At 44.2% G+C, this 121,896-nt stretch overlaps 4 protein-coding genes, 4 long non-coding RNA genes and 1 pseudogene across 15 annotated transcripts in view; 4 read left to right on the forward strand and 5 right to left on the reverse strand.

Moving 5' to 3' along the window:
• Window positions 1-3,058, forward strand: part of LOC137840471 (general transcription factor II-I repeat domain-containing protein 2-like) — a 3,316-nt gene extending 258 nt beyond the window's left edge. Inside the window, exons 1-2 of the mRNA XM_068651444.1 lie at window positions 1-1,752; window positions 1,933-3,058. The exon at window positions 1-1,752 is cut by the window's left edge and continues 258 nt beyond it. Of these exons, the coding sequence (XP_068507545.1) occupies window positions 306-1,739 (1,434 nt within the window). The 5' untranslated portion in view covers window positions 1-305 and the 3' untranslated portion in view covers window positions 1,740-1,752; window positions 1,933-3,058. The remainder of the gene's footprint in view (window positions 1,753-1,932) is intronic.
• A 6,185-nt stretch (window positions 3,059-9,243) lies between these two features.
• LOC125971955 (ubiquitin-associated and SH3 domain-containing protein B-like) lies at window positions 9,244-40,806 on the reverse strand (annotated as a pseudogene).
• A 1,722-nt stretch (window positions 40,807-42,528) lies between these two features.
• gkup (glucuronokinase with putative uridyl pyrophosphorylase) lies at window positions 42,529-64,555 on the reverse strand. Of its 3 annotated transcripts, none has more exons than XM_049725790.1 (23): window positions 64,459-64,555; window positions 62,545-62,651; window positions 62,395-62,439; window positions 62,162-62,315; window positions 62,024-62,095; window positions 61,865-61,953; window positions 61,603-61,756; window positions 59,894-59,971; window positions 58,931-59,019; window positions 58,679-58,784; window positions 58,518-58,597; window positions 58,357-58,425; window positions 57,776-57,836; window positions 57,667-57,683; window positions 57,470-57,527; window positions 57,000-57,092; window positions 56,685-56,745; window positions 56,481-56,594; window positions 55,600-55,657; window positions 55,391-55,459; window positions 55,056-55,119; window positions 54,867-54,938; window positions 42,529-48,958 (listed from the first exon to the last, which is right to left on the reverse strand). In XM_049725790.1, the coding sequence occupies exons 5-23, from the start codon at window positions 62,081-62,083 to the stop codon at window positions 48,863-48,865; spliced, it is 1,488 nt and encodes a 495-aa protein (XP_049581747.1). In that variant the 5' UTR covers window positions 62,084-62,095; window positions 62,162-62,315; window positions 62,395-62,439; window positions 62,545-62,651; window positions 64,459-64,555; the 3' UTR covers window positions 42,529-48,862. The 3 variants fall into 3 exon arrangements, with proteins under 3 accessions (XP_049581747.1, XP_049581745.1, XP_049581746.1); XM_049725788.2 differs by lacking the exon at window positions 64,459-64,555 and adding an exon at window positions 63,835-63,978; XM_049725789.2 differs by lacking the exons at window positions 42,529-48,958; window positions 64,459-64,555 and adding exons at window positions 53,303-53,623; window positions 63,835-63,978.
• LOC125972197 (NACHT, LRR and PYD domains-containing protein 3) lies at window positions 63,998-72,636 on the forward strand. Of its 2 annotated transcripts, XM_068651442.1 has the most exons (11): window positions 64,028-64,121; window positions 64,405-64,651; window positions 65,797-66,287; window positions 66,544-68,317; window positions 68,640-68,810; window positions 68,902-69,072; window positions 69,180-69,350; window positions 69,450-69,620; window positions 69,729-69,899; window positions 69,990-70,163; window positions 70,635-72,636. In XM_068651442.1, exons 3-11 carry the CDS (start codon window positions 66,035-66,037, stop codon window positions 70,741-70,743), a joined length of 3,165 nt encoding a protein of 1,054 aa, XP_068507543.1. In that variant the 5' UTR covers window positions 64,028-64,121; window positions 64,405-64,651; window positions 65,797-66,034; the 3' UTR covers window positions 70,744-72,636. The 2 variants fall into 2 exon arrangements, with proteins under 2 accessions (XP_049581638.1, XP_068507543.1); XM_049725681.1 differs by lacking the exon at window positions 64,405-64,651 and having other exon boundaries at window positions 63,998-64,121.
• A 914-nt stretch (window positions 72,637-73,550) lies between these two features.
• Window positions 73,551-81,359, reverse strand: usf1 (upstream transcription factor 1). 5 transcript variants are annotated; one of them, XM_049725921.1, is made up of 12 exons: window positions 81,069-81,296; window positions 80,005-80,066; window positions 79,863-79,912; window positions 79,334-79,440; window positions 77,125-77,238; window positions 76,626-76,779; window positions 76,386-76,473; window positions 76,256-76,314; window positions 76,086-76,180; window positions 75,858-75,986; window positions 75,739-75,793; window positions 73,551-75,116 (listed from the first exon to the last, which is right to left on the reverse strand). In XM_049725921.1, exons 2-11 carry the CDS (start codon window positions 80,010-80,012, stop codon window positions 75,767-75,769), a joined length of 831 nt encoding a protein of 276 aa, XP_049581878.1. In that variant the 5' UTR covers window positions 80,013-80,066; window positions 81,069-81,296; the 3' UTR covers window positions 73,551-75,116; window positions 75,739-75,766. The 5 variants fall into 5 exon arrangements, with proteins under 5 accessions (XP_049581878.1, XP_049581874.1, XP_049581876.1 ...); XM_049725917.1 differs by lacking the exons at window positions 75,739-75,793; window positions 81,069-81,296 and adding an exon at window positions 81,303-81,359; XM_049725919.1 differs by lacking the exons at window positions 75,739-75,793; window positions 81,069-81,296 and adding an exon at window positions 81,303-81,320 and having other exon boundaries at window positions 79,842-79,912.
• A 7,249-nt stretch (window positions 81,360-88,608) lies between these two features.
• Window positions 88,609-109,773, forward strand: LOC125972314 (uncharacterized). The gene is made up of 2 exons (XR_007482759.2): window positions 88,609-89,076; window positions 106,000-109,773. It is a non-coding gene; the product is annotated as an uncharacterized lncRNA (long non-coding RNA).
• LOC125972315 (uncharacterized) lies at window positions 89,935-93,190 on the forward strand. The gene is made up of 2 exons (XR_007482760.1): window positions 89,935-90,240; window positions 91,004-93,190. It is a non-coding gene; the product is annotated as an uncharacterized lncRNA (long non-coding RNA).
• On the reverse strand, window positions 102,180-105,345 carry LOC137840444 (uncharacterized). The gene is made up of 2 exons (XR_011087091.1): window positions 102,469-105,345; window positions 102,180-102,395 (listed from the first exon to the last, which is right to left on the reverse strand). It is a non-coding gene; the product is annotated as an uncharacterized lncRNA (long non-coding RNA).
• Window positions 109,774-119,597: 9,824 nt separating the features above from the next.
• On the reverse strand, window positions 119,598-121,678 carry LOC125972301 (uncharacterized). Its single transcript, XR_007482744.1, has 2 exons — window positions 121,518-121,678; window positions 119,598-119,946 (listed from the first exon to the last, which is right to left on the reverse strand). It is a non-coding gene; the product is annotated as an uncharacterized lncRNA (long non-coding RNA).
• Window positions 121,679-121,896: the final 218 nt, after the last annotated feature.

Below are 121,896 nucleotides of genomic sequence, written 5' to 3' on the forward strand. Positions count from 1 at the left end.
TTTTTTTTGTTCAATGCAAAGAAAAGGCTGTTTGTCTCATCTGTCAAGAGACGGTGGCGGTATTCAAAGAATACAATCTTCGCCGACACTATGAATCCCGTCACAAAGACAAGTACGATAGCTTGCAAGGCCAAATACGAGCAGACAAACTCTCAAAGCTAAAAAGTGGACTACTATCTCAGCAGAATACATTTGTACGCCAAGCTCAGCTGAACCAGGCATCCGTTCGGGCCAGCTTTCGGGTTGCTCAACTGATAGCAAGCAGCGGTAAGTCTTTCACTGACGGAGAGTTTGTTAAGAAATGTATGGATGCTGTCGCGGAGGAGGTGTGTCCCGAGAAGAGAGATGTATTTAATGCCGTAAGTCTGTCGGCGAGTACAATCACCAGACGCGTTGAAGAAATCGGGAGTAATGTATATGCCCAGCTGCAGCAGAAGACAAAAGAATTTGACTTTTTTTCATTAGCACTAGATGAGAGCACGGACGTGCAGGACACAGCACAACTGCTCATTTTTATTCGTGGAGTTAGCGCAAACTTTCAGATATGCGAGGAGCTGGCAGCCCTCCAAAGTCTCAAAGGGACTACAACGGGAGAGGATATTTTTGACAAAGTGTGCCAAACCATGGAGGAGTTGAACCTGGACTGGTCAAAGCTGGCTAGCATCACGACTGACGGGGCTCCTAGCATGGTGGGCGAAACTCGCGGTCTAATAGGACGCATGAACCGGGAGTTGGAAAAAAGGGGTCTCACCGCCCCGCTACGAGTCCACTGCCTGATTCACCAGCAAGCACTGTGCTGCAAAGTGTTGACGTGGGATTCTGTAATGAAGGTTGTGGTGTCGTGCATAAACTTCATCAGAGCAAAGGGACTTAAACACAGGCAGTTCCAAGAATTCCTGTCTGAACTGGAGTCTGCGCACGGAGATGTCCTGTACTACACAGAGGTCCGATGGCTGAGCCGGGGCAGAGTTTTGAGGCGTTTTTACGAGCTGCTACCCGAAATTAACGCATTTCTTCATTTAAAAGACAAAACGGTCCCAGAGCTGATCGACCCAGAATGGAAATGGCACCTCGCATTTTTAACAGACGTGACAGAAATACTTAACAGCCTTAACTTGCAGCTACAAGGCGAGGGGAAACTCATTTGCGACATGTATTCACACATAAAAGCATTTGAGGTGAAATTAGCGCTGCTTTTGGAACAAGTGAAAAAGCGCAACTTTGTCCATCTCCCTGCTACCCAAAAGCTGTCGACAGAGAACCCAGCGGTCCCGTTCCCAGCTGAAAAGTGCGTGGAAGCACTGGAAATGCTGAAGGCGGAGTTCGGTGTGCGATTTAGTGTACTACATGTTCATGCAAAAGAAATCCGTCTTTTTCAGAACCCCTTTGTTGCCGACATTGATGAAGCCCAGCCTTCATATCAGTTTGAGTTGGCTGAGTTACAGAACTGTGATGTTCTGAAAGACACATTCAAGCCCAACTGTCTCATTGACTTCTATGCCGCCCTCCCAAACGACACGTACCCTAACATCAAAAAACACGCAATGAAAATGTCCACAGTTTTTGGCAGCACGTATATCTGCGAGAAAACCTTTTCACGCATGAAACTGCTGAAAACTCCGATGAAATCAAGATTGACAGATGAAAATTTGCATCAGTGCTTGAGACTGGCTGTAACTAGGATGGAACCTGATATTCAACTTCTCACCAGCCAGATGCAGGCCCACAGTTCACACTGATGAACATACATAGGTAAGCTCACTTTTCTGACTTGAATGAGTCATTTTGAGCATAAACAAATATAATCATAATAAAATCTACTGGGATAAAATCCATCTTTACAACCATACTGGTACTGAAATGTATTGTGCTGTGTAGGTGCTGTATCACTTAGTTCAGTTTCTCAACCTGCTTCCTTTGTGGTTTTCACAGGGAAGTTGATGAGAGAGAGCTGCAAACAGCGGTGTCTACAAGCCTACTGGAACCTACAAAAGGATTATAAGGAAGGAACACAAGAACTTTAAGAGACTGCTCATATGTGTCAGAGAGATTCTGTTCTGACAACTGAGCTGAACTTTTATCTGTTAAGATTGTGCATGGCACAACAGAAAGTTAATGTTCCATGGCTTTTTTTTTCTATGAAGAACCCAGAGAGAGTTATTTAGTTATTATTATTTCATAAATAGTGTTATTTATTTCCAGTTTTTTTCTGTGAAGAACTCAGAGAGGGTTATTTAGTTATTATTTATTTCATTAATAGTGTTATTATTTATTTCCTGACTTTTTTTCTGTAAAGAACCTGGAAAGGGTTATTTGGTTATGTGTGGCTTTCTGGAAAACAATAATTTTTTTAAGCACCCCTACGATCGTCACACTTTTTCTGTTGCAAACTGACACCGGCCCCCCATCAGAGAAAGGAAAAGTTATGTGGCCCTCACAGGAAAAAGTTTGGGGACCCCTGCTTTAAAGTAATGTTTGCCAAATTACATGCGTCTCTCGCTTTCAGATAACTTTGGCTGAGCTATTGTTTCTCAAATTATATGCGACAACACCTTGATTTTTTCTCTTTCAGATAACTTTTGGCACCTGTAATGCCGCCTCTGTCAAACACCCCCCTCCCTCTCGTGACCCTCCACTCTGACACAAACACCCCCTCCCTTCGCCTTCTCAACAAAAAGGCTCCCTTCAATCTCACACGTACCGGCCGGAAGCAAAGCTAGCTCAGAGGGCTTTTAGCAAAGATAGCTCAGGTGCTGCACCTGTCTTGATTCATAAAAATACATGCCCATACATATCCACATCTTAAAAATGGCGCCAGCAAACCAAAATGGCGACAGTCAAAGATGGCGCCGTCACGACTGGCGCCATCCTGATGCCCCCAACCCCGCCACAATTCAAAAGAGGGTGATTTATGATACCATAACAAGTCATAAAAAGGTCATAAAATTTTATTACCCCTAACTCATTTGCATATGAATAGACATCAAAGCCTAGTGCATTGTAATATTGTGTTTCGTGTAAAAGTGTCTCCTTCCAATCAAAGCTGTGGTTCGGTCCATGCATGAGTGGGAGGACGGGGGGGGGGGGGGGGGGGGGGGGTCGACCTTCTGCCATTGTCCAGAGTGGCCCTGCTCCTCACAAGAGCAGAAGCCCAAGTAAGGGATCTAAAGAACAAACAAATTTCTAAAGCCTTTAAACAAAAATCTATTCATTAGAATGAGGGTGATGATAGTTTGGGATTTTTCATTTGTTAGTTTTTATTATGCAATGATTTTTTTATACCTACCCAACTCCCTACCTATTGTAGAAATTTATATTTAAGAGATTTAATTATTATTATTATTATTATAATGAATGCTTACCACGCAGTTGACATTTAGAACAGTGGTCCCCCAACCTTTTTTGCGCCACGGACCGGTTATGTGTCAGAAATATTTTCGCGGACCGGCCTTTTAAATTAATAATAAATGTACATAAATAAATATAACATTTAAAGTCCCAAAGTCCCAATGATCATCGTCACACACACATCTGGGTGTGGTGAAATTTGTCCTCTGCATTTAACCCATCCCCATGTGATTTTAATCCATCCCCTGGGGGAGAGGGGAGCAGTGAGCAGCAGCGGTGCCGCGCTCGGGAATCATTTGGTGATCTAACCCCCCAATTCCAACCCTTAATGCTGAGTGCCAAGCAGGGAGGCAATGGGTCCCATTTTTATAGTCTTTGGTATGACCCGGCCGGGGTTTGAACCCACAACCTTCCAGTCTCAGGGCGGACACTCTACTACTAGGCCACTGAGCCTTTATAATAAACATATAAATACGAAGAAATAAAATGATACGACTGGCATAAAAACAAGTATAAGTCAAAGTCAAAGTCAAAGTCAGCTTTATTGTCAATTTCTCCACATGCCAAAGACACACAAAGAAACCGAAATTTCGTTCCCCCCATCCCACGGTGACAAGACATGGCTCACAACAGACAAACAAGTAAACAAGTATAACAAAAGTGTGCTGAATAAATAATGAATAAATAACACAATAAATAAATAAAGAGGAGCAGAAAAAAAAAAAAAAAAGGAGCAAGTGCGCGTACAGCAGACATTCCCGAAAATAGCGCAACAGTGCCGCACGCTACGCAGAAGGGGGTAGCGAGTTCAGGGCCCTAACAGCCTGGAGAAAGAAGCTGTTGGCGAGTCTGGTGCGGGAGCGCAAATCAAAACTCACCATTACGTTGAATTAGTGGGAGCACTGAGCTCTTTTCTCAGAAACGAGCCGGTCCCATCTTGGCGTAATTGTTGACAATGACACCCAAAGTGGTTAAGGTTTGTCTTTTAATGTAGGATGCTTGGTCTCCATGTGCCGAAGCAGTTTTGAAGGCTTCATTGCCTCGTTAGCTAGCCTGTCGCCACATGTGCCGAGTGGGCTTGGTGCGTCAGAGTCACCTGTGGCGATAAATCCATATTTTAAGTAGGACTCCAGAAATTTTCTTTTAAATGCAGCTTTCCTTTTCTTAGAAATGGTTGCCTCTTCTTCTTCCGTCTCCTCATTGGGCTTTTTTCCCTTTCCGAAGAAGCTTTCCTTTCTGTTTCTTGCTCATTTTTGCTTGCTTCGCGGGCTCGACTGGGATGACGTCGCGTGACCGCGACGAGAGTCTTGACCCGAATTAACCTGTGTCAAGAGACACAGATGCACCGACGAATGTAATTGGGAGTGAATCGCCAATTTTTTAAATATTTTTCAAAATAAATTCTTACTCATTTTTGCTAGTGTCATGGAGCGGATGGAGCAGGGCTACCAAATGCAGCTTGGACCAGGGTTTATTGAGCAAACTCAAACAGCAAACTGACAACTTAACAAAACAATAACTGGACTGACTGACCGGGACGTGAGACAAGAAGACTACAGACGTGAAGACATCAAGACATGACAACCACAATGATCCGACGGGGAGTGAGGGGCAGACAGGACTTAAATACAAAACAGGTAACAAGAAGCAGGTGACTGTGGTTACATTGATTGAGGTGACACAGGAGGGGAGGGGCGACGCAAACAGAAACCATGGTAACAGACATAATAAAGCAGCCGGGGACGAATCGTGACAGCTAGCTTTGCGGGCTCGACTGCGGAAACATGTCACGTGCCCGGGCGCATCCATGTCATAATCCCTTTGTCCTCCCCACAGAGGCAAAGTTAGCGGCATATTCAGATTGGAACGGAAATATCAACCTGCACAAAAAGCATTCCAAAATGAGAATCTTCTTTGAAAAGTTGTCGTCAAATATACAGAGAGACAAACGGGATTGCATCGGATATACTCAGTTATTATGTTCATTAAACAAAATAGTGCACGGGCCGTGATTTAAATCAATTGTTAAACTCTCTGAATGTCAATAATGTATCTTGAAATCAGTTTCGGAATTATAATGAAGGAATGTGGTCGAAATACAAAAAGTCCTACCTAGCTACAAAAACAGATATGCTCAAACCTCATTGAATAAAGTACATAAGCAGAAAAGTATATATTCACATATTAAATCAATAAAAGAAACACTAAGCTTATAATTATACCTACACACCAAATCAATAAAGAAGACATAACTAGACATTTTTGATAAATGGTAATGAGAAAGGTTTTTATAACTTTATGATCTGATATATATTTCTGAGCACTTTGAAATAACAAATGCCTTTTGATATATTGCCTAAATTGCTTAATGACCCTTAAGGAACTGTGTAATGTATGCCTGATGTTTTTTCTCTAAATCATGAACACGGCCAGAGTCGTCTTGACCGTTCAGTACTTGATTGTATCTTATGTTTTGACTAATGCTAGACGCCAGTTTTTGATTACTACTGAACGCTCTGCACAGAGGGAAATATTTTGCCTAACAAAGAAAAGATACGGTTGGAAGCATGATTAAACTAAGAATATAATGACGTAAGCAAAGACATGAAGTATAAAAAGCACAAACTTTACATAGTCAGGGAACAGCAATAGATTAATGATGTCACAGCCAAAAGCTAACATAATTTCGTACAAAATGAGAAAATTGAAAGAATGAGGTAAGACAGTGTATGTCCAAGATTGGAGAAGAATGTTCACAGGAAGGTCACGTGGAGATAAAACCAGCAGGTGCCAGAAGGAGCCAGCCAAGGACTCGGCCAAAGATGATCGCCAAGGCCGAAAGACGGGATGGAAGACAACAGCCCCCTCCACACACCGAATCGCCCATAACCAGCACCCACTCCCATGGCGAACTTGCCCCACCCCAAAGACTCATCACCCATCAAACTCGGCCCACACTGGCATGTGCAGCTCATATAAGCTAACCAAAGAACCTTGAACGTTGCCTTTTCTGAATGGAGACTTTCTGCTCTTGAAGGGCCCAGCGCTGTATTGTACTTTCCTGAAAACAGAGCTTTTTGAACAAGAATTGTGATTGAACTCAACCAACCTGTGTAAGTCTAATTTCTGCTTCAGTGTCTTAGCATTTTCCTAAATCTGAAGAAATCAAACGAGCACGCAGTGAGTAAATTGGATAACAGGTGATTGGCAATGGCTTTTGCCGTAAGGCGCAGACAACGCGCTCCCTAAATTGTGGACAAAATCCAACAATAATGATGCTCCCGTGACTAAAATGATTAAAAAGTAGGACCCATTTTGCCAATCCAGAGGCACTGTCCGCGATGTTGTAGAGGCATGTCAGCCAGGACAGCCCCACATCAGCCAAAGCCTTTGAGGACTCCGGGAGGGGATCTCATCCACCCCTGGGGCCCTGCCCTCGAGGAGCTTTTTAACTATCTCGGTGACTTCGACCCCAGAGATGGGAGAGCCCAGGCTCTGCTTCCACAATGGAATTGATGAGGTCTCAATTATTATAAATATGTACAAGTATTCTCCCCACCGACTCACAGCGTCCCGAGTCAAGGTTAGCAGCACACTGTCTCCACTGTACACAGTGTTAATGATGCACTGCTTCCCCCCTCCTGAGATGTCGAATGGTTGACTTTGGTGGAATTTCCTTGAAGCTTGTATATATCATCATTCATAAATAGTTAGCAGACATAAAGTGGTGCTCATAAGGTTACATACCCTTATAACTATGTATTAGTGGACTAGGCTGGATAACTAATGTTGGCACTAAAGTTACTGAGCTAATTTGGTTATTTGATGCGTAAATGGAGTTACTTACTTGGACAGGGATTGAATTAAACTTGTAAATCCCGGTCCTTACGCTATACTAGCATACAAGGTAGTGCTAACCTTTACGGTCTGAGCAGAGTGAGAGCCAGTGCTTTCCAAACACCACGTCCATTCTCTCACTGTGCCGACAAACAAAAAATGACCGCTTGGGCTGCTGGGTGTGATTACTAATCCGCAGGATCTACTATAAAACAGACACCAATTATTAGCAATGTTGGAAAAGTTGCTGACTGCCATCAGCTTGGTGATTTTTTTTCCTGACACTTAAGTCTCTATATTTGTGGCAATCCACGTCTTGTGCGTGCTGTGCTGTACACTGGAGAGCTAGTCTAGTTTTGGTATTTCGGTAGCCTGGTATGTTTGGAAGCAGGCATTGAGCCGTTGTGGGTGTGAACTTGCTTCCCAGCCAATCAAAGCGCCATTCATCTCCTTTAACATCGGCGTGCGAGGGATACACGTTCCTTGATGTGATGGGGAACCAGAAACTCATTTGCTGGTGTCCATGCAGGAGATTGAAGTTTAGTTTTGCAATTTAACTCATTTACAGAAGTACACAAGTACACAGCCATTTCAATTACAAAGAGACTAGTGTAGGAAATATGTTCTTCGAGACCGGCCTTACCAAAACCATACTCAATGTTCGTGATATTGAGAAATGGCTTTTGTTACATTAAATATACTGTGAGAAAGTCCCTTGTGATGTGTTCGTGTTCACTTTTTTTGCTTTGATGCCACAGTTGTTGGCAGAAGACAGTCATGGAATAAAGACGTGTTCCTCACTTCTGCCACATTGGTGACCCCTACGTGATATCAGCCCACCACGAAGTGAGGCCGACAGATTAATTCCTGCCATTCGCCAAGGATGGCTGCAGCGCACTTTCGCAAGGACCGACTACGCATTTTCTCCACTTGACGCTCTCCAGCCGCGGCCACCTACTCCGCCACGATCGTCCGCTCACAGGATGCCGATTACTCAAGCTCAATATGCCGCATGCGTTCCTGTCAGTCTGCTCGGCGTCGCCCGGAACATTCTGCCCACGCCTCAGCGTACACCCCCTGAGTCAGACTTTCAGAGCTTTCAGGGCTGCACGCTATGGTAAGGACTGCCCAAGCCAGCCCTCCGACCCATCCACTCAGCGCCACCCGCACCGCAACATGTGCTTCTGAGCCTGGCCCTAGCCGTCCCCACGCTGCATGCCTCATTCAGGACCAGCTTGACTCAGCCGTCCCGCCTTCCAGCCGGCGCCGTGGATTCAACCTTCCACAACCCACCGGGCTTTTCCAGCCAGCTCTGCCACCTGTGTTGGACGCAGGTGACCACCTGGGCAATTTCTGCAGTGCCTCATTGGGTTTTCAGGCCAGCTTGGCTTCCTGCGTTGGACGCAGGTAACTGCCTGTGCGACGCTGCCGGTGTGCTGCACCCTCTACCATAAGACTGCGCCTTTAGTGAGAGATCCACCCTTTGCCCTCTTCCTCGTTGGACCCCGGGTGTGGCCGGTCTCCGCCACCCACCATCTACATCTAACCCAGTTGAGTGCTCAGGGCTCTGCACTCACGTACGCCTGTGTTTGTGAGGCTCAACACCCACAATCCACTGGAGCCCACCGTTGTCTACATCTCCTCCGCCGAACTGCATCTGCACCTCTGCGCCGGTTCATGGACTTTGTTGGGGGGGGGGGGGGGGGGCGTGAGTTTTGTGTACCTGGGACTTGTTTTTGTGAGGCACGACACCCACAGTACACCAAGACGCACCATTGTCTGCATCTCACCCACTGAATTGCATCTGCGCCTCTGCAGCGGTTAATGAACTCTGTGGGGATTTTTTTGTGTGTGTTTTGAATTTCCTTCTTGGTGTTCAGAGGGCGGGCTGAGTGGCGGACCTCAGTACCATGCCTCTCACCCAGCAGGCCAGCAGTTAATGTCATGTTCTGTTTGTTGCTTTGATGCTTGTCTCTAGCCACAGTTGTTGGTAGACAGTCATGGAATAAAGACGTGTTTCTCCCTTCTACCACAATACCAATGATATCCGGTTTCCATCTACAAGAGCTGCTCCTACAGAAACATCATATCAAAATGAAGAACAGATGTTCTACCGCTGATTTCAGTCACCACATATAGAACCGCAATGACAAGTGATCAGTTATGAATAAAATATTACCTCATGGTTTGCAAAACGAATGTCCCAGAAAAAAGAACTGCCAGCCAATCACAACCCAGCTTCACTTCGATGCCCTTTGCCATTTTTTCCAGTGAAGCCAGATGATCGGTGGGGAAGTTGTAGGCCAGTGTTACATGGAGCTGTTTCTTATGAGGCTCCACATGGATTTCTGGAGAAAAATGTTTGATCAGCTCAAAACTAATATAATATTTGCAATGTGTACAGCAGGGGTGCTCAATACGTCGATCGCGATCGACCAGTCGATCGCTAAGCTACTACTGGTCGATCGCATGACGTTTAAAAAAAAAAAAAATGCTGTATGCTAGAATCCAGCCCATCGCTTGATTGACATACAGGTGGGCCTGTCGGGAGGAAAGCACAGTGAACCGCACATGCGCAATAGACAGTGACTACAACCCCTTACCGCAGCATGTTTAACGACCGCGCACACACAAACCGCCAACGTTTATAAGCTTATCAACGCACTTCTAAACAAAAGAAAGTTTATGACCATCAAAAATGACTGGGGTTGCTGGACCAAGTAAGAAGCCAAAAACGTATCACTTTTATACGGAATGGGAGTTGGACTTTTTTCTCACATTGTCATTTTCTAAGTGCGTTACAAAAATACACGCACTATATTATTTATTTTTATTTTATTTATTTATTGTAGTGGGTAGATCTTTTCATTTTAAAAGTAGCTCGTAAGCTGAAAAAGTTTGAGCACCCGTGGTGTACAGTATTGTGCAATGGTCTTCCTTAGTTGTATTGCTTTGAGAATGCATATCAAATTATGCTTTTGTCATAAAATCTGAAAAAATGTACATTCCCATAACCTATATTCTTTTGTCACGTAATACTTGAACAGTACAGCATGAAGTAAACTTAAAGCCATATTGCCAAGACCATGCATGCATTCATCCATGTATCCATTACATAAACTCCTTGATCAGAGTTACAGAAGCCAAACCTACAGGAGCTAATTTTGAGGAAAAGGCAAACTACACTCTGCCAGTTGATCACAAACAACCAAGATGATGCATGACAAAGTTAACTATTCAGTTAAACATCTATTATTTCTACTTCTCACAATTAAGGCAAAAGGTAATTAAATACGGGCAAACAATTACACTCATTTCAAGTTGCCTGCAGTCTGTGTAAAACCTAAACAAATTGGAAGTCTAGAAAATGTCTTTTGAAATGACGTGAAATGAGGTATTTAAGATGAAAGAAACAGTTTGGTATTGTTCAGCACTTTCTGATAAATAAGATGTGTGGGAGAGGTATGACTGTGATAACATGCCCCTAATCTGTCTGTAAACTACAAAGCATATGATTGGAATACAATTAGCCCGTATCAAATCTAATTTGGCACTAAGATGCCTGAAACAATTCTTTCTCATTAACCTAATTTCCATTAGCGTTTGAGAAAATTACATTGACATACTGACTGACTGCTTTAATAACCTAAGCGGACCTACAATTAGTTATTGTCACAGCTGAAAAAAAAATTGGTCATGGTTCATCACATGGTTACCATGTAGCGAGCAAGCTGGTATAGCATCCACTTTATCCTTAAGGTTCATACCGGCTTTCCTGGCTGCCTCTGAGCTAAAGTCGGCCGCAAGCTGCTTGAGTGCATTAGCCACCTGCTCCTCCACGAAAAGACCAATGAAGTTGAAGGATGTGTACAGTTCGAGGGGCACTGGGGTGGGAAATAGACCCCGCCACTGCCGTACGCTAGCTCGGAGGGCCTCACATAGAGCCTCGACCTTGTGGTCTGCACACTGATGAAAAAGCAAACACAAAGAAATACTAAGATTGATGACATTTATCGTATTTTCCGGACTATAAGTCGTACCGGAGTACAAGTTGCACCAGCCATAATATACATACCGTATTTTTCGGACTAAAAGTCGCTCCGGAATATAGTCACATTAACCATAAAATGCACAATAACGTGGAAAAAAAATATATATATATAAGTCGTTCCTGATTATAAGTCGCACCTCTGGCCGAACTATGGAAAAAAAACTGCGACTTACAGTCCAGAAAATACAGTAGTTCAAACACTTTGACTTGTAGTTTGATGAGTTCCTGTACTCACCGTGAAGAACTGGCACAGCGTGATGTGAGGGAAAATGTTGTGGGCTTTGTTTTTGCCACACTTGACACGACTCTGTTGCCAGAAATGGGAGAGCTGGTTCTGGAGCGGTCCACTGGGTCACAGGTAGAGTACAAATTCCCTGGGTAGAGGGTCATCCAGGAATGGGTCATCCACATGGGAGCACAGCCTGAGGTATAAGTGATACAGAGTATGGAAATATGGAAGGAAGTTATGTTTTCAACACCATTTGTATGTCAGCAAGAAAATTACAATAACATTTTGACTAGGATATAAATCAACATATCCATACTTTATCAGTAATAGAATTAATGACAGACAGCATAAGTTGGGTATCGATTTCGGTGTACAAAATAGTGTTGATTCAATTAGGATTTCATCCTTTTTTTATCCTTGTTAGAGGTAGCCCCAAATGCATGCCTTTATAATTTTATGCTACTTTGCTTTCAGGAAATGGTGTACGAACGCACACACGCACGCGCGCACACACGCACGCACGCGCACACGCACACACGAACACACGCACACACACACAACCCTGCACAGATGATTGTCTACAAAAATATTTGCAGGCATTTATTATTACTGCTAGGTGGCACGATGGCGCACTGGGTAGCATGTCCGCGTCACAGTGTAGAGGTTGTGGGTTCTATTCTGGCTCCAGCCACTAGCATATTCTTCTGGTGCTTGTGGGGGTTTCCTCCGGGTACTCCAGTTTCGTCCCACATCCCCAAAATTAACCCTAACCCTCCCACATCCTCAAAACGTGTTTGGGAGACCGACTGAGCGCTCCAAATCGCTCGTAGGTTTAAATGTGAATGCGGATGGTTGTTCGTCAATGTGTGCCCTAAAATTGTCTGGCAACCAGTTTAGGGTGTCAGCGGGCTCTAACACACCCAAGAACCTCGTGAGAAGAAGCGGTTTGGAAAATAGATGGATGGGTAGATGTATAGATTATTTACTAAACTCCATGTACTCATTTCAGACATGAGCCCCGACAGGGTTTTGCCCAGAAGAGGACAGCGTAACACATTACTGTGTACTGTCTTACTGAGTCGTAATACAATACATCTTTATGTATACTATAGCGCTTTCACCGTAACATTGTTTTTGTCTATTTTTCACCACAGGTTCTGTATAGTCAAGCTTGGTTTTCACTCACCAGCCACAAGCTGCTTGAACAGTCAGGCCTCCAGTTGACACCAGAGCTTTTAAACTGTAACATACAAGAGAGTGCAATGTTAATGGTACTTTAACATCATCTGTCACTAAAAAAAAAAAAGACATATTTCTTTGTACAAAACAAAAATATCAGTTAAGGAATAGGTTCACCATTATACTTTCCATCATCATCATTATATTGCACAGTCCAGTAGTACCAAGGACCTGAGCTATATCATTAGGTAAAGTGTAACCATAGCAGAAGTGACTCTTTAATTATTATTCATTGATAGAAACTGGGATTGAAATTAAAGAATTTCTCTGTGTAAACTAAAATCTTTGTTTTCATTCGGCCTGCACAAGATTGTGGATTCGATGACCAGAGCTAAACATATCCTCGAACGAGATAGAGAGCAATCGCAATTCATCACTCCATCCATCTTTCCCACTGCTTAACATAGCAATCATCACATGCCAAGGAGCTGTAAGCAGTTTTGGATGAATGTAAGACACGCTCTGACATAACAGCATCCCATGAATGGAAAATTTTCATCAGCTAGTATGTTGTCTTTCCATTATTCTGCCATTGGAAAAAAGTCATTCATCATCACTGAATAATTGAGGTGTTTGGGTTGTGTTGAATAAAAGCTCTCCTGTCACAAATTAGCTGGATTTTATCTGCTGGGAAATGGCAATGCTATGTGAGCAGTCAAAATAAAAGTTTTAAATGCTTGATTCAGCAATAACATACTACTGCAGATACAACAAGACATGCTATGACAAGAACTCATCGCTCGGGTTGGAGATGGAGTGACTGTTGTTGGTCACTGTTTAAATAATTAGCATTTTTAGATCCCAAATTATTTAAAACTGCCATTTTAGGGTTATGAAATTACATCTTTTTGCAAAGGTGGCAACTTAGCAAAACAATTAATCCTATTTTCAAGCTCTGATTGTTGTTAAAATGTTATACAAACAAATACAGTTGAGCTAGTTTTAATGTTGTCGAATGTAGTATTTTATTTTGAGTTGTAACAATGTCATGTAAACCAGGACCAAACATTTTTCACTGAGAGTTTTTGGACCCATGTAGTAAATTGACATTCCTTGTGTTAGTTATTAGTTTAGTTATAGTGTGTCTCCCACGGGAGCAACAAAACTTCTCATTAGGGTCTTGGGCTGAAAAAGTTTAAGACTCCCTCCACTATACCCTTTTGAAAAATTACACATTTTTTGTTGAGCGTCAGGTGGACCAGCAATAACATGCTGTGGGCTAACAGACAAATAATAACTACAATAATTAAAACAGATTTGAAACTGCAGATTCTGAACAGAACAAAAACAGGCCCAACAAAAAACACACGGATGCACGCACATGGACACAGCACCCACTTAAGGAAATATTCTTGCAGCTGAACTGTTGAAATAACTGTGGGAAATCCCACAGAATGGTTTCCATCCTTACATTTCCTGTTTACAAATCAAACAAACACATACACATGAAAAACAGCTGGCAGTAAAAAAACTCACTAATTATGTATCAGATAATTCAAGTTTGCGTCAGAGGAATTCTACAAACTATGACGTTTTATTTTCAGTACAAAATGTATTAAATCAGCAATCACAGGTAATTTTTGCACATGAAGAAAATATATGCTCATGCTTGGTAAACGGAAAGCGACAAAGAGATTGATGTATTGTATAACAGCAAACATGGATTGGAATACTACCTCAGGTTATGATTGTTGAAAAAAATGCCCATCTTTTTCCCCCCAGCGAACACATGTACGCACTGCAATTGTGTGGGCACTCCTTGCCTTCTGCTGGTGCGTGGACAGGTTTTGTGCCATAATTCCTCAATTTAGTGTCAGGGATCGGATGGAGCAGGGCAACCAAATGCAGCTTGGACCAGGGTTTATAGGAGAAAACAAAAACAGACTCGGCAAACTGACATGACTTAACAAAATAACTAGAGGACTAACCGACAGGGAGGTGACACAAAGGACGTGAAGACATTAAACGACAAGAAGAACCAAAAAGACATCAAGACGACAACAATGATCCGCCCAGGCGTGAGGGGCAGACAGGACTTATACACACGACAGGTAACAAGAGGCAGGTGAGAATAATCAAACTAATCATGGGCACACGGGAGGGGAGGGGCGAGCACACAGACAGAAATCATGACAACAGACACATAGTGGAACGGCTGGGGACGAGACGTGATATTTAGAAGTTTTATTTTGACTTTGACTGTTCACGGCTGAACGACTGCATTGACTCGCTACTTACAGAAGAACTTAAAGCCAACACAAGTCACCACATCACTGAGTGGAAGAGCACTAAAATGTAATGCTCTCAAATTAGTTCAAATTAATGACAGAACATTTTTAAATCAAAAATATTGTTTACAAGCATACGTACATATATGTTTACCTCAATGAGGGTAAAAAAAAACTAAATAAATACACATCGCCAGTGTTTCGAGCCCGGGTAGGGGTTGAGAAGAGATGAATCTTGCAGTAGAATTGTAACTTACCGATATAACCACTGAGCTGCACCAGTGCAAATGCATGAAGTGGAAATGGGTTATTATTCAAGTTTAGTTCTTTGGTGCATGCCAAAAACTAAGTTTAAAACATACGGGATATTGCCCGCGGTTCGATTCCGAGTAGGGTTTGAGTTGAGTTTTGCAGTGGAATTGTAATTTGATGAAGTAACCACTGAGCTACCCCAGTGTATATACATGAAGTGGAAATAAGTTACCGTATTTGCCGGTGTATTGGTCGACCTTTTTCGATCCAAAATCGACCGAAAAAAATCGACCTCGACTTATACACCGAGTCATAAAATTTAACTTCGTATTCATCGCTTCAAATGTGATGGTAACCAAGGCCGTTTCTCATGCATCTCATTGTGCGTTGCACTTAGAAAATTTGAACCGGGCGGCGTGCGCGAGTGCGCTGCCCGCTGGAAGTCGAATGAGGCTCAGCGATCTCCTCCGCGGTGCTTATAAACAGCCGATCCGCTCGGCGGGGGTATTTTCGGCCACTCGGCGCGTGCGCACGGCCTCCCGGATGTGCCGGGCGGCGTGCGCGAGTGTGCGGCCCGCTGGAAGTCGAATGAGGCTCAGCGATCTCCTCCGCGGTGCTTATAAACAGCCGATCCGCTCGGCGGGGGCTATTTTCGGCCACTCGGCGCGTGCGCACGGCCTCCCGGATGTGCCGGGCGGCGTGCGCGAGTGCGCGGCCCGCTGGAAGTCGAATGAGGCTCAGCGATCTCCTCCGCGGTGCTTATAAACAGCCGATCCGCTCGGCGGGGGCTATTCTCGGTCACTCGGCGCGTGCGCACGGCCTCCCGGATGTGCCGGGCGGCGTGCGCGAGTGCGCGGCCCGCTGGAAGTCGAATGAGGCTCAGCAATCTCCTCCGCGGTGCTTATAAAGTGCCGATCCGCTCGGCTTGGAGCTATTTCCGGCCTCCCGTTGGTGCCGGGCGGCGTGCGCGAGCTCGCCGGCCGCTAGAAGTCGAATGAGGCGCCGCGATCTCCTCCGCGGTGCTTATAAACAGCCGATCCGCTCGGCGGGGGCTATTTTCGGCCACTTAACGCGTGCGCACGGCCTCCCGGATGTGCCGGGCGGGTGCGTGAGCTCGCCGGCCGCTGGAAGTCGAATGAGGCGCCGCGATCTCCTCCGCGGTGCTTATAAAGTGCCGATCCGCTCGGCTTGGAGCTATTTCCGGCCTCCCGTTGGTGCCGGGCGGCATGCGCGAGCTCGCCGGCCGCGATCTCCTCCGCGGTGCTTATAAACAGCCGCATGCGCACGGCCTCCCGGAATTTGAACACATTTCGTCAATAAATTTCGCATATGAAGTTTAATATAATGCAACAATTGAGCTCGACTTATACAAAGGATATATCATAAAATCGTAAATTTCCGTCGAATTTTAGGGGGTCGACTTATACACAGAGTCGACCTGTACACCGGCAAATACGGTATTATTTAAATTTAGTTCTTTGATGCATGCCAAAGTTAAATAACATACTCGACATCACCAGTGGTTCGAGCCCGGGTAGGGTTTGCGAAGAGAGTAATTCTGCAATAGAATTATAACTTGACAATGTAACCACTAAGCTACACTAGTGTAAATGCATGAAGTGGAAATGGGTTATTATTCAAATTTAGTTCTTTGGTGCATTCCAAAAAATAAAGATAAAAAACACACTCGACATCGCCTGTGGTTCGATCCCGGGTAGGGTTTGTGAAGAGACGAAATCTGCAGTAGAACAGGTACTGGACGATGTAATAACTGAGCTACACCATTGCAGATGCATTTAAAAGGAAATGTGTTATTATTTAAATTTAGTTATTTATTGCATAAGTTAAAAACACACTGATTATCACCCGCGGTTCGAGCCCGGGTAGGGTGTGAGAAGAGACGAATTCTGCAGTAGAATTACACGTTGACAAAGTAACCACTGAGCTACACCAGTGCAAATGGTACCTGAAGTGGAAATGGGTTATTCAAGTTTGTTCTTTGGTGCATGCTGTTAGAGATTTGCTCACTCCAACTTATTTTGCAAAAACCACACGGTAGACATGCAAGTTCTTTTAGACGCCTGCAGGTGGAGAGTTCACTCGTTGAAGGAATGAAGTCTAAAAACTCTCCCTCCTGCAAGGGCATATTTATTAAGAGAAACAGAGTGGGGGTAAGAGTAGGTTGAATAGGAAGCCCTTGTGCTCTAGTCAAAACATATCAGGGGATGTTTTACGACCTTGTGGAGGATGGGACAAGGTAGGTTATTTATTACCGGTTGCATTCCAACATAATCATACGATAAGGATAATCTGAAAAACCCTAACATCTCCCTCCTGTTTTATCATATGATTATGCCACCCCAAACAACAAAGACAAGTAAAAGAAAAAAAAATGTGTACATGTATAATGAAGAAAGAAGAATAGTAAAACAAAAACAAACAATGATAGCAACACTTTCCAGTGAAGATGAGGCATTACCTTAATACCCCCAGATCAAACTTATTGTGTAAGCGAAAAACCTGCCGGCCAGATGTTATTAGCAGGAAAATTCTTACACGGTCCCTTTGCCTAAGACGACCAGAATGCTATCAATAAAAAACAAAAACCCAGAAACAGTACATCATTGTATCCATCACTTGCGAAGCATTTTCGATGGTCAAATCATCAAGTTTCTGTAAAACATGCTCAACAGAACAACATCTACGCAATCCATGTTTCATTATCGTCATCACATCCGTCATCTCTAAGAAGTTGTATATGTGCTCGTGTTTTCGTCAGCTGATGATGTTCTAGTCTGTAGGTGTGGTCTGTCACACACACTGGCGCACACACTCGTGTCCAGTTGGCAGGCAGCATCGGACAACTCTTGTGACCATAAAACCATGATCCGTTCTGAACAGGATAGGATGCAGGTGAGGCAGTGCTTCCGAACTTCTGGACGAAGTAGGTCCCGTCCGATGGTGCAGCCATGTTGGTAGTAGAGCCCTTACACCTTGAAAACGGCTCTCTCATCCTGGCACACAGCGGCGATGTCCAAAGCTCTCATCCAGTCTCCTCTCTAGCTGGTCTCTCTGTGTAGGCCACTTGCGGTATTGTTCATCCTCTAACAGTCACATTGAGATTTTCCCAGAATAGCTGATCACAGGCAATGTCTGCAAGTCCAGGGCGGTAAGGGTCGGCATCTTTGACTGTGACAGCACGGTGTTGATATCCAACTCCTGGATGCCGTGTCCCTGTAAAACAATGCTCTAGACTTTCTTGCTACGTTTCACATAATAATAATGATGAGTAAATCATCAGATACCTCTCGTGCATACACCCCAACAAACGTTAAGTAGATGTGAGATAACTTGCATGAAGTCTACTTAACTAAACATTGAGTAAATATGGGATAACTTAAAAACTGTCCCGGTCAACAACAATTCATAAATCGAAACTACAAGGTATAATAGATAAAGAACTTCTCTTTAGCTAGACAAAGAACAAAAGTGTTCTGTTCATAAATAGTGAGGGCCTCTCACAGATAAGACAAGGAAGGGAGTATAAGAACTCCCTAAAACCTGGCAGATGTGTTGGCCTTGAGCGAAGGTATGAGACCTCCGGTTCAGGCTGGCCAGCGCTTCTACAAAACTAATTATCCTGACATTTCCCCACTGTTTATCACATATTTGCTCAAATTCAAACATCACCGTAAACAACCCCTTTTCTCGACTCTCAGTCGTCGGATCACATTCATGAGGACAAATATGTTTACACCAAAGGATAAATGTTGTGATGTCATCATTCAGAATCCCATGGATCTGGGAAAAGTCTGGTAACACAGATGCAGGAATTTTGCCATCAACATCATCATGTTGCCGCTCAGACATTAGGTATATCTGAGCAATCTCGTCCTCCATGGGTGATATTACTGTAGTGGCGAGACAATTAAACAGAGCACGAAGACACGGTATGCAACATCCATACAAGGTGAGCATAGCAGCAATACTGCAACTGATGGTAAAATTGAGGACACAATGGCGTTATACTTCCCAAAAGCATTCATCCACTTGTAGTGCTCTTTCATCCTCGTTTTGAGGGATCGCAGGCCTGCAATTCGTCAGGCTCCCATCAGGGGCGGTGTTGTTGGGGATGAAGGTGCAGCATTGTTCTCCAAACATTGCGCAGACGCCTCCTTTCTCAGACCACAACATATCATGAGCATTGTGGTTCTGGATCGACATTAGGGAAGGCGTGGCTAGCTGTTCATGCACTGCCTCGAGCCCCGCTTGTGTCCGTTTGCCCAATTTCTGCATGTTGTAATGGATGTAATTTATCCTGTCTACGCTCTTGTTCATCGCTCACCAGCAGCAAATGGATGACTCCCATCCCGCTGCAATTTGGTCATTTAATTCTTATTAATCAGGAACTCCTCTAGGGACTCCAATTGCATCAATTTCGGTCAGATCATCGTCGCCTCTCAAATTTAAAGACATTTTGGTTTTTACCAGCTTTTTCCCCAGATCTTGGCATGTTGATGTATATACAATTTCGCTTGACTACATTCTCTGAAAGCAATGGCTTCTTTTTTTTTTCTTTTTTCTCTCAATGGATATTATGCTCTGTCACACACTTCACAATCCAGTAGACGTGACAGATTTCACACAATCTTTGGTCAATGGCAACGGTACAACATAAATAATCGGTCGCAAAGCCATACATATGACATATTCAATTTTTTTCTGTCTTTGCAGCTTGTTTTGCCATAAGCAATCAATTGTTTCTTTTTTCAGTTACTCTTATAGTTAGTTACCTGAAAGTAATTATCCACATTCATTCTAGATATTCATCCCATTCTTTAACATCTACAGAGGTTGTTGACAAAGTACACATATCAACATCATACTTTCATGGCAGTCCAGATCCGACACAGCAGATCATCCTGCAAAGGTCAAATTGATCTTTTAAATTGGAGGCATTCAGTGTTTTTGTTTTTGTTGAAACAAGCTCTACAAAAAAAAATGTTTTGTTTTGAAAATGTTTTGAATATGAATCAAATCCATATGTTGTATAAAGCTGACTGACCTGCCCCACTATCCCTCCTCTTGAGCCATGTGACACGCACCATGGCTCAATATTGCTGCAATTTGCATAGGTTCTTTGGTAGGGTAGGTCATTTATAGATGCCATTCTCTAATCTTGCCCCTTTTTTCGTCCATAATTGAATTTCACTCTATGGAATTTGTCACTGCACATCTTTAAAAATGTTTCAGTGATCTAATCTGTTTCTTGTGTGTATAAAATTTGAAGTGTCTTTTGCGCTGCAGCTTTGTGGTTCTGTCTGCAAGCTTGTTACCTCTTGACACCTTATCAGTCTCGTGTGTGTGTGTGTACTGCACACGTGCACATAGCTACTTTTCGTGGCAATTGGACTGTTTTGACAACTAGCTTAGCAAGTAAATGGATGCCTTCCCCGAATGGGGAGTGACTCAGCTAGCAAATGATTAGACATTTTCACTTTCTTGTAGTTTCTTTAGTTACTTTTCAATCGTTTTCTCATTGTTTATCACAAGAATCTTAGAAATTTGAATACGAATCAAAACGTATGTTTTATTTTACTCAATTGCATGATTTACAGAATCCATATGTAGTAAAGTGTTGTATTACTACATATGATTTCATCATCTTTTAATTTGACTTTCTTTCCAAAACGCTTCTTAATTTCTCAGTTCACACATCTTCTACATGTGTTACTGGTTCTCCAGTTTTTTCTCTAGTTAACTATCAATCCAAAAGCTACGTTTTTCTTTTTAGCATTCAACCTGCTCAAAATCACTCTTTCATCAAAGTCGCTCTACTAATTTTCTATAGTAGTCGCCAACGACTTCAACCATTCAACCTTTCATTCGGGCAATCATTCATCAATGCTTATCATATGCATCTCACACAGTCTCCAAAAAGGAGATTGGTCCCATTTCATCCAAGCTCACCACACACCATTCATATATCATTTTCAACTCAAGTTTCCTGGTAGAACAATCCACCAATCAAAAAACTTAACTAAAACAAACAACTGGCAAATTAATCAGAATTTTTTTTTCTTTGTTTTTAAATTTGAAGAACTCAAACTCTCAGATTTAGCTTGCATTTAGAATTTTGCATAATCTTATAACACAACCAATCAATTATTCCTATTAAATGTAGCATTGCAAAATCTTAAATTCACAATTTAGCTTCTCCCAATTCCTGAAAGCATGTTCTGTTGTTTTGTTTACTCCGAATTTCTCATGAGAGCTTGACACTAACATGCACTAGTGTGGATTAGTTTCTGCTCGCAAACAGATTTCTCTCTTTTTTCTTTCATTTTATCTGTCAAAATTGTTTCTGTTCTGCGGTGTAAATTGAATAGACAACAGTCTAGCAAATTTCTTTATACTAAAAGTTTAGCCAATCTTCATCAACTTAACACATACGCACACACATGCACAGCTCTCGCGTGCGGAAGGTAGGTCTCAGCAACAATGATTCGTCACAGGCTGGCCATTTCCTGTGGTCGATCATGAGCTGGTCCCTCCCATGCACACGAGGATAGCACATTATAATTTTATTTATCTATCTTCTAGAAGAGAGCTGCATTTCTTTACCACTTGATTTGCATATTTTAACTTTAGTGTAACACAATTAGATCTCTAGTCATTTGTAATTTGCCACCTCAAAATTATTATTATTATTATTATTATTATTATTATTATTATTATTATTATTATTATTATTATTAAACTCCTCTCGCCCCTCGCTTGAGCCGCGGCTTGAGCTGCGTGCGGCCTTGCACCTGCTCACAGGGGCCTTATTGTGTCCTGGTCTGACAAACACTTATAACCTCATCAGTTTTCATCTTTCTAGCTTTTGTCTCTTGAATTCGTTCTTATCTCTTTGTGAAGATTTCAACCACACTCTAGCACTTCTACCACTTCTTCCACATTTCAAATTTCCTTGTACTCCATACATTTTCTTCCACTTCAGCATGTATTGCATACAATTAAGAAATCTACTTGCCACGAACTTCTCATTTCAAAGAGAGCAGAGCAAGAGATTTACCGTTCTTATTTCCCATCTTAATTTTAGTAGTTTAAGGTTTTACAATTTTTTTTTCAATTTTTTTTCTTTGAGGATCCTCAATGCAGGTTTAAATTGACCTTTCAACAGATTACTAGCCTGTTTTATTGCCGTGGATCAACGCTAGAACTGCTTTTTAGTCACTTTATCCTACCAGTCACACACTCAATCACACACACTCCAGCGCTTTTTTTTTTTTTTTTTTAGGCCTCATAGCTCGGACAAACCAAAGCCGTATCTCATAGCTCGGACAAACCAAAGCCGTATCTCATAGCTCGGACAAACCAAAGCCGTATCTCATATCTCGGACAAACCAAAGCCGTATCTCATAGCTCGGACAAACCAAAGCCGTATCTCATAGCTCGGACAAACCAAAGCCGTATCTCTCGTGCACCTGTGGTTTTTTTTACGCGTTTCACGAACAACAACACAATCACACAACTTCAGGCCTTTAACTTACTTGTCCCCTGGTTCGTTGCACTGGCGGGTCCCGTCAATCCACCTCTGTCAGACAAAGTCAGACCTAAGATGCTGTCCCAGCGAAGAATTCTCTTCCCAGGACTTTCTTTTCCAGGTCCTCCAAATGGACGCTGGCTTGTCGACAATGCAGCACATCCTTCTTCGTCAGACAGATAGCGGGTATGAGGGGTCCCGGGTTTCGGCACCAAAATGTTAGAGATTTGCTCACTCCAACTTATTTTGCAAGAACCACACGGTAGACAAGCAAGTTCTTTTAGACACCTGCAGGTGGAGAGTTCACTCGTTGAAGGAATGAAGTCTAAAAACTCTCCCTCCTGCAAGGGCATATTTATTAAGAGAAACAGAGTGGGGGTAAGAGTAGGTTGAATAGGAAGCCCTTGTGCTCTAGTCAAAACATATCAGGGGATGTTTTACGACCTTGTGGAGGATGGGACAAGGTAGGTTATTTATTACCGGTTGCATTCCAACATAATCATACGATAAGGATAATCTGAAAAACCCTAACACATGCCAAAAAAATAAAGTTAAAAACACACTAGACATCGCCCGTGGTTCGATCCCGAGTAGGGTTTGAGAAGAGACGAATTCTGCGGTAGAATTGTAACTTGATGAAGTAACCACTGAGCGACACCAGTGTGAATGAATGAAGTGGAAATGGGTTGTTATTCAAGTTCTGTGGTGCATTCCCCCCAAAAAAAGTTAAGAAACAAACTGGACATCGCCCGTGGTTCGATCTCGAGTAGGGTTTGAAAAGAGACAAATTTTGCAGTAGAATTGTAAGTTGATGAAGGAACCACTGAGCTACACCAGTGCAAATGCATTTAAAGGTGTCACGTGCTGGTGCCACCTGCGACGGGACCACGCCCCCCCTGTCAGTGGAATCACCGTCACCTGCCACGGGTTCATGGACAGCGCTATATCAGCGCCGCAAGCGCAGAACCGAGTGCCAGTCTGTCCCTTGATGCTGCTTCGCTCATCAGTCCCGGAGAAACTTGACTCGCTTGACTATTCGAAACCCCCGCAGAACCGTTTGTCCTCTCCAGCCCGATCGCCGCTCCAGCGCCGGCTGTTCCCATCATCCCCTTCCAATAAAGTCCGTCGTCACGCACTTGGCTGTACTGTCCGATCCTTAACAGTACAGACTGGCCAACGCTATGCAGTCAGCGAACGACGAGACGGCATTGAGCCGACTGGAGCGAGCCGAGACCGCCATCAGCAGCCTGTCCGCCGGCATCCGGAACCTGATCGAGGTTGGTCAGCAACAACAGCTGCAGCAGCAGGAGATGGCCCAAGCCCTCCAGAGACTGTCGGTGGCTGCGTCCCCGGCTGTCACGGCACCCCAGCACCGCCCGTCTGCCGAAGCCAGGAGGCTCGAGGACGTCCTGGAGCCCCGCCTCGGCAACATCGAAAAGTTCAACGGCGATCCCAAGCACGTGAGGGCGTTTGTGACCAACTGTCGCATAATGTTCAGCCTCCAGCCCGTCACGTTTGCGTCAGAATCAGCCAAGGTCGGGTTCGTTCTAACCCACCTCACGGGCGAGGCGCGGCTATGGGGTTTGGCAGAGTATGAAAGAATGGCCCCGGCATGCGATTCCTTCGACGCCTTCGCAGAGGAATTGCTCTGCCTGTTCGACCTGGGATCCGCCGCCGAAGACGCCGCCGAGGAACTGGCGACGCTGCGTCAAGGTAGCCGATCGGTCGCGGAGTACGCCCTTAAGTTCCAGACGTTGGCCGGCAGCAGCGGATGGAACGCGCCAGCGCTCGTTAGCACATTCCTAAACGGCCTCGCCGAGTATATGAAAGACGAACTGGTGTCTTACGATCGCCCGCGAACCCTGAAGGGCGCGATGGACTTGGCGGCCCGAGTAGACCGGCGGATCCGGACGCGGCGGCGCGATCGGGAGAGGAGGTCCCCGCGGAATCCGCGTGGCCACATTCCTCCGTCTGCTGGGGACCCATCAACCACACCACCCGCCGAGCCCATGGATCTGGGAGGGGCTCGGGTTCCCTCGGAGGAGCACCGTCGACGCCTCTCGCTGGGCTTGTGTTTTTACTGTGGGGAGGGGGGCCATCGGGTGGCGGGGTGCCCGTTAAAAGGCCGGAACTCACGCGGCGTCGGGGGATCCGCGTGAGCTCAACCAGCACCGGCTCTCCCAGTCCCAGCACGCTCACGCTACAGGCACGTGTCCAGCTTGCGGCGGCCGACCAGAACGTGGCGGCCTTGGTGGATTCCGGCGCGGAGGGGAACATCATGGACTTTAGCCTGGCGCGTCAGTGGGGTGTCGGCTTCCTCCCGCTGAGCCCGTCCATTCCCGCGCGTGCCATTGATGGCCGTCTGATTGGCGAGGTGGCTTTCGTGACGGAACCGGTTAAGGTAATGCTCTCCGGCAATCACCACGAGACCATCCAGTTTTTTCTTCTTTCCCTCCCAGGACAGCAGCTCATCCTGGGGCACCCTTGGTTGCGGCAGCACAACCCGGTGCTGGACTGGGAGGTGGGGGTTGTACGGCAGTGGAGCGACCGCTGCCATCGAGTGTGCCTGAAGGCGGCCACCAGCCCACTCGGCAGAGCCCCGCCCAGGTACAGTTCCGACATCTCCAATGTCCCAGCAGTTTATCACGAACTCAAGGAGGTTTTTAGTAAAGCCAGGGCCGCTTCTCTTCCTCCACACCGGTCCTACGATTGTGCCATCGACCTGTTGCCCGGCACCTTCCCTCCCAAGGGACGCGTCTACTCCCTGTCCGCTCCTGAGCGCCGGGCTATGGAGGAATACATCCGGGAGTCCCTGGCAGCCGGTATCATACGGCCGTCCTCTTCACCTGCGGGAGCGGGGTTTTTCTTCGTGAAGAAGAAGGAGGGCACGCTCCGCCCGTGTACCGACTACCGGGGAATAAACGAGATCACCGTAAAGAACCGATACCCTCTGCCTCTTCTTTCTTCCGCCTTTGAGAGCCTTCAGGGTGCCACCATCTTCACAAAGCTGGATCTTCGCAACGCCTACCACCTGATCTGCATCCAGGAGGGAGACGAGTGGAAGACGGCTTTCAACACCCCGAGCGGACACTACGAGTACTTGGTGGTTCCGTTTGGGCTCACCAACGCCCCAGCAGTTTTCCAGTCCCTGATAAACGAAGTGTTACGAGACATGCTGGACAAATTTGTGTTTGTTTATTTGGATGACATCCTCATCTTCTCCCGCTCGCTTCCTGAGCACATCAAGCATGTTCGGGCGGTGCTGCGACGCCTCCTAGAGAATTCGCTCTACGTGAAGGCAGAGAAGTGCGAGTTCCACACCTCCTCTGTCAAATTCCTCGGCTATGTGGTGCGTGAGGGATCCATCGAAATGGACCCTGGGAAGGTGGAGGCGGTCACGTCATGGCCTGTGCCCGAGACACGCAAGCGGCTGCAACAATTCTTAGGTTTCGCGAACTTTTATCGACGTTTTATCCGTGGATACAGCACGGTGGCCGCGCCACTCACCGCCCTTACCAGCCCCACCTCCCCATACAAATGGACAGAACGGGCGGAACAGGCATTTCAGGAGCTTAAGAGGAGGTTCACATCCGCTCCCATCCTCAGAGTTCCCGATCCCGACAGACAGTTCGTGGTCGAAGTGGACGCCTCGGACGTGGGTGTCGGGGCGGTGTTGTCTCAATGTAGCCGCCAGACGATCGTCTCCACCCGTGCGCCTTCTTTTCTCGCCGTTTGTCAGCCTCAGAAAGGAACTATGACATCGGTAATCGGGAGCTCCTCGCCGTCAAGTTGGCTTTGAAGGAGTGGCGACATTGGCTGGAGGGCGCCACCACTCCGTTCATTGTCTGGACCGACCACCGCAACTTGGAGTATCTGAGATCGGCCAAGAGACTGAACGCGAGACAAGCACGGTGGGCTCTGTTCTTTGACCGGTTTGAGTTCTCTCTTTCCTACGGACCGGGTTCCCGTAACGCGAAGGCGGACGCCCTGTCGCGTTTGTTTCCTGGTGGGGAGGAGGGACAGGGTCCGCCTCCCACTATCCTCCCGAGGTCGGTTCGGGTGGCGGCTCTCACATGGGAGATCGAACGCCAAGTGGAAGCCGCATCACGCGATCAACCCGGCCCCAGCAACTGCCCGGAGGGTCGCCTGTTCGTCCCTGAAGGCCTGCGATCGGCCGTGCTGCAATGGGCGCAGGACTCACGCCTGGCCTGTCATCCCGGCGCTGCACGCACGAGGTACGTGGTGGCACAGCGTTTCTGGTGGCCCACCTGGCAAGTGGACACCAGCGATTACGTCAGAGCCTGCTCAATCTGTAACCGCTACAAGACGTCTACTCGTCCTCCGGCCGGGCTGCTTCAACCCTTGCCGGTTCCCCAGCGTCCCTGGTCTCACCTGTCAATTGACTTTGTCACAGGCCTCCCCCCCTCAGAGGGAAACACGGTGGTCCTCACGGTGGTAGACCGTTTTAGCAAGATGACGCATTTCATCCCTCTGCCTAAGCTCCCATCTGCGAGGCAGACGGCGTCCATCATGGTGCGGGAGGTGTTTCGTCACCACGGTCTTCCACAAGACATCGTGTCAGACCGAGGACCTCAATTCGCTTCCACCTTCTGGATGGAGTTCTGCCGACTCCTCGGCGCCACGGCCAGCCTCTCCTCGGGGTTTCACCCTCAGTCCAACGGTCAAGCAGAGCGCCTGAACCAGGAACTGGGCAGGGCTCTCCAATGCATGGCCGCCGGGGACCAGCGCGGGAGGGTTCAACAGCTTCCCTGGGTAGAGTATGCTCACAATTCCCTTCCCAGCTCGGCCACGGGACTTTCGCCTTTCCACTGCGTCTTCGGGTACCAGCCACCCTTGTTCGCCCACCAGGAGCGTGGTGCGGCGTGCCCGTCGGCCCAGGCTTGTGTCCGCCGTTGTCATCGTGCCTGGGCGAGGGGCCGGGTCACTCTTCTCCGCTCTGTTTCAGGCTACGCCCGCCAGGCGAACAAGCACCGGACGCCGGCTCCGGAGTACAGAGTGGGGCAGCGTGTGTGGCTCTCGACGCGGGATTTGCCGCTGCGAGCGGGATCCCGCAAACTGGCGCCCCGCTTTGTTGGACCGTTCCCTATCCAGAAGGTGATTGGCCCGGCCGCAGTCCGTCTGCTCCTTCCAGACTCCATGAAGGTTCATCCCACGTTCCACGTGTCCCGTGTGCGGCCCATCCATGAGAGCGCGTTGGCGCCGGCGCCCGTTCCGCCGCCGCCGCCCCAGCTCGTCGATGGGGGCCCGGCTTACGCTGTCCGCTCCCTGCTCCGATCGCGGCGGCGTGGTCGGGGCCTACAATATCTCGTGGACTGGGAGGGTTATGACGACGCGCACCGCTCCTGGGTTCCGAGCCGCTGGATACTCGACCGTTCGCTCATCACGGAGTTCCATCGCTGTCATCCGGACCAACCGAGGAGGGACGAGGGGACCAGGGGTGAGGGTCTGGGGAGGTCTTGCCCACCGGTACCGGGGTCTTCTGCCCCCGCGCCCGTCGAGCCTGCGTCTGGCGAGGTGTCGGACGTTTCAGCGGTGTGCTGACCCCTCCACCTGGCCGCCCGGGGTATTGCCTTCCTTTTTTTTTTTTTTTGTTGTTGTTGTTTTGTTGTTTTCGGTTCCTGGAGACGTCGGGAGCCGTCCCTTGTGGGGGGGGTTCTGTCACGTGCTGGTGCCACCTGCGACGGGACCACGCCCCCCCTGTCAGTGGAATCACCGTCACCTGCCACGGGTTCATGGACAGCGCTATATCAGCGCCGCAAGCGCAGAACCGAGTGCCAGTCTGTCCCTTGATGCTGCTTCGCTCATCAGTCCCGGAGAAACTTGACTCGCTTGACTATTCGAAACCCCCGCAGAACCGTTTGTACTCTCCAGCCCGATCGCCGCTCCAGCGCCGGCTGTTCCCATCATCCCCTTCCAATAAAGTCCGTCGTCACGCACTTGGCTGTACTGTCCGATCCTTAACAAAAGGGAATGGGTTATTATTTAAATTTAGTTATTTGTTGGATGCCAAAATACCGTATTTGCCGGTGTACAGGTCAACTCGGTGTATAAGTCGAGCCCCTAAAATTCGACGGAAATTTACGATTTTATGATATATCCTTTGTATAAGTCGAGCTCAATTGTTGCATTATATTAAACTTCATATGCGAAATTTATTGACGAAATGTGTTCAAATTCCGGGAGGCCGTGCGCATGCGGCTGTTTATAAGCACCACGGAGGAGATCGCGGAGCCTCATTCGACTTCCAGTGGCCGGCGAGCTCGCGCACGCCGCCCGGCACCAACGGGAGGCCGGAAATAGCTCCAAGCCGAGCGGATCGGCACTTTATAAGCACCGCGGAGGAGATCGCGGAGCCTCATTCGACTTCCAGCGGCCGGCGAGCTCGCGCACCCGCCCGGCACATCCGGGACGCCGTGCGCACGCGCCAAGTGGCCGAAAATAGCCCCCGCCGAGCGGATCGGCTGTTTATAAGCACCGCGGAGGAGATTGCTGAGCCTCATTCGACTTCCAGCGGGCCGCGCACTCGCGCACGCCGCCCGGCACATCCGGGAGGCCGTGCGCACGCGCCGAGTGACCGAGAATAGCCCCCGCCGAGCGGATCGGCTGTTTATAAGCACCGCGGAGGAGATCGCTGAGCCTCATTCGACTTCCAGCGGGCAGCGCACTCGCGCACGCCGCCCGGTTCAAATTTTCTAAGTGCAACGCACAATGAGATGCATGAGAAACGGCCTTGGTTACCATCACATTTGAAGCGATGAATACGAAGTTAAATTTTATGACTCGGTGTATAAGTCGAGGTCGATTTTTTTCGGTCGATTTTGGATCGAAAAAGGTCGACCAATACACCGGCAAATACGGTAGTTAAAAAACACACTTGACATCACCCGTGGTTCAATCCCGTTAGGGATTGAGAAGAGACGGATTCTGCAGTAGAATTGCAACTTGACAAAGTAACTGCTGAGCTACACCAGTGAAAATGCATGAAGTGGAAATGAGTTATTTAAATTTTGTTCTTTGTTGCATGCCAAAAAAGTTAAATAAAACACTGGACATTGCCCGAGTAGAGTTTGAGAAGAGACGAGTTCTGCAGTAGAATTGTAACTTGACGAAGTGGAAATGGGCTATTCAAGTTTAGTTCTTTGGTGCATGCCAAAAACTAAGTTTAAAACATACGGGATATTGCCCGCGGTTCGATTCCGAGTAGGGTTTGAATTGAGTTCTGCAGTGGAATTGTAATTTGATGAAGTAACCACTGAGCTACACCAGTGTATATGCATGAAGTGGAAATAAGTTATTATTTAAATTTAGTTCTTTGATGCATGCCAACACACTGGACATCACCAGTGGTTCGAGCCCCGGTAGGGTTTGCGAAGAGAGGAATTCTGCAATAGAATTATAACTTGACAATGTAACCACTAAGCTACACTAGTGTAAATGCATGAAGTGGAAATGGGTTATTATTCAAATTTAGTTCTTTGGTGCATTCCAAAAAATAAAGATAAAAAACACACTCAACATCGCCCGTGGTTCGATCCCGGGTAGGGTTTGTGAAGAGACGAAATCCGCAGTAGAACAGGTACTGGACGATGTAACAACTGAGCTATATTGCAGATGCATGTAAAAGGACATGTGTTATTATTTAAATTTAGTTATTTATTGCATAAGTTAAAAACACACTGGTTATCGCCCGTGGTTCGAGCCCGGGTAGGGTGTGAGAAGAGACGAATTGCAGTAGAAAGTAACCAAAGTAACCACTGAGCTACACCAGTGAAAATGGTACCTGAAGTGGAAATGGGTTATTCAAGTTTAGTTCTTTGGTGCATGCCAAAAAATAAAGTTAAAAACACACTAGACATCGCCCGTGGTTCGATCCCGAGTAGGGTTTGAGAAGAGACGAATTCTGCGGTAGAATTGTAACTTGATGAAGTAACCACTGAGCGACACCAGTGTGAATGAATGAAGTGGAAATGGGTTGTTATTCAAGTTCTGTGGTGCATTCCAAAAAAAAAAGTTAAGAAACAAACTGGACATCGCCCGTGGTTTGATCTCAAGTAGGGTTTGAAAAGAGACAAATTTTGCAGTAGAATTGTAAATTGATGAAGGAACCACTGAGCTACACCAGTGCAGATGCATTTAAAGGGAATGGGTTATTATTTAAATTTAGTTATTTGTTGCATGCCAAAATAGTTAAAAAACACACTTGACATCACCCGTGGTTCAATCCCGTTAGGGATTGAGAAGAGACGGATTCTGCAGTAGAATTGCAACTGAGCTACACCAGTGAAAATGCATGAAGTGGAAATGAGTTATTTAAATTTTGTTCTTTGTTGCATGCCAAAAAAGTTAAATAAAACACTGGACATCGCCCGAGTAGAGTTTGAGAAGAGACGAGTTCTGCAGTAGAATTGTAACTTGACGAAGTGGAAATGGGCTACACTAGTGCAAATGCTTAATGTGGAAAGTGGGGTTTTATTCAAGTATAATTATTTGTTGAAATGGAAATAAGTTATTATTTGAATTTAGTTCTTTGTTGCATGCCAAAGAAAGTTAAATAACACACTGGACATCACCCGTGGTTTGAGCCCGGGTAGGGTTTGAGAAGAGACAAATTCTGCAGTAGAATTGTAACATGACGAAGTAACCACTGAGCTACACCAGTGTAAATAGTACATGAAGTGGAGATGGGTAATCATTCAAGTTTAGTTCTTTGGTGCATTCCAATAAAGTTAAAAAAGACACTGGACATCACCCGTGGTACGAGCCCGGGTAGGGTTTGAGAAGAGACGAATTCTGCAGTAGAATTGTAACTTGACAAATTAGCCACTGAGCTACACCAGTGCAAATGCATGAAGTGGAAATGGGTTGTTATTCAAGTTTAGTTCTTTCGTGCATTCCAAAAAATAAAGTTAAGAAACAAACTGGACATCACCCGTGGTTCGATCTCGGGTAGGGTTTGAAAAGAGACAAATGTTGCAGTAGAATTGTAAGTTGATGAAATAACCACTGAGCTACACCAGTGCAAATGCATTTAATGGAAATGGGTTATAATTTAAGTTTAGTTCTTTGTTGCATGCCATTTACCCCCCCAAATAAAATAAAGAAACAACAACAACGGGACTGCCGATTAGTGTACTTAGCTGCTTTGAGATTTGACCACTCATACGTAAGAAGTCTGCCACTTATAACAACACTAGAGGTCATCACCCATATTTACAGCTTTTATTGATTGCTTTGACCTGTTTGAAGAAACTGGGAACCTCTCAGTCTTCATCATCACCATCTCAACAGAGCAGAAGACACCTCATGCAAATGTGTTAACCCATTCTCATTAGATTGACACTTTCCCTGCCCTTTTGCAAAACAGTTCATACAGATGCCATTCAAGAAGTCCAATTGTTTCAGAAACCATATGCTCCAAGCTCTTAGAAACAGCCTGATCAGTATGCAATCACTGACACCAGTTGACAAAACATTTCAATTTGCAGTCTTCAGAACTGTGTTGTTCTTTGCGAGCAAGGATAGAGGACGTTGAAGGCAGATGAGAGTAACAACATCACAGCGAAGATGTTTTGGATCCGAATTTAAAGGGAATGAGAGTAGACACTTTGATTGACCATGATCAAATTCGCTTTTGATCACTCCCACAGCAGCGCAGACTCACAGACCTGCCAACCTGCATTAGTCTGTGAAGCCAACCAGTCTGTCTATCTCCGTGCAGCGTTACACTTGATCCTTGCAGGATTTATGCCATTCATGAAAACTGAGCCCTTAAAATGTTGATCTAAATGTGCTGTGACTGATTTTTCCTTCATGACTGACAGAAGGGACAACAAAAATATGCAGATTGTAAAAGAAATTAAGAGCATCATAAGAAAGAGGGTTGTTGCTTGTATGAGTCTTGTCTGTCTCATTGCCCTTCTTAACTATGTGCTTGTGAGAGGAAGCCACCTCACTTCCCTAACAGCTGCTGGAAAAACTTGCGCACTGCTCCAGTGTGTCATCAGTTGTGAGATTGCTGTTTATTAATGCAGAAGTCAAAATTTATGTTGCATAAGCAGTTCAGAAAATTGATGAATGAATGGATAAAAAGTCAAGGTGCCCTGATGATTGAAAATGATTGAGTGAAAAGACCGGACATGAAACTGTAATGAAAATGCATAAGGTGAGGGGGGCAGGCGTGAGCCCCACTTGCTTGTCCCTTCTATTCTTCAATGAACTTTGAAAAGATGTTTGTATATACATATTTTTTTTCCGGTCAACATGAAGAATAAGTACCTAAAGGTGTTTTAAAATTCCAATTGCAAACTTTAAAACTCATGTTACCATACATTTAAAGAAAATCTGTCGTCTTTTTGTCTGCATGAAATATTTTCAAGCAACTACGTTTTTCATATTATCAAAATAAGTAAGATGATCAATGAAGTATCATTTCGACTGCATGAGTACAAATTGCTAAATTGCAAGTTCAGAAAAAATGCATTCACTCCATTTTCTCATCATTGTAGAAATGTGAAGTGCTTTTTTTTTAGCCAAACAATAATTACAAGGTGCTTTTTTTGGTTCACAGACAGGATTTGTATAACTAACAGATAGAATGTGTGCTTCAAAAGCTGCAAATCTCACTCCACATCACTGAGCGATATACATTTTTAATTTATGGTCTCTCTGTTTGACTACCTTTGGACGTGTGAATACGTATGGGGAGGGAGCAGGAGCTGCAGAATGCAGGCTGTTGAAGCCAGTCCAATTATTGTATTGGCAAAGGCACTAAAAACTACAGATGGCTCTGTCATCACCGAACACAATACGGCAAAAGTCCTTGACAGAAGTCAACATGCTACCAAGTAACACATGAATTAGTGTAGAGTCACCCATAAATATGTGAACGATCACACATACGCACACACGCACGCACGCACGCACCCACCCACACAAACACACACACACAAACACACACACACACACACACACACACACACACACACACACACACACACACACACACACACACACACACACACACACACACACACAGAGTCCACATCAAATTGGGCAGGAGATTAAATGCCTCATCAAATCTACTTTGGTTCCTGATCCTTTCTACTCTGTCATGCCCTATTTACAAACTCCAAATGGATGTGTGCGGATGTTTGTATGTGACATGGACTGTGTTCACAGATTAGTTCATGCACAGCTGTAAATAATCAGTAAGTATACCAGTAAAAGAAGGATGTTCATCTTTTCTAAAATGAGGCAACTAACCACAGCAATGCTTTATAAATTTTCCACATCGTGCTATATAGCACATGCAAAAATATATTTTTCCTCCTTAAATCACGCTTTTTTTAGCAGCATTTTTATGCTGCGGAAAAGCATTTTTAATCAGTCATTGATGACAAATATGTTATATCTAAGCACTTCAATATAATACGACATTATTATTCTATGTATACATTAAGTGTCTTTGCCCAAGTACCTTTGAGTCACTGAAAGGAATTGAGGTGGTTTATCATATACGTTTGGACCAAATTGTAATCACATTGTAGCTATGGCAGAACAGATGACTGACTTCTTCTTCAAATGCAAAATCGCTTTTACAACACAAATACTCACGAATTGCCCAGTTTATAACCTTAGGTGCCCAGCTGCAGAGAGTAGTAACCAATGATACAAACCCAGAGAACATTCTTTCCTGCTTTTGCATGAGCCGGATATCGCGACAGGACGCGGCTTATGCTTAACTGATAATAAAACTAATAATCAGAAAGGAACATTCCGAGAAATTAAGATACCTAAAGTGTGTAAAAGAAGTCATAAAGGTCAAGTGGTCATTTTTATTCCAAATCAAATGTTTAATGTTTAGTTTGACAATAAACTTTGTGTGGCAATAAACAGGATGCAGCCTTATTTGGAAGAATTGTTCATTACCTGCCAAACTGCGGCGTTGATTTGAGTTTACTGACACCATATAGAGCTCTTCGGTCTTTTTTTCCCCTCACAACAATCAATACCACTGCACTCAATATTCACTACAAAACATAATAAATGTTGCAAACTATTTTTACAGAAACATGAAACTCATATTGAGGAATTACACAGTTAATGCCAACCCAACAATAACTAATACCGTATTTTCCGCACTACAAGGTGCAGACTCAAATCCGTCTAGGTCCTCATCTTCTGTATCCAAATTAAACAGTTGCGCAAGTTCACCATTAAACATGCTAAATTCCCTCTCCTCATTATCTCGTCGTTGTCACGTTGCTCTTCTGCAATGATCCTGGCTTTCCAGAAAGCTCTAATTGTGCCTCGTAAGCATGTCTCTTTGTTTATGCCATTTTAGAGGGTCCTAATACTGTTTTTTTTTTGTTTTGTTTTTTTGCACAAACGGTCATATTTATTTATCAATGGCGGTGGAGGTACGTACTGTACATGTTATGTACAGCCCTCTGATTGGTTTACCTCCCCAATCTACATAAGACGTAATGTCCTCTGATTGGTTCGTCAGGTCTATATATTACGCCGGTATATTACGTCTCTGTGTGTCAGAAGCCACACAAAACAACTTCACAAATTTTCACAAATGATAAATGAGTATTTATTTATCAATGGTGGCGGAAGTACGTAGTCTACGCGTTACGTACAGTCCTCTGATTGATTATCCACCCCGATCTACGTAAAACGTTTATCGGGTCTACATATTTGTTTGTTTGTTTATTTCGAACATTTAAAGAAATACAAGAAAAGAAAGTAAAAAATACTGAAAATAATAACTCCATAGTACAATAGAGAAGAAAGAAAAGAAAAAAACATTGCGTTATAAATTTTCACTTTATCATAAAAATCTTATTTGTTCAAAAGGGAGTAGAAGGAAGCCTAGGCTTATCTAGCTCTACCCCTTGTAACCACGTTTGCTTGATAACGTCAAGATTTGTCCATTTTCAGATACGTTAAAGATATACATATATATATATATACATATACACACACATACACTCACATACATACATACATATAGATATTATACATACACACACTTATACATACATACACCTCCTTTAGATAAACACAAAAGCAGTTTAAACACCTCACAGCATGCTACGGTATCCCATCAGTATTTTGCCTTTATACATTTTTTTAAACTGAGGTAAAGAACTACAATTCTTTAGTTCGTCACTGCTGGCGTTCCATAATTCCACACCTTTAGCTGTTATACAATGCAACTTTAAAGTTGTTCTCACCAAATCTCTTTTAAACATAAGTGTTCCTCTTAAATAATAGGTACTTTCCCTCCACTCAAACAACCTCTGGATACTGTTTGGTAATTGATTATTTTTTATTTTGAACATGAGTTGGTTGGTTTTAAAATCGACTAGATCATTGTATTTAAGTGCATTCAGTTTTACAAAAAGAGGGTTAGATGGTTCTCTGTAATCAACATTATTTACAAGTCGTATAGCTTTTTTTTGTAGAATGTAGATTGGATCTGTGTTTGTTTTGTATGTGTTGCCCCACACCTCCACACAGTACATAATGAATGGGAGTATGAAGGAGCAGTACAAGGAATATAATGATGTTTGGTTTATAAGATCTTTTACTTTATACAATACTGCCAGTGATTTTGAGATCTTTGATTTGATATACATTATATGTGGTTTCCAACTTAATTTTTTAGCACTCCAAGAAATTTTACTTCATTCACTATTTCTATATTATTTATTGTAAGAATTTTGTCTGTGTTTGTCGGACGGTTTCCAAATATAATATACCTTGTTTTACTTAAATTCAATGTAAGTTTATTTGTGTCAAACCAACTCTGTAATTTTTCCATTTCAATACCCACAGTATCCAGTAGTTGGTCCAGGTCGTCCCCACTACAGAGCAGATTCGTGTCATCTGCAAAAACTACGGCCTTGAGTAACCTGGAGACCTTGCACATATCATTAACATACAAAATAAATAACAAGGGGCCTAATATTGAGCCCTGAGGAACCCCACACTTTACCTGCTTTAGATTTGAAGTCCATTAATTGCACATATTGATTCCTGTTTGATAAATAACTGTTTAACCAAGTGAGTGGCATACCTTGTATGTAAAGGGAAATGTGCTTTCGGCAGTTTGCAAACATATTTTTAAGGTTGTGTTAAACTTATAATCATATTAATATAATACCTAGTATTGGAGTGCTCGTGTGGATTGGTGGGTGGTGAAGAATGTGCAGGCAAACTGCATGAACTTGTTTTCTTGGAAGTGTTGTGTATAGGCCCAGACAGGGAGTACCGGACGAGAACATCTCAAGGTCGTTGAGGAACGAGAACAACAGCACGTCTATGTTGCCCAGCTTCGCGGGGAAATCCAACCACCTGACCTCAGCGATAACGCCGACACGGGGAGGAGATGGCCATCGACCAATCATCTCACAATATTTTGCATGCTTTAATATTCATATTGTGTTTCTTTAAAACTGGGCAACCCGGAAGAATGTGTCGTCTTTTGGTGGTCACAAAAACGCACGAGTTTTAGTGTGAGGGACCCGGGACCCAGGCCTGTATTAGTGCGCTTTGTCAGGAATAAACAATTGGTAAATTTGGTCTGATTGATCTACTGGTCTTCTCTTTGACAGAACGAACTCGCAAAATTGTTAGGTGCGCCAGTGTGTGGATTAGGACATAGCAATTTATGTGTTAAGTGTTGATCGCAATTTGGAGTCAGATCAATAACTAGAATCCGTAACCTAACATATGCCATATCTCTCAAGTTTTGTTAACAGTATTATATGTAACATATTACTCCTGTATATTACAGAACTCACGCAAAACAACTTTACAGATTTTGGAATTTGGTCCACACAAAAGGTACCGCACCTTCATTCTTTGCGAAAATTTAAGGCTTTTACATGCGCCTTATGGTGCGGAAAATACAGTACTTGAATTTCAAGCTCTTACAGTAAATACACTTGAGTGCCCCCATAATCTGATAAAGTCTCATTCCCTGCTTTTGCACAGAGCATCAAATGAACCATGACATGAGTACTATGTCAGAAACAGAGACAGGGCGACCAAATGCAGCACGAACCTTTATTGAACAGGAGAAAGGGTAAGTGGAACGCCGGACTGCTGGTCTGGCTGAGCAGAAGAGCGCAGCGCTTAGTCGGAGTCCGAAGCAGGCAGGTCAAGGCAGGCGGCGATCAGAACGTGGTCAAGTACAGGCGAGTTGTCAGGACAGGCAGCGAGCAAAGCGAGTCGGTTCAGAACACAAGTGAAGTCGACAACGGGAATCGTTCGGTCTGCAGACGTGGCAAAGACATTAGTTTCTTTTTTGTAGGCTTATTAAGCCTGTAAGCTACTTGTAGGGGAGGCCGCAAATGGATCCTTGCTAGGCGGGTGCTCTTGGCTCTCTTCCAGCAAGCGGCCACCCAGTGGCCCTCACCCCCGCAGTATAAGCATAGCCTAGCTCTGAGGCGTCTATGACGCTCCTCTGGCAAGAGTGAGGTGCGTCCAATCTCCATCGGCTCTGGCCAGCTGGGCTGGGTGGAAGGAGTGTTCATGTTGTGCTGGCTGACTTGGACGGGATCCTGGGCGGGCGACCGAGGTGTCGGGCTGGTGTCACGGCAGCAGGAGGGCGGAGTCGACTTCACCTTCTCGCGCCGTCTTGACCGGATCCGCCGATCTACCCATGCGGCCAGGTCCTTGGCATCTTCAAGGGTCTGAGGGCGCTCGTAGAAAACCATCTCATCCTTGATGTAATCCGCGAGTCCGTGGAGGAAGGTGCCGATGAGAGCCGGGGTGTTCCAGTCGCTTCCTCAGAGGCATCTTCCAAGACTGAACCCAAGTCGAACGCGCGCAGGATTTCAGCTGCGAAGGCGTCGAATGACGACCAGGCAGGTCCCTGCCGCTCATATTCCGCTGTTCCCCACAACCACACCTTGCCCGTAAGGTGAGTGAGTACACTGACAATAACCCTAACCCTAACTGACAACTACAGGCTAAGTTCACAGAGTTTAAATAGAGCAGACCCAGCGAGCTGTAGCAGGTGCTGGTAATCATCTTGATTGGGGTTATGGCTGGAAGTCAGGTGACGCAGGAACGTGACACACTAAGCTTTCGTTACGGCAGGGGTCTCAAACTCCAGTCCTCGGGGGCGGCATTCCTACATGTTTTCCAAGTTTCCCTCGTTAAACACACTTGATTCAATTATCAGGCTCCTGCAGAACGTGAGGATGAACTGATCATTTGAATCAGGTGTGTTTAACAAGGGAAACTTGGAAAACATGTAGGAATGCAGCCCCCGATGACTGGAGTTTGAGACCCCTGCGTTACGGTAAGTCAGGGGGACCACCGTGTCCAGACTGCATGTTATATCCCTCAAATTGCAGAAAGGACATTACAGCTCTATTACCTACGCTTGCCTCATTGTAAAAAATACGACACATTAAATTAAATCATACTGCTCTTATTGGTTATCTATAAATAGTCTAAACTATGAAATGCAAATTGTAAAGACAGCGCAGATGTACATACAGTGCACATCCACAATAAGCTTAGGATACTGCACCAAATAAACCAAGAGAAACACTAAATAATTCATGACCAACTCCACAGTACTCAACGATGGATTTTATTTTACACGTTTTTACTGATGGAGCAGAAGTGACACACTGCAATGCAGTTGCTTTGCTCCCTCTTTCAATGCAAGCAAACAACAAACTAAAAAATTGAAATGCTTAATAGAGCTCCAATGGTTATTCAGTTAATTGACAACAAATCAATTATCAAATGAATCGATTGCCATTTTGGATCATTGATTTATCATTATTAGTCTCAGTTTGACTAAGAATTGTCCAATTTTTTAATCCCATCCTCTCGAATCTCAACAGTAAACATCATATTTCTGTAGTCTGCATGTAAGCAGATGTACCTCTGTGATGAATCCAAATGAAACATTTGCTTTTATTTTGGGGGGAAAAATCGGCTTTCCCCCTTTGTTTCCAACATATTATCATAACATAATAATGTAAATTAACACAAATCATTTTACAGTCAATGGCCTGAGTGATTATTAGACAATAGACAATTGCTGAAAGGCCATTCATTTCATCGCTGTTGTTTGCAGACTCACGGTCATTGTTTCACACCACTGACTCCCAGTCTCGTTTCTATTCGGCCACGAATAGCTCCATTGGGTACTGATTGACATGGAAGTTAGCAGCTGAAAATACACTCATTGGTAGCAAACCTAACAAAATTATATACAGTCAAACCTCGGTTTTCGAACGTACCGGTTCTCGAACAAATCAGAATTCGAACAAAAAAATTCGAGATTTTTTTGCTTCGGTTGTCGAACAGAATTCGGAGGTCGAACCTCGCGAGATGAGCCGGGAGGACCCGAGAAAACCCGACCGCGCGGCCCGGATGCTGACTGACTCCGTTGTTATTCTATTTTCGTTACTTTGAGGATTGTATTAACCCCTAATCATGCCTTCAAAGAAAGTAGGTGGGAGCAGTAAAGCCATCCTAAAACACAAAGACGCTCTTAAAGCAATGCGCCAGTGAGCGCCCGGCGCCCTGCGTTTGCGCCATTGGACCAAATTCAGCTCCCTGCGCACTGAGGTCCACTTAAATTTTGGAAAGTACATCAGGACTTTAAAAATATTTTCTAAATTTTAGCGACGGCTCTGTCACAATAATGCGACCAGTGCGGTGCAGTTGCGCGGTCGGCGACGCGCTACGGTTATTTCTGATGACAAAACTTAAAAAAAAAAAAAAAATGACAATATGTATATCATACATAATTCGAAACCGCGAGCAAAATTTCAATTTCTTAACGTCAAACAGCCTGTGAAACTGATAGTACTCCAACTTTGCCGTTTAGTCAGCCACCCGTACAGAGACAAATGTGACATGCATGCAACGCGCAGCCACACCGGACACTTATGCCCGTAGTCTCGGGAAGCCCATAGACAACAGCACATCCAGGTTGGAGCCGCATTTCACGGAGACCGATTGGTTCTGCCGGAGTCACTTTACTGTAGAGCTCCTCTCTGGCTGCCATGGTCCAGCGGGTCTGTTAGAGATTTGCTCACTCCAACTTATTTTGCAAGAACCAAACAGGAGACAAGCAAGTTCTTTTAGACACCTGCAGGTGGAGAGTCCATTCGTCGCTGTCTGAACAGCGATTATCGAATGAAGTCTGACTCAGGCCTCGTGCAGGAGCATTTTTATTGAGAGAAACAGAGTGGGGGTTGAGAGTGGGGGTCAGAGTAGACAAATGGCCGAAGCCCCTGGTTGATCAAAGCACAGCAGGGGGTCCTTCACGATGTTGTGTGAACAAAACAACTTTGATTGCTTCCTCTGCAGCTAGTCAATCAGTTCAAAAGATCTTAGCACTTTGTTCTACTACTTTTGTTAAGACAGGACAGGCGAGTTTAATTATTACAGATTACATTCCAACATAATCCTACGATAAAGATAACCTGGAAAACCCTAACATCTCCCTCCTGTTTTATCATATGATTATGTCACCCCAAACAACAAAGACAAGTAAGAAAGAAAAACATATATATATGTATAATGAAGAAAGAAGAATAGTAAAAATAAAAACAACAAACAATGATAGCAACACTTTCCAGTGAAAGTGAGGCATTACCTCAACACCCCAGATCAAACTTATTGTGTAAGCGAAAAACCTGCTGGCCAGATGTTATTAGCAGGAAAATTCTTACACGGCCCCGTTGCCACAGGCGACCAGAATGCTAAAAATAAAAAGAAAAACACAGAAACAGTACATCATTGTATCCATCACTTGTGAAGCATTTTCGATGGTCAAATCAACAAGTTTCCGTAATACATGCTCAACAGAACAGCATCTATGCAATCCACGTCTCATTATCATTATCACATCCGTCACGTCTAAGAAGTTGTATATGTGCTCGCGTTTTCGTCAGCTGCTGATGTTCTAGTCTGTAGCTGAGGTCTGTCACACACACTGGCGCACACACTCGTGTCCAGTTGGCAGGCAGCATCGGACAACTCTCGTGACCACAAAACCATGATCCGTACTGAACAGGCACGTGCACTCATAGGATGCAGGTGAGGCAGTGCCTCTGAACTTCTGGATGAAGTAGGTCCCGTCCGATGGTGCAGCCATGTTGGTAGTAGAGCCCTTACACCTTCAAAACGGCTCTCTCATCCTGGCACACAGCGGTGATGTCCAAAGCTCCCATCCAGTTTCCTCCTGGAGAGCAGTCGTCGTTAGCGCATTTGTGGGTCCTGCAACCTTGGATGCAACATGCGTAGTCAGCAAGACTTGGAATGGTCCCTTCCGTCGTGGCTGGCCCAGTTCCTTCTTTTGATGACCTTGGTGTAGACCCAGTCTCCTGGATTGATGGGGTTGTCGACCTATGAGGAGGAAAGATCAAGCGGCAGTAAATTTGTCTTTGACACAGTTTGAGCGTCCTGATCATATAATCTGCCAAGGACTGCTCTTCATCTGTTGTTTGCAACTCTCGTAGTCAATTGTAGTGCCCATTTAACTGGCAAATAGGAGTGTTTGCGGGAAGAGTTTGAACACTTCCTAATGATTCCCTTTAACCAAAGACTATTTATGACAGGGGCGTTCCCATTTATTGCCTCCTGGTGTAAAAGAGATTGTCTTATCCATGCCTTCTTTCTCCTCACACGCTCGCACCCACACAGGGTGTGAACACACACACACACACACACACACACATCTGCACGCACACATACACAAAACGGCATACAAAGTTCAGACGAACGACAACAAGACTGTCACAATTTTACAGAGATTACTCACAAACAGAACACACAGACAAAGAGATTCTAATCCATCTCTCATGTAGCTTCTTTTGATAGAATCTCCTATCGGTAACTGTATAGCAGACGTTTTAGCATATAATCCCATACTCTGCTCTCTCGCTTCTACTTTTTCATGTCGGTGCAGTCGTAGGTGGCCCCTATTGCAGTCATTGTCTTGTTAACTGTCGCCGTGTGGCTCCTATGCATGATTGTGTGAATGTCAAAAATTGAACGTACCTAACTTTCTGACCATCCAACTTCCACTGTGGAACAAAAAACCTTACTATTGTATTGAGTAGGTACATTGAGCAACCTAGCTTCCTCCTGACTGCCAAATGTCCTGTTCTAAAATTTATATAACTCGACCTCTACGTCTTAAGCTTGATGAGCCAAAATATAAGATCTTGTTCTTGTTTCCTACCGTTTTAGCCTATTTGTTTTATCCAAATCCGTTCAATCTCTGATTATAATCTGTAGCCCTATGTATTTTTCAAATTTTTATTTATTTATTTATCAAATCTCCTCAGTTCTGTCAAACTCAGTGCACAATGAACCTCCCTTCCACTTTGAACCAAGCTTCACCAAATTTGGGAACGCCGTAGCAAGGAGTGCGATTTGGTTGTCGGACACTCCAAGTCCATATCTTTTTGCCGCACTTCACCCTATCAAGTTGGTGTTCTTTTGTTGTTGCTTCAGAGCGACCCCATCCATCACTCTTGAATGAGTCCATTGTTCAAATGAGTCAATTTTCATCATTGTGAGTTCCTCCGCTTTTCACTGTCTTTTCTCGTCCCCAAGGATGTTGTCTGTCCTCCGGAGTGTACTTGTCCTCCTCCAAGCACAACAGCAGTCTTTTCTTGTCCTTCGCCAAAGGTCAAAGGTGCTTCAGAGCCAGGCACCATTTTGTAGTTGTTCACGGCTGCAGGCGAAGACTCGGATTGGGTTTCAGGGGCCCTGACACTGAGAATGACAGGCTGGTTTGAACACTTGTAAGACTATCTCCAAATGTAGCTGCTTCCATCAATTTGCTGGTAATGTTTGTTTACCAAACTTCAAATTCTTCTAATAACAGCGGTCTCGTTTTTATATCGTAAATCCTGCAACTCATCCTATTTTTGAGCTACATTTTATCTATAGTTCCAATTTAATCGGACAGTATGTTGTCTTCAGTATCATTATTGAAAACCAACTCATCGAGGTCTGCTTTCCACATCAAGCCCTGATCTGTATGTCTTGACCTCTCACATGTTATTGTCATGCTTGCTCAAAAATGTGACTTAGAGTATGGTGCTGTGAATTCTCAATCTCCCCAATGAAATTGGATCCCACCTCGTAGTTCTTATCGTTCTCATGTTCCTGTTAGCCTGCAATTGTCCAAATCAAAAATGTTTTCTTTTAACTGTCTTTCTTTTGAACCTCTAAATCTCTCGTGTTGCTAACCTATCTACACCAGAACAAAAAATTTACCACAATATAACACCAAATGTATTCGAAAATTCATTGTCATAAAGTGTTGTATTATTACTATCTTCCACTATCTGTCCTACTCACTCCCTCCCTTTGAGGCTTGGCAACGCCCATGCCTCACACCTTGACAAACTTTTTGGGAGAATGCGTTCTTTACTACATACGATTCCATCATCATTTAATTTGACTTTCTTTCCAAAACGCTTCTCAATTTCTCAGTTCACACATCTTCTACATGTGTTACTGGTTCTCCAGTTTTTCTCTAGTTAATTATCAATCCAAAAGCTATGCGTTTCTTTCTAACATTCAACCTGCTCAAAATCACTCTTTCATCAAAGTCGCTCTACTAATTTTCTATAGTAGTCGCCAACAACTTCAACCATTCAACCTGTAATTTCTTTTCATTCAGGCTATCATTCATCAATGTTCATTTGCATCTCACACGCAGTCTCCAAAAAGGAGTCTTTCTATCACATTGGTCCCAATTCATCCAAGCTCACCACACAACATTCATATATCATTTTCAACTCAGGTTTCCTGGTAGAACAATCCACCAATTCAAAAAAGACTTAACTAAAACAACCAACTGGCAAATTAATCTGATTTTTTTCTTTGTTTTTAAATTTGAAGAACTCAATCTCTCAGATTTAGCTTGCATTTAGAATTTTGTATAATCTTATAACACAACCAATCAATTATTCCTATTAAATGTAGCATTGCAAAATCTTAAATTCACAATTTAGCTTCTTCCAATTCCTGAAAGCATGTTCTGTCATTTTTTTTTCTTCGAATTTCTCATGTGGGCTCGACACTTAACATGCACTAGTGTGGATTAGTTTCTGCTTGCAAACAGATTTCTCTCTTTTTCCTCTCATTTTTATCTTTCAAAATCATTTCTGTTCTGTGGTGCTAATTGGATAGACCACAGTCTAGCAAATTTTTTTTTTATACAAAAACTTTAGCCTATGTTCATCATTTTAACATATACGCACACACATGCACAGCTCTCGCATGCAAAAGGTAGTTCCCAGCACCAATGATTCGTCACAGGCTGGCCATTTCCTGTGGTCGATCATGAGCTGGTCCCTCCCATGCACACGAGGACAGCACATTCTAATTTTATTTATTTATCTTCTAGAAGCAAGTTGCATTCCTTTACCACTTGATTTGCATATTTTAACTTCAGTGTAACACAATTTGAGCTCTAGTCATTTGTAATTTGGGCACACAAACAGCATTGTCATACTTCTTGGATGGACAGGACTTCTAATAATCTAAAAAAAAAAATTCTAATAATCTGACAATGACATGTTTTGCTGTCATATGGGCATCTATTCTTTCTTTCTCTGTATGAGCATAAGCGGTCAAAGAGGAGGAAGCTTGTCATGCTAAAAATGAGGCTTTTCCTCTGCTCCTTCCTCCACCCTTTGATTGATATTGTTTTGCAAAATGACACACTCTTGCATAGTGTCCTCGTCTCCCACAGTTCCAACAGTTGTCTAAATCTGATAGGGGTTTTGATCTGAATGGTGGCTTGCGACCTTGTTGGTATCTAACTCTCCCTCTGCCCCTTTGGGAACTTTGGAAGAAGATCGTTGTATCTTCATTTAGATCATTATCATCATCTAGATGAAATACATCAGAACTTTTGCCTTTTTTGATCACTTTTTCAGCATGTCTGGCCCATTGCATAGTTGTTGTCACACTTGCAACATCCACTTCCACCAAATGTTTCCTCACCCAGTTGCCTATTTCAGGTCGGAAATTAGTGAGGAGCGCATTTTTAAGCTGTTGTTGATAAGCACTCTCAGCTGTATCATTGAATGGGATGCCACTATGCACCCTGAATTCTTTTTCAAATCTCAATTGAATGGCGGCCTCATCACTTTTCAACTTTCTATCTTTTGTCTTTTGGATTTGTTCTCTTCTTTCTTGTGAAGCTTTCAACCACATTTTAGCACAATCCAATTCACTCTCTTTTCTTTTCTTTTTCAGTCCATTTTTCTTTCTATCCACACTCTCTTCTAAAACATCAACTACTATCTTCCACACTTCAACTCTCAACTTCCCTTCTACTCCATACTTTTTCTTCCACTTCGGCATATATTGCATACAATTAAGAAATCTACTCGCCATGTACTTCTCATCTCCGTCAAGAGGTAGAGATTTACCGTTTTTATTTCCCATCTTAATTCTAGTAGTTTTAGGTTTTACAATCTCTGTCTCAAAAATATTATTATTATTATTATTACTATTATTACTTATTTATTTCTTTGAGGATCCTCAATGCAGGTTTAAATTGACCTTTCAACAAATTACTAGCCTGTATTATTGCCGTGGATCAACGCTAGAACTGCTTTTTAGTCAATTTATCCTACCAGTCACACACTCAATCACACTAACTCCAGCGCTTTTTTTTTTTTAGGCCTCATGGCTCGGACAAACCAAAGCCGTATCTCATAGCTCGGACAAACCAAAGCCGTATCTCATGGCTCGGATAAACCAAAGCCGAATCTCATAGCTCGGACAAACCAAAGCCGAATCTCATAGCTCGGACAAACCAAAGCCGAATCTCATAGCTCGGACAAACCAAAGCCGAATCTCATAGCTCGGACAAACCAAAGCCGAATCTCATAGCTCGGACAAACCAAAGCCGTATCTTTAGCGCTTTAACTTACTTGTCCCCTGGTTCGTTGCACTGCCGGATCCCGTCAATCCACCTCTGTCAGACGAAGGCAGACCTAAGATGCTGGCCCAGCGAAGAATTCTCTTCCCAGGACTTTCTTTTCCAGGTCCTCCTAATGGACGCTGGCTTGTCGACAATGCAGCACGTCCTCCTTCGCCGGTCAGATGGTGGGTATGAGGATCCCGGGTTTCGGCACCAAAATGTTAGAGATTTGCTCACTCCAACTTATTTTGCAAGAACCACACAGGAGACAAGCAAGTTCTTTTAGACACCTGCAGGTGGAGAGTCCATTCGTCGCTGTCTGAACAGCGATTATCGAATGAAGTCTGACTCAGGCCTTGTGCAGGAGCATTTTTATTGAGAGAAACAGAGTGGGGGTTGAGAGTGGGGGTCAGAGTAGACAAATGGCCGAAGCCCCTGGTTGATCAAAGCACAGCAGGGGGTCCTTCACGATGTTGTGTGAACAAAACAACTTTGATTGCTTCCTCTGCAGCTAGTCAATCAGTTCAAAAGATCTTAGCACTTTGTTCTACTACTTTTGTTAAGACAGGACAGGCGAGTTTAATTATTACAGGTTACATTCCAACATAATCCTACGATAAAGATAACCTGGAAAACCCTAACAGGGTCCCCCCTAACCCCAAGCTTCTAGACACAGTACTTGTTCGTGTGTCCGTAGCTGCAAATCAGTGAGTGAATGACAAATTTAACCAAGTCGGAGATTGGGATGCGCTTTGTGAGCAGCCAGTAAACCTTATGCTCCGCCTCTGGAGGAAGCAGCAAATCTTGGACTCGCTTACTACTTTGCGCGCCGCGCACACGCTCGAGCACACTGTAATGATGTGGGTAAGAGCTGTTTTCTGCTTGACTTACACAACACACAAAATGTTATATTTAATATTAAACGAGACACTTTTACATCAAATTACTCCCAATTTCCAGTTAGTTATAGCCCATCCCCAAACACTTTGGGGTGAAAGGGTTGGTCACCAGGGAGCAGACAACCAACAAGTCAAATTATAGTCTTAACTTAACCTAATGAACATGTTTTGGAATGTGGGAGGAAGACCCTGCTAGCACAGGAAGAACGCGTGACAACCGCTGACTTGTGAGTGACGCGGACGTGCTAACTACTCGATCGCTGTGCCACTCCAGTTTTGAATATTTCCAAATTTTCTCATCTTAAGGTTGCATGAAAATCTACCAGGGACTTTCTGTAAATTTTCAATCCTTTTGAAACCCTACCAAAAAACAATATATAAATAAAACACAAAACATTTATAAAATTATTTTTTAATAACAGTAGAAAAGAACAGACTTACCTGCACAATGAGCACATTACACATTTTACATTCAAGAACCGTAATTCAATTATAAACAGTAAAAGGTAAATTATTTTTACATGAATTATTATTGAGCTCTAGCATAGAATGAAAACTATTATGAGACAAAATAATTTTTATAATCAGTTTTTTCCACTATTTAAATACAAACCTCATTGTTCCAGAGTGGGGCATTTTTCACATGCAGTGCCTAGAAAAAGTTTACGTACTCCTTGGACTTTTTCACATTTTGTGACCTTACCATGTATGTATATATTTTTAGATTTCATGAAAGAAATCAACACAAAGTACCACAGTGGGAAAAAAAACGACATACAGTTTTTAACATCTTAAGCTAATAGAACTCTGGAAAATGATGTGCATTTATATTTAGCCCAAGTGTTTCCACATCTCTGTTGTTACTTTGTAGTTGGCTTCTCTTGACGTCATAGCTACAAACGAAAGGGAGTATGCAAACTTGGACCTTACGCTGGACCTGAGAGATGAGCTCGCGAGCTAGGACGGTGCTAGTACAACACAATGGGGATGGGTTTTAAATGGGACAAAAGAAGGAGGAAAAAAAAAATCATGGGTTTTGTAGTTGGCGAACATACCTTAACCTCTTAAAGTAAGTTATTTTAAACTAAAAAAGCAAAGAATAAAGTTCAAGTGGTTTGAATACTTGTTTAAGATACTGTACGTATATGACCCACTATTAGTACCAATTGCATATACGTATCTATTTACATATATGTTTCTTCATATTCCACTGGCCCTTGTTGGCCTTGAGGAGCCTGCTTGAAGCCCTGGGGAGGCAGTCACGCTTGAGTGGTGGCTGTGCTGGCAGATGGGTCGTACGGAGTGATGACACAGAAGACATAGCCCCTCTCTTGGAACGCTTGTCTCATTTCCTCCTGTTGGCAGACAACCAGATATTGCTCCTTTCAGTAATAGTCAAGCAGTAACCATAATTGGTACTTAATATTATTAGTATGTTATTAGAGTTTACAAAAATAAAAATGCATATTCCCAACCATAATGTACGCTAGCGGGTATCCTCCATAGGTTGATGATGATCACTGTTATACAACTTGTAAATACCCATGGACATTCATAGGAATAGCAAGACTCGTGTAAACTGTGAGCTACACAGTGTAGCAACTATGTTGTAATGAGATCAGTTGCTTCTGAGTATGTACAGGAGATGTAAAACATGAAAGAATTTGAATTCTATACAGTAAATCCTCGCTTATGACGATATGTTCCAGACTACTAATGCGAGACATGACTGATATTGATGATGTGAGAATGAGGAAAGGGAGTGACCCTTGAGCAAGTTCAACTGAAATATCAGACACACTTTTGAGACTTTGTGGCGCATGACTGAGTTTGAGGTTTTGCCGTGCTCAGTCATACAACAGCAAGTTGAAATTTGCAGTGTATGCATACATAACTCCCAATATGTTCAAAACTCATATGGCACTGATTGATATAAAAAATATTTATTCTTTTTCCTCAAACCACTAAATGAGTGATACTTTTGAATACCACTAGACAGAGCCCGCATAACACTTTGAGAATCATTGAATAGTTTAAATTTACATTTTTATCCCGGGGGAGGCGGCGGACATTGAGTCTGAGTGGACCATGTTCCGCGCCTCCATTGTTGAGGCGGCCGACCGGAGCTGTGGCCGTAAATTCGTTGGTGCCTGTCGTGGCGGCAATCCCCGAACCCGCTGGTGGACACCGGCGGTAAGGGATGCCGTCAAGCTGAAGGAGTCCTATCGGGCCGTTTTGGCCTGCGGGACTCCGGAGGCAGCTGACAGGTACGGGATGGCCAAGCGGAACGCGGCTTCGGCGGTTGCTGAGGCAAAACCCGGGCGTGGGAGGAGTTTGGTGAGGCCATGGAGAATGACTTTCGGACGGCTTCGAGGAAATTCTGGTCCACCATCCGGCGTCTCAGGAGGGGGAAGCAGTGCAACGTCAACACTGTTTACAGTGGGGATGGCGTGCTGCTGACCTCGACTCGGGACGTCGTGAGTCGGTGGGGAGAATACTTCGAAGACCTCCTCAATTCCACCTACACGCCTTCCATTGAGGAAGCAGGGCCTGGAGACTCTGAGGCGGACTCTCCAATCTCTGGGGTCGAAGTCACTGAGGTAGTTAAAAAACTCCTCGGTGGCAAGGCCCCGGGGGTGGATGAGATCCGCCCCGAGTTCTTAAAGGCTCTGGATGTTGTGGGGCTGTCATGGCTGACACGCCTCTATAACGTTGCATGGACATCTCCAATGGCGATGAGGTAGCCTACAGAGAGGAGGTCCTGGAGCTGGTCGACTGGTGCTCAGAGAACAATCTCGCTCTGAACACCAAGAAGACCAACGAGATCATCATAGACTTCAGAAGGCACAGCCCTGAGCCAACTCCCCTCTTCATCAACGGCGAGCAGGTGGAGAGGGTCCACAGCACCAAGTACCTGGGCGTCCACATCTCTGACCGGATCTCCTGGTCAGAGAACATCCCCACCATCGTCAAGAAGGCTCAGCAGCGGTTACACTTCCTGAGAGTCCTTAGGAGGTACAACCTCAACACCGACCTGTTGCTGACCTTCTACCGATCTTCCATTGAGAGTCTACTGACCTACTGCATCGTAGTATGGTTCGGCAGCTCCACCGCCGCTGACAGGGAGAAGCTGCAGAGAGTGGTGAAGGCAGCTCAGAGGATCATTGGCCGCCCTCTCCCCTCCCTTACGGACATCTACACTACCCGCTGCCTCAGCAGGGCTAAGGCCATCTCAGCGGACAGCTCCCACCCTGGCTCCGCCCTGTTTGACCTGTTGCCCTCTGGAAGACACTACAGGCAAATGAAGACCAGGACAAACAGACTCAAAAACAGTTTCTTTCCCCAAGCCATAGCCGCCCTCAACTCCAGCCGACACTGATGACACTTTCCTCCTGCACTACTACTGCACTTTGTCCGCACTACTGTTTCCGATTATTCATCTACTTTTCTATTAGTCGTTTACTTGACTATGTTACTTGTATCTACCTCATGCACTGGATGGAGGTCTCCAATTTCATTGTACTATGTAGAATGACAATAAAGGTTTTCTGATTTCTGATGACATCGGGGACAATGCCTCTGGATTGGCACACTGGGGTGGTGGTTCCCCTCTTTAAGAAGGGAGACCGGAGGGTGTGTTCCAATTACAGGGGAATCACACTCCTCAGCCTCCCAGGTAAGGTCTATTCAGGGGTGCTGGAGAGGAGGGTCCGTCGGGAGGTCGAACCTCGGATTCAGGAGGAGCAGTGTGGCTTTCGTCCTGGCCGTGGAACAGTGGACCAGCTCTACACCCTCGGCAGGATCCTCGAGGGTGCATGGGAGTTCGCCCAACCAGTCCACGTGTTTTGTGGATTTGGAGAAGGCGTTCGACCGTGTCCCTCGGGAGGTTCTGTGGAGGGTACTTCGGGAGTACGGGGTGCCGAGCCAACTGATAAGGGCGGTTCGGTCCCTGTATCACCGATGCCAGAGTCTGGTCCGCATTTCCAGCAGTAAGTCGGACTCGTTCCCAGTGAGGGTTGGACTCCGCCAAGGCTGCCCTTTGTCACCAATTCTGTTCATAATTTTTATGGACAGAATTGCTAGGCGAAGCCAAGGCGTTGAGGGGGTCCGGTTTGGGGACCTCAGCATCGCGTCTCTGCTTTTTGCAGATGACGTGGTGCTGTTGGCTTCTTCAGGCTGCGATCTCCAGCTCTCTCTGGAACGGTTCGCAGCCGAGTGTGAAGCGGTCGGGATGAGGGTCAGCACCTCCAAATCCGAGTCCATGGTCCTCAATCGGAAAAGGGTGGAATGCCCTCTCCGGATCGGGGATGAGATCCTGCCCCAAGTGGAGGAGTTCAAGTATCATGGAGTCTTGTTCACGAGTGAGGGGAGGATGGAGCGCGAGATCGACAGGCGGATCGGTGCAGCGTCGGCAGTAATGCGGACCCTGTACCGGTCCGTTGTGGTGAAGAGAGAGCTGAGCCAAAAGGCAAAGCTCTCAATTTACCGGTCGATTTACGCTCCTACCCTCACCTATGGTCACGAGCTATGGGTCGTGACCGAAAGAACGAGATCCCGGATACAAGCGGCCGAAATGAGTTTTCTCCGCAGGATGTCCGGGCTCTCCCTTAGAGATAGGGTGAGAAGCTCGGTCATCCGGGAGAGACTCGGAGTAGAGTCGCTACTCCTCCACGTTGAGAGGAGCCAGATGAGGTGGCTCGGGCATCTTATCAGGATGCCTCCTGGACGCCTCCCTGGGGAGGTGTTCCGGGCATGTCCCACCGGTAGGAGACCCCGGGGACGACCCAGGATGCGCTGGAGAGACTATGTCTCTCAGCTGGCCTGGGAACGCCTTGGGATCCCCCGGGATGAGCTGGGTGAAGTGGCTGGGGAGTGGGAAGTCTGGGAGTCCCTCCTAAAGCTGCTGCCCCCGCGACCCAACCCCGGATAAGCGGAAGAAGATGGATGGATGGATGAATTAGAACGGAATTTGATAGAATGTATAAAGTGAACACATTTGCCGCATTGGAAATTAAAAATGGACACCGATTACTAAGAATAAAGCTAAAATGAAATGCCAGTTTATCGATCGGGTCCCACACGAAGCCACACTGGCGGCGCCATTACTGTGACGTCACAAGTTGTACATCTGGATGTCAACAAACCCAAACAACATGGCAGATGATAGCGACAGCTCCGTTTCTTGCGGCAATATTAGCATCATTTTATCCCATTCAGAAACCTCTTTTGACGCAGAATATGATGAATCTAGCAGTTCACTTGGGCTGAGCTGAGCACATTTTCTGAATTGTGCCCCTCCCGTCACTCTGGTTAGGTTGGCATAGTAAAAAGTGCTCTTGGGGGCTTTAGAGTGCCGAGTTGATCTCGGCACATGAAGAAATGACCACCTGCAACCTTTGGTTTAGGTTTTATAAGCATTTTTAATTTTATTGCTTAAATCGCATTTTCTCGACGAGCTGAGCACGTTTTCTGAATTGTGTCTCTCCCGTCACTGTGGTTAGGTTGGCATAGTAAAAAGTTCTCAGGGGGCTTTAGAGTGCCGAGTTGACCCCTGCGCATGGAGAAATGAACATCTGCAGCGTTTGGTTTAGGTTTTAGGCGCATTTTTAATTTTATTGCTTAAATTGCATTTTTTCGTCGAGCTGAGCACGTTTTCTGAATTGTGCCCCTCCCGTCACGCTTCGACATACTTTTCAAAGTCAAAGTCTCAAAGTCTCCTTTATTGTCAATTCCTCCGCATGTCAAGACACACAAAGAGATCGAAATTACGTTTCTCACTATCCCAGGGTGACAAGACAGCGTTCACAACGCACATACAAGTAAACAACACAGGAAAAATAAAACAAGAAGATGAACAATAAGAGTGATAGCACGCTAGCCGCTCCCGATGCACAGCAGAGTCCGGAAAGATAAGACAGAGTTCACAACGCACATAAAAGTAAACATCACAGGAAAAATAAAACACGCTAGCCGCTCCCGATGCACAGCAGAGTCCGGAAAGATGACAGTCAACCAGGCCACTGTGAACACGAGCACACAGCAGGCAAGCACTGTCAGGTTCGTGGATCCTATCAGGCCAACGCAACCCATCTTGTCTTCCCGCGAACGAACGTACGCCAGGAGAATGGAAGGCACGGCTGGGCGAGCTGGGTTGGCCGCAAGCCTGGCCCGACGTCTCCGCGATGGCCCCTCTTCTCTTTTTGTTTACATTCACTGAAGCTAAACGCGTACAACTTGGGACGTCATGAGACGTCACTTCCGGCTGGCGGCTCGGTGCAGTCCAACTCGTCTGCGCGGCAAATTTAAATAAAATTTTTCACCGCAACAGCTTCCTTTTCGTTGTTTCGATCGTCAATTTATATTTATAAGCCCATAAGCTAACTAAAACCGATTTGTACATATATCGGTGTCTCTAGGCCTTTAAGGCAGCCAAAGGGGTCCTTTGTTACGTTAATTTACATCAGGGATGCTGTTGGGAAGCCGAAGGGGTCCCTTTGTGAATTCTCCCTACATATCAAAGTCTGTTGACATTTTATTAAAAGAAAAGCAATACGCAGATGAGAGTATCAGGCAGACTGAGTAAGTAATTTTAATGATATGTGATTTGGGTGGAAGAGAGAATAGCGTAGCCATGTGTTCGGCCATTCTCTTTGACTTGTGAGTGACTGTGTGGATGAGGTGCTTCCGCGGGCTTCCCCCTTTCTGACTCAAAAACGATCTACGCTATCCATAACACTGTAAATAAGGCAGTGATAAAGATCAAACAGCCCCACTTCTTATCATTTAACGCCTTTAAATTGGTCACGGAAATTCATCGAATCACTAGAGCTAAGGTTTACGGGCTTTACGCGCTAGGCATTTAGCTTCGTACGGTCTTATATCATGCATTTAAATTACTACTTGAAAATGTATTTATGACAACAACAAAAAAAGGGGTCCATGACCAAACCCCTTTAGACAGAAAGTCGCCCAGGATTGAAGCGAGTAAAATCGAGATTTAGGTGTATTTAAGTACATATTGTACATGTTAAGTATATATTTTAAGTACATTTCAGTTGTATTTATACATATTTTACAGCAAATGTGCTTTTGACGACTAAAATCATTGTACCTTTTGACTATTTTAATATTGGCCATTGTGGTGATCCTTGGAGAGCTATATATTTTTTGTCGAGGCGATACTTGATGTAAACAGTTTGAGATTTGAACACTGCCATCAATAAAGGCAACTGCAGCTGGAAATATTCTGTGTTGTATTCTTACTAGTTTTTCTGGGTCTCGACATAATCCCACCACTGCCCCTCCACTGCCTGGTAACTTCACTGCTGAGTCAAACTGCAAGAAGCACAAGGCATTCGGAGAAACAGCCTTTTACTTTTGAGAAAGACACAAAATGCTATTGAAAATAAATATGAAGTTTGTATGTAGAGACAGATATCCCTGAATGGCTACCTCCTTTGCTAACGCCACCATCTTGAGGTTGCCAGGTCCAAGGCACTCATCTGTGTACACGGACCTGTTGGAGGCAGTGTATCTGCTGCTTAGTCTAAACACACTTGTGTGGCTGTACAAACAGCTGCTTTTTCACGTTTAAACTTTGACATTATTATTCTAAATACAGCGCAAAAAGACTCTCTTAAATGTGTCCGTTGCATCAAGATAAGACATGGTTCTATTTATGTTAAAATTCCAAGACAAACTACAGTATTTCTAAAATCCTCAAGCGAATACTTGCAATGGTTCCATTTTTAATATTGTGCATTGCAAGTAGTTTTACGATGATTTACCTCCTTAGCTCAAAGTTTTCGTCCATTAGTTGTGCGAGACGGTTCCAGTCTTTTTCCAATAGAGCCACCCTGAGAAAACAGATGGGATGTTTCTTTCAGCCACGGCTAAGGTGAAATGAAGGTCTTGTATTAAAAATGTTTCCTCAAAACACACCATAAGTGTTTACAATCTAAAAAAAATATACTTGAGACATAATGACTTGCTCTACCTGGCTTGATCAGTAAGGTGAGCAAATGTCTCCATGGCTTCGACCACAAGAGGCTCCCCTGAAGAAAGACAACTCATGCTATACAAAGAACCTCTTTGCAACCACTTTTTGTGATCTACAACTATAAATAAATATCATTACATGATACAATATGGACTATAAAACCACCTAAAACATTGTGTGCCAATTTTAGGTCAATTAAAATCACTGATTTTATGACAAATGCATTGAGTATTCCGACTTTTCAGATTTCAAACGGTAAACTCCCATTTACTGTCATGATTTTGGTCCTGACATTACAAAGATTTTTTTTTGGGGTACAATTATCTTTTTTATATTGAGTGTAATTCCAGAATGGACTGAGTGAACACTTATGTTTGAAAGTGTAAATTTCTAGGGCTGATGGAAAAAACAGCCAAGCAACTCAAACTCACTTGTGTTGACCACAAAAATTGGTAGAAACAAAAATTAAGTCCCAATGATCGTCACACACACATCTGGGTGTGGTGAAATTTGTCCTCTGCATTTAACCCATCCCCGTGTGATTTTGATCCATCCCCTGGGGGAGAGGGGAGCAGTGAGCAGGAGCTAAAAATGTAGGACCGAAAGCAATGGCTCTGGGTTAATTTTCATCTTTAGGCATGATTCCTTTTGTGTTGTCCATTACCCTTGCTCTTTCTCAATTACGTGTTCATATGGGTTTGTATTATTTTCCAAATGTGTTTAAAACTCTTTGGGAAAACTCAAGTGCCATAAATGCTGTAAAAACATACCTAAAGTATATTACTTATTGCGGGGGTGGTCCGGAGTGTAACCAACGCGAATGGAGGAGGAATTTGTGTTTTATTTAATAATAAAAAAAGAAAAGAAAATTAGCCTACCACTGAGCCAGCGTTGTCGGACGTTGTTATGGATGCGCCCAGAGTCACTCGGGTCACTCAAGTAGGCCAACCAGAATGGAGGCAGGCCGCTCATATCAAGGGAAATGTAGTTCCCTTAAAGTGTAAAACACCACACATGCCATACATTTAAACTATAAACTGATTTTTGTTTCATGTGTGTGTATTATACAGTAATGTGAATACCATAACCCTGTTCTTCCATGAGCTTCTTGCTGAAGTCCATGTAGACTAAACCTTCGTAGACCTGCACAACAAACCATAATTCCCTGCTACTGGTTGTGCACATAACGGTCAAGACCCACTCCCACCGAGGGGCAAACATTTGCAATATTTGTCAAAGGTAACGAATGCACGTTCATGTCAGGGTTCACCAGGGTTCTCTCAAGGTAGCCAATTGCTCGCCAGATGTTCACCAGACCGTTTTAGAGTTTTTCTTGTAAATGCAAATGCTCTGTACCCCCGGTCACCAGTCCATCCCTGTTTACATATGCTACTTACCTGCGCAACCCTGTCTTGAAGGCCTGCAGTAATGAAGAGTTCATCAGTTTCCACATTTAGAATGAAGTTGGCTCGGGTTGGCTTAGGGAGATCCTGGTATGTACAAAAAAGTTTGTCAATCACTCTAATACAGAACTTCAATTTGAACGCTGTTTTGCATTTTCTTTGTGACTCCCACCAAGTTGTATAATATTGGTTGTGTATGGATGTGCTTGTTCTAATATTATTCTTGTAATTGTTGTTGTTTTTTTTTAGATGTAGTTAAATGGTAACAAACACACAAAGTATTTACAATCAAATGGTGGGTTGATTGCGCATGATTTTAAATGTCTGTATTTTGTAAACAAATATAATTCTCAATGGATTTGAAACATTTGGAATGACTCTCACAATGCACTTGGAGGAGGTAACAAAGACAGGTCTGAGTGTCAGTGGTGCTGTGTCAGTTCGTCATTACGTGACTTCCTTACATTATCTGTGAGGTTGTAAAATTTCATGAGACACTTCAAGGTAGCTGAGACAATGGCGCTGCAAACAATATTGCAAGACCAGTATATTATTTCTTATGAACTGTATGAACCAGATAGAATAACCAAGGCAAAGTGCATTGAAAAGCAAGTTAACATGTAGTGCGTTCTTTGCAATGGATGACAAGAAAGTTATTAACCTGCTGCCAGCGAGGCCCTACAACAAAAACAGAAAGAAAAGGATATTTAGGTTCCTCTTTTAGTTTACTCGCTTAGTCATAAGGCAATTAGTACGAGTGGACCCCTCACCACTTGTCGTGGAATATTTGTGTCATACTTCACTGTGAAGTTCTGCTTTGTCAAAGCAATGCTGTGGAGAAACAAACAATGTCAATTACTAAATGGGTTTTCTAAATATGTCTGCAGGTGCAATGAATTATGCATAATTTCACTTTACCCAAGGAGAAATTCCATTAGTAATAACCTTAGTTATGTAATTATGAAATTAAGCGCTAACACTGATAACACTACTATCTAACCTATTCTGCTTGGCTTTTGGATTTGGCATGTTGCTCGGTGAAGACTGAAATAAGAAGCATTATGGAAATAAGCCCTGCTGTGAAAGTTTAAATTCCGAATGGCTTGCTCAGACATGTTTCTGGCGATAGGTAACCCCCAAAATATTTAGGGTAGTGTGGATAATTTCACACTTGTTATGTGGGCACTCAAGAGACTCAAGCGTACGCAAACCTCTTGAATATGTTACCGTTAAGAAGAGCTGTCTTACTAAATTGATTGGCGAATGATGACATTTTTTAAGATAAAATGACTAGTACAGTATTCTTTCTTTAAAGGATGTATTCAATCAAAGCGCTTCCACCAAATCTCACCCTTGTTTGCAGCAGAACTGGTAGAATTTCTTACATGTCGCTTGCAACAATCTGAGGCCTCCAAAATACCTGCAGTGGATGAACCATACAACAGATATGACAGGAGAAATTGAAAAATATTGTTGCGTATCAAAGGTAATCTGTTATTGGATCATACAAACCCTTCTTTTCTACTGATACTGAACAAATCTTGTAAGCTTCCAAACTCTGTGGGGTCGTTGAGAGGATGAGGAACGAGAACCTGTAAGATCAAAGCAACTTAGTTCTTGCTGGTGGTAGTGATGATGATGTGGGGTGCACCAAAGTGTGTGTACTGCTGTACCAATGTTTGACTTTTCACTAGGGTGACCTCGGCCCAGAAGTTCATGATAGTCATCGCGATGGTTTTCCCATTAAAGCAGTCTGATGGATTCCCCATTAAGCCAACCCTGCCATTATCAGTCAATTTATTGCAATAATCACATGTTCTTTATGGGGGTAAACATAATGATTAAAACAATAACTAAACATTATACTTCAATTAAACATCAACAAAAATCAAAGTTATTGTTATCATTATTATTACTAAGCAAACCTGGCAAAAGACCGGCACGTAATTTGTCTGGCAGAGTTTTGTTGCTTGGTGGAGAAGCGAGTGAGCCACTTGGTGTAGTCCGATAGACCCTGAGATGTTAAGTAACACACATTGTCATTAAGGAAGGGCAAATGAAAAGGAGATGTTAGTTCTATATGACAATTTTTTAATATTATCAGCATTAGTTCAACTTAACATCATAAGCGTCGCCTCATTGATATGCAAAGACAGATGAACGATTACGACATTATTATGATTCAAATTAATCCGATACTATGTTGTGATTTGGGTGAAAATCCTTCAGGGTTTTCGTACAATGTTGCACAGCATATCCTTTGACGTCCATCCATCCATCCATTTTCTGTAGCGCTTTGTTCCCACGGGGGTATTACATAAATTCACAAACCCACCAGTTAAGAAAAAAATGCACCCTCTTAAAGGGTAAGCCGATCATTTGAGACGCTTTTGGGCATCTCCAACTGCAAATCATACAGGCGAGGCATCGTAATTGCTCATGACGCAACAGGGGACGGCTGGTTAGCAAGTCCGCCTCACAGTTAAGAGGGTACGGGCTCGATTCCACCTCCGGCCCTCCCTGTGTGGAGTTTGCATGTTCTCCCTGTGCTCACGTGGGGTTTTCTCCAGGCACTCCGGTTTCCTCCCACATCCCAAAAACATTCATGGTAGGCCGATTGAGCACTCCAAATTGCCCTTAGGTGTGAGAGTGATGGTTGTTCGTCTCTGTGTGCCCTGTGATTGGCCAGCAACCGATTCAGCAGTATCCTACTGCTGGGATAGGCTCCACCACGCCCGTGACCCCTGTGGGGACAGGCGGTATAGAAAATGGATGTATGGATGGATGGATGGATGGATGGATGGATGGACGGACGGACGGACGGACGGACGGACGGACGGCGCAACAGGAACGAGTGAAATTATACTGTAAAAAACAAAAGCACATACCACTTGTCCGATTAGCTGGAAACCAATTGGAAGCTTCATTCCAAACACATCAAGTAGATTATTGTTGATCATTCTCTCCTGAGAAAAAAAACAGTTTTATCAGCAACAGCGTATTCGACCATGAGAAACTTTGGTACAATGTTACGTCAGCACAGTGGAGCCTCCCTGAAGTTGAACACTTTGAAATTCAAGCATCATTCGGTTTCTTCAGTTCTTAATTTCAGAAAGAGTTCATGTTTTATATATATATACTATATATATATATATATATATATATATATATATATATATATATATATATAGCAAGAGAAACCATTAACATGCTCCGTTGGAACAGGAGTAATACACGAGAAAAATGGAAAATATTAAATTCTATATGAAATAATGGCTTAAAAAATAAACTATCCATAATAATAATAATACTTTCTATGACCTAGTCGAGTCCAAAACAGCACAAATAATGTACAAAGCTTATAACAATCAATTATGCCACAATATTCAGAAGATGTTTGGAACCACGTCACTGCTTCAAGCTAAGGGGCACGTGATTTAAAAAAAAAAACTCAATGGTGAGACCCAATGTAAAACAAATGTGTGTCTCTGTTAAAGGTGTGAACTTGTGGGAAAACTGTGATGATGAATAAAAAAAATAATGTCAAGCTCTTCATGTGTTCAAAAAGATGTATCAATATATTGTATTGCAAAATATATAAATCAGTTATAAAACAACTACAGCTACACACATATATATATATATATATATATATATAAAATAAGTAATTTTTATACTTGTGCAAATAGGAATATGTGGAATATGTTTCTGTTCAGTCTGCTTGAGCCTTAGGAAGTGACAGAAATAAGACTAGGGGTCGGGCCAGATAAGTTCTTTGTACGTACTTCCAACCACTCCCTTTGAACATGTAAACAACTTAGATCTATAATAGAGTTTTTTCCTCTTTCCCATAAATGTAAACATTTTATGTAACATAATGTTTGTATGTTCAATAAATCCCAAAAACATGCTTGGTAGGCCGATTGATCACTCCAAATTGTCCCTAGGTGTGAGTGCGAGTGCGAATGGTTGTTTGTCTCTGTGTGCCCTGCAATTGGCTGGCGACCGGTTCAGGGTGTCCCCCGCCTACTGCCCGATGACAGCTGGGATAGGCTCCAGCACGCCCGCGACCCCCGTGGGGACTAAGCGGTTCAGAAAATGGATGGATGGATGGATGTTTGTATGTTCAATAAATCAAGAAACAAATAAACCAATAATGTAGAGGATTAAGTATGCCTTTGCATAGTCAGTCATTTTGTCATTTTTAGGATGACACCCACCACCAGGTGCAGGTAATAACTGTCAAAGCCTCATTCTTCAAAGCTAATGGTGTGTCAACGTTTTTTATTTACAATGCAGAGATTAACTTGAATAATGATCCACTTTCCTAAAGGATGTCAGTAAGTAGTTTTATTTTATAGTATTTGTTTTGTTGCTGTTAATTGATTCTTAGACTTGCATGATTGTTACTTAACATTTCAAGAGCAGTTACATTTTTCCATGATGGCAATGCATTTCCCCTGGAGCTTTTTTAATTACACTATATATTTCCTATGGGAAAGTCTTTCCCACACGTATGGTGCTTCCCCTCTGAGGCTCCACTGTACTCAGCAATATAAAAATAGTTTTGGCTGTTCTGAAATGTTCCTTTACAAACCCAGAAGCTTCCAAAGGACCTGTCTGTGGCTTTCCTCTGACTTATGAAGTCAGACATGAAGGGCAGAGACTTTTTCTGGATGCAGTAAAACACTACACTGGCCAGACGAGAAGATGTCAGCCCTTCTTGAGGTTTCTCCCAGAAACGAGTTATCCTGCATTCAAGGACAACCTAACTCAAAGCCCAGGCTAGATTCGAGATTTTGATTTTCATAAGCTATAAAAAAAATAAATAAATAAAAAAGTCTAATATTTCTTGTCACCTATGGGAATCAGGACAGACTTCCACAATACCCCTGGTGGTGCTTTTCTCGCTTTCCTCCATCTCATAGTAGATGATCAGCTCTCCAGGCTTCAAAAAACACACAGCGTAAGTATAGTTCCTTGAAAGCATCATTGCCATACCACAAAATAATTCTCACCTTTGAACGGAAAAAACGGATCACTTGAGTGATGTCAAAGTTCTGGTCTGCACACAACATGTCGCCTGCTATCTGCTTACACAAAGCAGGAATTAAAATGTCACTGCTCAGTACAGTATTTCATTTTTGACATATTACCACAATGATGTCGTCTTGCAGCTTGCGACAGCGTATGGCCAGCTCCAGATCAGCCACAGCACCAAGACTGTCCTCCTCTGTGGTGCTGCCATCGTTTATTATGTTTTCCACGGGGAAGTCATTGGCCGTGGCCCAGCGTTCAAAATGCTTATATCTGGTCAGAGAAGACCATCAAACATCGTTAAAGGGAATCATCAATTTGGTTTTCTGTTGTGTCAGTTTAAAGAACTCACTTGTCTGCATTAGTGACAAGATACACCTCTGTAAATAACTGACGCCTGAAGACAGAGCACACATAATCAGCAAAGTGACGTAAAGTAAACATGACAATGACAATGTAGAAAACTATCAATGTGAAAGCTTTTTAAGTTACTGAGACTCACAAGTTGATGGTTTTCCACCAAAAGTCCAAAATCTTCCTTCCTCCAGTGCCAGGAAGCAAGGTCTTTGGCACCCCAATTAGGTGGCTGTACAAGCCAGTATCATCATTCTTGTCGTGGAGAGATAAATAATATTAGGTCTTGTTATAGTAATAATGTCAATATGATATCCTAAAGTCTACATCGAAATTTCTAGTATAAACCTGGAAGAAAAACTTAAGTATTGGATTAATTCATTAATTAATTCTATTAACTTTACTCTGGAAGCTAAGAGCAGAGATTGAGAATAGCGGCTCAATTTCTGACATAAACTTGCCTAAAATTGTCATTTTGCAAAAGTCAGCTGGGATGGGCTCCAGCACGCTGCTCCACACAGGGAGTGCCAGAAGTGGAATCAAACCCGCACCCTCCTAAGTGTGAGGTGGACGTGCTAATCAGTGCGCCACCGTGCTGCACTGGTTAGCACATGTGGTGTGGAAACCATTGTAAGGTAATGTGATGAAAATGTAACCAAGAACAGCAGTGCACAATTTCAAACGTGTCCAGACTTCTACTACACCCCTAAAATTGCTGGGTTGAAAATTATACTGACCCAGAAAGTTGGGTCAATTTGATGGATTGCATTGTGCAAAAATGGGTTGTTTTGTGCAAGTGTGTTGGCCTAATTTTTAACCGAAATAGTGTTGTTTTAACCCAGGATTTTTCAGGGTGTAGGGCTGCACAATATGTTGAACATATCGATATCACAATAAATACCCATAACGCAATAGGTTTCTTGTAGAATTATATCCTTTTATATAATTTGACCAGTCAGTCAGACAAACTTAAATCATCTCCATCCAATAATTGATTATCAGTTGTAATCACCATTAATATGGTGAGAATATATGAACTTGCCGCATTAAAATGTACTATTTTCATTAGATAAAAAAAACATTATTTCTTTACTTGCGATACATTATAAATATCACAATAATACAGATATTGCTGCATTCAACAACCATACCGCATATTTTCCCGATATCTGGCAGCCCAAATCACTGCGGTGGTTTGGTGTCAATACATTTTTTAAATTATTAATCAATTACTAAGTCGAAGTGCATTATGGTAGAGCATTTTACATTCGTAAATATACATTTCGCATAAAACAGTACATTGAGGATTTTAAACAAGAGTTACCCATTAAATCCCTGCACGCGTGATTCAAGTTGAAGTTTAAGCAGCTCGAGGTATTGCATCCACTTCGACCCCGGCGAACTTTACCCTCGTAACTTAATGGAAAACCCCGCTCACCTTTATTTCAGTCTGTAAAAGTGTGCCATGACCGGCAACCAGCAGTATGCAAATCATTGGGCCAGATCCGTTTTCTAGATAATGCTCAGTATATATCGCTACACTACTGCAGTTTGTCTGGATTGACTGGCGTCTGGCAGCAACGCTGTAATGTGCACAGCAACTACTTCCGCTGACGCTAAGCACTCGGACAGGAAAGGGCGGAGTTTTCAGTTTGTCGTCTTTTTCCCATTAATGCAACTCAGTCACCACGAAGTACCCCGTTTGTTCATTTGCAGGCCAAAGTGGTATGTATGTTTTACTTATGTATTTGATTCGTATGTTTTCATAATGAGTTCATAATAAATCCATAATTAATTGCACACGCGAAATAATTTCGTTTGTCTCACCAGTTCTACCTGTTCTATTGCTGTGGCTGTGATATAAAAGAAAGCTAAACTCACTGTAAACATTAGTACTCAAGAACTCTTGTCTCCTTTGTGAACGAACTGGCATAGGATGATTTCACCGCAAAGACTCTTTCCAATTGATAAAACGCATACCAAAAGCAATATCAAGTTTTTCACCCAGTGTCCAAAGGGTCATTGAAACAGCGCGGTGACGTCACGTCGCCGCCTCAGTTACCTGTCGATGTCCACGTGATCTTGGGAGGAAGGTTGTCAATCCGAAACCATCTGCGCTGCGGCTCGACTCGCTCGGGAGGAGGGGTGGGGGCGTGGTATTCTCGGCTCAACGCTCCGACTGGTTGAATTGAGGAATTATGGCACGAAAGTTGCCCACACGCCAGCAGAGGGCAGGCAGTATCCATATAATTGCAGTATGTACACCTTTTTATAAAAAAAAGTTATTATAATAATAAGAGTTCTAAAAATATATTTACAGTATTGTACCTTGTTATAAAAATGTTATAATAATAAGAGTTCTAAAAACATATTTACAGTATGTACACTTGTACCTTGTTATAAAAAAGTATGTTATATAAAAAGTATATGTGTTATAAAAAAATAATAAAAAACATATTTATAGTATGTATACCTATGCATATTCACGCACGCGCGCGCACACACACACACACACACACACACGTATCATATTTATATTATTTATACATTATTTTGTGTATGTCATTTATACTACGTATTAATATACTATTTACATGTTTGAAACTATTATCAAATGTTATAATGATAACATATGCACTTATATGGTTTAATATACACTAATTGATGCACAAACAATGTATGTATGTTTAAAAAAAAGGGTGACACTACTTCGTGGATTTTTACATATCGCTTGGTCTTGGAACCAATTATTTGCGATAAATGAGGGATTACTGTATCTTACTGTGTCCCATGTTTATATTATCTGATGTATTTAATTTATACCGCTGGCAAGTGAATTTTCCCTGGGGATCCATAAAGTATCTGTCTGTCTATCTATGAATTGGGTGGGCTTGTACAGACAGGGCGTCGATCTGACCTCTGGTTACCACGGCGACGAGGACTTTGCCCTGACTATGTTCGGAAGGCGCTCGCTCACATGGTGAGACGAGACGACGCGAAGGAAATTGTGAACTGGATGTGCGATTTCTTTCTTTTGTTTGACACGCACGCATAGACGCATAGCGTTGCTGTTAAAAAGGACTGGTTGTCACGTTAGTGAGCTGGATGGTCAGTCATCGAGCGAGCGAGCGAGTCGTTCGGTTAGTCTAAACGACTTGTCAGCTTGTTTGGCGATTGGTCACACGGTTCACTCGGTCGGCTTGCCGGTTATTCATTGTCATTCAAGTCATTGTCAAGCAGCCTTGAGGACCAGGAAGGAATCGTAAAAAGAGCAGACTTTGGCCTCCGTTGGTATCTTATCGGAAATCGAGCGACCTTCTGTGGTTTGGATGTGGAATGCTATTGTGGCCGTCGCGCCATCTGTTGTGCGAGAAAATCAAGATTATCCCTTTGCTTTCAGGTTTCCTCTTGATCAAAAGTGGACGCAAAGACGAGAACACCCCGTTGAGGAGGTGAGAACACGGAGCCCGCCCACGCGGTGATGCTTCCTACTAAACCTGCGTCACGCCAGCCAAATGACTTTATGAGCCCGAGTTGCAGTACGGGCATATAAGAAGTCGTAAGACAGCGACGCACGCACGCACGGCCAGGCACCTGCTTACAGACGGAGGAGTGAACGGATCTTCCATGCGAGAAAGATGGCTCTGGATACCAAGAGCAAGGAGCTGCTGTGGAGAACGCTCAGGCAGCTGGAGCAGGACGACTTCACAAACTTCCAGTTACATATGCACCCCGGTGACGTCGACCACAACGCAAACCACGTGGACATCGCCGAACAGCTGGAGAAGAAGCACGGCAACAATGCTGTGGAGGAGACCATCAAGATTCTGAAAATGATCAACAACTACAATCTGGCCCAGAAGTTGCGCAGCGACGTGGCGCAAATCAAAGGTAAGGTGAAGCCGCCGCATGCCAATGTTGGCTTCTGGTGAGGGCCTTACAGAAAGCAGCTTACCTGATAACTCTGAGATGATGCAAACGAATAGGAGGACGGCTGAAAGAAACTCGGAGCCACTCAACAGCTCTTGCTTCCTTCACTTGCCTCCTTGAGTGGAAGCGGCAGCATTGGTGTGGCACGCTTGCAGCCAGGCCTAAAGACACATTTATGACACTGGATCTCCTTCTACTCCCTCACATGTCTTCTCAGTCGACGACCTGGTCAGCGAATTCAAGATGGAGCTGCAAGACAACCTGCGGGTGGGCTATTTCAACGCTCCTGAGGGTAACACGGAACTCAGCCAGCAGAAGCTTCTGGAGGACGTCTACACCGAGCTCTACATTACCCGCGGCGTCGACGGTCTTCCAAACAAGGAGCATGAGGTCCTTCAGATGGAAATGCGCGATAAGGACAAGGAGTCCATTGAAGAGTGCGACATCTTCGAAAGCGAGAGGCCCATCCGCACTATGGTCACTGTGGGCTTCGCGGGCATCGGGAAAAGCTTCCTGGTGCGCAAGTTTGTCCTGGACTGGGCCAGCGGGAGAACCAACAGAGACGTGCACTTCATCTTTCCTTTCACCTTCCGCAAGTTGAACTTGGAGAAGGAGAAAAGCTTTTCGCTGGCAGAGCTCATCCACCACTCCATCTGGGAGAGCAAGGACAACAAGATGCTGGACTACATATTTGACAGGCTGCAGACCTCTGGAAAGTGCCACTACCAATGCAGCGACATCAAGATTTTGTTTGTGCTGGACGGCCTGGACGAGTGCCGCCTCAACCTGGACCTGAGCGACATGCGCAAGGTGCACGTGGACGTGACCCAAGCCTACCCTGTGGAGGAGCTCCTGGCGCATCTCATCAAGCGTAACCTGCTTCCCTGCGCACGGGTTTGGATCACCACGCGGCCCCAGGCGGCCAGCAACATCCCACCGCACCTGGTGGACAGCAGAACCGAGGTGAAAGGCTTCAGTGACTCCCAGAGGCTGGACTACTTCAGGAAGAGGTTCCCTGACGAGCAGTACATCATCAAGCACATCCAGAAATCCCGCACCATTTTCATCATGTGCCACATGCCCATCTTCTGCTGGCTCACCGCCACTGTTCTCCAAGATTATCGGGACACCGGAAAGGGGGGGGGGCTACCCAAAACCTTGACCGAGATGTACACAGAGTTCCTGCTCTATCACCTGGACAAGTCCAAGGAGCGAGAGAGCCAGAATCACACCGAGTACGTCAAAGCGATGGCAAAGCTTGCTTTTCAGCACCTGATTAAAAAGCAACAGATCTTCACCGAGAGCGAGTTGCGGGAAAGCGGCTTGGATTACCTGCCGGCTGCAAAATACTCAGGAGTCTTCACCAAGGTCTTCAAGGAGGTACCCCCGCTCAAGAAATACCAAGGCCGCACGATGTTTCAGTTCATCCACCTGACCATCCAGGAATATCTGGCCGCTCTGTATGTGATGATGAGCCTGTTCCAGGACAACAAGAACGTGCTGGGAAACCACTGGATGCTTTTTAGAAAGACGCCGCTCACTCGGGTCCATGAGGCGGCCATCCACAAAGCCTCAGAGAGTGATGGAAACCTGAACATGTTCCTCCGCTTCCTGTTGGGCCTCTCCTTGCAGTGCAACCAGGACCTTCTGGGTGAGCTGCTGAAGGCGCCAAAGAACTCCAGACACAGCAACGCAGGAACGGTCCGCTTGATCAAGCAACAGATAGAGCAGAACTCTCCCGAGGAGAACATCAATTTGTTCTACTGCCTGTGCGAGCTGAAGGACGAGTCCCTGCTGGAGGAGATCCAACAATACCTAAGCTCGGGGTACTTGTCTACGGAGGACCTATCTCCGGCCATGTGGTCGGCCCTGGTCTTCGTCTTACGGGCTTCCAACGAAGCCATGAGCTGCTTTGACCTGAAGCATTACTGTGCATCCGAGAGGGGGCTCCTGATGCTGCTGCCGGTGGTCAAGGCTTCTCAAAAATCAGTGTAGGTGCCCTCGAGCCAGCACGTTGAACTGTCTGCGCCCATGTCAGCCGCCCTCTACTTATTTATTTATTTGCTCGATTTATTTATTTGATCTATTTGTTATTTATCATTTGATCTATTTGTTATTTTATTAATATTAAGCTATGTTGTCTGCCTGCCTGCCTGCCTGCCTGCCTATCTATCTATCTATCTATCTATCTATCTATCTATCTATCTATCTATCTATCTATCTATCTATCTATCTATCTATCTATCTATCTATCTATCTATCTATCTATCTATCTATCTATCTATCTATCTATCTATCTATCTATCTTCTCAGGGTGTCGGGATACAAACTGAGCAGGAAAAGCTGCTTGATGCTGGCCTCCGTTCTAAGCTCGCCCTGCAACCTGAGGGATCTGGATCTCAGCAACAACGACTTGTGTGACGACAAGCTGGAGGCGCTCGCCACTGGACTGGCAAAACCGCAGTGTACCCTGCAAGTCCTCGGGTAAGGCTCTCCTTCAACCCCGTCGAGCGCCAGAAAGCCCAAGAACCTTGGGCTTGGCCCGCCCGCATCAGCCGCCCTCTTGTCTTCTCAGGCTCAACAACTGCAACCTGAGCAAGAAAAGCTGTGAGGTGCTGGCCTCCATTCTAAGCTCGTCCTGCAGCCTGAGGGATCTGGATCTTGGTGACAACAAATTGTATGACAACGGGCTCTATGCGCTTGCTGCCGGACTGGCAAAGCCGCAGTGTACCTTGCAAGTCCTCAGGTAAGGCTCTCCTCCACCCCCGTCGAGCGCCAGAAGGCCAGGCGGCTAGCCGGCCCAAGAACCTTGGGCTTTGCCCGCCCGGGTCAGCCGCCTTCTTGTCTTCTCAGGCTTTCGCACTGCAACCTGAGCAAGAAAAGCTGCAAGGTGCTGGCCTATGTTGTAAGCTCGCTCTGCAACCTGAAGGAACTGCATCTCAGCGACAACGACTTGTACAACGAAGGGGTGGAGACACTTGCCATTGGACTGGCAAAGCCGCAGTGTACCTTGCAAGTCCTCCGGTAAGGCTCTCCTCCACCCCTGTGGAGCACCAGAAGGCCAGCTGGCCCAAGAACCTTGGGCTTGGCCTGCCTGTGTCAACCGCCCTCTTGTCTACTCAGGCTCGACGGCTGCAAACTGAGCAAGAAAAGCTGCGAGATGCTGGCCTCCGTTCTAGGCTTGCCTCGCAACCTGAGGCATCTGGATCTCAGCTACAACGACTTGTACGACGATGGGCTGGAGGCACTCGCCGCCGGACTGGCAAAGCCGCAGTGTCCCTTGCAAGTCCTCGGGTAAGGCTCTCCCCCCACCCCCGTCGTGCGCCAGAAGGCCAGCCGGCCAGCTGGGTGAAGAACCTTGGGCTTGGCCCGCCCGTGTCAGCCGTCCTCTTGTCTTCTCAGGCTCTCGCGCTGCAACCTGAGCAAGAAAAGCTGCGAGGTGCTGGCCTCCGTTCTAAGCTCGCCCTGCAACCTTAGGGATCTGGATCTCAGCTACAACCTCTTGTGCAACGACGGGCTGGAGGCCCTCACCGGCGGACTAGCAAAACCGCAGTGTACCTTGCAAGTCCTCGGGTAAGTCTCTCCTCCATCCCGTCAAGTGCCAGTAGGCCAGCCGACCCAAGAACCTTGGGCTTCGCCCACCCGTGTTTCCCTTTGCGGCAGGCTCAGGTCCTGCATGATCACCACACGAGGATGCTTCTCACTGGCCAAGGCTCTCCGGTCCAACCCCTTCCACCTCCAAGAGCTGGACCTGAATAACAATGATTATGGAAAGAAAGGAAAGCAGGCCTTGACGGAGGTCCAAATGGATCCTTGCTGCAGTCTGAAAACAGTCAGGTAGGTTCCAAACATCTTCCAGGGCGCTTGCTCGTCTGAAACGACCAGCGACACTTGTACGTTGAAGAAAATGTGTTCCAAAACGTCCCGTCTAGCTACAAAAACAGATATGCTCACACCTCACTGAATAAAGTACATGAGCATACAATTACTACATTCACACATTAAATCAATAAAATAAACATTTTAAGCATATAATTACACCTGCACACTAAATCAATAAAGAAGACATAACTAGACATTTTTTGATATGTGATGGAGTAAGTGGTAATGAGAAATGTTTTTATAATAACTTCATGATCTGATATGTATTTTTTTGTGCACTTTGAAATAACAAATATTTTTGGGTATATTTCCTGAATGACCCTTAATGAACTGTTCAATGCATGCCTGATGTTTTTCTAGATTATGGACACTGCCAAGGGCGTCTAAGAATGCTGAATACTTGATTATATCTTATGTTTTGTCTAGGTTTGCTGTGATGCCATATGTGCCTTACGCTAGATGCCAGCCTTGGATCATTGGTGAATGTTCTGGACAGAGGGAAATGTTTTGCCTGACAATGAAAAGATATGGTTAGATTCTAACCAATTAGTTTTTCATGTCATTTTCACTTTGTTTGGTCCTCTTTAAATGTACCAGGGTTAGATTATAACTAACTAAAGCACTTTTCTGGTCTGAATACACCCTAAAATAGAAAATATATGTATTTTCCCTCATCTTTTTCCATTTTTATACATTTAAAAAAAAAGCACTAGGGCAGTGCTAAAGAGTGAATGGAATGTGAAAAGAATAAACAAATGCATAATAAGTATCTCTCCCTCTCTCGTAAATGCTTGGCACAGAAAATAGGCAAAAATTAATGAAATTGATAAATGCGAGCCTTTCACGTCCCGACTAAGAGTTATTGTCTCACCTAAAAGTTCACATAATTCCGTATAAAATGACAAATTGTCAGGATGATGAATGGATGAGGCGGCTCGGTAGTGCACTGGTTAGCACGTCCGCCTCACAGTTCGGAGGGTGCGGGTTTGATTCCACCTCCGGTGTGGCATTTGCATGTTCTCCCTCTGCCTGCGTGGGTTTTCTCCGGGCACTCCGATTTCCTCAAAAACATGCTTGGTAGGCCGATTGAGCACTCCAAATTGCCCCTAGGTGTGCGTGCGAGTGCGGATGGTTGTTCATCTCGGTGGGCCTTGCGATTGGCTGGCAACCGGTTCAGGGTGTCCCCCGGCTACTGCCCGATGACCGCTGGGATAGGTTCCAGCGCCGCCATATCTGCACAGTTTCCAACATTGTGCCTCGAGATGAAAAAAAAAGTGACTGCAATCGGCGAGCAACTTTGCTGTTGAATATTTGGGCTGAAAGCCAGAAAACAAATAAAAATAATGGTTCAAGATGGCGGCGCGTGCACACGCAGCGGCCACTCTCTGTCCCGTTCGGTGTTTTGTGAGTGTTTACTGAGTGTTTGTCCGGCAGTTTTGTGTGTGTTCGTCTCGTGTGATACGTCGTGCTACTAGTGCGGCGGGCATGTTCTGCTCAACATCGGCAGAAGTGGGTTTTATGGCGTTCTGGACTTTGGTGCGGAGAGATTAAGGGCGCTCGGACTGCTTCGTCATGGAGCGACGCCGGACTGGCCTGCTCTTCCTCCCCCGGTTGGACTGTGCCGTGAGCTCGGACTGCTCTGTCCTGGAGCATTGTTGGGATGCGTCGGCAGTGGGTCTGCGAAGCAGCAGAAGAGGGGCCAGCGCGGAGACGTCAGGCCAGGCTTGCGGCCAACCCAGCTCGCCCAGCCTTCCATTCTCCTGGCGTACGTTCGTTCGCGACAAGATGGGTTGCGTTCGCCTGATAGGATCCACGAACCGGACAGTGCGTGCCTGCTGTGTGCTCGTGTTCACAGTGGCCTGGTTGACTGTCATCTTACCGGACTCTGCTGTGCATCGGGAGCGGCTAGCGTGCTATCACGCTTATTGTTCATTGATGTTGACTTCTTGTGTTATTTTTCCTGTGTTGTTTACTTATATGTGCGTTGTGAACTCTGTCTTGTCACCCTGGGATAGTGAGAAACGTAATTTCGATCTCTCATCGAAAGCTCATTTGCATTTTCCCAGTGGAACTTCTCAAACTGTGGCGCACCTGTGCTCATTAAGTGACAGAACAGCAATATGTCAATGTAGCTAAACCACCACAGGACTATATTCCACGACCGCCCAGTTTACACGACGATGACAATTTCTAATTGTTTGGAGCCGTTTCTCTCCCGACTTGCATCAACAAGTCTCAAAAGCTCTCTTTCTATCCCAAAGCCGTCACGCTGTGTGATTTCGATGTTCAAATGTTTAAACTTATCAGAGTTTCACCTATAGGCCATTTTATTTTGGAGACTTGTACAATCATAACGTCACCCCACATCATAAGCCAATTTGGAACAACAGATACATTACCGTTAAATACAAATCATTGTTTGACAAGGCTTGGTTGGAAAAGGGGATTTGGTCAGTGCTGCACTTCGTTACCAGCCAGGGATCTTTCCTATCTTATAATGCAGGGGTGCTCAATACGTCGATCGCGATCGACCAGTCGATCGCTAAGCTACTACTGGTCGATCGCATGACGTTTAAAAAAAATAAATAAATAAAAAAAATGCTGTATGCGAGAATCCATCCCATCGCTTGATTGACATACAGGTAGGCCTGTTGGGAAGCAATCACAGTGAACCGCACATGCGTAATAGACAGTGACTGCAACCCCTCACCGCAGCAAGTTTAACGGCCGCGCACACACAAACCGCCAACGTTTATAAGCTTATCAACGCACGCACTCGCTTTTTTCTTTTAAACAAAATAAAGTTTATGACCATCAAAAATGAGTGGGGTTGCTGGACCAAATAAGAAGCCAAAAACGTATCACTTTTATACGGAATGGGAGTTGGACTTTTTTTTCTCACAATGTCATTTTCTAAGTGCGTTACAAAAATACACTATATTATTTATTTATTTATTTGAAGTAGGTAGATCTCTGTGACTTGGTCATTTTAAAAGTAGCTCGTAAGCTGAAAACGTTTGAGCACCCCTTTTATGCTTTTTATGCAAATATAAGTTACATAGTTAATCATTGTAAAATGTTTGAGGGAGTGACTAAAGCCATCCCCAAGTCATGTATTGGCTTGATCTGTGGCATTTTATGCAGCCCTGCTCCAACAATTCCACTTCTTTGGGTTGGAAATTATAACTTTAATGAAACTTAAGATTCCAAACAGGGTACAAAGATTTTTAACAATATCTCACCCTATCTCACGCCTCTAATACAAGTCTACGAGTAAAGTTCTTTACCTTCCGCCACCACATCTACAAAAGAAATATTCTAAATATAGTACTGGATGTGGAATTGATTTAGAAAGCAACTTTAATGCACAAAAGTTAAAGTAACATAACAGTACACATTATTTGTTGCCCACCTACATGATCAAGATTTAACTGCCCTCAGATATATGTTTTCTGTTACATTGTTACAATGTACTTAAAATCCAAGGTGAGGCTAGATAAAATGGCATGGGAAAAGATTAATACAAATATTAATACAAAGCAAAAGGGAATATAAACTATGGATAAAATACAAATGTACAATAGTTGGAGACAGTAAACCACGCAAATTAAGAAAACAGGAGCAATAAGAAGTTATACTACGTTTTCACTATGTTCTCAGCATCAAGTGCAGCTGGATTTGCCTGAAACACAGGAGAGCATGGAATTGTGTCCATTTTTTCCTCCATCAAGTTTTCTCGCAGCTGAGCACAGCAACCACGACGGGCCATCGGTAGAAGAAGTTGCCAAGTCTAAGAGTCCAAATGCCGCACAGCAGTTCAGCCCGCTGTCTAACACAGATGGCAGTCCCGGATATCCCCTATCCTCATGGTTTTCACATTCTGATGAAGGTCTCACATCTTTTACATTCTGCTCAGGTTTTCTACAGAAGACACATGGAAAACTTTGGAGAATATTTATGAACAAGGCTGATTGAAATTCAACTCCCCTGCCATGTGGCGTATCAAACAAATTGCAACCTTCCATATTGCCATATAAACCGTCACTGTCGCCACGGGAACATAATGTAAATGTCGCATTTTGGCCTTTTCACGCTGCACTTGGTTTCTTCTTCACAATGGGGTAGTGCGCAAGAACTACTGCACGCTTGTCCGGTGCTTGTGTACCGTACTAGAAAAAAACAACGAGGCTTTTCCTGCTGATGTACTGCTGTTACCACATGGATATCATTATGCCAGGCTTTGATTTTTCAATTTCAGAAGGGCATTGGGGTTACATCAGCAGGCACCCACCCACCTTGTGCGATGCGACATTCAGTCACAATAAATACGTTTTTCGACGCCGTGTTGCCAAGTGCAGTGTGAAAAAGCCTTAAACTGGTCATCACTTGGAGCGTTCTACAGTGACTGGAACTAATAGCTATAAGAGGAAAGTATTCAGTGACCAGTTCATCGCTTTTAAATGCTATGCGTTTGGCATAAAACAGGGGTCTCAAACTCCAGTCCTCGGGGCCGCATTCCTACATGTTTTCCAAGTTTCCCTCGTTAAACACACCTGATTCAAATGATCAGTTCATCCTCACGTTCTGCAGGAGCCTGATAATTGAAATATGATGATGAATAAAATAAGTACTTTTCAAACCTTAAAAACATTAAATGTGTCATTTTCGGACAGCGGGTTGAATATTTAGGACAATATTCAATTATTTCCTTATGTATCATGCACACTTGACAAGCCTCACATGTCTCAGTCAAAGCATTTCAAGTACTGTTTTGGCCCGTGTGCGAGTTGTCTTCAAAAGCTGCTCCTCAAAGGCTTTTTACTGTGGGTCCGCACTGGATGATCCCACAATGCCATGCTGACGTAGCACATTCCTTAGGATCTGATTCTTGGATTTCCAGTCTTCTACCTGAGAAAAAAAAAAAGAGATGTCAATAGCAAACCAGGCTCCACTTGGTGGATTTGTCACTTTATATGAATTGAACAGAAGAAAAATGTTTGGATTAATAGTAATGGAGAATACTCTGTAAATCAGTCAAAACTAAAATGACGGGGGAGCGATCCAGGGCGCTTGCATGGGGCACACACACATATGTTGAGGTCTTGTTTTGTGAAATAAAGAGCCGGTTACCAAACCCACGTCTTGCCTGGTACATTCTGTTTGTTCATCAATCGTCGTAGTGTAATGTGAACAATTAATGATGTTGCAGTAATTTCCATAATGCTTTTTGTCATTTCTTTCATGGTTATCATTCATTTTATGTTTATCAGTAAACATCAATCACAATTATCTTTGAACCCAGATGAGAATCTGCTCACAATACGGCAGACGTTTGCCAGTCTCAAACCTATTGACACTTCTGCTCTCTTTCCTTTCTTATTCTGTAAGCATTAACACAAAGCTGAATAAACCCAAGTTTTATGAGCATTGTAAATTAAGAAACTATCCCCATTGGTAAATTAAAACACTCAAGATTTTAATGTGGTGCCATTTTTTAGCATGAGCTGTGTTACATATATAGCAGACTCACATCACACTAGAAATGCTGGCGTGCCTTTTCACATGGTGCCTTCAAGTTTCGAGTCCTATTTTTCCAGAAAAAGTTTAGATTTTAAATTGTTCGACTGTCTTGCTCTCACACCAACATACCTCTTGTCGGAGAAGCTGATTGTCAATCCTAAGTCGATCAAGTGCGCTGAGATCTTCCCCCAACTTCAGATTGCTCTGTCGGAGTTCCTTGATGTAATCACAGGCTTTGGACAAAATTCCCCCTTTGCTCTAAACAAAATGGGAGGAATGACGATTTAACATGAAATCATGATACCTAAACTAAAAGTAGAGTGCTTAAATGTCTGAATGTAACAAAGCCCAGTTCACCTGTCCCGTCTTAGTATAATCAATGTTGCAGTCTGGTATCGTCTTCGACAGCTGCACAATCCAGTTATTGATTTTGTCCCGACGTCTGCGCTCAACTGTGGTGAGAGATGCAAGCGTGTTTTCTCTGATTCCTTCTTTTGTATGAATTGTCAGTTAAAACCTCTAATAACCTTCGTTGTGCTGTGCACGCCGTTTTTCATCCCTGGAACCCCGTGGAGCTTCTTGTTTTCTAGAAAACATGCTATATGGTAAGATAATGGGTAATTATACTTAAATTGTGCTAAATAATAATGTAAGTACGCTATGTATGGTTGAGTGCGAGGTGCGATTGTCCTTTGACTGGATCCTGTCAAAACCTCCTGGGGTGACATCATCACATAGAGCTGCCCTGTAACAAAAATCATAAGAATCAAAGTACAACCGACCAGGTTGATTTTTGCATTTTGCAAATCTTTTATATTTTGTAACACATGGAAACTGTTAATTCATTGCCTTTTTTGTTTGTTTTTGACGTACAGATGGCACACAGCATTTTGTTACCTGTAGGTGTAGTCTGGCTGAGAAGAGTGTCAGAGGCTTGCACTGTTGTCACCATGGTCCCTGCTGTGGCATCAGCAATGGTGGCAGGGTAATACGTGTACTGTGTCTCAGTGGTGCTATCTCCCTCAAGGCCTTCAGACTGGGAGAACACAGCCTGGTGTCCAAGAAATACTGATTACAACACAAAGAAATTGTCCCACTAACGGTCAAATCACCTGCATTGAACTGAATTCCAGAACAAACAAAGTGACTGTACTCAGTGGTTTGATGTAACATGATCTGCTTCTAATTAATCTGTGAAAAGAAAGTGGAGCCACCAAAGCCAACCATTGCGGTTTCAAAAGGTAATAATTTAAAAAAGGAAAAAAAATTAAGTAATGCAAATCAATTCATTCATTGCTGTGGACGTTTATATTCGTCAACTGAATTCCACCTGTTCACTGCCACAAGCAATATTAGTCAAGCATGTTTTTCAAAGAATAGGATGGAGCTTGCTCACCTGTGTGACTGCCTGTGTGGTTGCAGGGAAACCGGTGACGAGACTCACTGCTGCCCCTCCATCTGTTTGACCCTCTAACTGGCCGTCGGACACCTGGATCACTCTGTAGGTCACCTAGAAAAAACATATTATTGGCAAGTGTGGCATTAACCCTAAACAAATAACACACGGAAACAAGAGGCGCATAAACAATGCAGCTCTGATATTTAGTTATCAGTAAGTGGTTCAAAGCGATTCTCTCCCAATTAATTCCGTCGGTTCAGGTCAAGACGCTCGTCTCGGTCACGTGACATGTCACCTCAGTCGAGCCCGAGAAGCAAGCAAATATGAGCATGTTTGGAAGGCTTCTTTGGAAAGGGAAAAAAGCCCAATGAGGAGACGGAAGAAGAAGAGGCTACGACTTCTAAGAAAAGGAAAGCTGCATTTAAAAGAACATTTCTGGAGTCCTACTTATAAAATATGGATTTATTGCCACAGGTGACTCTGATGCGCTAAGCCCACTCTGCATATGTGGCGACAGACTAGCTAACAAGGCAATGAAGCCTTGATCCTGCATTAAAAGACAAACCTTAACCACTTCGGGTGTCATTGTCTCCAATTACGCCTAGATGGGACCAGATCATTTCTAAGAAAATTATCCATCCATCCATTTTCTGAACCGCTTAGTCCCCACGGGGGTCGGGCAGTAGGCGGGGGACACCCTGATCCGGTTGCCAGCCAATCGCAGGGCACACAGAGACAAACAACCATTCGCACTCGCACTCACACCTAGGGACAATTTGGAGTGATCAATCGGCCTACCAAGCATGTTTTTGGGATGTGGGAGGAAACCGGAGTGCCCGGAGAAAACCCACGCGGGCTCGGGGAGAACATGCAAACTCCGCACAGGGAGGGCCGGAGGTGGAATCGAACCCGCACCCTCCTAACTGTGAGGCGGACGTGCTACCCAGTGCGCCACCAAGCCGCCTCTGAGAAAATTAATTAAATTAATTAAACTAATTCAACGCAATGGTGAGTTTTATTTTTATGTCATTTATACTTGTTTTTATGCCAGTCGTATCATTTTATTTCATCGTATTTATATATTTATTATAAATGTATTATTTATTTATATAAATGTATTATTTATTCATATAAAGGCCGGTCCGCGAAAATATTTCTGACAAGTAACCAGTCCATGGCGTAAAAAAGGTTGGGGACCACTGGTATAGAGAATCCCCTTGTTGCGAGTAAATATTTTTAAAAATATTTACACGTGTCTTAATACAGTAGGGAATGCTTCCTCAGTAGATACCTACTAAAGTTTGTAACTCGGATTTGAACAGTTTGGTAGAAGTTGATTCCAATATTAAATATTCATCACTTTTGATTACGTTTGCAAGGAACCTATTTGATTGCAAAGCACAAAAAAAGAGATTCCATTTAAACATGTTTCTATTAGACTGGTAGGTACACTAAATATTTTGCAACAAAGATATAAGATGTCTAGTTCACAAACACATCAGCGAAAAGATGACAAAACCATGGTGGCAGTCAGTCACTACATCTACCCAAAGTCGCATGCATTTATCGTTGCGCGTAAGGGCGTTGACTTTTTTTTTTATTTTTTAAATAACTTAAAAGCAGAATTCTACAGACTTAAAAAGGCTTAACATGACAAGTCCAGGCTTGTGAGACATTTTGAGGGATTTTTGTTATGTGCCACGTAATCATTGCGACGTCAGCAGCAACATAGGTACAGTATGCGCTTACAGCAATACCGGAATATGCCAACTATAGCACAAGGTTTTCAAAATATTTTCTTCTTCTCAAGGCCAAAATTACCAAAAATCTTACTGCCACATTTACAAAAATTGATCCAATCAAGGGTCATGGCAGGGTTGCATCATGCCTCCCCGAGTACACTCCTATTCACATCACGAGGCAATTTAAACTAATTTACTGAACACACTTTTTTAATGTGGGACAAAGCTGAACGAACCAATAAAAAAAATTAAAAAAAACACACACACACAGGCAAGACATTCAAATTGTACTCGGGAAGGCCAAAACTGTTCTTCAAACCTTGAACCAGAGAACTGAGAGGCAGATGTGCAAACCAAACTGTGCAAACCTTAACCTTTACATATAAAACAAGACTGCAAGACATTACAACAAACATTGATTCTGACGGGTTGCCAAGAAAGTTTAAGTCAAGACTCCTTCTTACTTGTCCAACACCTCCTTCTGTCTTGAATAAGTATTTGATGGGTTGATCCGTGAATGTGGAGGCAGACTGAATGGCTGCAATAGCGGCTGGATCTTCTGCAGTGGCCACTGAGCCAGCGGGAGCACATAACCACAAGCACAACTGTTATTATACACAAGTTTTGCAAATGAGAATCAGAACATTATTTAAACACACAATGCCCCATACCCAAATAATCTTATATTGTGGTAGGGTCGAATGAACTCATTTACTGCCATTGACGGCTATAGACGTCATATATCCATTTTAACTGTGCTGGCAGCAAATGAGTTTAAAAACAATATGGACAATTGATTCCCTGCGAATGACTGGCGACCGCCCAACAACTGATGGGATTGGTTACAGCCTGCCTGTAACCCCCGGTTTGGAAGATGAATGACTGAATGGGCAATTGACACATTCCAAAATATGACAAGAATTAGCCAGCTATTAGCCAGCTCTATAATCATTAAAATTTAGGTATTCATACTTCAAAATGTGTCCGCCTCACCTTCTTCGTTAACAGTAGTACTCCCATCTGTATCAGGGCTTTTTTGTTGGCTGGAAAAGAATGCATATACTTGCCTTTAACTGAATTAAACACACACAACAGTCTGTTTATTTTTTTTATTGTTGTTTTTGGTCTCACTCACCTCTTCATTTCTGGCGACAGTCCTGGACAAGGAGACTGCCTTCACTTGCTCCCACAGCCACACTGTGGAGAGCGCATTCATGAGTTTGACAGAAATGCCAGAGCTGACTTCTAATACAACTTCAAGAAACAAGCTGGCAGTGCACGTGTTAAGACAGTGGATCTCAAATGGGGGTATGTGAGATTTTAAAATACAATGCACTTTAAAAGTAGCATCCATGCAAAAAAAAAAAAAAAAAAGAGCTCAATCACATCTGCTGCCTCCCTGCCACACAGCACTAACACTCAGTTCAGTGCAACGATGCAATGTTCAGTGTTGACACTCAGTAATGTCAGTCTGTATTTGTTCACGATTTTTATTTTTTGCAGCTTCTGCTGTTCAGGGTGTCCCCTGCCTAGTGCCCAAATTGACCTGGGATAGGCTATATTGCATCCACGACCCTCGTGATAAGTGGTTCAGATAATAGATGCATGGATGCTTTTTTTTTTTTAATTAATATGAGAATAGTTGTATTCTATGATCCCAAAGGCAAACACTTTATTTTGACAATTATTGTGATGTCCATAAACATTTATTTACAATGAAGTTATTATTTTCAGTTCCAGAGACCAATACAAATGAAGTTCCCAACTTTAATAAATCAGACACTGATGACAGAGCACTGTTCCCCCCTATGCAAAAAAATACTTATACTACGCGAGTTAGGGTACATGACTGGGAAATAAATGGCAGGGAATACATTGCTTAAAAAAGATTGAGAACCAATGCGAGAGTACGTGTGTGAGTGTGCGCGCGTGTGAAATATGTTCTAAAGCGACTTTGGTAGCTTCCACAGCTACACTGTATTTTCAGCTGAACAATTTTACCATTGTCGGTAGCGGATAGTTTCTGCGCTCAAAATTACAGCAGGTAATTTAACAAAAAATACAGTCGCAGTAAAATATAAGACAATTTAGCAATGGTATTTATGGTATGGTAATGGTATTATTTTGTACATTTCGGATTTCATTTGAATAATTTCAACGGTTAGGTCAAATAATGTAAATACTTTATTGGATCCCAACCTGAAGTTGCGCTTTTAGCTAGCTGGACGAGATCCTTCCTGTTGTCTACAATGTTCGGGCCCAGCGGTTCTTTGCAGATGTTTAAAAAAGCGATTTATCTAATGGACATTAATTAGATGCATGTTCCAGTGATTAATGCCAACAACCTAAAGTTAGCTCTAAAACAATACGCTATGCACAGGGAGCTACAATTTGGTAAGTATATTTGACCGTGACGAACAAAGATCTACTTACGCCGAGGTTTAGACCCTCCCACAACATTTGTCAACAGCATTTATGTCGACTTCGCGCATGCGCAACAGGAAATTCCGTCATTAGTCGTCACTGTTTACCTTTTTTCGACCGCGTATCACATGAATGTACAGGACATAATCTTGATCCATCCATTTTATGCAGCTCTTATCCTCAATAAAAAAGAAAACTACTGTCGAGACGGTTGATTTGCTAGCATATTGTCTTATTTGGCAAATTCTTATGTAAAAAAAAAAGTACGAGTAGTTTCAAAGAACACTTTTATATAACATTTGAAGAAGAAATGGTGACAAATTAACTTTACGTGCAAATTAAAATTGTAATGTTTCGTAAGTAATGTACGGTAGCCTAAGAATGTGTCCAGTCTGGCCACTCCACACAAAAAGTGAAAGTTTCCGTAGATACACTATTACAACAACCAATAAGAGTCGCTGTTGACTCACTTATGTGAACGGGCTTGATCTTATTTTACTCCAGTAAATTAGTCGTGGAGTTATTATGTAATCATTATTAATGTGTAATACATGCACCCTGACAACGGTACATTTTTAAATACAACTGAAAACAGAACATTCTATCTACAGTATGAGTATAGATAGTCCAAGCTGAAATTGATTTGCATTTCTCGCACCTCTTTCTTTCAGAAATGCTAGAAAAGCATAGAATTATTAGGTGTAATAGACACCTTATAACTAATATATTGAATTTGAGTTTCCTTTATCATTTACTTTAAATGGTGAAGTAAATTCGATGGAGGACTGTAAGTGCAAAAACTTGAACAAAGAAACACACCATTTACTGAATCCATTATTTAATTAATACATGAAACATTTAAGTAATAATACATCTATTTAGTGGTGCATTTATTTTCGGAAGATTTGAGAAGAGACAAATACTGCAGAAGAATTGTAACTTGACGAAGTAACCGCTGAGATACACCAGTGCAGATGCACAATGTGGAAAATGGGTTTTTATTCGTCAAATTCTTTGTTGCATGCCATTTAACTCCCCCAAACTACTGTATTAAAGCATACATATACGTTTACCTCAATGAGGGGAAACCATGACGTTTAAAAGAGGAAACGCACTGGACATTGCCCGTGGTTTGAACCCGGTGAAGGTTTGAGAGAAGACCAATTCTGCAGTAGAATTGTAACTTGACGAAGTAACCACTGAGCTAAACCAGTACAAGTGATGGACGAGGAAAATTGGCGTTTATTCGTCTGATTCTTGGTTGCATGTCAGCTTCCCAAATAAAATAAAGAAACGTCAACAATGGGCCTGCCGATTAATGTACTCGGCGACTACGAGATTTGACGACTCATACACACAACGGAGGCCTGGCTCTTATAGTCAACACTAGAGGTCGCCACCCATACATATGCTTACGTCAATGAGGGGAAAACAAAGTTAAAAGAACACGATGGACATCGCCCGTGGTTTGAACCCAGGGAGGGTTTGAGAAGAGACGGATTCTGCAGTGGAATTGTAATTTGACGAGGCAACCACTGAGCTGAGTGTATAGTGGGTTTTTATTCAAGTCTGATTCTTTGTTGCAAGCCATTTAGCTTTCCTTATTTATCACACAGCAATGGATTTTATTTTCAGTCCCATGTATTCTCTGTTGGAATATTTCATTTGTCAGCCAAAGTCTGGAAAAAAGAATGTAATTAATAAAATTTAGATCAAACCACACATGCATTTTTTTGCAAGTGGGCAAATTTGACGACAAACGGCACTGGCATGTAAACTACGTACAATCATAAGCTGCAATGACAAGCAATGGTGCACTGATTGACACGGGTGTTGTATTTTGTTGCCCATTGATTGGAGGTGTTCACACTTGTGTCAAAGGTGAGCTGTTTGAAGGCAAAATTTGCTTTTGCTCCATGTTTGAAATATTTTGGCACAGGTCAAGCCTTTTGCAAACATAATGTGTCATTTTGACCACTGCGGCACTGTTTGGGTTCCTCTGTGTTAACTGTGAGTCACGTCTCGTCCCCGGTTGTTTTATGTGCATATTGTCATAGTTTCTGTCCGTGTACCTGTCTGCTCGCCCCTCCCCTCCTGTGTTACCTCACAATCAATGTAATCAGTCACCTGCCTCTTGTTACCTGTCATGTATTTAAGCCCTGTCTGCCCCTCACTCCCCGTCGGATCATTGTTGTCATACTGTCTTGATGTCGTCACGTTTAATGTCTTCACGTCTTTCTGTTTTCCCCTCGCTTGTTTTCTGTTTGCCATACCTGTCGGTCAGTCAGTCACGTTATAAGTTTGCCTGTTCCTGTCTGTTTCCCTTCGTGCTCTATTCCAATTCCCTTTTCCCTAAATAAACCCTGGTCCAAGGTGCATTTGGTCGCCCTGCTCCATTCCACTCTCTGACAGAATGAGCCGACCATCACAGCAACCAGCGCTTGGACCAACCGTTGCCGGCTCCCGCAGCTGCTGCATGGTCGCCAAGGAGCTGAGTTCCAGCGACGCAAGATGCACGGTTGCCCCCCCCAACTCAGATCCAACGGCGCGGATGCTGCAGCCGCCACCAGCTCCGGCGGCGCGGATCCAGCGGCCGTCACTGTCGGCCTTCGACAGCGTGTGACGTGTGGCCGCCACCTGACCCGGTTCCAACGGCGCGGATGCTGCAGCCGCCACCAGTTCCGGTGGCGTGGATCCAGTGACCGTCACCCAGTTGGATTTCAGCGGCGCAAGACGCATGGCCGCCCCCTGACCCAGTTACGACGGCGCGGATCCTGCGGTCGTCACCAGTTCCGGCGCGGATCCAGCGGCCGTCACCCAGTCGGCCTTCGGCAGTGTATGACGTGCGGCTGCCTCCCCATTCCCTCCCTTCCCTTATTGGACAGCCTTGGATTTTTTTCTTTTTTGGGACGTCGAGACCCGTCCCTTGTGGGGGGGTACTGTCACGCCCATGCCAGAGCACGCTCAGCCTGCACTTCCCTCTGCCGCACCCCTTTCTTTACCGTAATGTCTGTCAGCTGCTTCCTCTTGTTACACTGTGTATTTAAGCCCTGCCCGTGTGTTTCTCCCTTTCGGTGTCTACTGTTCTGTCCATTCCTGTTTGTGCCCAGTGTTCCTGTTCTTGTCGTCTGGTTTTTCACTCAGTCTGTCTGGAGCAGGGGTCTCAGAGTCCAGTCCTCGGGGGCCGCATTCCTATATGTTTTGCAAGTTTCCCTTGTTAAACACACCTGATTCAAATGATCAGTTCATCCTCACGTTCTGCAGCAGCCTGATAATTGAATCAGGTGCGTTTAATGAGGGAAACTTGGAAAACATGTAGGAATGGCCCCCCTGAGGACTGGACTTTGTGACCCCTGGTTTGGAGGCTCACGGTCAGAATTTTAACCCTGTCCAAGTGGACTTTATGTCGGTCAGTCTCTCTGTTTGCTGGCTGTGAGTCTCTCTCCAGTCTGTGTCGTTGCTTCCCTTCCAACTCCCTTTCCCTTCAAAAAATCCTGGTAAAAGCTGCATTTGGTTGCCCTGGCTCAACTCATTCCTGACACTGTTTTGAAAATGTGAATTTTCAGTTGACGGCTACGTCAAAACAATCAATAAAAACGGGAATCGTCTGAATGCTAAAAGACACTTTTGTACAGTGTACGCAAACCCAATACGCTGATCGCGATCTACTGGTCAATCGCGTACTACTGGTCGATCTCGAAGGAAGTGTGGGTCGATCGCATGACAATAGGTGAAAATAGGGAATCCATCGTCACTATGGCATTTGCCTTTTGATTGGCATAAAGCAGGGATGTCAAAGTCAAACACACCGAGGGCCAAAAAAACAAATTTGCTACAAGCCGAGGGCCGGACTGGTTCAATGTTTATTAAAATATATCGGAATGATTGCACATTGCACTAAGACCTAACACAGTGTACATTATTTAATGATTAAATGAATATGGCAATATTTTGTTATGGCTCTGTCAGTAACTTCAAGGGAAAATATTTTCAACAGCCAAACAGCAAAAAATTTAATTGTTTTAAAAACAAAATGTGTTTCTTAATATCAAGATAAATGCATAAATAAAAGTGCATGCATTATAAACTGAAAGTTTATTATTATGCTGCTCTATGATCTACCGATCATTGCTTTCAAATCGTAAAATAAAAAATTCATCAAATCAGTTGTATTCTTTCTCATGGCTCTTATCTGCGATTTTCCCTTGGTCCATTCAACTGAAAAATAAATATAAATAAATAAAATTCAAAAATTTACGGCACACAGACAAAACAATACTTTCTTCAAAGAAAAACCACGTCTTGTAGAAACAAATGTAAAAATGTAACCGAATTAAAAAACGGAAAATACGTTACTGTTCTGTGATGCTCACTTGTCTGAGGCTGAGCCTGATACTTAGAGGTGTCTCATCTTTTGTACAAGTTCATCAATGTTCGGGGTTAGGCTCTGAGGCTCAAAACCCGTTTTTGATCAACTCTCCTTCTGCAAAGGGCCGGGCTGATTTTGCGATCTCTTTTGCCACAATAAAGCTAGCCTTGGCAGCAGCGTCGCTTTGCGATTTAGCATACGTGAACATAGAACAGAACAGAACAGAACATGTCTGGACTTAAGGCCTCGTTTTAATTCTTCCACCTTCTGTAGCTTTTGTTCATATTCCATTTTCTTGTCTTTGTCTGTGTGTTTCTTAGACGTTTGATAGTGCCTTCTTAAATTAAATTCTTTCATTACAGCCAAATTTTCTCCACACAGAAGACACACAGGTTTGCCTCTTACCTCCGTAAACATGTACTCTGCCTCCCACCTGGCCTGAAAACCCCTGTTCTTAGCGTCCACCTTACGTTTAGCCATTTTTGAGGAGGGGGGTATCAGAAAGTTGAACTCTGCTCTGACTACTGATGAATAATGAAGCCGCTTGTGCGAGCTGCAGGGACATCGCGGGCTACCGTTGCATTGTGGGAAATGTAGTGTTGGTGCGTGCAAAACACCAGCGGGCGGCTGTGGCCTGCGGGCCGGTTCTAATAGTAATTCAATATCATCCAGGGGGGCATAGATAATCAATTCGCGGGCCGGATCTGGCCCGCGGGCCGTAACTCTGACATATGTGGCATAAAGGGTAGCCAATCTAACGTCATTTCTGCCCGACCGGGGAACCGCAGCGCGACGCCCGAGTGCACCCCCACGCGTTCGGCTTGACTTTTTTCGGCAGTCGGACTTTGTGCATTTTCAAAGAGGAGGGAAGGGGAGGTTTTCAGCGGCAGCAGCAAGCGGGGAGCTGTGCACGGAGTGTGCACGAGACTAATTTCTCGTCTTTTCTGCCCGACCATATCGGCCGTTCCGATGGGCCATTGCACGCGTCCATTGAGTTCCTGTTGGAGCGTCGTTGTGGGAATGTCACCCTCCGGCCAAAGCTCAAAAGTAAATGAATGGGCCTTCGCACTTTGTGCAATTTGAACCAAGAGGAAGTGTGCGGCTTTGGAGCGGCCGTTGCGCACAGCCATTGCGCGCGGCCGTTGCCCGCGGCCGTTGCATCGGCCATTGCGCGCGGTCGTTGCGTGCGGCCGTTTCGATCCGACCACGCGGTTCGACCACGCAACTGCAGCGCGCCGGACTCATTGTCATAACGCCGTCGCAGACACTTGTAGAAATAATTCAAACATTTGAGTTGATCTCCAGGCTGGAGAGGCTGATTTTTCGTCATTTCCATCCCACCGCGCAACCAAGTCAAGTCAAGTCAAGTTTATTTGTATAGCCCTAAATCACAAACAGTCTCAAAGGGCTTCACGTAGACAAAAATTGACAATTATTCTCAAAGCATTCCCTGATCTTAAGCTCCCAAAAGGGCAAGGAAAAACTCAAAAAAACCCTGCCAGGAGAAAATGAGAAACCTTGAGAAGGGACCACAGATGGAAGGATCCCCCTTTCAGGATCACCAGGTTGTAATGGATGCAGAGAGGGCACAAGTAATACTGTTGGATTTTGTCCACAATTTAAGGAGCGCGTTATCTGCGCCTCACGGCAAAAGCCATTGCCAATCACCTGTTATCCAATTTACTCACTGCGTGCTCGTTTGATTTCTTCAGATTTAGGAAAATGCAAAGACACTGAAGCTGAAATTAGACTTACACAGATTGGTTGAGTTCAATCACAATTCTTGTTCAAAAAGCTCTGTTTTCAGGAAAGTACAATACAGCGCTGGGCCCTTCAAGAGCGGAAAGTCTCCATTCAGAAAAGGCAACATCCAAGGTTGTTAGATCAGTTTTATATTCAGTAGCACATTGTGGGCCGAGATTGATGGGTGATGAGTCTTTGGGGTGGGGCAAGTTCGAAGGAGAGTCTGCTTCCATGGGAGTGGTGCTGGTTATGGGCGATTCGGTGTGTTGGTGGGGGGCTGTTGGTGTGTGTGTGTGGAGGGGGGCTGTTGTCTTCCATCCCGTCTTTCGGCCTTGGCGATCATCTTTGGCCGAGTTCTCGGGTGGGGGCTGTTGTCTTCCCTCCCGTCTTTCGGCCTTGGCGATCATCTTTGGCCGAGTCTTTGGGTGGCTCATTCTGGCACCTGCTGGTTTTATCTCCACGTGACCTTCCTGTGAACATTCTTCTCTAATCTTGGACATACACTGTCATACCTCATTCTTTTAATTTTGTCATTTTGTACGAAATTATGTTAGCTTTTGGCTGTGACATCATTAATCTATTGCTGTTCTTTTGATACATCATGTCTTTGCTTATTCTTAGTTTAATCATGCTTCCAACCGTATCTTTTCTTTGTTAGGCAAACTATTTCCCTCTGTGCAGAGCGTTCAGTAGTAATCAAAAACTGGCGTCTAGCATTAGTCAAAACATAAGATACAATCAAGTACTGAACGGTCAAGACGACTCTGGCCGTGTCCATGATTCAGAGAAAAAACATCAGACATGCATTCCACAGTTCCTTAAGGGTCATTAAGCTATTTAGGCAATATATCAAAAGTAATTTGTTATTTCAAAGTGCTCAGAAATATATCCGATCATAAAGTTATAAAAACCTTTCTCATCACCACTTATCAAAAATGTCTAGTTATGTCTTCTTTATTGATTTGCCGTGTAGGTATAATTATATGCTTAAAATGTTTCTTTTATTTATTTAATATGTGAATATACTTGTCTGCTTATGTACTTTATTCAATGAGGTTTGAGCATATCTGTTTTTGTAGCGAGGCAGGACTTTTTGTATTTCGACCTCATTCCTTCACTACATAATATGAAAATCAATGAAAAAATGGATGTCGGAGGTGCCCTCGATTGTCCTGGCAGTGTCTTCAAGGAGGTTGAGCTGCAGTTTCCTCATCTTGAATTGGTCCCGAGAATCCAGCTAGCCGCTATCAGCTTTTGCGCCACCTAACCACACCACAGCGCGCCGGACGCATTATTGTGTCAGCGCCGTCACAGACCCTAAGAAAAAATTTCAAAATTTGAGTGGAACTCCGTAAGCACGAGACTGATTTTCCGTCTTTTCTGCCCGACCGGGGAACCAGAGCGCAACGCCCGACCGCACCTCCACGCATTCAGCTTGACTTTTTTCGGCTTCATCGGTCGGACTTTGTGCATTTTCAAAGTGGAGGGAAGGGGAGCTTTTCATCGGCTGCAACTAGCGGGGAGCTGTGCACGGAGTGTGCACGAGGCTGATTTTTTGTCATTTCTGCCCTACCGAGGAACCATAATCACCTCCAGCTCCAGTGCTTGACCCAACGAAAACGTCCTGTTGTGATGTATGCCTGCGCTAAGTTCGTCTCAACGCCCACTCTGGTGAGGCTCCACAAAGCAACATTAACTCAGGAGCACGATATATATGAAAAATATAACCTACAAAACAAAAATAAATAAAACAATTTGTGCTGTTTTTTAATCAAAATGAGGCAGCATTCCACGGCTGCAGGTAGTATCAGCTCTTCCGCAATAGTGTTTTTTTTTTTTTTTTTTTGCACTGAGCAATATGGTACGCTGCTTTATATGATGCTTACAGTGCCTGCTGATTGACTGAAGTAGCATTCACAAAGTGGGATGATTGTTGTCAATATTCAGCCCGTTTTCACTGAAAAACCTCAAGCATCTTATCAGCGTGATTGGGGTGCAATGACTTCATTAGTGCCGCCTTGATTTATTTGGCTTCATACTGTCCGCTGCCAACATCGTAAGGCACGGTAAACACACTGGTCTTTCCTCATCTCCCATCGTAGTCACACTGAAGTGGAGCGCTACGTACGCTTCGTCTTATTTCCTTGTCTTAGCTTTCGTGTGACTCTCAATTCTCTTATCTCCATCTCTCTCCGCCGTTCTTTTTACCCTTGTTCAATATTTTTCCATGGTGTCCTACTGCACTTTTTATCGCCTGCTCTGTGCTGTGTGTGCGAATGTTCCGTGTGGTCTCCACTGTAGAGCGGATACTCCTTGCGCACACTCTTCCAGTGATACTGCAGTGGATGTCTAATTACCCTTTAATCTAGTACAGCCAAAAGAAAAGCATGTTCCCTGGTGTCACACGCGCCTCCCTTGGTATCGCGCTGGGGGGGCACGCCCCACTATTTGAGAAGCACTGGGTTAGGGTTAGTGTTGGGGTTAGGGTTGGGGTTTAGGGTTGGGTTTAGGGCACATATGTCAGAGTCAAGGCCCGCGGGCCACATCCGGCCCGCGAGAAGGTTTTTTACGGCCCCTGGGATGATCTTGATTCATTATTAGAACCGGCCCGCAGACATCAGCAAGCCGGCAGCCCGCAGATCTTTTACACGCACCAATACTACATTTCCCACAATGCAACGGTGACGCACCGAGCAGTACACTGCTTCATTTCAGTGTTTATTATTAGCAGTCAGCATAACTGTAAAATTAACTTTCAAAAATGGCAAAAAGGAAGGTGGACACTGAGAACTGGGGGTTTCAAACAAGTGGGAGTCGGAGTATATCTTCACGGAGGTAGCTGGAAAACCTGTGTCTTCTGTGTGGAGAAAGTGTGGCGGTACTGAAAGAGTATAATCTGAGACGACATTATGAAACGAAAGACGCGGATTATTTTTTCTTTGAAGTAAATTTAGCCCACTTTTGCTAAAATAGAAAGTTTAAAAGTTAAAGTTTAATATTTGTTTTCACTGCATGTTACTTCTCCTTGAGGAAAGTGTTTTTGATTAATAGATTTTTGCACTTTATTTTATTGTATTTCAATCCAATTATATTTTAAAAATATTTCAGTTGAGTGGATGAAAGAAAATTGCTATTATTTTTTTCTTTGAAGTAAATTTAGACCACTTTTGCTAAAATATAAAATATAGGTTACTGATGGTGCCTTAAACAATACAGGTTTCTTTCATTTAATGTTCATGTTGTTAGGCTACGGATTTTAGTTATTGATCTGACTCCAAATTGCGATCAACACTTAACACATGAGTTGCTATGTCCCAATCCACACACTGGCGCACCTAACAATTTTGCAAGTTTGTTCTGTCAAAGAGAAGACCAGTAGATCAATCAGACCAAATTTACCAATTGTTTATTCCTGACAAAGCGCACTAATACTGGCCTGGGTCCCGGGTCCCTCACACTAAAACTCGTGCGTTTTTGTGACCACCAAAAGACGATACATTCTTCCGGGTTGCCCAGTTTTGAAGAAACACAATATGAATATTAAAGCATGCAAAACATTGTGTGATGATTGGTTGATGGCCATCTCCTCCCCGTCTAGGTGTTATTACTGAGGTCAGGCGGTTGGGTTTTCCCCGCGAAGCCCGACCACCTGGACGTGATGTTGTTCTCGTTTCTCACCGACCTTGAGGTGTTCTCGTCCGGTACTCCCTGTCTGGGCCTATTCCACAACACTTCGAAGAAAACAAGTTCATGCAGTTTACCTGCACATTCTTCGCCACCCACCAATCCACACGAGCACTCCGATACTAGATATAATATTAATATGATTATAAGTTTAACACAACCTTAAAAAATGTTTGCAAACTGCCGAAAGCACATTTCCCTTTAATGTTATGGGGATTTTTATATAAAGGAAATTTGTCTTTTGTGTCTGTTGAAAATTAAAGATTATTGACAGAGCCATAAGAAAATATTGCTTTATTTATCTGATCATATTGGAATATATTTGTTAGGTTTTCAGTAGGTTCAATTAGGTTCACTAGACTATATGCGTCATTTAAAAAAATTTCAATGAACATTCGATCAGTCCGGCCCTTGGCTTGTAGCAAATTTTTTTATTTGGCCCTCCGTCCATTTGACTTTGACACCCCTGGTTTAGGGTTTGGGTTGGGCTTAAGGTTGGGTTTGGGGTAAGGGTTAGTTAGGGTTGTTGTTAGGGTTAGGGGTTAGGGTTACCATACTAAAGTTAGGGTTTCAAAGTAGGTTTTAAAGCTAGGGTTAGGGTTTCAAAGTAGGGTTTCATAGTATGGTTAGGGTTTCAAAGTAGGGTTTAAAGCTAGGGTTAACGTTTCAAACATGGGTTTAAAGCTAGGGTTAGGGTTTCAAACTATGGTTTCAAACTAGGGTTAGGCTTTCAAAGTAGAGTTTCATACTAGAGTTAGGGTTTCAAAGTAGGGTTTAAAGCTAGGGTTAGGGTTTCAAAGCAGGGCTTCATACTAGAGTTAGGGTTTCAAAATAGGGTTTTATATTAGAGTTAGGGTTTCAAAGTAGAGTTTAGAGCTAGGGTTAGGGTTTCAAAGTAGGGCTTCATACTAGAGTTAGTGTTTCAAAGTAGGGTTTAAAGCTAGGGTTAGGGTTTCAAACATGGGTTTAAAGCTAGGGTTAGGGTTTCAAACTATGGTTTCATACTACGGTTAGGGTTTCAAAGTAGGGTTTCATCCTAGGGTTAGGGTTTCAAAGTAGGGATTAATATAGGGTTAGGGCAGGTATGGGCAAACTACAGCCCGCGGGCCACATCCGGCCCGCGGGACCGTTTAATCCGGCCCGCCAACCCTAAATAAATTGTATTATTAAACTTTTTTTTTTCGGTCATTTTGCCTGCAATGACTGCGTTTCCCCAGTAGATGGGGAACCACTCGCCTGCGCATTTACTACAGTCAGAAAGCTCGGTGCACACTCACAAGTGCGTGTACGTACTCAGTAGTACGGAAATGGCGCACTCGCGCTCTATTTGTAGCAGTGCCGAATTTAGAGCGTGGGCTGTGACGACAGCATTCTTGTAATTTGCGCGCCGAGTTTTCGGATACAGTTTTACGCTAAAGCCACCCACAAAGCTTCCCTTGGAATCCTTCCATTAAAAGGAAAAGCAAGGTGGACACAGTGCCGAGTGTTTAAAAAGAGTGGCCAATTTGGCTCGACGTACGCGACGTGACGTTCAGCCACATGAACATCAACATCAAATGAACACTGAAAATGAAGGGGAGGCTTTCAAGTTTGTTGTAAAAAAATGCATTTTGAATATGATCTGTACAAATAGCAGGGATTAAAACTAGCGACCATTCTCATTTTCAAACAATGCAGGATGCTCAAGGACATTGATGCACCACCTGTTTGTGACTAATCTTAACCTTTAAAGTTCTTAAGGCTTACTTTAAGGAAGTGTTTTCCGTTTCCTCACTTCTGTTACCAGGTGTTTGTGAGTTAAATCTCTGCTCTGATTTTCAGATACCCCTCACCGTGTTGCCGTTTTGATTACTTTATTTGGATGTATGCTTTCACCGATTCTTCAAGATGATATATTTGGTCAGAATGTTTGCCGTTTGATGTGATCTCATAAGATAAACATACATCTTTCATTAATCTGACCTGCAGGCACTGAAGTGATGGAGACTGTTATTCATAATAACAGTGTCATATTTTATGAGAATCACTGATAGCAGTTTTTTAGGGATGTTTTTTTTTTTTAATGCTGTTAATAAATGCATTTGTTTTCAAAAAACTTTTTTTGAATATCCATGCTTTACTACCTACTAAAGGCCAAAACCTTTTATGCAATGACCTTTACAGGTCGTTTATATTACTTCACACAAACACTGCATCCATCTGCTCCTGGTTCGGCCCCCCGGTCAAAATTTAGAACCGAATTCGGCCCGCAAGTCAAAAAGTTTGCCCACCCCTGGGTTAGGGCTTCAAAGTAGGGTTTCAAACTAGAGTTAGGGTTTCTAACTAGGGTTTAAAGCGAGGGTTAGGGTTTCAAAGAAGGGTTTTGTACTAGAGTTAGTGTTTCAAAGTAGGGTTTAAAGCTAGGGTTAGGGTTTCAAACATGGGTTTAAAGCTATGGTTAGGCTTTAAACCAGGGGTGTCCAAACCTTTTTTAGTGAGGGCCAAATATAGAAAAATAAACAAAGGGCCGGGCCACACACTAGAGGTGACATACTGACACATGAATACTGTGTATTGTGAAGAACATCACACTCAGTGGGAGCAGTGATGCTGTCCTTTGGATTGAAGGATGGCTGACATGTCAGGACATGTTTGGTGGTTGAGACACGAAGGACTTCACAGAGATGGCTATCAGTTATTCTGGTTCTCAGTCTGCTTTTGTTCTGATTGAACAGAGAAAATGTTTGTTCACATATGTATGTCGAGCCGAACAGGCTCATCATTCTTTTTGCGTGGCGTCTCATCAGAGGAAACTTGGCATTATCCAAACTCTGATAGAATTCGGGGAGGGGGAGAAGCTGATGCTGACTCTTCAGAGAATCATCACATTGAATTTCAATCAGCTCTAACTGCAGACTCTCTTCCCCTTCTTCTGCATCCACCAGGAAGGGGGTCGAGAACAGCTTGATTTGTTTTTCAATGGCAGAAAAATCTTGGAAACGCTGGTTGAATTCCGTCATGAGAGGAAATCACAGACACATATTTCTCCTTTTTAGCCGAAAGGTTGGCGTTTGGAAAAGAAGACTTGATTTCAGACAGCGCAGGGAAGTGTGCAGCATTAAAGCCTCGTAGTTGTGTCTCAAACAGGCGGAGCTTTACGCAGAAGGCTTTCATGTGCGCATGCAGGTGTGGCACCAGTTGTTCTTTGCCTCGTAGGTTCTTGTTCAGTGTATTGAGATGATGCGTAAGATCAGCTAAAAATGCCAGGTCTGCCAGCCACAGAGGGTCACTTAACTCATGAAGAGGTCGGCCCTTCTCTTTTAAAAACTGGTCGATTTCTGATCTCAGCGAAAATAAACGCTGCAGCACAGAGCCGCGGCTGAGCCAGCGCACATCAGAGTGGTAGAGTACATCCCAGGATTCAGCATCCACATCAGATAGGAAAGCCTGAAATTCTCTGTGGTACAGTCCTCTCGCTCGAATTACGTTGACAGTTTTTACGACAGTGTTCATCACATCGCCCACCTGGACAGTCTTGGCACACAGTGCTTCTTGGTGGATTATACAGTGCATCCTAACAGCCTCACCGCTGCTCTCTTTTACCTTGGCGCACACCAACGATGCCATTCCTTTGCGCTCGCCAGTCATGGCCGGAGCTCCGTCCGTTGTTACTCCACAGAGCTTGTCCCATTTAAGCCCCATCTTTTCAACTGCCTCTGACACAGCTTCAAAAATATCTTTTCTCGTCGTTGCGCCTTTTAGGCTCATCATATCAAGCAGCTCTTCCGTACAGCCAAAATGATCATCTACTGCCCGCAAAAAAATTAAAAGTTGCGTGGTGTCTGTGGCATCTGTGCCCCCCTCACATGCTATTGAGTCTCTCAGCTGGAGTTTCACGTTAGCTGACAAGTCCTCAATTCTCCGCACCACTGTGTTTCTGGATAAGCTCTTGTGGAGTTTTGTTGGCACGATAAAAAAACTGCTGTTGAGCTTGCAGGCTCGCTGCCATTTGCTTAACTTTCTGTGCTCGTTCAGCACCGGTGTACAATGTGTAGCTCTGATGTTTGGTCTCATAGTGCCGACGGACATTATACTCTTTCATCACAGCAACATCTTCATTACAAATCAAACAGACACACTTTCCGTTGATTTCTTTGAAGAAATACTCATTTTCCCACTGTGTTTGAAATCTTCTACACTCACTTGCTATTTTGCGTTTCTTTGGTGCAGCCATTTCTGGTGACTAGTGGTAAAAGTTTCTCTTCGCTTGATTTCGTTTGTTTGGCGGGCTCCATCTAGTGTTGAAACTGAGAAGTGCAACAGAGTTGAGCTCAAGCTTCTTGATATTCCATATTCAATTATGTTTTCAGAATTTGCTGCGCGCCAATAAAAACTGGACCGCGGGCCGCAGTTGGCCCGCGGGCCATAGTTTGGACACCCCTGCTTTAAACCCTAGCGGGGTTTCAAACTAGGGTTAGGGCTTCAAAGTAGGGTTCCATATGAGGGTTAGGGTTTCAAAATAGGGTTTAAAGCTAGGGTTATGGTTTCAAAGTAGGGTTTAAAGCTAGGGCTAGGGTTTTAAACTAGGGTTCATACTAGAGTTAGGGTTTCAAACTAGGGTTTAAATCACAGGTGTCAAACTCATGGCACGGGGGCCTGACATCATTTTGTGTGGTCCGCGAAGACAAATTGTGAATCAAATTCGTGTGTCATTACTAGAATTGCAAATTGTCTTCACTTTTAATCATATATATTTTTTAAATATTTGACCAGTTTTTACATTCTCTGATTTGAAAACGAGTTATTTGTCAGTTTGTTTTGTATGTTTTACCGTATATAATATGAGGTGCTCATACATTTATTTGGGTTGACAGTCATAATGGCCCTCCGAAAGAAGCTATGACTACAATGCGGCCTCGAAAAAAATGAGTTTGACACCCCTGCATTACGAGAACACTCCAACATATTGACTCCTCATCTAATTGTTGTACAGTTCCACGCAGAGTTAGTGGAATACTAATAATTGATTTAATTAGATGTGGGATTTTTATATAGAATATACACACTTGAAATTAAAGTTGGATTGAGCAAACAAGGGCACACCTCTGCAAACTTAGTCGTCCTTGTTCAGACAGGCTAACTCTTTAGCATAGGCTAACTCTTTAGCTCCTTTGGCAGAGCAACAAAGCTGGCAAGTGCTAAAAACATCAACGTAATGCACCTGCCATTGACTAAAAATGACACATTCACGTGTACACGTTGTCATTTCCATCCACTTTGTGGAGCCTCACCAGAGTGGGTGTTGAGACGAACTTAGCGCAGGCATACATCACGACAGGACGTTCTCATTGGGTCAAGCACTGGAGCTGGAGGTGATCGAGATCTGCACAATGACAAATAAAATCCATTTAAAACATCACCAAGTGCACATTCTTGAAACAGCAAAGAGAACTTGCAACATAATGAGAGAAACGCTAGTGCACAGTATGCATACACAAGAAAGGCCAGCGTAAGGAGTGAAGAGAGAGCAACAGCAACACGCTTCAGTAGGAATCGAAAAGGTGGTTGCCAACAACAAGAGTGAGGGGAACATTTAACAATGTCACTGTTGGGTTGACAACATTTATCTGAAATCAATCTCGGAGACGGTAGGTCTTTCTTGGCTTAGCGTTTTCTCCTGCGCAGAAGGGCGCATCCCAGACACAGCAAGTGTGGCTGAGATTCGCGCTCTGCTCTGAGTTTTGCCGAGCTTTTTATTGAGAAAGAAACAATTGGGCAAGTGTACATGATCGGGTAGGTTCACAGGCAGGAAATACATTCCATAGTTATATCTCATTACCACAGAACAAACTCTCGTGGACGGAGCAGTATGGACGTCTCATGACTATTAGCTTAACAAAAACGTAGTCTTTAGTGGCCCTGGGAATACATCCCGGTGTCGTACTCATGACTTCAACTTAAATGAGACCTCTGTCTGCTTCAGCCATCCCATGACAATCTCATGATCTGAACATGTCTAGCTAACTATGGGGCTTATTGTATAGCGCGGCTAATGACTCCAGTCATTAGCCGGCCATATGCCCCCAAATCATTTTCACAAGGCTAGATGGTCACATACTGCGGAGAGTCTTGCACACAAAAGTAGATACATAGAATCCAATGATAAAAAGTATATCATTTCCAACATTCCCTCCTGTTTTTAACATTGGAATTCATGGGAAAACAAAACATCAACTAATAACTACATATGTGTATAAATGAGTATATGCTTACACAATATAGTATAGTACCATCAAAAAGCATGAAAGTTTACATTCCAGAGTTTATCAGAACTACAGCCCTTCATCCGGCTTTGGCTATGTTCGTTATAATGGAATGTATTTTGTTCTGGATCGTCAAGAAAAATAGACAGGTAGGCGATTTACGCAAGGCGGTCCCACTCATCTTGTTCACACTGGGCCAACATGATATTCTGGACAGCAGATGCTGATGTCAACCTTTTAGTCATGTGACTAATTAAAATAATGCCGCATGTGGTCGTTTGATAAAGTAATGAAGGACATAATATTGACACAATATCACAGCATACTGCAAAGTTGAAATGCTCTTAGTTTTGCCCCCCTTGCATATGTATGTGTCTGTCGATGAATTGCTCTGGCATCACTGCCCAGGGCCTGCTGTCCATCCAAGATCTTTATGTCCACTTCACCGTCCTCAGAGTCTCTTCCCAGGCCCCGGTCAGCGTTCAGGAGTTCCCTAGTAATCGACATCTCCATAACCAGTCGTCAGCAAACAATTCTTCTCCTTTGTGGTTGTTTGGGGCACGGGGATGATTGGTGGTCGTTGTTCAATAGAACCTCCAAGCGTCCCTGCATCTACTCCTACGATCCAGAGGCCCGCGTGAACCTAAAACAAACAAACAAACAAACAAACAAACAACAACACTCCCCCCAGGAGTTATGAATTATCTTCCTTATTTCTCATCGTGCTGTCAGTCTCGCACGATTTCTCCTGTGACTGCTGCCTGTTGAATTCTGGCACGTCCTGTTAAAGCCTCCAAAACAAGTGAATCCAAAAAAGCATTGAATGTCACAATTAAATTTTATATGTATCTACTTACGCACTCAAACGTAACTCCACCCCCCTTTAACACATTCGCCCAATGTGTCATTAGGCATTTAAAAAGGAACCGGCAAACGTCCTACCACATCATCACGTCTTGCAGCCAGTCCTGTCGAACCTTGCAGTCATCCAGGATCGTCATCCCCAAGTTCCTGAAAATTGACTGTGCACCTCACACTCGGCAATACCAACAACGGACACTTGTGCTCACAAAACTACACAGGCATCGAGTATCTACTAAATGAAAATAGACACACAATGAATCATGGCGCACGGGGATTCCGTCCTGAAAATCATCAATCATCATAAAAATCAAAAGGGTTAGGGTTAACATTTTCACGTGAATTCAACATAAACTTTCCAAGACTGCAATCGACAACCTGCAAAAGTAATACAAGTTATAAAACAACCAGCAATCTGCTCCTTGGCTGTCGGTTGACGCTGCAATAAGTCAAGTGACACACAGAAACAAAGCCAAGCTCGCACTTGTCACAAGCAAGCTTAAGTTCCATATGTATGGTTGTCATCTACATAGTCTGTCACCTTGTCGGGTGAGTTCAGGTTCGTCATGTCATATGTCCATCGTCCTAGTGTTCGATATCAGTCCTGTCTTGTCCATCCGTGTTGCTGAATTCGGCCTTCTCCATGAACTATTTTTGTTGTTCATGGTGCCTTTGATTAACCATCGGCTGTTAGTCATCACACTTGGGTGTTCCCGTCTCAGGTGAGAGGAATCTTACCCTCAACTGTGACCCTTTCATACCAACTACAAAATACTTTGGCCTTTCATACTGCCCTCAACACACACACACACACACATATTCGTAACCACACAAGCGCCAATCCATTTGCATCTATCACTCATACAACAACAAACAAATTTAGTATGTGTAAGTGAACAGGCAATCAGCGAATATTAACGGTAAACCCTTCATTTCTGGATGTCCTTCCCAAGTGAATATTTCGTACATTCGTACCGGACCTTTACTGTAAAATTGCCAATTAAATGCCTAAAAATTCAGTCATTTGTACTGCTGAGCATGTTCATGGGTGAGCATGGGGAAAGAAGCAGCCTCAGTAGGTCCTTAAATAATCTTGTCCTAATCCATCGTTCTGATCGAGCACCTGGGTAAAGATACTCAAAAGTCTTCCTCCAACAGTCTACTCCACTACATTATTTTCACTTTGCCATGTTAAGGCATTTGTTTTCCGAGTCCTATCACATTTGTCATCGCGTTCACTGTCACTTGGTGTGAGTCTCATGCAGTGTTATTCTTAACTGTCAAAAGTTTTCATGGCTGTTATTCCTTGATCTTATCAAACTTTTTGTTTTGACACCAGAATTTCCCTATGAGGTGTGATTAACTTCTACTTTATTAATTACCTCCATTGAATAATCTAATCACCTTTTGACTGCATCCTAGTAGATCCTAATGCCCTATTTTTCCTTCTCCGAACTGTTAATGACTAAATGTCTAATTGTTAAGCTGGATGGGCTAAATGTGATTCTACTCTTATCTCTTACAATTTTAGCCTATCTGTTTCATCCAAATTTATCCTCTGACTATGATACTTTTTCTTTCTTCGTAACACTACACAATTTGTTCCTTATTTGTTTATCTTTTAGCAAGACTCCTCAGTTGTGTCAAACTCAGTGCCCAAGCAAGCTTCCATCCACTCTGACCCAAGCTCCACCAAGTTTGATAACGTCTCAGCAGCTTGGTGCATCTTTCAGGTCTTGTGTGTCTTTCGCCGCACCTCATTGTCAGGTTGTTATCTTTGGTTGTAGTCTCAGAGTCAACTCATCCCTCACTCTTGGATGAGTCCATTTTCAACTGAGTCCATTCTCATCTTGTGAGCTCCTTCACTCTTTGTACTCCGCCTCCGAGGATGTCGTTCTCCTCCAGGGCGTTGTGCTCCCCCCAAGCACAAATATAGTCCTTCTTTGCTCTTGCAAAGGTCAAAGGTGCCTTAGAGCCATGCACCATTTTTCTTGATGTTCTCAGCTGTCGGTGGAGTCTCGGGATCGAGTTTCAGAGTCACTGATGGATACTGAAAAAACAGACTGGGATACCAAACTTAAATATCATCTTCCAATTTGACATAAATTCCATAGTGCCTTCTGTTAATCAAACTTCAAATTCTACTATTATCAATAATCTAATCTACCTGAGAAGAACAGCGCCTTTCCTTCATGAGCGCTCGGATGTATTGTGATGGACCTCATTTGAACCATTTTAAATTGACAGATTACCCTAAACTTAAATTGCAAGTCTTAACTGTTATTTCTCTCAATTATACTGTAATTTCCAGAAACTCCTCCTATTTTCAGGCCACTATCTATCTTTTGTTTTCCTAACTTTGATTTTATGCCATTCTCTCTATTACCTTTCCACCTTTCCTGATTTGAGCCTTCAATTTCTGATCTAGTTTCCAAATTTTGCCTAGTATCTGTCAGGAATGAGTTGAGCCAGGGCGACCAAATGCAGCTTGAACCAGGATTTATTGCAGGGAAAAAGGAGTTGGAAGGGAGGCAGGTGGGGAACGAACGACACAGACGGGAGGAAGACTCACGGCCAGCAAAACAGACAGACTGACCGACATGAAGTCCCCTTGGACAAGATTAAAATTCTGACCGTGAGCCTTCAGACAGACCGAGGGAAAACCAGATGACACGAACAGGAACACTGGGCACGAACAGGAATGGACACAACAGTAGACACCGACAGGGAGAAACACACGGGCAGGGCTTAAATACACAGGGTAACAATAGGAAGCAGGTGACAGACATTATGGTAACGAAAGGGGTGTGGCCGAGCGAAGTGGCACGGGCGTGACAGTACCCCCCCCACAAGGGACGGCTCCCGACGTCCCAAAAAAGAAAAAGTCCAAGACTGTCCAACAAGAGCCGGGAGGAAATGGGGAGGTGGCCGCACGTCACACACCGCCGATGGCCGACTGGGTGACGGCCGCTGGATCCACGCCGCCGGAACTGGTGGCGGCCGCAGCATCCGCGCCGTCGGGACTGGATCGGGGGGCGGCCGTGCGTCATGCGCCGTTGAAGCCGACTGGGTGACGGCCGCTGGATCCGCGCCGCCGGAACAAGTGGCGGCCGCAACATCCGCGCCGTCGGATCTGTTTTGGGGGGGGGGCAACCGTGCATCTTGCGTCGCTTGAACTCATCTTCTTGGCGACCATGCAGCAGTTGCGGGAGCCGGCAAAGGTTGGTCCAAGCGCTGGTCGCTGTGATGGTCGGTGTCTTCTGTCAGGAATGAGTTGAGCCAGGGCGACCAAATGCAGCTTGAACCAGGATTTATTGCAGGGAAAAAGGAGTTGGAAGGGAGGCAGGTGGGGAACGAACGACACAGACGGGAGGAAGACTCACGGCCAGCAAAACAGACAGACTGACCGACATGAAGTCCCCTTGGACAAGATTAAAATTCTGACCGTGAGCCTTCAGACAGACCGAGGGAAAACCAGATGACACGAACAGGAACACTGGGCACGAACAGGAATGGACACAACAGTAGACACCGACAGGGAGAAACACACGGGCAGGGCTTAAATACACAGGGTAACAATAGGAAGCAGGTGACAGACATTATGGTAACGAAAGGGGTGTGGCCGAGCGAAGTGGCACGGGCGTGACAGTATCATCTCTATTTTGACCTCAGTATTAATGGTGTTATGCTCACTTTACAGATATTACTGAACTGTCCTGAATTTATAATTCACTGCCAGTACATCGAAGGCCATTTCTCAGCTGTTCACTTTTTCCATGTTCCTGTTAGGCTCCACTATTCGAATCTTCGAATTTTCATATAGAGTTTCTTTTAGGTTCCTGTGTGGATCATGTTTCACACAAACAGGACATGCTTAAAAAAAAATTTTTTTTTCAAGAATCTAAACCAAAGGTAACTAATAGGTAACTAATAACTCATCTCCCCCCTGTTGTCACATAAGTGACACAACAGGCGTTGCCTTAAAAGTCATTTTGGCAAAACAGTTTTGTTATTGACATCGTCAATAGCACCTTATCCATTATCACACCCTTTGTTGTTTGAACTAATATCATTTTCAATCTTGTCAATCCTTCTTCTACTTTTGGTGTCCACGCGAATGTATCTTTGACTGCTAACGGCTGTCCATGAGCCACTCCTGTTAGTGGCTTAGCAATTTCAGCATAGCATGGAGCCCAAGCTCAGCTGTAATGACAAAAAAAAAAAACATCAGTTGTTCTTCGTGGCAGGTCGTGGTGTGTCTAATATAACCTGTTACCTGCTCTCCCTTTCGCTGAGAGTAAACCAAGATAGTTTACTTCTGGTTTTTACCCATCCTAACTTCTGTTACTTGACTTCACTTCCTCTCTGGCCTAAATGCTGCATGAGGAGAAAGGAATCTCATCCTTACACTTCCTTTGTTTCAAAAGCAATTATCATCATTGTAGACGAAAACTTGAACTTTTGTCTACTTGAAGCCCTTTGAGACTGTTTGTGATTTAGGGCTATACAAATAAACTTGACTTGACTTTTAGATGAAAGCCTAAAACGAGCCATTCAATTCATGATAATCAGTCAACCACTGTGAAATAAGGCCTATTTTCTTTTCTTAGCATTAAATATGCTCAAAATCATTCTTTCTTCAAAGTTGTTCTACTACTTTTCACATAGTAGTCTCCAACAACGTCAACCAGTCAAGCTGTATCTTGTCATTCATTCCTGCTCATTTGGATCTCACACACGCGCACACACACACAGGCACGCACGCATGCACTGTTCTCACTCTCCTCAAGCTCTCTTCAAGCTGTCCACACAGTCATACTACATCATTTTTAATTCACAGTCCTCATTTGAATCTGTCCTATCTCAAGGTTCTTGGTAAAACAACCCACTCATTCCGATTTTGACATATTCCAAAAATTCACTCAAGAGATGCTTGCATTGAATTAATTCCATAAGCTTTTCATTTCCAAAAAATTTGCAGATTTAGGGCAATTTTCCTTCCACTCATTCTTACAGGCAAATTCTACATTTCACCTTTACATTGTCCCAGTTTGAAATTCACATCATTCAGCCCATTTAAATCACACTGGGAACGTTTTTAAACATTCCCGAAATTGCAAAATTAAGAAATTCATATTTTCACGTTAAATTATTACTTCTTTGTAATGCTATGGCATGCTCAAACTTGGCCAATAAAAGATTGATTAAAATTTCTGCAAAATTTTACAAAATTCATATTTCACCTCTAAGTTCTACATGTTTCAACTGATTCAATTCTGCTCGAACATCATTCTGTTGCATCTCCTAAATATTTATTCATCTTTTTCGCCTGTCTTTACACCAATTTCTCCAAAAAATGCATTTTCCAGTTTCAATGTCTCCTTTTTTATTTTATTTTTTCTTGCAGTGCAAATCGAATAGACCCCAGTCTAGTAACTTTCCTTGCACACTATTTTAGCCAATTTCAAAATTTTAACACATAGACACACATAAACACACAGAGAACACAAGGACAACACAAAGGCCCACAACAAAACACAGTGCACAAACAACATCAACAAACAATGCTGTGCAAACGTCTTCCTCTATTTGATGTTTTGGTTTTACTATTTTTATTTATTTTTTCTCACATTACTGGCCTTTCAATAAGGTTTGAAAACTGTATCATTCGCATACATCAGCGTCATTTATACTTTGGGGAAATTTAACAGCCTTGGTCATGCTTCTTGTTTGGTAGGAGTTCTTATTGACTGACCATAATATATTTTGCTATTATATGGGGGGGGGTTCAGGTCTTTTAAATTAGATGCATGTTTTGCATAGGAGCAGAAGGAGCTTCTGCCTCAGGCTCCTCTTCTTGAGCCACGCCTAACAGTGCGCCTACGCACTATAGCTTCATTGTCTGACAATCATACTTGCGGCCTCAAGTTTGGTAACTTATTTAACGTATACTTCTCATCCCCTGATACATTGTCAGTAACACTTTGACGGCCCCCCATTGTAATCAATTTAGTTCAACATTTAAATCATAGGGATTTCTAAAGATGGAATGTTTCTTTAGTGCAATAACAACTTTCTGTGGTAATTCCTGCTTTGACCAGTTTTCTGGTGAGGAATTCCACGGAAATTTGCCATTTCTTCCCACCATGTTACATGCAGCACAATAGCGAGTGATACGTGCTACCATTCACACACATTCACACCGCGGAATTTTCTTAACACAACGAGGTGTATTTCCGTCTACAAGTTCCATCTGTAGACCGAATTCCTATCACTTGGAATTCACAACAAGGACTCCGCCGTCCTTACCCAGGTACCCTTTTTCTGGGGACTAAAATACCCCAACCACGCAGCCAACAAAGAGGTCTCACCGAGTCTCTGAGAGATTTCTTTTGAAGTTTCCGTCAATCCTCGCTGCCGAGAGGTGCTGAACCGGACGCCGGCCTGGTGGATGAACATTGTTCCCCAGGGCTTTCCTTCAGGCGTCCTGTGACCTCTGCCGTGCACGGATTCGGCGTCTTCAACACTCTTCGGATCAGCGAGCAGATTTTCAGGAAATCCCGGACGAGCCCCCAAAAATGTTGGGTTGACAACATTTATCTGAAATCAATCTCGGAGACGGTAGGTCTTTCTTGGTTTAGCGTTTTCTCCTGCGCAGAAGGGCGCATCCCAGACACAGCAAGTGTGGCTGAGATTCGCGCTCTGCTCTGAGTTTTGCCGAGCTTTTTATTGAGAAAGAAACAATTGGGCAAGTGTACATGATCGGGTAGGTTCACAGGCAGGAAATACATTCCATAGTTATATCTCATTACCACAGAACAAACTCTCGTGGACGGAGCAGTATGGACGTCTCATGACTATTAGCTTAACAAAAACGTAGTCTTTAGTGGCCCTGGGAATACATCCCGGTGTCGTACTCATGACTTCAACTTAAATGAGACCTCTGTCTGCTTCAGCCATCCCATGACAATCTCATGATCTGAACATGTCTAGCTAACTATGGGGCTTATTGTATAGCGCGGCTAATGACTCCAGTCATTAGCCGGCCATATGCCCCCAAATCATTTTCACAAGGCTAGATGGTCACATACTGCGGAGAGTCTTGCACACAAAAGTAGATACATAGAATCCAATGATAAAAAGTATATCATTTCCAACAGTCACTTGTTTAAAATTCATATGTATCGTGTTTTGGGTTGTGACAACACATATCGTTTTCAAATGATAATTTAAAAAGTGCTATGAGAGATGAGATTAGCCCTTACCGGTGACGAGCGGAGGTCGAACGCTCGAGAGCATTGCACCTGCGTGAAGCTGGCCCCCCACCCCACGCAAAATTTAAGGAAAATAGTTTGTTTCGTTTGTGCTTCGTTTTTCCTGGTTTGTGCCGTAAAAAAATTCATTTGTGCTGCAACAGTTTTTTAGTTATGAAAGATCATTTTATAGGTCATCCAGAGTTCACCCAGCCCTCCATCTGCTCCAAATGAATCCAAAATGGTACCGTTCGTTTGCACTTCATTTGTGCTGGTTTGTGCTGCAAAAACTTTTGTTTGTATTGCTACGGTTTCGTAGATATTACACATTTAATTTATAGCGATGACGTCACTCAGCCCCCCATTTACTTCCAAATGGACCCAAATGGTACCGTTCTTTGTGCTTTGTTTGTGCTGGTTTGTGACGCAAAAACATTTGTTTGTGCTGCGACGGTTTCGTAGATATTGCACATTTAATTTATAGCGAAGATGTGTACCTATGTGAGTGTAGCCCCCGTGTCAAGAAGTTGTAAACTATCTACCCGTCCCCGCAGGCATCGCCCCGGCTAACATCAGACGAGATGTAGCCACACTGGCCCTCTCCCGAAAGGCACAGACCAGTGAATCCCGCCTCCTCCATAAGATCGTCACAGAGACACCATGAAGCGTGCGCCTAAAGTCACGACGCCCCTTTGCCATCCAAGTCCATGAGCTGCTCAGCACAACATCAGCTGACACTTCCAAGGCCACCTGGGCCAAGACCAAATGGAGAGAACAGTGGAAGTCAGCAGAACCATCTAGGCTGCACCACTGCATCAATGACCCCGCAGACGTCTCTGGCCAGGACTTGCCCCGGAAACAGTGGACAACCCTGAACCGCCTGAGGACCGGCGTTGGACGCTATGGAGCTGCAATGAAGAGGTGCCTCCTGCGAGTGTGGGAACCCAGTCCAGACAGTAGAGCACATCATCAGCAGTTGCCCCAAACACCGGCCACCGAATGGCGAACAAGGCCTCATTGATCTGGACGACAACACGTTGACCTGGCTCGCCTCAACAGAGCTTCAAGTCTAAAGTCATACGACAGAAGAAGTGTAGGCTACGTCATCCCTCTTATGGGCAAGTCCTGTTTCAACGGTTTAAAAAAAAATACAGCATACAAAGAAATTAAGTGAGAAAAATCAAGCCGCTCTAATTAACCTGAAGTTTTTGAGAATATGTCTTTTGGGCATGAAACCTGATTTTAATCAATGCATTATGAGATCTAACAACGATTCTGCAGGCTATTAAGCCATAATTGAAGAATTGTTCTTCAGGAGGCAGATTAGGTGCTCGTTTTAACGTGGAATTTGGAATTAAGGCACCTCAAATGTCAACATTGCACTACAATATTTTGTCATGGAATTTAAAACATAAATTGTAATTGTTTTAATTCCATAACTTTTTTAAATTACTCTGACACAAAGGTGAGTGACTTGCTGTTGCAACACCCAAAGTCGAAGCAACAATGAGCTGTCGGCTTTGGGACTGTGACTAGGATTCTTTGACATAGCTCTCAGGCGTCGTCTCTTGGAATTTAGTCTGCTGGTGGAATCATTGGCTTCCCTGGGCAAGCCCAGGTACTGACAGGGGGTGCGGCGAGAACGCTGATCCCTTGCCCCCAAAACATGGACCACATCATAGAAGTTTGTCCTCTCCGCAGACTTAAAGGAGGGTTAGTCACCCTCCATACAGCAGACCCAAAGTTTTTTTTGTGGATTGAAAATATAAATCCTGGTAGCAGTCTGGTTGGCCAAGATACTACTTTAGAATCTTGAATTGTGCAACTGGTCCGGTTGAGCTTGAAACGAAACTCAAAAGTCCATTCGACGGCCGAGCACTCCTAATTCTTAGTCCTGACTAGCACTTGCCCAAAGATGGAGGGCCCCTAAATTTTTACTTCTTTACCTACACTTCCCTATCTTCACTGCGGGCAGCCCTAAACGGCTACAAACGGCAACCACCCCCCTGAGTGCCTGACTGCCGCCTTGCATGTCCAGTATCCTCGCCGTTTTCCAACTTGACTTGTCCATACAGTTGTCAGATAATCCTTTAGCGCTCTGATTTGAGAGCAGGGCGTGGATACATGCCACCTCTGATGTCCCCACAACTGCAAAGTGGCTTGAGACTGCCAGATGTGTCCTCTTACTTTCCCGCCCCGCCAGGGTGGGAACCCGTCTTAGGACCCAGTTCGACGAAAAGGAGACCTTGTGTGGACTTCGATGGATGGTGTCATCCCCCATGGGGCAGCAGACGCCTCAGAAAAGTTACGAAGATAGGGTTTGGGTCTACACACATGAAGAAAAAAACAAAAACAAAACAAACAAAAAAAACATCACTGCAGTACCGTGTACTACAGCAAAGGAAGCGCAAACTAATTATCCCCCCCCCCCAAAAAAAAAAAAAACTTACTGCAGTACCATGTACTACAGCAAAGGAAGCACAAACTAACTCTTGCCCCCCCAAAAAAAACCTCACTGCAGTACCATGTACTACAGCAGAGGAAGCGCAAACTAACTCTTGCCCCCCCCAAAAAAACTCTTGCCCAAAACTTAGAGTTTGAGTCTACACACATGAAAAAATAAATAAATAAATAAAAACTCACTGCAGTACCGTATTGGCCCAAATATAAGATGACCCCGATTATAAGACGACCCCGTTTTTCAAGACTCAAGTTTGAAAAAAGACTTTTTGAACACTAAATTTAATTTGTGCACTGAAAATAATTACATCTGACACAAATGATTATAACAATATATTCGAGAGAAAAAGCATATTTATATTATTTTGCCTCATTCAAATCATGCAAAAACTGACTCTCACATCTTAATATCTGAACATTTAAATATGTAAACTAAAGTGCAATTACATTTGTAAATGAATGGCTTCTGGTTTTTGAAATGTAAATAAATCAATCTACTGTGATAAAACAACAAAATTGCAATAACTGAATTAACCATCAAAGTGAAGTCTAACTGTAGTCTTGAAACAAATCTGAATAAGGAAAAACATTGCAATAAAATAATGCAAACTGCTACCGCTATTGTTGGGGAGCCTGAGGATTCTATAGGGGGTTGGCTCGGAGGGTTAAGCTCTTTTCACCTCCGGGTGTCGGTCAGAACACAGGAGGGAAGACGTGGTTCAGTTTTGATTGCTTTACTGAATTATTGGCACAAAAAAACAAAAACAAACAAACAAACAAATGAAATACTCTCGGTAACACACCAAACATAAGTCATCGATCGAGAAAACAAAATACATTTGCTGGCGACCGTTAGTCGCCGTGCCGCTGCGTAACCGCTACTTGTACGATGCGAGGCAAACTTAAAGGAGCGCGCTGGAGCTGTCAATCAAACGGCGGGCACAAGAAGCAAACCACGATCGGACAAACGGCACAACAGTGGGCAGTAGTGGGCAATGAAATGTATTGAAGGAATGGGGTCAAAATACAAAAAGTCCTGCCTAGCTACAAAAACAGATGTGCTCAAACCTCAATGAATAAAGTACATAAGCAGACAAGTATATTCACATATTAAATCAATAAAAGAAATATTTTAAGCATATAATTATACCTACACACCAAATCAATAAAGAAGACATAACTAGACATTTTTGATAAGTGGTAATGAGAAATGTTTTTATAAACTTTATGATCTGATATATATTTCTGAGCACTTTGAAATAACAAATGTCTTTTGATATATTGCCTAAATAGCTTAATGACCCTTAAGGAACTGTGTAATGCATGCCTGATGTTTTTCTCTAAATCATGGACACGGCCAGAGTCGTCTTGACCGTTCAGTACTTGATTGTATCTTATGTTTTGGCTAATGTTAGACGCCAGTTTTTGATTACTACTGAACGCTCTGTACAGAGGGAAATACTTTGCCTAACAAAGAAAGAATGAGGTACGACAGTGTATGTCCAAGATTGGAGAAGAATGTTCACAGGAAGGTCACGTGGAGATAAAACCAGCAGGTGCCAGAGGGAGCCAGCCAAGGACTCGGCCAAAGATGTTCGCCAAGGCCGAAAGACGGGATGGAAGACAACAGCCCCCACACACACCAAATCGCCCATAACCAGCACCCACTCCCATGGCGAACTTGCCCCACCCCAAAGACTCATCACCCATCAATCTCGGCCCACAATGTGCAACTTAATATAAGCTGATCAAAGAACCTTGGACATTGCCTTTTCTGAATGGAGACTTTCTGCTCTTGAAGGGCCCAGCGCTGTATTGTACTTTCCTGAAAACAAAGCTTTCTGAACAAGAATTGTGATTGAACTCAACCAACCTGTGTAAGTCTAATTTGTGCTTCAGTGTCTTAGCATTTTCCTAAATCTGAAGAAATCAAACGAGCACGCAGTGAGTAAATTGGATAACAGGTGATTGGCAATGGCTTTTGCCGTGAGGCGCAGATAACTTAAAGACAGACTATAAGAAGCTCGACTAGGGACAAGACTAACTGAACAAAAGGCAAGATAAAGACAGGAATGACGACGAGAGACGAGACGAGAGACGAGAACAATTCGACAGGGGTGTGACACGCAGACAGGACTTACATACGCGACAGGTAACGAGAGGCAGGTGACTGTGATTAGTACATAGATTGAGAGTAGGCACACACTGACAGTACCCCCCCCCCCCCGGCTCCCAACGTCCCAAAAAACAGAAACCCCCACGGGGGGCTGGGGGGAAGCGCACCAGTCCAAACAACCTCATTGGCCTATGGCAAAGTCCTAACCGCGGCAGCAACTCTGGGGACATGAACCACAATCGGCGGCAACGCGGGGACACAAATCGCAATCGGCGGCTACTCGGGGACACGAACCGCAATTGGCGGCTACTCGGGGACACGAAACGCAATCGACGGCAACTCGGGGACACGGACCACAATCGGTGGCTACGGTGGCAACTCGGGTACACGAACCGCAATCGGCGGCAACTCGGGGACATGAACCGCAATCGGCGGCAACTCGGGGACACGAACCGCAATCAGCGGCAACTCTGGAACACCAACCGCAATCGGCGGCAACTCTGGAACACTCACCGCAATCGGCGGCAACTCTGGAACACCAACCGCAATCGGCGGCAACTCTGGAAGACCAACCGCAATCGGCGGCAACTCTGGAAAACCAACCGCAATCGGCGGCAACTCTGGAACACGAACTGCAATTGGCGGCAACTCTGGAAGTCCGTACCGCAATCGGCGGCAACTCTGGAAGTCCGTACCGCAATCGGCGGCATTCGGAAGGCGGGGCTGTGCGCAGCGGCAAGAGCCACCACGCGCCACAGCAGTGGGAGTGGGGCCAGGGACGATCGTGGGTCCGGCACAGCTAGATCGAAGTCTGGCGACGGTCGCGGGTCCGGCGACGCTGGGGTGGGGCCCAATGGTGGCCGCGAGTCCTGATGGCGCCGAGAGGAACTCCGATGGCGGCCGCGGGTCCGGCGTCGCAGGTGTGAAGTCCGATGACGGTCGCGGAGCCGATGGCGCCGGGAAGAACTCCGATGGCGGCCGCGAGTCCGGCGTCGCTGGAGCGAAGTCCGATGGTGGCTGCGGAGCCCATGGGGCTGGAAGAAGCTCGGACGACGGACGGGGATCGGGCGTCGTGGACGGGACCTGGTGGTGGAGGGGGTCCAAGCGCTGGTCGCTGTAGTAGTCGGATTGTTCTGTCATGGAAGGAATGGAGCAGATGCAGCTTGGACCAGGGTTTATTGGAGAATTCAAAGACAGACTATAAGAAGCTCGACTAGGGACAAGATTAACTGAAAAAAAGACAAGACAAAGACAGGAACGACGACAACAGACGAGACGAGAACGATCCGATAGGGGTGTGACACGCACACAGGACTTATATACGCGACAGGTAACAAGAGGCAGATTACTTTGATTAGTACATAGATTGAGAGTAGACACAGGAAGGGAGGGACGAGCACACAGACACTGACAAGTGCCCTGACTGCATTATTCGGTTCCACCTATTTATGTGAATCAGCCTTTTCCCACATGAAGATTATTAATATTATTAATAATAATTATTATTATTATCACACTTTCAAGATGGCGGCGCGTGCACACGCAGCGGCCACTCTCTGTCCCGTCAGTACGGTGATGTGTTCGTCTAATGAGTGTTCGTCCGACAGTCTTGTGTGTTCGTCTCGTCGTGCTTTATCGTGCTACAAGTACAGCAGGCAGGTTCTGCTTGACATCGACAGAAGTGGGTTTTGCGGCGTTCTGGACTTTGAAGCGTCGACATTAAAGGCGCTCGGACTGCTACGTCCTGAAACGTCGCCGACCTCACCCGCTATTCCTCCCCCGGTTGGGAGCCGTCGGAAACGGTGTGCGAGGAGGCAGAAGAGGGGCAAGCGCGGAGGCGTCCGGGCCAGGCTGGCGGCCAACCCAGCGCGCCCGGCGGTGCCCTCCATTCTTCTGGCGAATGTTCGATCGCTGGACAACAAAATGGATTACGTTCGCCTGCTGAGGTCTACGAACCGGACGGTGCGGAACTGCTGTGTGCTCGTGTTTACCGAGACCTGGTTGAGTGACAACATTCCGGACTCTGCCGTGCATCTGGAGTGGCTAGCGTGCTATCGGGCGGACCGTGCCATTGTACGAGGGGGAAAGTCGCGAGGAGGTGGAATATGCGTCTACATCCGAGAAGAATGGTGCCGGGACTCTGTGGTGGTATGTAAGCACTGCTCGCCGCTTGTGGAGTTTGTGATCATTAAGTGCCGTCCTTTTTATCTGCCGAGGGAATTTACCGCGATTCTGCTAGTCGCGGTATACATCCCGCCTTCCAACATCGAAGGAGACAGGATCGCGGCGCTTGGTGAACTGTACCAGGCTGTTAGTGAACAGCAAACAGCGCACCCTGACGGTTTCACCATCTTCGCTGGAGACTTCAATCATGCCAACCTGAAGTCTGTTTTCCCGAGGCTTCACCAGCATGTTCCTTTTCCGACACGTGGAGACAGCTTCCTGGACCTAGTCTACTCGGCGCAAAAGGGAGCTTTCAAAGCCACCCCCATCTGGGGCTTTCTGACCATCTCACCGTTTTGCTTTTGCCCGCATACAGACAATTGGTACAGGCATCCAGGCCGGTTCGGAGGCGGGTTCGAGTGTGGCCTGAGGGTGCCTCCGATGCACTTCGTGACTGCTTCGACACCACTGACTGGGACTTGTTTAAGCAGGCAGCCACCTACAACGATTGGACGGACATAGAGGAGTATACTGACTCTGTTACCTCTTACATCACGAAGTGCATCGATGATGTGACTTGCTCGAAATCCGTCGTCACTCGCGCGAACTGGAAGCCGTGGCTGACGGGGGCTGTCCTCAGACTGTTGAGGGCCAGGGACAAGGCTTTCAGAGCGGGGGATGAGGCTGACTTGAGGACAGCGAGGGCCGACCTGTCCCGAGGCATCAAAGAAGCGAAGAAGGCGTTCTCGTGCAAGGTCTCCACCCACTTCAAGGACAGCAAGGACGCACGTAGCCTTTGGCGGGGCATTCAGACCATCACGGACTACAAGCCCGCGCCGAGGAGCTGTGAGGGCGACGTCCGTCTGCTGAACGATCTGAACCGCTTCTTTGCTCGCTTCGACGCCCAGAACAGCACTTGCCCGCTGAAGACCACTCCCCCCCCACACGAGCAGCCCCTGCGCCTCTCTGCCGACGGTGTGAGGAGGGCGCTTGCCGCTATTGACACCCGTAAGGCGGCGGGCCCTGACAACATCCCGGGTCGAGCGCTGAAGGACTGCGCTGGGGAGCTGTCGGGTGTCTTCACGGACATCTTTAACGTTTCCCTGCAGCAGGCCATCGTCCCCTCGTGTTTCAAGGCTGCCACCATCGTTCCTGTGCCGAAGAAACCTGCACCGTCCTGCTTCAATGACTACCGCCCTGTGGCACTGACGCCCATCATCATGAAGTGCTTTGAGCGGCTGGTCATGGAGCACATCAAGTCCGTTCTCCCCCCCACCATTGACCCTTTCCAGTTTGCGTACCGTGCCAAGCGGTCCTCTGAGGATGCCATCTGCTCTGCCCTCCACTCGGCCCTCATCCACCTGGAGAGAAAGGACTCATATGTGAGGTTGCTGTTTGTGGACTTCAGCTCTGCCTTCAACACCATTGTGCCGCAGCGACTCATCTGCAAACTCGACGAGCTGGGCCTCAGTACCTCCCTCTGCAACTGACTACTGGACTTCCTCTGTCAGAGGCCTCAGGTGGTGCGTGTTGGCGACAAAATCTCCGCCAGCATCACGCTGAGCACGGGGGCCCCCCAGGGCTGCGTGCTCAGTCCATTGCTCTTCACCCTGCTGACACATGACTGCACTGCGACCTACAGCGACAACCGCATAGTGAAGTTTGCTGACGACACGACTCTGGTGGGTCTCATCACGAAGGGCGACGAGACTCGGTACAGGTCGGAAGTTGACCTTCTGACCACGTGGTGCAGGGACAACAACCTCCTGCTGAACGTCAATAAGACCAAGGAAATCATTGTTGACTTCCGGAAGGGTCACACAACACACCTGCCGCTGATCATCGACGGTGCTGTGGTGGAGAGGGTGAGCTGCACCAAGTTCCTGGGGGTGCACATCAGTGAGGACCTCTCCTGGTCCGCAAACACCTCGTCACTGGCAAAGAAAGCTCAGCGCCGCCTGTACTTCCTGCGGAAGCTCAGGCGTGCATGTGCTCCTCAGGCAGTCCTGTCTACATTCTACCGTGGCACCATTGAGAGCGTCCTCACCAGTTGCATCGCTGTCTGGGGTGGTAACTGCACTGAACAGAACTTGAAGGCCCTGCAGCGCATAGTGAATACGGCTGGTAAGATTATTGGGGCTTCGCTCCCCTCCCTGAAGGACATTTACACCTCCCATCTCGCCCGCAAGGCAACCTCGATTGCCAAAGATGTGAGTCACCCGGCTCACTCTTTGTTTGACCTTCTGCCCTCTGGGAAGAGGTACAGGAGCCTGCGCTCCCGCACCACCAGACTCGCCAACAGCTTCTTTCTCCAGGCTGTTAGGGCCCTGAACTCGCTACCCCATTCTGCGTAGCGTGCGGCACTGTTGCGCTATTTTCGGGAATGTCTGCTGTACGCGCACTTGCTCCTTTTTTTTCTGCTCCTCTTATTTATTTATTTATTGTTGTGTTGTTTATTCATTATTTATTCAGCACGCTTTTGTTATACTTGTTTACTTGTTTGTCTGTTGTGAGCCATGTCTTGTCACCGTGGGATAGGGGGGAACGAAATTTCGGTTTCTTTGTGTGTCTTTGGCATGTGGAGAAATTGACAATAAAGCTGACTTTGACTTTGACTTTAAGTCTAAATACCGTTCTACCATGACTGATGATCATCTGTCCGGACTACTCTGCCTTGGCTGATGCCATTCAATGCAAGCCATCAATGTACGTTGTGAGTTGTATTGTACAATGTGGGTTCATGCAGGTATACAAGACACACCAATACGTACTGTAGATGAATTGCAAATTCAATTAAATATACTTTATTTTTCCTATAAGGGAAAAAAGGAAAAGGACAAAAAGAAAACACAATATTAACTAGTAATAATAATAATAATAATATAGAAGAAATAAATTTATGTTTTGCATTTTTATTGTAGGTAGATCATTTTGACTTTAGTCTGTTTGCCACAGAAAAAGTGAAAGTCGACATAGATACACTATTAGAACAACCAATAAGAGTCGCTGTTGAGTCCTTTAAGTGAATGGCATTGGTCTTATTTTAGTCCCGTAAATTCGTCGCGTAGCTATCGTATATTGGTTATTAATGTGTACTACATGCACTCTGACAAGTATCGACGGTACATTTTTAAATACAACTGAAAGCAGAACATTCTAGCTACAGTATAACTATAGATAGTCCCAGCGGAATTTAATTTACATGCCTCGCATGAAATGCTAGAAAAGCATAATATTATTAGCCAACATTTATAGTCTAATAATTAATTGATTAGGTAATCATAATGGCATCGGTATGATAATGGAAAAAAAAAAAGACTGAAATATGATGGTGCGTTCAAAGGTTTGGCAATTATCGGCAACACAAGAAGTCGCCACCCAAAATGGAAAAAAAACAAGGGGGGTGACTGCTCACTACTGGACGACCGAAGAACTTTTATAACATATAGACAACACTAGCAATCATATCACCTAGGGGCTGAGCACTAACATGTCTCTCAAATCATCTCACGCATAAAATCAAGAATGTTGTTTTTAAGCATACCTAAATGTTTGCCTAAAAGGGGGGGGGAACAGCCTTCAAAATGCACTGGACATCGCCCGTGGTTCGAACCCTTGTAGAGCTGGAGAAGAGCATTCTGTCAGGGAGCGGTTTCTTATCGAAGTAACCACTGAGCTAAACCAGTGCGAAGTACGAACCCGGAAAGTCGCTTATTATTCAAGTCTAGTTCTTCGTTACAAGAACCTGCCACAAAAAAATTAAACTAATGAAATAAAAAATAAAGTTCAAATTATATTGCACATCACCCGTTGTTCGAGCAAGAGCAGGGTCTGAGAAGAGACGAATTTTATGGTATTTATTTAATTTTATAGTAGAATTGTAACTTGTCGACGTAACCACTGAGCTGCACCAGTGCAAATGGATGAGGTGGAAATTGAGCTATTGTTCAAGTTTAGTTTTTCGTTAAAAAAAGCAAAAAAACAATGGGACTGCCGACGACTGTACTAGAAGTTGCCATCCATATTTAAATAAAAAAAAACTAGTTAAAGAAAAGCTAATACCCAATTGCATTTTTTGTCAGGTTTTAAAAGACATTCTCAAACATATTTCATGATTGTATATTTTCTTGTTGCTATAAAATTCGGAACACGTTCAAAATTTCTTCGTGATGAGAAAAACTGAGACCACTAAAATTGTTGTAAAAAAATAAGCCAAAAAGCAGCCTTTGCTTATCAGCAAAGGCCGGATTTAAAGGCAGTCGTTCTAATGATGGCAATAGGTGAGATTTTTAATTGTTTTAATATAACGTAGGGCCAGTTGTGAAAGCTTTAGATGCTGCGTGTGCGATCGCAAACAAACAAAACACATGTAACACAGCTGTTGATAAACATAGGGGAGACCAAAATCAGTTCACTAAAACCAATGTCTTCACTTAGGGAAGGACAAGGCAAGTTTATTCTTATAACACAATTCATGTACAAGACATATTCAAAGTGCTTTACATAAAACATTTGAAGCATTACAGAAAGAGAAACAAAATTCGAAGACGGAAAATTCTTTTAAAATAACAGTGAGATTATAGAACTAGATAAAATACAGTGGAAAGACAGGGAAACGAGACATGAAGACTAAAGGAATTACAAGAATGTTGCAGTAAATAACACTTTTCAATGAACTGACGGTTTGAGCAATAACTAAATGTTGCTTCACTTTGTTTGCTTCTGGGGACACATAATGGACCTGTCCTAGACAACCAGAGGTCTGAATGCTTCATAGGGTAGGCTACTAGTAAATTCTGCATTTATGTTGGTCCAGGACCGTTTAGAGCAGTGGTTCTTAACCTTGTTGGAGGTACCAAACCCCACCAGTTTCATATGTGCATTCACCAAACCCCTCGCTAGTGAAAAATACAATTATTTTTTTCAAATTCAAGACATTGATGTTTTTTCTTGGTGCACAAAATGAGCATGCATGAACATCACCTTGTACAAAGAATAAAACCAACACTATACATGAACTCAACAATTAACATACCAGCAAATCAGTGTGACTTCTGCTGGTGCCTTTACGAGACCAGTTCAGATATGCGTTACCACGAATTTGCACGACATTCAGGTGTTTGGCCCTCCGCAGTGGAGGCTCTGCCGAACCCCTGAGACTGACTCACCGAACCCCTTGGGGTTGATCAAACCCAGGTTAAGAACCACTGGTTTAGAGCTTTACCGACCAGCAGCAAGATTTTTAAAATCTAATGTTTGACTTACATAGGCGGCTCGGTGGCGCACTGGGTAGCACGTCCACCTCACAGTTAGGAGGGTGCGGGTTCGATTCCACCTCCGGCCCTCCCTGTGTGGAGTTTGCATGTTCTCCCCGGGCCCGCGTGGGTTTTCTCCGGGCACTCCGGTTTCCTCCCACATTCCAAAAACATGCTTGGTAGGCCGATTGAAGACTCCAAATTGTCCCTAGGTGTGAGTGTGAGTGCGATTGGTTGTCTGTCTCTGTGTGCCCTGCGATTGGCTGGCAACCAGTTCAGGGTGTCCCCCGCCTACTGCCCGATGACGGCTGGGATAGGCTCCAGCACGCCCGCGACCCCCGTGGGGACTAAGCGGTTCGGAAAATGGATGGATGGATGGATGTTTGACTTACTGGAAGCCAGTGTAATGATTTGAGGACACGTGTGATGCGGTCCAATTTCCTGGTGTTTGAAGTAGTTTCAATGATTCCAAGCCAGTCTCAGTTTGTTTCTGTTTATGCGGAAGCTTCATTATCTACACACTTGTGGCTCTTAATCTGGTGCTGAAATGTGAAGCTTTTACAGCAGACACTGCAACTGAATGGTTTCTCACCTGTGTGCGTTCTTGCGTGCCGTATTAAATTTTCCTTTAAATAGAATTTTGCACCACAAACTGAGCATGCAAAAGGTTTTTGACCATGTTTTCTAACGTGTCTGGATAATTGCTTCTTTTCACCGAATCTCAGCCCACAAAGTGAGCATTCAAATGGTGTCTCTTCAGTGTGTGTTCTCATGTGTACTGTCAAATTGCCTTTTGCGGCGAATCTTCTTCCACAAATTAAGCAGGCAAAAGGTTGCTCCCCAGTGTGGGTTTTATGGTGTTCTGTTAAATGGGACTTCATCAAAAAATTTCAACCACACTCTGAGCAGGCAAACAATTTCTCTCCAGTGTGAATTATTTTGTGTCTCGTCACATGCGACTTTCGAGAAAATCTTTTACCACAAACTGAGCAGGCATGAAGCTTTTCTCCAGCGTGTAATAATGTATGTCTTATTAAACATGCCTTTGTAGATACTATTTTTCCACAAATAGAGCAGACAAAATCTTTGTCCATCGTGTGGTTTCTTTTGTGTGCTCTTAAATCGGCCTTTTGAGAGAATATTTCACCGCAGATTGAGCAGGCATCAGGTTCTTCTTCAGTGTGCCTTTTCAAACATATTTTGAGAGACTCCTTCACCACAAACTGAGTAGGCGACCTGTTTTACACAAGTATGTGTTCTTGTGTGAACTTTTAAATTCCTCTTTGAAGCAAACATATTCCCACACTGAGAACATTTCCAGCATTTGTAGCCCGGGTGACCTCCCATATCATCTTTGGAGGGTTCCTCCTCCAACTCTTCACCCTCTTCTTCCAGCTCCTCCGCTTCCTCTGGGAAATGTGACAAACTACTGTCACTATCAACTTGTGATTCTTCACAGTCATCTCCATCATCTTCAAAACGTTTCACCCCAGTGTGTGTAACTGAGCAGGCAAAAAGTTTCTCTCCAGCGTGTTTTCTTCTGTGCTTTGTTAAACTTACTTTTTAGGGAAACATTTACCACAAACCAAACAGGTAAAAGATTTCTCTTCAGTATGTATTCTGAAGTGAACGTTCAAATGGCCCTTTGAACTAAATTTCTTACCGCAATCAGAACAACCCCAGAATTTACTGTCATTGGGAAATGTCATAAGATCATTATCTAAGTGTGACGTGATGTCACAATCTGTTGGTGACCTTCCACAGTAGTCTCGATCCCATTCTGATGTCACGTGTGGACTTGTGCCGCTGCTTGGACGCACTGTCCCTCTGCTCTGCTCACTTTGAACATTGTCTTCACTCCAGAACATTTCTTCGTCTTTGATGCGGAGCGGCTCTTTATACTCCTTTTTAATGAGAGGGCACTTTGGCTCCTGTTGCTCAAGACTAAGATTTTTTTTACTGACATCTGCAGGACAGCGGACAAAATCATTTCGTAAGGTTAACATTTTTCATACTGTGACTTTGATGTGCATCATTCGCATAGTGGTACTCTGACTTCTGACTTTAATTTGCTGCATGACCAAGTTTGTCACTGAAATTATAAATGCGTTCATGCATCATCTGATCAAATGCCCGTTTAAAAAACGTCTTTCCACACTCAGAACATAGCAAGAATTTACTCTCCTTGGGAAATGTCATAAGATCATCATAATCAGGACAGCGTGACATCATCGTGTGACTATCTGCTGGTGATCTTCCACAGTGGACTCGATTCCATCACCTTGTTGTCATGTGATGAATTGAGCCGTTGCTTGGAGGCCGCACCTTTTGGCTCTCCTCAGTTTGAACTTTGTCTTCTTCACTCTTGAAAGACACAAAGTCCGAGGACAAATTTGCAATATCACTGTCTTCTTCCTCTTTGATGCGGGGTGGCTCTTCATTCTCCTTTTTAATGTGAGGGTACTCTGGCTCCCGTTGTTCATGACGAAGATATTTTTCACTTACGTCTGCAGGACATACGAAGACAAACAATTTGGTTAGGGGAAGGGACACTAAAGCAGGCTGAACATTGATAGGTATGATAGGTCTATATATAAAAATGTCAGATCTAAAATTCATCACTGTTAAAGAATCCGTAATGATTTAATGGCTTTATTGGGGATGAGATTTGTGTCAAACTGGTCCATCTATTTATGGAGCTTGCATCTTGTATTTTTCTTCTTTCTCAGTTTATCTAAAGGCAGCTCGATTTCAGCTTCTTATCCCAGCCATCATTTGGTATCGAAAGCCGGCCACACAGCAAGGAGACTTACAATTTTCGGATAACTTCGACAATTCCGGGTGGTCGTTTAATTGGAAATATTGGGACCACCAGACTTCAAGCGAGGAGGCCGACAATTCAACTGAGTGTGGTTGTTTAAAGCACCTTCTTTTCGAATAGGTGGCGGAAGTGGTACCCCATAAGTTTACTGCAGAGAAAATGCAAGTCAAATGAACCCTTACCAATTCCAATTGAATAAATAATCAGTTATAAACAACTGAACTTTCAAAAAGCCTCTCAGGACGCCTTGTTTTTGTAGCTTGGTTACTTATGAGCAAAAATAAGCAGAGGGGACAGAAACTGCACATTAATCCCTTTTTATGTCAGCCAGGGAAAAGCGAATTTTTGAGGTTTTCAGAGGTTGAAGTTAGCCTAAGAAAGTCCACATACATTTTGACGCTGGTTAAGCCCTGTTATTTTGACATCACAAGCTATGTCTGTACAATAATTTCCTATGGATAAACTGTGCTTGTTCCCTCAAGCGACTCCCACCAAGACGTGAAGAGAATGGAGGGGGCTTGGCCCCATTGCTCATTAAAAGTGGGGGTTTCTGAAGGCATTACTTATTGCATTATTTCTCCAGAATGAACAGATCATATAGAAAATGCCAAACCAACTCAAAAGAAGTGAAAAGCTTGATGCAGTTGCTGCAAGTATATGCCAGCAAATATTAAATGTTATTCATCGTAAGTTAATTTTAACAACAGGCGTTGCAATACTTTTGGTCTCTTGAAAAGTTCAAAGCTCAAACTAAAGGTGGAACACGCGCACTCACGTATGAAGGAAGACACGTTCAACTGTCATGTCTACTGTCACGTGCAAGAGAGACCTGTCACAAATGTGACAAAACTCAAGAGGACATATTTTAGGCACAAATGGAATGCCACACTAAAGGAAATGTATACGCACACGTCAAATCCAATTTATGTGAAGCTTCATGTTTCAAACTGGCACGTGTCAGGACGCTCCTGTAATAGTACAAACCTGCTCTGCATAACACAACTCGAAGCTGCTTCCAAACAATGTCGTGGAGTTGATAACTTTGTCGCTCGTTCTCCTCTTTTGGCCCTGGACGTTTCCCTATATATATTGCTGTCGTTCTTGCACACATTTCTAGGCGAAAATCCTAACACGTTCACTTTCGATCGTTGTTTAGGGTGTCTTTGATGTCTCTTTTATAACTCTGCTAAAACAAGCTTGGCTGAGGTTCCGAACGACAATATTAATAAATGAGGTTTTAGTTGTTTTTATACGTACAGAAGTGCAGCGTAGAGGATTCCGTCAGTTAAGAACTAGAATAAAAAATATTTAGCGGAGGGTACGTGTTGAGATGGGTACGGAGGTAAAACCACGTCGGAAGTTCTTCTTCTTTGCTAAACAGCAGTTTGCATAGTGATTTTGTACATTACCGCCATCCACAGACTTGTATTGAGCACTGGTTTGCCTTACAATGTAAGCATTGACCATAACACTAAAAAAAGAACATTGTTGCATGTGCAAATTACATTTTTTATTACATTGATCTTTATTCCTTTTTATATTATTATTTTCATATTTTCTATAATAATATTGTTTAATTGTTTACGTTTTAATTAATAATTACATAGTGTGACGAAGGAATGGAGTCGCAGGAAGA

Source organism: Syngnathus scovelli, chromosome 7, assembly GCF_024217435.2.
Source record: "Syngnathus scovelli strain Florida chromosome 7, RoL_Ssco_1.2, whole genome shotgun sequence".
Classification (NCBI taxonomy): Eukaryota; Metazoa; Chordata; class Actinopteri; order Syngnathiformes; family Syngnathidae; genus Syngnathus; species Syngnathus scovelli.

Coding starts and splice junctions, on each gene's coding strand:
- gkup (XM_049725788.2), bottom strand. CDS start 63,891: ATGATTTGCATACTGCTGGTTGCCGGTCATGGCACACTTTTACAGACT. Junction 55,120..55,390: donor GAAAACTTTGAGCTAAGGAG/GTAAATCATCGT, acceptor TGCCTCCAACAG/GTCCGTGTACACAGATGAGT. Junction 54,939..55,055: donor TGGTGGCGTTAGCAAAGGAG/GTAGCCATTCAG, acceptor TGCTTCTTGCAG/TTTGACTCAGCAGTGAAGTT.
- LOC125972197 (XM_049725681.1), top strand. CDS start 66,035: ATGGCTCTGGATACCAAGAGCAAGGAGCTGCTGTGGAGAACGCTCAGG. Junction 68,318..68,639: donor AAGGCTTCTCAAAAATCAGT/GTAGGTGCCCTC, acceptor CTATCTTCTCAG/GGTGTCGGGATACAAACTGA. Junction 69,621..69,728: donor TGTCCCTTGCAAGTCCTCGG/GTAAGGCTCTCC, acceptor TTGTCTTCTCAG/GCTCTCGCGCTGCAACCTGA.
- usf1 (XM_049725917.1), bottom strand. Junction 79,441..79,862: donor TACTACTGTTAACGAAGAAG/GTGAGGCGGACA, acceptor CCGCTGGCTCAG/TGGCCACTGCAGAAGATCCA. Junction 77,239..79,333: donor CAGAAGGAGGTGTTGGACAA/GTAAGAAGGAGT, acceptor TGTTTTTTCTAG/GTGACCTACAGAGTGATCCA.